The sequence below is a fragment of the Castor canadensis genome, chromosome 5 (assembly GCF_047511655.1).
Source record: "Castor canadensis chromosome 5, mCasCan1.hap1v2, whole genome shotgun sequence".
NCBI lineage: Eukaryota > Metazoa > Chordata > Mammalia > Rodentia > Castoridae > Castor > Castor canadensis.
In genome coordinates, this window is record NC_133390.1 from 163982700 (window position 1) to 164104595 (window position 121896).

The following is a 121896-nucleotide window of genomic DNA, read 5'->3' on the forward strand; positions in this document are numbered from 1 at the left end:
TTTCCTTAACAGCCCTTGGCAACACGGGTTCTTTTAGTCCAATCTTCATTACTAATATCAACTCTAAGACCACACATAACACTTCACACAATAAAATATATAGGTTACAGAATGCTAACAAAGGGTTAAAGAGACTGCAGGGTTCAGAAAGCTGTGCTGAAGGCACAGGCTGACAGCTAATATGGATGCAAGGGAAAGTGTAGAAGACCAGATAAAAAGTTGTTTGTTTTGTTTTTGCAGTACTGGGGCTTGAATTCAGGGCCTACATCTTGAACCATTCCACCAGCCCTTTTTTTGTGATGGGTATTTTCAAGATAGGGTCTCACAAACTATTTCCCCGGGCTGGCTTCAAACTGCGATCCTCCCAATCTCTGCCTCCTGAGCAGCTGTGATTACAGGCATGAGCTACCACTACCTGGCCCAGACTGTTCAAGGCACAGAGTTGTCAAATGCAGGCCATTTTGATTGTGAGTTTGAAGTAGGCTGTGTGGGGCAGGAGAGACTGTGCTCAAGTTGGAGCCTGGGAATGAGGCAGAGGTCCTTCTCTTTGGCAACTTTCCTTGACAGGCTCGTGACAGGTGATCAGGTAATGGGTCAATGTGCCTGCCATGTCTCAGTCTTTGGTTGCTCCTTCTTTTATAGTCCCAGGTGAGAGGAGTATGTCTGGTGTTTCTGATATCATTTGATATATTTACAGATGTAATCATTTAATGGCAAAAATAAATTACTTATCAGTTTGTACCTCTTGTTATGCCGGTAGATAATGGTTGTGTATTTGTAAACAAAATGTAGAGTCATTCTGTTTGGGCACTTAGCTTACATCAAAATTATTGCTTTATAAAAGAGTGACTCAAGGCTAGGTACTGTCTTCATCTGCTGTTCCACACAGTGCATAGTAACCCAAAGCAAGCCCAGCCTGTTCTCCTCAGTGTTTTAATCTGAATTCTCATAATGATATTAAAAAGAAATTAATTGGAGGATTCCAGGATGGCAACTAGAGGAAGAAAGCAGAAAGCATGCTTCCTAAAGTAAAATCTTGGAGAGATGCTGGAGATACACCTGGCAGGAAAAACCACCAAGAAGAGGCAAAACTCTGACTCCTCCACACCCCCAGCCCATGCATAGCATCCCCGTTCCACATTAAACGGAGAAACCAGGAGGGCTCCTGTGCCACCAGACGCCAGCTCCCAGGCTGCTTGAGAAGACACAGACCACCAGAAATCACCATTGTTATTATTACAAGCTAGACAATACGGAATTACACGCAGTACAGGGACAGTAATAATAGCAAGGGCAATAATGGGAAGACGGAAAAAAAAGGGAAACCACTTTCCCCCCAGTAATAAGTCAGTACAGGAACCAGAGGGAAATGAAGAAAACAGATACCCAGAACCAGACTCCAACAAAACAAAGATAAACTATGCTAAAGAACCCAATGAAGCCCACAAGAACATTTTGAAAGAAGAAATCCTGCAAGTAATTAATGAGAATTTTATAGAGATGATACTGGATAGGGTCAACCAAAATGTACAGGAGACACTCAAGAAATTCCAAGATAACAAAAATAGAGAATTTGAGAAAGCACAAGATGAAATAAAAGAAACCATAGAAGCACTGTATAAACACCAAAGTGAAACAAAGAACATGATTAATAAAGGATAAATGAACTCAGAATGAAAATAGACAATCAAGCAGGAAGCGACTCAGGATATAAAAAACCTCAGAAAAAAGAATGGAACAGAAATGCAAAACAAAATGGAAGGCCAATCCAGCAGAATAGAACAAGCAGAAGACAGAATCTCAGAACTCGAAGATGAAATGGTAATTAAAGGAAAAACCAAAGAACTATTAGTTAAACAACTCAAGACCTGTGAAAAGAAAATGCAAGAACTTACTGACTCCATCAAAAGACCAAACCTGAGAATCATGGGCATTGAAGAAGGAGAAGAGGTGCAAGCAAAAGGAATGTGTAATATATTCAACAAAATAATAACAGAAAATTTCCCAAATCTAGAGAAACCTATGCCCATACAGATGCAGGAAGCCTCCAGAACTCCAAACACACCTGACCAAAAGAGAACTAACCCACAGCATATTATCATTAAAAGAACAAGTACAGAGACTCGAGAAAGAATGTTGAAGGCTGTAAGAGAGAAAAAAAAATAACATACAAAGGTAAACACATCAAAATCACAGCAGACTTTTCAACAGAAATATTAAAAGCAAAAAGAGCTTGGGGTGAGGTCTTCTGGGCACTGAATGAAAATAACTTCAACCCTAGGATACTCTACCCAGCAAAACTATCATTCAAAATAGATGGAGCAATTAAAGTCTTTCATGATAAGAAGAAACTAAAACAATATATGACCATAAAGCCACCATTACAAAAGATTCTTCAAGGGATTCTGCACACAGAAAGTGAAACCCAACATAACCATGAAAGGGCAGGCAGTACCAAACTACAGGAAAAGAAAAAGCAAGAAAGTAGAGAGTAACATTGAATTAGCTACACATCATCAAACCCTCAAACAACTAAGACAACTAAATGACAGGAATCACCACATACCTGTCAGTACTAACACTGAATGTTAATGGACTTAATTCCCCCATCAAAAGGCATCATCTGACAAACTGGATTAAAAAGGAAGATCCAACAATTTGGTGCTTACAGGAGACCCATCTCATCAATAGAAATAAGCATAGGCTTAGAATGAAAGGTTGGAAGAAGATTTACCAAGCCAATGGCCCCTGAAAACAGGCAGGAGTAGCAATACTCATCTCGGACAAAGTAGACTTCAAACCCACACTGATTAAACGAGGTAAAGAAGGACATTCCATACTAATAAAAGGGGAAATAAACCAAAAGGAAATAACAATTATCAACCTATATGCACCCAATGTCAATGCACCCAATTTCATCAAACATACTCTGAAGGACCTAAAAGCACATATTAACTCCAACACAGTGGTCATGGGTGACTTTAACACCCCACTATCATCAATAGATAGGTCATCCAAACAAAAATCAATAAAAAAATCCTAGATCTAAAACATACCATAGATCAAATGGACCTAGTTGATGTCTACAGAACATTTCATCCAACGTCTACACAATATACATTCTTCTCAGCAGCCCACGGAACCTTCTCTAAAATAGATCATATCCTAGGGCACAAAGCAAGCCTCAGCAAATACAAAAAAATAGAAATTATACCATGCATTCTATCTGATCACAATGCAGTAAAACTACAACTCAACTACAAAAATAAAGACAAAAAACAGGCAAATAGCTGGAAACTGAATAACTCATTGCTTAATGAAAAATGGGTCATTGATGAAATAAAAGAGGAAATTAAAAGGTTCCTGGAAGTCAATGAAAATGAAAACACAACCTACCAGAACCTATGGGACACAGCAAAGGCAGTCCTGAGAGGAAAGTTTATAGCCATGAGTGCATATATCAAAAAGACTAAAAGATCTCAAATCAATGACCTAATGATACAACTCAAACTCCTAGAAAAACAAGAACAAGCAAATCCCAAAACAAATAGAAGGAGAGAAATAATAAAAATAAGAGCTGAAATCAACGAAATAGAAACCAAAAAAAAAAAAATAATACAAAGAATTAATGAAACAAAAAGTCGGTTCTTTGAAAAAATAAACAAGATCAATAGACCCCTGGCAAACCTGACTAAAATGAGGAGGGAAAAAAACCCAAATCAGTAAAATCAGGAATGCAAAAGGGGAGATAACAACAAACACCATGGAAGTCCAGGAAATCATCAGAGACTACTTTGAGAACCTATATTCAAATAAATTTGAAAATCTTGAAGCAATGGACAGATTTCTAGGTACTTATGATCATCCAAAATTGATACAAGAGGACATTAATAACCTGAATGGATCTATAACACAAAATGAAATTGAAGCAGCAATCGAGTCTTCCAAAAACAAAAGTCCAGGACCTGATGGATTCTCTGCTGAATCCTATCAGACCTTTAAAGAACTAATACCAACCCTCCTTAAACTGTTCCACGAAATAGAAAGGGAAGGAAAACTGCCTAACACATTTTAGGAGCCAGTATTACACTGATCCCAAAACCAGGCAAAGACACCTCCAAAAAGGAGAACTATAAGCCAATCTCCTTAATGAACATTGATGCAAGAATCCTCAATAAAATAATGGCAAACCGAATTCAACAACACATTAAAGAGATCATTCACCACGACCAAGTAGGCTTCATCCCAGGGATGCAGGGGTGGTTCAACATACAAAAATCAATAAACGTAATAAACCACATTAACAGAAGCAAAGACAAAAACCACTTGATCATCTCAATAGATGCAGAAAAAGCCTTTGATAAGATCCAACACCATTTCATGATAAAAGCTCTAAGAAAACTAGGAATAGAAGAAAAGTACCTCAACATTATAAAAGCTATATATGACAAACCTATAGCCAGCATTATACTTAACGGAGAAAAACTGAAACCATTCCCTCTAAAATCAGGAACCAGACAAGGATGCCCACTATCTCCACTCCTATTCAACATAGTACTAGAATTCCTAGCCAGAGCAATTAGGCAAGATGAAGGAATAATAGGAATACAAATAGGTAAAGAAAATGTCAAAACATCCCCATTTACAGACAATATGATCCTATACCTTAAAGACCCAAAAAACTCTACTCAAAAGCTCCTAGACACCATCAACACCTATAGCAAGGTAGCAGGATATAAAATCAACATAGAAAAATCATTAGCATTTCTATACACTAATAATGAACAAACTGAGAAAGAATATATGAAAACAATTCCATTTACAATAGCCTCAAAAAAAATCAAATACCTAGGTGTAAACCTAACAAAGGCTGTGAATGACCTCTACAAGGAAAACTATACACTTCTGAAGAAAGAGATTGAGGAAGACTATAGAAAGTGGAGAGATCTCCCATGCTCGTGCATTGGTAGAATCAACATAGTAAAAATGTCGATATTCCCAAAAGTAATCTACATGTTTAATGCAATTCCCATCAAAATTCCAATGACATTCATTAAAGAGATTGAAAAATCTACTGCTAAATTTATATGGAAACACAAGAGGCCACGAATAGCCAAGGCAATACTCAGTCAAAAGAACAATGCTGGAGGTATCGCGATACCCGACTTCAAACTATATTACAAAGCAATAGAAATAAAAACAGTATGGTACTGGCACAAAAACAGACATGAAGATCAGTGGAACAGAGGACCTGGATATGAAGCCACACAACTATAACCAACTTGTCTCTGACAAAGGAGCTAAAAATATACGATGGAGAAATAGCAGCCTCTTCAACAAAAACTGCTGGGAAAACTGGTTCGCAGTCTGCAAAAAACTGAAACTAGATCCACATATATCACCCTATACCAATATTAACTCAAAATGGATCAAGGATCTTAATATCAGACCCCAAACTCTAAAGTTGGTATAGGAAAGAGTAGGACATACCTTGGAATTAACAGGTATAGGCAAGAACTTTCTCAGTGGAACCCCAGCAGCTCAGCAACTAAGAGATAGCATAGATAAATGGGACTTCATAAAACTAAAAATCTTCTGCTCAACAAAAGAAATGGTCTCTAAACTGAAGAGAACACCCACAGAGTGAGAGAAAATATTTGCCAGCTACACATCAAAGGACTGATAACCAAAATATATAGGGAACTCAAAAAACTAAATTCTCCCAAAATTAATGAACCAATAAAGAAATGGGCAAGTGAACTAATCAGAACTCTCTCAAAAGAAGAAATTCAAATGGCCAAAAAACACATGAAAAAATGCTCACCATCTCTAGCAATAAAGGAAATGCAAATTAAAACCACACTAAGATCCCACCTCACCCCTGTTAGAATAACCATCATTAGCAACACCACTAACAACAGGTGTTGGTGAGGATTCAGGGAAAAAGGAACCCTCTTACACTGCTGGTGGGAATAGAAACTAGTACAACCACTCTGGAAAAAAAATTGGAGGCTACTTAAAAATCTAAACATAGATCTGCCATATGATCCAGCAATACCACTCTTGGGGATATACCCAGAAAAATGTAACTCAGCCTACTCCAGAGGCACCTGCACACCCATGTTTATTGCGGCACTATTCACAATAGCCAAGTTATGGAAACAGCCAAGATGCCCACTACCGATGAATGGATTAAGAAAATGTGGTATTTATACACAGTGGAATTTTATGCAGCCCTGAAGAAGGATGAAATCTTATCATTCACAGGAAAATGGATGGAACTGGAGAACATTATTCTGAGTGAGGTTAGCCTGGCCCAAAAGACCAAAAATCGTATGTTCTCCCTCATATGCGGACATTAGATCAAGGGCAAACATAATAAGGGGGTTGGATTTTGATCACATGATAAAGTGAGAGCACACAAGGGAGGTATGAGGATAGGTAAGACACCCCAAAAACTAGATAGCATTCGTTGCCTTCAATGCAGAGAAACTAATGCAGGTACTTTAAAGCAACTGAGGCCAATAGGAGAAGGGGACCAGGAACTAGAGAAAAGGTCAGTTCAAGAAGAATTAACTTAGAAGGTAACACACATACAGGAAAGCAATGCGAGTCAACTCCCTGTATAGCTATCCTATCTCAACTAGCAAAAACCCCTGGTCCTTCCTAATATAGCTTATACTCTCTCTTCAACAAAATTAGAGGTAAGGGCAAAATAGTTTCTGTCTGGCAGCGAGGGGGTAGAGGGGGAGAGGGAGAGGGTGGGGTAGGTAAGGGAGGGGGTGGGGGAAGAGGGGAGAAATGACCCAAACATTGTATGCACAGATGAATAAAATTAAAAATAAAGAAAAAAAGAAATTAATTGGCTTCCTTTGAGGGATGATTAAAGAACCAATTAATTCTCTTGAAAACTGGTAAATAAAAAGTCAAGCATTTACCCCACTTTTCTTTTGAGAACTATACCACTAAGTTACAAAGAGTAAAGGAGGGAAAGTATCTTTTTCTAACAACTTTCTAACCAAAAAATGGAAAAAAAGAGGATAGGATTGGAATGCTACCACTTACAACCTGCAACCAATTAAGGGGCTCACTAATAGTGGATATCAACAAAGAAAGAGGGACCACTGGATATTATGTGCCTACAACTGAAAGAACAGATGCCCACCAAGAATCTAGCTAAGAAGACTGAGCCCAAGTCTGAAAAAGCCTCTCATTCAGCTGCTAACAGGCAGGAAATACACAGAGGACAGAGGAGTGCAATTGATGCTCAATCGCTCAGCAAATCAGATGGCAGGAACTCTACCAGCCACATAGATCTTGACAAGGGATAAAAGGGCAGAAGGGGACCTATGCATTAAGAGACCTTAAAGGTGTATCTCTCCTTTTTTAATGAGCAAGTCCATAAATAATTTAGAGATATACATTTAAGTGATAAAGTATTTAAGAAAGTACTTACTATAACAGTTATGCTAGCCTGACAAGTTGGCTCACGCCTGTCATCCCAGCTACAAGGAAGCATAAATAAAAAGATCTCAGTCCATGCCAACCTGGGCAAAAGCAAGATCCTAATCTCAAAAATTACTAAAGCAAAAAGGGATGAAGGTGTAGCTCAAGTGGTAGATCACCTCCCTAGCAAGTGCATGGTCCTGAGTTCAAATGCCAGTACAACAACAAAAAATTGGTTATGCTACTCATTAGTTGTGGGGGGAAGGAGCAATGGGGCAAGACTGGGAAGAGCACCTGGATGAAGTTCATGGGAGTGCTTGCAAAGTTCTATTTGTTGACTTGAATAGTGGTGATAAAGATGTTTGTTTTAAGATAGTTCATTAAACCATACATTTGTCTGGTGTGGTTTTTCCGCATTATTTTTCAATGAAAGAGGTTCTTTTTTTATAAAAAGATACTGAAATGGGTGAATGAATGCTCTTTTATTGGATGATGAAGGGAAAACTCAGAAAAGAGAGCAGTTTTCTCGAGACCACACAGCTGCTAAATTGTTCAGCTGGGCTTGCAACCCAAGTGAGGTTCATCTGTTCATTGAACAGACACTTGCTGAATTAAAACAGCCTGACTTCCTGGCCACCTGCTCTGCATTGGGTGAAGGGGACACTTTTGGTCTTGGTGCCCAGTTGGGCACAGCCACCATATGGCCCAGGTCCCATCCCCTGTGCAGGGCTATAAGGTGCTCTCAGAAGTGGCAGCCAGGCCCATGCCCTCTCACCAGATTCCAGAGATGACAGTGCATATGAATTCACCAGACCATCTGATGAAGTTTCACTTCAGTTTCTCAACTCCTCCCTGACTATTCTGTCCCCTAAAAAGGCAGGGAAGTCTTAGAAAGGGTCTTTGCCTGAAACTAAAAAGTCAGCTTGATCCTGCCTGAGTTGGTGGGGAGGGGATACCAATGAACTGGAGCTGGTGAGGAGCACTCAGGAGGCTAAGGCAGGAGGATATTGAGAAGGAAGGAAGGGAGGGAGGAAGAGAGGAAAGGAAGGAAGGAAAAAAGGAAGGAAGGAAGAAAGGGAAAAAGGAAGGAAGGAAGGAAAGAAAGAAAAAAGAAAGAAAGAAATTTTGTCTCTTTTCCCTCCTCTCTCTTCCCTCTACCATGTGAGCATACTATGAGAAAACCTGGTCTGAAACACAAGAAGTGTCCTCATGGCCAGGTGCAGTGACTCACATCTGTGATCTCAGTTACAGTCTACAGCCATAGCACCCTGAACACGCCGGATCTCATCTGTAATCTCAGTTACAAAGGAGGTGGCAATCAGGAGGATTGAAGTCCAAAGCCAGCCTGTGCAAAAGTTATCAAGACCCTATCTGAACAAACAAGTTGGGCGTGGTAGAGCATGCTTGTGATCCCAGCTATGCTGGAGGCATATGTAGATGGATCACCATATGAGGACGGCCCCAAGCAAAAACATGAGACCCTACCTGAAAAAGAACTAAAGCAAAGAAAGGGCTGGGGGCACATGCCTAGCAAGTGGGAGGCTCTGAGTTCAAACCCCAGTACTGCTAAACAAACAACAAACAAAAGAGAGTCCTCACCACATACTGGATCTGACTGCACCTTGATCTTGGGCTTCTCAGCCTCCAAAACCACAAGAAACAAATTTATACTGTTTAAGCCATCTAGTCAATGGTATTCTGTTATGGCAACTGGAACTGACAGTGCTAGCCAAGGGCACTTGCACTGGTCTCCCTGAGGCCCTCTCAGCACAGAACTGCAATCAGGCAACCAGGCCTTTCTGGTCACTCTGAAGACCACACTGGCAGCCCCAGGTGGAGAAGACTCAGCCTCACAGAATTCTTGTGAGAATTCCATGGGTTGATCCCTGTCAAGTGTTGGCTCATAGCAAGTTCTCAATAAGTGTTTGCTATTATCTTCAGTGCACAGGACTGAGGTGCACCCGAGAGAGCCTGCTTCTGAATGTGTAGTTGAGTTGAGTACAACCTTTCCCCACGAGCAGCCTAGGAGTCAAAGCCAGAAGTCCACATTCCATGGCATCAGGTTAGGGTGGCCAGCATCTCCAGGGATACTACAAGTTGACCTTTTTTCCTTGACATGGGCCTGGATGGGCTCTGCCAGCTCTGCACAACAACTGACCAAACCCCAGCCACCAGAACACCTCCTTTCTTTATGTAGCTGTATATATTCAACCACCTGAGGAAAAGTCCACAAGACATATTTCAAATGCTGAGAGAGCATATGTTGAGGAGTTGTACTGGTTGCTTATTGCTGCTGTAACAACACAACCACTTAAGCAATACCTAGTACCTTCTAGTTCTATAAATCAGAACTGCGCTAAGATCACAAAGTCCACAGATCTGCATTCCTTCCAGAGGCTCTAGAATGGAAACTGTTCCTTGTCTTGTCTAGCTTCTAAAAGCTGCCCATATTCGGTGGCTTGCTGGCTCCTGTCCATGTTTGAGCCAGCTGTCAGAGCACTCTGCCTTCCGCTTCCATCCTTCTGTTTGCTTATCTAATTTTTACCCTGCCTCCCTCTCCTAAAGACGTTGTTATTATATAAGGACCATGTTATATTATATTAGCTAATCCAGGATAATCTCCCCATTTTAAGATCCTCACCTTAATCTCATCTGAAAATCCCTTAGGCCATGTGAGGTAACAAAATCACATATCCCAGGATTCAGACACAGAATAGCTAGGAAGGGGCCACTATTCTGACACCCCAGGGGCCTAGCATTATAAACTCCCAGGACTCTATGAATCCCCAGCCCTCTGCTCTACGACTGCCAGGAGCAGTGGCTCAGGCCTATAATCCTAGCTACCTGGGAGGCTGAGATCAGGAGGATGGAGGTTTAAGAACAGCCTGGCAAAAAGTTCACGAGATTCCCTATTTGAACCAATGGCTGGCCACAATGGCATGCACCTGTCATCCTAAGTACAACAGGAGGATCATGATTCAGGCCAGCCTAGCCATTAATGTTAAGACCCTATCTCAAAATAAAGCAAAATGAGCTGGTGGCATGGCTTAAGTCGTAGAGTAGCTGCTTAGCAAGTGTGAGGCCCTGAGTTCAAACCCTAGTAATACAAAAAGAAGGATACTGTAGAACCAGGGAAAATGACCCATTTATTAGTCTGAAGCATTTTTTAACAAAATGTCCCATCAGAAGAAAAGGAAACAGGGGGAGAGGAAAAAAAGATAAGGAAACAATGTAAATTCTCCCGTTGGATCTCTCTGTGGTGTGGACAAGGTATTATGCTGTCCTATCCATGATCTCAACATTCATCTGCAGTACTAATCAAAGGTCAAGGGGAATTCAGCAGTCATCACCAAGTTTCACCTACAGGGGAACTCGAACCCATGACAGACTTTGCCACCCCATCTTATGGTTAGACTGACATTTTTTTTTTCCTTGTGAGGTAACCCAAGTAATCAATAACTCAGGCACCATTTTGAGGATCTGCCCTTCCAGTGTGGCAGGAAATATAAAATGGATTCAAAGAAAGCAAGTTCTGGCATGCCCAAAGGTCTGTATTCACGTCCTCCCTCAGGGCCCCAACTCCTGCTTTACCTGACTTGTTGTCTGTAGATTACTTCTGGACTTACAGGCACAGAGATCATGCAGAAAGGACAAGGCATTGGAATATTCAGGTAGTCTACCAGCTGCCAGACTGTGAAAGCCATACCAGCTAGGAACAAATCAAGAATCACTCTTTTGAACACGATTCTTTTACATAGAAGTCCTAATTCTCCTCTTATTTAAAGAGCAGGGTGTGGTTTCTGTCTTTTCTTCCAGGGGACGCATGCACCAGAAGCAGTCAACCAGCATAGTCTAAAGGGGAAAGTCCGTCAAGTATCGAGATCAGAGCCTGGTTCACTCTCCACTGAGCAAGAACATGGAGAGTTGGCAGTGCTGGGAGTGGACGTTACTGGGGACCAGGTGACATTCGCATGTTGGTGCCTAGCAGCTGTCCTGGCTCTTCTCTGCTCTCTACACAATGGTCTAATCCCAGCACTGAACTCTCAAAGGCAACTTTAATTATTTTCATCACCATGCTACTAAGGTGGCCACCTCAAGAACTGATAATACAAGAGTTAAAAAAGTGATAATTAGAAAGGTCCCTATGACAAAGAGAAAAATGGAAGAAGGAAAGCTAAGAGCAGTTAGGAGTGAGGTAAGTGCCAACAGAGCAGTTACAGAGTCCTAGGTACTTGGAAACCATGAGCCACAAATCTGAGCTTCCTAGCAGGCACAGTAAAAAAAGAAAATATGACCCATCATATGATTTGTACAGCATGCACCCAAAAGCAAAACCATTCTCCCCAAGGAAAACACCTTTTGCCATTATTAAGTTGTGGAAGAAATTGTTTCTGGGGCTCTCACAGAGAGGCTACTGTGGGCAGAATATGTGAACACTGTCCTCACCAAGATCATGACAGTGAATCCAGCAACCAATTTCCTAAGGCTGTTTCTTTGACTCTCCTCAGTAAAGGTACCCAAGAGAATTCTAAAGACTAGCAGTGAATCCTGGTAGATCCTCCAAGGTTAAGTACTACCAAATACCTGTTCAGATAAGGCTTAACAAGAAGCAGGAAAGTGATAGAAGTGGTTCTTTATGAGTTTATGGGCTTGGGAAATTTATAAATTTTTGCCAGAGTGACCAAAACATTTTAACTGGGTTTTTAGTGTTGAGTTGGATCTCAAAAAGAAAGAAAGAACAAGGACTGGGGATATAACTCAATGGTAGAGCACTTCCCCAGCATGCACAAGCCCTGTTTGATCACCAGTACCTCAAAAAATATGAGGGTGTTGAGCAACTGGAATTTGAATACTCTGAGTGGGGAGCATGTAAATTGGTACAATCGCTTTTGAAAATCATGTTAGCATGTACTGAAGGTAAGCAAATACATACCCATATACACAATGGAATGTTATTCAGCCATAAAAAGAAGGAAATCCCCTCATTTGCTGCAACATGGATGGAAGTGAAGGACATTAGCTTAAGAGAAATACAGCAGACACAGAAAGGCAAATAGCACATGAGCTCGCTCATATGTGGAAGCTAAAAGAGCTGGTCCCAAAGAAGAGTGAGCAATAGTGGCCACCAGACAGTAGTAACGGGAGGAAGATAGACAGAGGAGAGATGATGGGGATCAAAATACCGTTAGATAGGAGGAGGAAGTTCTAACATTCTACAGCGTGGTCCGATGTTGTAAACTATAGTTGACAATACTCTGTTATGTATTTTATGAAGAACTGAAAAAGAGGAGTTCAAAGTTTCCAAAGACATGATAAATCATAAGGAGCTGGAAGTATTGATTAGCCTGAGTAGATCATGTCATATACATGTATTGAATCATCACACAAATATGTACCCCACAAATGTGTATACTTACCTTACATCAATTAAAAAGAAAAATTAAATTAAAAAACCACACAAGTATAGACGCAGCAACTCCAATTCCAGGTACAGAAATGCCTGTAATGTTCACCAACAGACAGTTACTATAAGATCCACAGCGATACCCAAATCCTCATTGACAGCAGAATGGGTAGCTAAGTGTGGTACATGCATGGCTAAATTCACACAAATATTAGACGCCACTAAGCCTGAAATCATGTGTTACGATATGGATGAATTTCATCAGCATCGTGTTCAGCAAAAGAAGTCAGACACCAAAAGTATGTACGATTCCAAATACATCAAAGTAGAAAGGCAGGCAGAATTAATACAGGCTGGCAGAAGTCAGGATGGTGGTTACCCCAGGGAGGTAGTGAGCAGAAGGAAGTATGAGAGAGCCTTGGAGATACTGGTAATGAGTTCTGGCTACATGGGTGTATTTAGCTTGTGAACATTCTTGTGATATGCTCACCTTTCTGAATAGATGTCACATGTCACTTTTTTTTTTTAAGTGGCAACACTATAAACCTATAGCACAGATTTAAAATGAGAGCTGCTGTTCAAGGAGACAGGCTCTCAGCCTGGGGCCAGGGATGGAGTTCCTTTGTGGCTGATCAGGGTTCAGTCAGGGTAAAGTTCATTGTGGATCCAGGACAGGCTTTCAACTGTGGCTGGATCAGGGCTCAGTGGGTAACTTCTACTTTTGCTCCATGTCCTCAGCTTCCATTCCAGGGTCTGACCACTTGATGTCTCCACTCAACAAACGGCTAAATGAGGAAATCAGGCTGAGCAACCTAAACCTATAATGGGCCCTGAGCTGGGATGGATTAGCAGCCTCAGCTCAGGGAAATGCCAGAGAATGAATCCAAGCGGCAGCAGAGTTGGCAAGTCTGGGACTGGGGCTCAGTTCCTGTGAAATGAGGGGCAGCCATGGGGACCACAGAGGCAAATACCCAGATGAGATAACCCCTTCACAGGCAGCATTGTGTCTATCAGTGTGTAATGAGTTCCTGCTTGGGGCCAGGCACTGAGGGTCAGTAGAGGGTAAATTGGGCACAGCCTCTGCTGCACGGAACCTCACACTTCTTTTCTCCTGCTTGGCCTCTCCCCACCCAGCATTCATAGTTCTGTCCAACCCCGAAGAACCTCCTCCTCTATTAGAATCCATGTGCCTACACCAGCTCCTCAGCCAGGATTCCCTTCTCTTGTTTGTTGTCTGTCTCCCAGACGAGGATGGATGTCCAAGGAGCAGTGGCGTCATCTGTGTGTAGAACCTGTTGTCTTCAGGGTCTGGCCCAGAATCAATGACCACTATCTGTGATATGGAACTTAGATAGCAATGAAATGGTGACATCATCACTACAGAACAAAGCAGGGAGGTGAGAGATTCCTCTGGGCCTAGGGAACTGGCTTCCCAGACTTTGCAACTCCAGAGAAAGCCTTTATGAGGCAAGCACTGACACCTGAGTAGGTGGAGAACTGGAAGACTCAGGGATGACAACACTGCAAGACAGGAGATGCTGCCAGCCCAGCTAACGGATCCTGAGCAGTTCCACTTCCCCCTTTTCAAAAGCAAACACAGTGGGGGGCGGGGGGAGAGGAAGAAGTAGACTTCCACACCACCCTTTGATAGGCCCAGAGACCTGGCTACTGAAAACAGGAAATATAAGCCAGTAGAGACTCAGTAGGAAACAATTTGGCATGCCCTGCCTGCCTCTACCTCCAGGCAGCCTCCCAGCCACTTCCATCCAGCCTAGGCAGATAATGAAGGACAAAAAGACCAACGGGACTGATGCTTGTTGGGATCCTGGGAAAGAGACCTGGGGAATAAGTCAGGGTGTGGCTTTGGAGAAAACAGGCTGAAGAAAAGGAGATGGAAAAGCTGGAGCTGCAGGCTGGTGTTCTTCAGAGGAGGAAGTGAGACCCTGAAACACAGACTTGGATGGCCATGTGGATGCAGGCAGCTGCACAAGACCTTCAGAAGTCCGGTTTGGGCCTATCTTATTAGATACCAGAAGTGGGGATACTAGGAGAGCCTCTAGCACAGAGTCTATATCCTAATACCCCATGCACCGCCAAACAACATTTTCACATGTGCTGTTTCACTGGGGTCTAGAGTAAACTGGCACTGCCCAATAGAGCTCTCTGCAATGACAGAAATTTCTATTGCTGGGTTTTCCAATATGGCATCCATGAGCCACATGTAGCTGGTGGCAACTATACTGGACAGAGCATGTCTAGACCCACATGTAAGGTGAGCAAATCTGCCTCTCAGTATTTCTTTTTTCCTCCCTCTCCTTCATTCTTTCACATCCTCCTCTTCTTTTCCTCAGACTGCTAGTAAACAACTACGTTGAAAGAGGTCTGAATTTCATAAGCAATAAACTCATAAATGAATATGTTAAAAACCTTATTTTTCCATAATTGAATTCATTTCTATCTCAAGTGCCCATCCTGCTTAGTGGTAGATATTTACTCTAAATAAATGTGGGATGAATTCAGTCAGTGAGAACTGCCTCTCTTGCTTCCCCCAAAGTTCATCCAAGTCTCAGTAGAGTTTAGAGTGAGGACAGCACCCAAGTATTGGGAAGGGGGACATCTGGGACTATGGAAGCCACTGTCTGGGCTATCTAGCTATTAATCCATGTCATATTCATTTAATCTCTTTTCATCTCAAACTCTATCTCTAGGTTCTACGATATCCACCACTACCACAGGGGCAGAGGGGCAGGTGCAGAATCCCTCCCCAAAGACCCACACCAGCATCTAACTCTATGGTTCCCACAGGCTCACATACCTCCAGTCCCCTTGCTAATTAAAAGAAAATCAGCTAATACTTATTGAACACCTCTGATGTACTAAGCATATTCTAAGCTCTTTAAAACCACTAACTTATTTAATCTTCCCAACCACCCTCTGAGGTAATATTCCAGTTTTGCAGTTGAGAAACCAAGGCACAGAGGAGTATTGTGAAAAAAACTCATATATAAAGTATTCTTGGGCTAGAACCTCAAAAGCCAATATTACATATGCATTTACCTAATAATACTACTTCTAGAAATAGATCCCAAAAATACACTGGCAAAAATCCTGATACAAGACCATTTGCTGAAGACCTTTTATAATAACAAATGGCTAGAAACTAACCAAATATCCACCCACGGGAGATTAAGTGAATAAATCATAGTACATTTACACAATGGAGTACTATGCAGCTAGAAAAAGGAGTAGGCACCATATCGACTACAATAGAGTGATTTTCAGAACATGTTATCAAATGAAAGGAAAAAAAGTATGTATGGCATGCTACCATTATGTAAGAAAGAAAGAAGGGATATGAATGTGTGTGTGTGTGTTTATATACATAAACATTTTTTATGGGACTAGGGTTTGAACATAGGGCTCCATGCTTGCAAAGCAGGCACTCTACTGCTTGAGCCACACCTCCAGTCCATTTTGCTGTAGTTATTTTAGAGATGGCGTATCAAGAAATATCTGCCCAGGCTGGTCCCAAACCATGACCCTCCTGACCTCAGCTTCTCAAGTAGCTAGGATTATAGATGTTCCTGGCTGTATTTTTGTAACTAGAATAAAAATCTTTTAAAAAATTGGTTACCAATGGGGAATGGAGAGACTTAGAGTGGAGAAAACAGGTACAGAAGCTAGGCTAATCTGGGTATCCTTTATTTTAAAGATCAGGCTATGGAACAGTATAAATGTTCCATATAATTATTAAAACAAAATTGAATTTTAAATAAAGTAATCCCTAGAACTTGAAAACAAAATGAAGTACATGCATCAAATATGGATTAAATTGATGGTGGAACTGCTTAGAGAAAAATGATTTCAGATGACTTTAAACAGTAATTTGATTGTCTATTCCCATCAGAATATACCCAAAGGACAAGAACTGCAAAAAGAAAATTTTTTAATCTTAAGATGTTTATCAATTACCATCGACATTTTTATTTTATTTATATATATCATAGGATAAAGCAAATGAATCTAATGTTGCCATTAAAAACTAAGATTCTTGCCAAAAGAGAAAAGAAACACAAAAAAATAAAACCAAAGAAGTAAAAATGCTGTAATATAAATTGAAATTGAAAATATCAGTATGAACTCAAGTTCTCTTTAAAATATTCTGTCAATTCTATCCACTAAAAAAGCCTAGAAGCAATTACCAATGCAGTAGCTATGGGAAGCCCTAGAGAAGACTGTGAACTAGCTAAATACCACTTCCCATCAAAGAACCAGGGCTTGTTGGAGAAGTGGCTTGTTAAAGGTCTGGCGAAAAAATTGTTCAAGCTCAACCTGAAAGAGTGTCATTTCAAAAGACAATGAAGCTACAGGGTTATGTCAAAAGGACTCAGAATTCAGTCTAAAGAGAGCCTTGCCAACCAAAGATGAGATAATTGAAGTGTCGGTAAGGTTTAAAATCAAACAAATTTAAAACCCCTAAGTTTATAATAATGCTCAAAAAAGTAAGATAAAATAAAGAGAAATTAAAAACTCATTAGATTCTCTTTGAACATGTTAGGGAACCAACTCATTATTTTGAAAATTGGTAAAAGCATCCAGTATTTTCCTGACTTTTCCTGTAATAAGCTGTATCTCAAACCAAATCATTGGTAGAAGGAACTTCCTCTGAGCCACATCCACAGCCCTTGGTTTTTTTTAAATTAAAGTCCACGGTTTACATTAGGGTTCACTCTTCCTATTGCACAGTTCATTGGGGTTTGACAAATGTACAATGACATGAATTCATCAATGACAAGTATCATACAGAATGGTTTTCAAGTACTAAAAATAACCTGTTCAGTTCCTCCCCTGGCTGCCACCCTATCCCCAGCTGCTGGCAACCACTGATCTTTGTACTAGCCTTGGTAGTTTTGCTTTTTTCAGAATGTCACATGGTTGGAATCATAAAACATGTAGCCTTTTTAGACTGCTTTCTTTCAGTAAGCAATATGCATTTAGAGTTCCTCCATGTCTTTTCATGACTGAATAACTCATTCTGTGTGTGTGTGTTGGCAAAATATAGATATCATAAAGTTTACCATTTTAATTACTTTAAAGGTAAAGTTCAGTGGAATTAAGTATATTCACATTGTTGTGCAACCATCACCACCATCCATTTCCAAAGGTTAGCTCACTTCTTTCTATCGATGATAATTCCATTGCATGGATGGACCACAGTTTGTTTATCCATTCACCAAATGAGGGTTGATTGGTTTTTAAATCACTGCCTGCCCATGTGGTGGACCAATTGTAAGAGGGCTAAGAATGAAGTTGGAGGGTGGGTAGCAGGGAGGTGGCTATTGCTGCTGTCCTGGCAAGAGAGGACAGTAGCTTCACAGGGTTGGTCTCCATGAAGTGAAGTGGAAGAACAGAAGAGAGTGACTGGCATGGTGTTGGCAGGGCTTGGGGACAGATGGACTGGGGTTAAGGGAGGGAGAGAAGTTAAGAATAAGGTGCAGCTCTCTGGCTTGGGTAACCAGGTAGATAGAGGGTTGGTGTCATTGACTGAGATGGGGAAATGAAGAGGGAAGCACAGGTGCGGGAGAAGGACATGATGATTTGAGTTTCATGTGCCTGAGATATGTTCAACGGGGATGTAATTGATGAGCCCTATTGAACTTAGGGGTCTAGAGCTCAGACCTGTCGCTTCACCTACCAAATTATCCAGTCCCAGCCTTATTTCTATGCCTGAACAGGCCAAGTTTCCTCTGACTAGGGACAAGGATATCACTCCTCCCTTTTCCAAAGCCCTTCTCCCCAAAATAGCCACAGGACTAACTTCTTCTAAATGTTTGGCTCTCAGGTCAAATACCATCTACTCAGAAAATTCCTCCCCAAGGCTCCAGCTGAAGTCAGAGCCAGAGAGCTAGGGATTCACACTGGTCCAGTTTTATTGTGACAATGCTACATGAAAACAAAGTCCAAGGATAGGGAGGAAGGGGAGGAAAGAAAAGGATACAAAATTGCAGTTAGAAAGGACAAATAAGTTCTAATGTTCTATAGCACAGTAGGGTGACTGTAATTAACAATAATTCATTATATATTACAAAATAGCTGGAAAAAAGGATTTTGAGTGTTCTTACCACAAAAGAAAATACAAATGTTTGAGGTAATGGATACACAAACTACTCTGATTTGATCATTAAATATGTATAATTATCGTGTGGCAACAAAAATAAAAAATTTTTTAAATCGTCAGAAACTCAGTGCTTATAATAGTGAACATTCATTTCTCACCCAAGGGTCTGCAGGTCAGCTGGGCTCTGCAGGGCTCTCCTGAGCTGGGCTGGGAAGGACTCCAGGCTGCAGGTCATACATGGCTGCCTCATGAGTCTGTTCATTCTGCATCTAACTGAAGGACACCCCACTGTCTAGAGTTCTCATGGCCAAGGACAGTTGCTTAAGAGGTGGGAATGGAAACACTCACTGGCTTGGAGCTGGCCCTTGTCACTTCCACAGTATTCTTTTGGCCAAAGCAAGTCACATGGTTAAGTCCAATATCAACAGGGTGAGGAAGTATATCCCTCCCACGGTGGGGAGGGCTGGCAGAAGTAAATATTTGCTGAACAATAATACAGTCTACTAAATGACCCGTTTCTTTCCTAGATGGCCATGTTTATTGAGCAATCTTCCCATTCTTATAAATTATCATCTTTTATAAATGAATGAATGAATGGAAGAATGTGCCTTAGAAGGCAGAAAGATTCCACTCTTCAAATGAGGAACCTGAGGTTCCAGGAAGTGAAGTGACTTACCCAAGGTCATAGAAACCACCTGTGGCAAGCCCAGCCTGTCTGGCTCCTTCAGCCCAGTTCCCTACATGCAAGGAATGAAGCAGCAAAATGCTATCACTCATTCTGTCCTCTCACTGAGACTTGGTTGGCGGGCACATAATCAGGGGCAAATGTGCCATAGAGTCTTCTTGCTGATTCAGTCTCAGGTCTCACTCTAAAGCCAGGTAGGACTTTGATTCATCATTTCCTGGTCCCCAAGTCCCAAATGGTAAGTGTATGTTGAATGGATGAGTCATTTGTACTGCGCAATTTTAATTACTGATTAAGTGTTCTGTGAATTCTGTGTCCCGCCCCACCTATGCCCGCCCCTAAGGTACAGACAGTCAAACTTAGAATGGAGCATACCGTGGGGCTCAAAAATGAGCTACAGATATAGGAGACGTCTGGAAGGACATGCCTCAAATAAACAGTGAACAACTCTTGAAGCAGGGTTACTTAGGACTTGAACTCCGTCCATTAAGGCTTTATGTAACATGTGAACAGCTCTCAATGAGTATAGTTTGCTTCTCAGGTGCGATAGAGATATGCATCTGATTTCATAGGTTGCAATCAGAAATAGATCTGACATAGATCCAATTGATATTTCCAATCTGAAAATGTTTTCAAGTTCATACTAGCGTGCAAAAAGTAATTACTTGCTGACTGGTTGGGAAACTCCTGAAAATTGTCTTCCTCCAGAATCTACTCCCACACATTGTCAGAAGTCTGTTTTCAGAAACACTGAGTCAATTCCCAACCACTCCTTCAGTCGGCAAGCCAGTGAGCACCTACCACATGCCAAATGCTGAATGAGCCACCAGAGTGACGGGTGACTGGCAGGGAAACAGGTGGTAGCCAGAGTCAGCAAAGTCCACATTCATCCCATAGCTGACATAGATGAGGCTGCACTGTGGGCCAGACACCGTGCTAAGTGCTTCCCATGGATTATCACATTTAATCCACACAAGTTGATGAGGTAGGAGCTATTATTATGCTATTTTACAGCTGTGGAAACTAAAGTGCAGAAAGGCAAAGGAACTTGCCCAAGGTCACATAACCAGCAGGTGGTGGAACTGACATTTGATTCTAGAGCCTGTTCTCTTAACTGCTACCCTATACTGCTTCCCTCTAGGAACTTGCCCAAATTCCAGGGGCAGTAAATGGCAGAGTCAGAATCCAAACCAGGAAAGGTTCATGGGCCTCCTGAGAACATGCTCTGAACTGGTAAGACAGCCTTCTCCCTCTAACCCTCCTTATTTCTGGATGCTACACTAACATGCTGAGTGACCTTGGATAGCCTCCTTGAGCTTCATTTTTCATGCTTAAAAAATGGGAAGAACACTGCTTACACTAAGATGCTGTAGAGAGGCTCATTTGAGAAGATAGCTCCTCCCATGGAACATGGTGCATACCCAGTCAAGATGTATATTTGTTTTTCTGGCTTTCCAGGAGTTGGGTGCAATCAGCCAAGAGGACCCAGGAGTGAGCCTATCCAATGAGCTCTATAACTGAGGGTTCACTATGTGCCGGGGGTAGAGGGCAGGGAAGGGCCAGAGGCTGGGTGAAAAATCAAGGCTTGACTTGTGTTCAGAAAGCTCAGTTGAGGAAACACTGGAACAAACAATCCCAAGAAGGAGGGGAATTTGGTTCGTCATCTTTCCTGTTTTCCCAGCCTGGCCAAGTCCCAAACCCTCGTCTTAATCTTGTCAGGAGTTTGGCCCTTTGCCCTATGAAGGAGCTGCCAGGAGGCTCAAAGTGAGCCAAGTTTTCAAGGAAGTGATGTCTTTTGTGGGTCAAGAGAAGGCAAGAGGCTTTCTGGGAGAGAGAAGAAGGCAGGGACAGAAATGGGCTAGGGCCTAGCTAGCTGACTCCTTTTAGAACCAATGGAGAAGGCTTTGAATGAGGCAAGATTTACAGGTGATGGTAGGGCTGGGGTCAGTAGTTTGTATTGATGCCTCCCAGTGCAGAGTCCTGTCTACTACATCGACCAACTGCTCACCAACTTCCCACCAGTGGGGCAGAGCTGCCTTCTCCCCACCATTTCCCACAACTGTGTCCAGCAATACCTCCCCCTTCCTAAACTTCAGAAGCACACTTGTGGGTCCTGAAGGCACTGGAGGAGGATGCCATGGCTGCAAAGACCTTAGTGGGTTTGGTCAGATAGGAAATGAGGATGAGAGTCATTTGAAAGAAAGAACCAATGCTTCCTGAGCACCTATTGTGTGTCTGTGTAGTGCTAGACACATTTAACATGTTATATCATCTAATCATCATACTAACTCCAGGAGATAGATTATACCCCCATTTTGGAGAAAGGCAACCTGAGGCTTGTGGGGAAGATGTTCCCTTCCCCACTCTACCTCCAAGCCAGGCTATCCACTATGCCTTGGGCATCCCTATTTTTATACTCTATATGCTTCTGAAACTCAACTTGAACAACTCTGAACTCATCATTTTCCCCTCCCACAGACTCCTAGTTTCTCATCAAGCCTCACCACTCAGAACTAAAACTGTCAACCTTGATCTACCCTGACCCTATTCCCATCTTCAAGTAGTAGTCTAGACTACTGGTCCTATCTCTGACTCTATTTCCCAGATATTGACTTTTCTGATTCCAAAGTTTGTAGCATAGTCCAGACCAGAATTTATTGCCTCACTCCTAGATGACTCCAGCAGTTTCTGAACATGCCCTTCTGCCTCTAATTTATCCCACATCTATCCATGCCTGACCCGAATATCAGAATAATCCTGTAAAATACAAATCTTCCTCACCTGGGGCAACTGAAACCTCAATGGCTTCCCAACACCTTCAAGATAAACCCCTTACCAGAGATTACCAGGTCTCAGACAGTTTGGCCCTTGCTGCCTTCTTTGGTCTCCTATTGGGCCACTCCCTATCTTTTGACCCCAACCCTCAGATATCCTGAAATACTTATCTCTTCATTCATTTCAAGGCTTTGGCACATGCTGTTTTCTTTGCCTTGCCTGCAAATTCCTTCTCGTCTTTCACATCTCAGTTTAGTCACTATTTCCTGACCACCCCCTCTTCAGCATCTTTCCTTCAAATTCCATAGTTCCCTTGTACTTCCCAACTGGGCTACCCACCCCCTCCCCCTCAAGTGTCCCTATACAAGCCAACAAAGCCTTCACCGTGGTCACAGAATGTTGGAGAAGCACCTTCCAGGAGAAATATAGTGTGTGTCATATACATAATTGTAAGTTTTCTGTTAACCACATTTTAAACAGTAAAAGAAAATAGATGAAATAATTTTAATGATATAATCAAACCAATATTTTTAAATAATGTTTTTGAATATATAATCAATGTAAAAATTATTGATACTAAGGTTTTGAAATCTGGTGTGTATTTTACACTCAGAGTTAGTCTTAATTTGGATTAGCCATATTTCAAGTGCTCAGTAGCCCCGTGGGTACCAGATTAGGCTGCATAGTTTAGGGAATGCTTAAACTTAACTGGCCTGTTTCCTGTTCTGGTGGACACTAATTCTAAGAAATATTCTAGGTATTCTGTAGAAAAAGGATTCAAAGTCAAGTAAGTCTTGAAAACATTGACAAAGTGAAACAGAGTGTTTATTCTTTAGGACCTCCCAGAGCTCTCTCTGTGCTAATATGAGATGTGATACTAAAAGCAGACCAGAGCGCATCCAGTATTTCCTCAACTTATCTGAGCTCAGAGCTCTGTTTTCATAAAGCATTTCTGGGGATTAGTATCCGGAAGAATGTACTCTTGCAAATGTTCTTTTGGCCATATTCTTAACTCAGTAGATCACAGGATTCCCATAGGAAGAACTTGGGATTCAGGGAGCCACCTCAAGTGTCTCTGTACACAAAATCTGATTACTGAAGTGACTAATTAATTCTTGGAAGTTGCAGAGAACAGGACTAGAATCAGCAAGCAAAAATTAGAGCATATTTGAGTTCAATCAAGAAGGTGGGTGTGTGTGTTTAAACTGTTTAAAACTAAGTTTCTGTAATGGTCTGGAAAATGCCATAGATGACCTTATGAGGTGATGCCTTCTCTATCACTCAGAGTAATAAAGACTGGAGTTCTGTGTAAGGAAGGAGGCTCCTACTTTCCCTTTTTCAAACCTTAAGAAAAAAATAAGCAGTAGTGGGCAGAGAACTTGAATGGAAGTGAGCAGACATATTCTGGGCCCTTCAGTAAGAGCACACTGGAATTCTAGAGACTCAAGTGGCTGAGCAATTTACAGCTAAAATCTTTTTAAATCTACAGGTTCTTCTCAGTTCAGTTCAGAATGTTCTTGATCCATTATACACAGTCAATCTCTGGTCAATGACTAATCAGATCAATCGTCATAAATCCATTACGATGTGTGTCTGGGTGGTGAACAAGAAGATGGTCTATTTCTTTTAAAAATTGCTTTTATGGGACAAAAACCAAGAAAAACCAATCAGTTAGAAGTTATCAGGACAGTGGACATCCTTGGGGGTGATGACAAGAAGGAAGCATTGTGAGGCTCAGGATGCTGGCAATGTTATCTTTCCTGATTGGTGCAGGTCACACAGATGTGTTTGGTTTGTCAATATTTATCAAGCTATACTCTTTTTTTTTTTTTTTTTGGTAGTACTGGGGTTTGAACTAAGGGCTTCTTGCTTGCTAAGCAGGCATTGTGCCACTTGAGCCACACATCTCCAGCTCTTTTTGCTCTGGTTATTTTGGAGATAGGATCTCATTTATTTTTTGCCTAGGCTGGCATAGACTGGGATCCTCCTATTTTAGGTGTCCCCATCTGGGATGGCAGGCGTGCACCATAATGCCTAGGTATAGGTTGAGATAAGATCTCACTGACCTTTTTTTGTCTGAGCTGGCCTCAAACTGCAATTCTCACAATCTCAGCCCCCTAAGTAGCAAGGGTTACAGGCATGAGCCACTGACACCTGGCTAAGCTGTAATTTTTTTTTTTTCTTTTTTTTGGTGGTACTAGGGATTGAACTCAGAGCATGCTACCACTTGAGCCACACCCACAGCCCTAAACTGTACATTTTTATGTATATTTTTCAATGTGCATATTACACTTTGATAAAAAGTTTTAGAAATTGCTTTTATGAGGATATAATATTTTATCTGACTAAGAAAAAAATAGTGGCTGGACACTGGTGGCTCACATCTGTAATCCTACTGAGATCAGGAGAATCACATCTCTAGGCCAGCCCAGGAAAAAAGTTCCCAATACCCCATGTCCAAAATAATCAGAGAAAAATGGACTAGAAGTGTGGCTCAAGCAGTAGAGTGCGTGTTTTGCAAGTTGAAGCCCTGAGTTCAAACCCCAGTTCCACCAAAAAAAGAAAGAAAAAAAAAAGAATGATGAACCCATCACTGGGTTATTATTATTTGACTGGTCTGAGATTTGAGCTAGAGAGGAAGAGGTTAACCAGCAACCAGGTGTTTTCTCTCGTGTATGGTCTGAGCAGCATTTTTCTGGTGAAGAGGGCAGCTAAAGGTTAGTAGTGCTGCAGAGAGGTCCCTAACCATTTAATCAGGAAAGCAAATGGAGTCAGACCAATTATCTTAGGGCCTCTGCCAGGTACCCATCAGTAGGATATCTGAAAGTACTGGGAAGCTGAAACCTTTAAAGTTTGGGCTCTATATCCCACTGCCATCACAGGGCCTGACACAAAGTAAAGAGTCAACTAAGTATCTCCTTCCTTCTTCTTACCTGAATTTCAGGCGTGGCAGTCCCTGAAGTTCCTAGGCTTGCTGTGAGAAGGGACTGGATTACCCCATTTAGGGCCAGCAAGAATCACAGAGGCAAACACAGCTGGGCTGAGAATGGGACGGGAACTGAAACCCAACCCTCACACAACTCACATGTGCTCAAGCAACTACAAAGAAGCCACCTGTGGTCAGTTGAAGAGTGGCTAGGAGAGAGAGAGGGAACTTTAGAGAAGTGGGGGTGGTGGTAAAGAAGGTAGATTTCAGGTGATTGAGATGGGGGAGGTCAATGAAAACAGCAGTTATGAATAACAAGCAATATGCCACAGGGGGAGAGTGGGTTTGGGGTGGGGAGAAGGAAGGTTTCAGGTGGTGGAATGGGGGAGGTAAAAGAAAAGAGCAGTTGATAGGCAATACAGCATTGTACAGGGGGAAGAAACTCTTGATTTAGAACTATGTGACATTGACACAACATGTAGCCAAGCAGTTCTCTCATCTGTAAAATTGGGTCAATAATAGTTCCTTGCTCTTAGGGTTATTGAAAGGATAAAATCAACTGATGCATTAAAAAATGTTGTACAGCTGCGTGCCTTAGACCCAGATACTCAGGAGGCTGAGGCAGGAGGATCTCTTGAGCTCAGGAGCTCATGGCCAGCCTGGGCAGCATAACAAGACCTCATCTCAAAAAAAAAAAAAAAGCTATATAGATCTTGTAATTGCTGTAAATAATAATGATATTGATAGTATGGTAAGGAGAAGCTCCTGCTTCTGAAAGAATCCCAGGTGAATGGACTTGGAGCAGAGGAGGGGAGGAGAAGAGAGACCACCCGGAGGAGGGGGCTCTTACTTTAGGAACACTTGAACTTCTATGTAAAATGCTGTGTTTAAGCATACATGTGTTCTTGGAGGGAGATGGCCCATAGCCACATCAGTTTCTCAGAGGGGTATAACACACACACACACACACACACACACACACACACACATACACACATTTAAAAATTACCAATTTACAGAAATGAAGAGCTAAAAGAAGGAAGCAGATGAGACAAGAGGTCCATGCTCATCCATGGATGGAGTGACACACTTCCATGAACCTAGGCCTTGGGGTGGGGTGGTGGAGAGTATAAAAAAAAGAGGCAAAGGAGAGAGAATCATTGGAATGAAGACAGAGAATCAAGCCAGCTCACAGTGGAATGGAATGGGAATTAGCTCAGCTATCATGTGGCCCAGAGAAGGCTCCCAGAGGCTGTTGGCTAAAGGCTGGGTGAGCGGATAGATGGGCAGGCAGCCCGACCCAGCAGCTGAGGATTGGGGAAACTAGAGAGGCAAACCAGATCTGGAGGGAGGGAATAAAAGAGACCTTGACTACACAGTTTCTGGGAACTGTGGAGGGATTGAGTGAAGACATTTTTTCCATTTGCCTGGTGTGATGGGAAAGAACTGTCAACCAGTGTGTAGTTTTCCAGATCTGAAATATTTTTGACTCTGGGTATTTGTGAAAGGCTGTTAACTATTGGCTCTATGGCTTCTTAGGGACATCTCATGTTACAGTGGGGTAGGCAGAGATTTAGCTATCTAACAATTGTGGGCTTGTATCCTGATTAGGCCATTTCCTTCCTTCCTTCCTTCCTTCCTTCCTTCCTTCCTTCCTTCCTTCCTTCCTTCCTTCATTTATTCATGCAATTGTTTCTTAATTGTTTCTACTATGCCCAGGTTACTATTAAGTGCTGGGCATGGAACAATAAATAAGAGAAGAACCCTGGGCTCAAAAAAAAACCTTACTTATATTTGAGGAAATGAACCATGACAGTGCAGTATGATAGGTGCTAGGACTGGAGCCATGCATAGGTTGCTATAGGAAAAAGGACACCCATGCTCCTTCAAACCTCAGGCTCCTTATCTGAAAAATGGGAATTATAGCACTCAGTATAAGCAGTTTCCTGGCACAGGCCAGGACCCCTGCTTGACATAAGTCAGGAGCTCATTGCTGCCTATAATTTATTCATTTATTCAATAAATGTTGAATTTTATTCATTTATTCAACAAATGTTAAGTGTGCCAGGCACTGCTGTGGATGATAGGCATTTAATGTTAAAATTAACAGATAAATATCCCTCTCTTCATCAAGAGTACATTCTAGTACAGGGAAAAACAAACAATAAATAAATTAGCAAAATATTTAGTAAGCTAAATGATGGCAAGAGACTTGGAGACAAATAGACATGAAAGGTGGGAAGAACTGAGGGGAGAGGCTTCAGCTTAAGTAAAATAATCAAGAAAAGTCTCTGAAAAGGAGATTTGTTAGCAAGAATTTCAAAGAGGAGAGGGACTAGGCCATGGAGAGAGCTGGGGAAAAGATTTTCTAGAAGATCCACAAATGCAAAGGGCTATGGCTGGATGGTGAGTACATGTGATAAGTAAGCATCATCCAGACACCAGTGGCTGGGAGGAGGTGTCTAGGTGAATATATTAATAGATGGGGTTGAAAGGAAGCCTTGGAGAAGAACAGGCAGGGTAGGTTTTTGGGGGGCATTGTGAGGCCTTTGACTCTAAGTGAAATTGGAGCCACTGGAGAACTTTGAGCAGAAGTAAAAAGCATCAGTCTGATTTAAAGGATTGCTTGTTCTGAGCGTGTACCTTGTCAAGGAGCACAAAAGCTGAGAACACCAGTTAGGAGGAGGAGGCAATGGAGATTTAGGCTAATGTGGAAGCAAAGGGAATGTTTAGCATCTGGGTATTTGAAGGTGGTATCAACACAGTCTTACTGACGGATTGACTGTGAAGGGCAGACAGGCAAGAGAAAGAGTCAAGGATGACTTGAGGATTTTTGGCCTTAGCCACTAACTATGATGGAGAAGACCAAGAGAGGAGCAACAAAGGGAGGAAAAACATAAGTTCGAGGGACATTATGTTGAAAAAGCCAAGTGAAAATGCAAATAGAGATGCTGGGTAAGCAGCTGAATATGTAAGTCTGAAGTCTATAGGTAGGGTCCTCGTTAGAGATACACAGTTAGGACTTTTCAGTATATAATTGACATTTAAACCCACAAGAGTTTGTGAAATAAGAGAATAAGGTAGTGAAGTAAGAGAATGAAAAGGGGAGCTGAGGATTTAGTCCAGGGAATCCCCAATAGCCAGGAATGGTGGACTCATCTGCTTTTAATTTGGGAGTGCCAAGGCTAGACATGGATATTCTGCAAAGATTGGCCAATGTTTTGCCTCCCAGTTCTGAACACAAATGCTCACCAAGGAAGGGAAAAGTCTGCAGAAGAAAACAAAAATCAATTTAAAATAGATCATGTTAGGGGACTAGGAAGTAGTGAAGAGGACTGGTAGAGATGAGCCAACATGGTTGTAATACGCATATGCATGGTAACAACACTAGAATCTCTCTGAATAGCTATCTTTATCTCAAACTAGCAAAAACGCTATGTTTTTCTTATTATCTCTTATGTTTTCTCTTCAACAAAGTCTGAGAACAGGAGGGTGGAACAGGTTCTACTGGGAAGCAGGGTAGGGGGGATAGGGAGGGGGAAGAAGATAGCCCAAATAATGATTCACATGTACAAAAAAATAATTTGTGCAAATGGAAAAAAAGGAAGTATGTAAATGAATACAATAAACAAAAGAAGAATGGTGGAGGGGGTGAATTCAAACATGACATATTGTAAGAACTTTTGTAAATGCCACAGTACAACCCCACCCAGCACAACAATAACAAATACAGGATCTTTATGTTCTAGGAATTTCCACTTGATGCCTTCAGGATAGCGCTCTTCTTCCCACCTTTCAAAAACAAGCACAACCTCATTTACTGATCATTTTGCCTAATGTAGAGATCATTACCTATTAAAATGCCAAAACAATTATCTGCTTAATTGATTGGACTTATTCAAGGCCTTGATCAAAATAACCAGTCTTTTTTTGGTTTGTTAGGCAGGCACTCTACCACTTGAGCCATTCCACCAGCCTAATAACCAGTGCCTTTCACTTTGAAAAATACTAGAAGCCATTATATATATATATAATGCCACAGAAATGCCACTTTCAGGGTCATTCAGGGTTGGTGGGAGGATCTGGAGTCTTTAGCACTGTCTTTCTCCGATCAAGTCCTTAAGGCTAGACTGCCATGAAGAAAAGGTTCTTCTGCTTCCCTGGCATGATAGCTCTCTCACAAAGTCCCAGAACAGTGTATTGTAATTATGGGTTACTTTGACTGTCTCTTCTGCAGGCTGCAGCCTCCCCGAGGTGGAGGCAGGTCATGTTGAACTCATCACGGTACAACTAGCAGGGTCTGGCACCAAATAAACATCAGGAAATGTTAGTGGAACTTAACTGCTTGGCAGAAGCTGACAAGGAATATCATCTTCCTGGGTTCTGAGTATCTTTCCAGCTTTACCATCAGAGCTGGTGTCTATTCCACTAGATCCCATTCCTGGTATCCATAGCTGAGTCTTAGGAAGGCAGAGACTTCCCCTGCAGGCCTGGACTCTGTCCTTTGGGAGGAGAATAGCTAGCCTCTGGGGCCTGAAGGATAAGGCATCCTGAAAAACTAGTTCTTTGAATCAATCTTCAAGTGGAAAAGGGCCCAGAACCCTGGAGGTGAAGTTGGAAGCAACTTATAGCCTCTCAGAAGCAAAAAAGATTGCCTCTGCCAAAAAATCTCCTTGATAAACCCAGAATTCCTGACACATCAACAGTGCCCACAGTTTAAGGGCCTTGAGATGATCCAATAGCCCTGAATTTGAAATCAACAGACCCTTTTATTATGTGTCTTGTCCATCAGAAAACAAACACAAACCCTATCTTAGCCCCAGGCTACTCCAGTTACTACGTTACATTCCTCCCCTGTTTACAGCTAAGCCTTCTGAACAACTTGTCTAAACTTGCCATCTCCACTTCCTCACCTTCCATTTACTTCCTAACCCAGGTCCATCCCTAAAATAAGGCTGTCCTTCCAGGCCTTCCCAAATGACCTCATCTAGTCTAATTACTTCAGGTACCATCTTGATGCTGGCAATTTACAGTTGATTTCCTGAACCCCAAAGTCCATCCTGACTCAGCTGATCCACAGACACTTCAAACTCAACATGGGTAGATCTGAATTCATCATCTTTTTCACAAACCATCTCATCCCCTAGTGTTCCTTGTTTTTGTGAATGCCATCTCCAACCACATCCTTGTCTCCTCCCCTCTCCTTTCCCTGACATACATGATTTATCACAGATACATCAACCTTATGCCGTAAATATCCACCCACACGTGTTTCTCTCCATCCTCATGGCTTGTTTGGTGATCAGGATCATAAACATCAAAATTTTTGACCACATGAAGGCAACAACCTTCTTAACTGTGGTCTAACAAGCCTCCAGTCTTGGCTACTTCAAATCTTATTTCTATACTACAGGTAGTATTTTCTAAAATGCATATGGATTATGTTCTTCCATTTCTTAAAACTCATAGTGTCCATTAAGCCATGCTCCACTCCTTTGCTTTTAGTTTATTTTTCAGACAGGGTCTTGTGCTTTTGCCTACACTGGCCTCAGGTTGTGATCTGTCTCCTGAGTAGCTGTAAACCACCATGCCCTGCTCGAGATATTTTTAATAATGTCAAAGAAGGCAAATGGAAGAGGAGAGCAACAAGAAAAGATGCTTTAGGTGGCAAGGCTCTGGGGAGAGAGAAGAGATAGAACTGAGGACTTGGAGTGCATGTTGCAGGTGGATAGGGAGGTAGATCTTTTCAAACCCTGACCCCAGTTAAACTGTCACCTGCTGATTACTGAATGAGGCTGCTACTTCAGTTCCATTTTTGTGGGGAGTCATGCTGGGTCAGTTTGGGGTTTTTCTCACTTCTAGGATCTTCCAATGTTTCCTGGAGTCCTGGTTTCTGCCTCTTCCTGTCTCTGATTGCTGGTTCTCCAGCTGGAGGCAGCTGGACCTGAACAGCAATAGGACACCCCAGTGACACACCCTGTGAGAGGGAGAATCAGAGAGTGACTGTCATAATTTCTCCTTGGGCTGCTTCTTAGACATGGGCCCCAAACCTTTACAATGTGCATCTCCACAGTCATTCCAAATGACCTGCTATGGTTGACAATAGCTCTCAAACACTTGGAATGATTTGGGTGGGTCTCCTAGCCAAACCTCCAGGTTAGGTTGAGAGCTAACCTGCGTATCTCCAGCATCAAGTCCACTGAACTGGTTCCACTCTACTCTCTCTGCTTTGCTGCCTGTGGTTGTTCTCATACCTGTTCAAAACCCTGTCATAGCTCACCCTGAAGTAGCTCCACCATCATTAAAAGAGCTCTTCCACCTTCCTGGCCCTGTTCTTTTCACATTTACCTTCTGCTCTAGCCTGGCCAAAGCTATTCATGCCCCCGATTTTCTGCTTTTGCACATGTTGCTGTTCTTCTTGCAATATCTTCCCTTTCGTACCACAGGCCTCCCCCTCTTCATCTTTCAAGAATGGCATGTTGGGCTGGAGGCATGGCTCAGGTAGTAGAGCACCTGCCTAGCAAGTACAAAGCCCTGAGTTTAAATCCCAGTACCACCAAGAAAAGAGAAAAAAAGAATGACATGCAACTGGAAGCCTTTCGTAATATTACACACACACACACCCTGGGTGCTACTGGTGAGTTGAATGTACCTCCTCCATCCCAGATCCCAGAGCTGGTGACTGGCTACCTCTTCCCTATTATTCCTTGTACCTCGGAGCAACGGTTGGGGAATATGTCCTTATTAGACTAGGAATTCCTCCAAAATGAGGAGTAGGTGTCTTATTAGTATTAGTATTAGCAAAGACCTGTCCACCTCATAGTACCTATTATACTCTCATTCCTCAGGCAATAAAGGTTGAATGATCAAATGTTCTCATCACAGCAAGGATGTCTTCTGGCAGGAAGACAATGGAGGTGCACAAAAGTGGATTCCTTTCCTCATCCTGAGCCACATGGTCAGGCTTCTAAATTCTTACTGCCTGCCTAACTTCGTCTCATTCTAATGTTCAAGAGTCATCAGATTTCCTGTTGGCTGTTTCCTTTTAATTCCACAATTTTCAGTCTTTGGGGAACTGTTTCATTACCAGCAGGGAAGGGGATGTTTCTGGTAGTTACTAGGATCACCAGCTTGAATCTCTTCCATGGGTCACCAAACAGGTTCTTACTGAGGATGTCCAAATCTTGAAAGGGTAGTGAATGAATCCTTAGGCAAGCCACCATAGGCAGGGAGAAATGCTAGAAAACACTGTTTCCAAAGATATCGCAGAGCCTAGAATATGCCAGCATCTTGGGATCAAAACGTCAGGAAAGACAACCAGGTGCTAGAACATGAGGGTCCCAGAGCAGGGGCAAAATGGTAGCAGAAACTGCAAGGTTCCTTGAATTAAGCATAGATTAGTGTGGAGTACCACATACAGCCACTGCTTTTATGTGACACATCAATCATCAGAGCTTGGTTAAAAAACGGGTAATTTATTTAAAGGTCCCAGAGCAGAAATGCAACTTGCTTCAAAGAAAGTAGGAACAAGCACTTCAAACTTCATCAGGGTCTTTTCTCTGCATTTTAGCATTCTCTGCCCTCTCCCTACTCCTACTGCTTTTAGTTTTCTCTGCCAGGAGCAGCTCCCTAATTTATATACCATAGATCTATTAACAAGAAGAGAAACAAAACTACTCTCTCTTCAATTCTTAAGTCTCAAGGGATTTAATCTGAGTGCCCAAACAACTGTAGCAAAGGAACAACAGTGCATTGTTGTGTACATTGTTCCTCCATAACCTTGAAAATCTGGGGAAAAGTTCCTGAAGAAAAGTTGCTCAGAAAACCATATAGGTGTTCAGTTCTGGGAAACAGGAGTTGATCAAGTTAGATAAAAACAAGCCCAAGAGAGTCAGAAGCAATGGATGAGGCCGAATCTTGGAACCACGTAGATCAGTGTCCTGAGTCCACTCATTCCAAAGTGCCCAAATCTCAAGAAGTAGACTGGAAACAAAGGGTCCTAGGCTAACAAATGTTTTGAAGACACTGCACACCATGTCCCTCTTTTAAGAGTGATGCAGCTATTAGCATATTAAAGGTGCTAAGCAGTCCTCTGGGAAAAGACCTGTTTAACTTTAAATCATAATGATGTACGTACTGGTGGAATAGCTATAAATCACTTTCACAATACATGCTTTCTTCTGTTAGTTATTTTTATGGGGGGTGGGATGGTCCATGAGTGAATAGTCTTGACTTAAAGTAGTGTTTCTCAAACCAAATTTATTGCCTTTGATCTTCCTGGAGTCTTATCTTCCCTCTCTGTGCTATTCCTCAACTTTTTAAAATTTAACATTATTATTATTATTATTTTTGTGGTACTAGGGTTTGAACTTAGGGCCTTGCACTTGCTAGACAGATGCTCTACCACTTGAGCCATACCCCCAGTCCTTTTTGCTTTAGTTATTTTTGGAATAGGGTCTCCTGTTTATGTTCAAGCTGACCCTGGACCATGTGTGCTATTTACACTTCCAGAATAGCTGGAATGGCAGGTGCGTTCCACCACATCCAACTTTTATTGGTTGATATAGGGTCTCAACTTGTGTGAGGTTACACATCTAATAGCAGAGAATTCAAACTTAAGTTGGCTTGACTCCCAAGGATGCACTTCCAACTCTATGTTCATTTACTTGTCGATTGGTTACCTCTTCTGAAGGAGGACTTGTTGCTGGGTTCTGGGGATTGAGTGCTAAGCAAGGTGAACAAGTCCTCACCCTGTAGATCTTACATTCTAGAGGGGAGATAGATGTTAAATCACCAATTACCCTATTAGTAACTTAACACTTGTGGTAATTGTTAAACAGAAGAAACTATGCGGGGGCAGTACTTGGTCTGCATATGCAAGTGGGTCAGAGTTTGGGAGTGTGGGGTCGCTATGTGAAAGTGATATTTGGGTTGAGTTTTGAAGCATTCACAAGGATTAACCCCAAAGTGTTTATCACTGGATCTGATAGAGATGACTTTATGGTCCATGGATGAACATTTTTCTTTCTACTTATTTATTTACTTAATTATTGCAGTATTGGGAATTGGCCCAGGGCCTTGCACATTCAAGGCAAGTGGTTTACCCTAAGCTAGGGCCCCAGCTTTTTTTTTTTTTTTTTCACTTATATTTCGAGACAAAATCCCACTAAGCTGCCCAAACTGGCCTTGAACTTGCCCTTCTCTAGTCTCAGCCTCCTCAGTAGTAGGGATTACAGACATTTGCCACCATGTCTGGTTTCTATTTATTAAGTGATTTTGTAGATATTTAGACTGAAGTTAAGCTCAGAAGGGTAAATTAAAATATTAAATGATAGAAGAAGTGGGAATGATGTGGTGAAGTCCTCAAGGGGACAATGATCACATTTTCATATTGAAAAGATCACTTAGGCAACTGCTGGAACGCAGTTTGGGAGAGGGCCAGAATGGTAACCAAGACTCCTGTACTGTAATTATCCAAGCAAGAGGTAATGCAGATTTCAACCAGAGAGTGTGGAAAGATACAATCAGCTGGACTAACGAGAAATGAGGGAGGGGAAGTTGCCAGCATGGGAATTTTCTTGCTGAGTGGAAACGAGTTCGGCCCTGGAGAAGCTTGTGAGGCATTCAAGTATAGATGCCAGGAAGGTGGTAGCAAGTCATTTATTTGAGACAGTTTGACTTTTTGGAAAATAGGCGACCACACGGATGACTGTTAGGATTCAGATCGGTGCTCTATAAACCGTAGTCTTTTCCCACAACATATCTTCTTAAGGACACAGCGGTGGAAAGAGCCAGGGCATTTTTTACGCAGAGGTCGTGTTTCCTTTGATCGCGTACACAATTCCTGAGTCACAGTAGATGCTCAATAAATATTTGAAGAATGGATGAATGAAATTAGGCCCCGTTGTAACCCAAGGCTACATGTATGCAGTTGAAGACGGGACTGTTGGTTGGTTGAAAAGTTTCTTTTTAAGAAGTAGGTATGAAATAAAGCAAAAGTTTGGGTCTGGGCAAAGGCTAGAAAGGAGACTCCTCCAGCCAAATGCCTCAGGGCCGCAATTAGCGCGTTAGGGACGCAGGTGAGAGCTGTAGGGTCCTCACTGCCAAGGTATTTGCAGCTTCGAGTTTCCCCCCAGCTCCAGGGAAATGCGGGAAGTAGGGTACTAACTCGGCCGGGGTTAGGACCACTCCCGCTGCGGCCTTTAAAGGCCCACCACGTGGCCGTGCCGGCGGCCCCGGTCGGAAGGCGGTGCCTGGGCAGCGCCTGCGCACTGCCTAGCACGGGGGTTCCGGGTTCCGAAAAAAGGCGCAGGCAGAGGAACTGAAGGTTGCTCCGGGTGGGCGGCGGGGGAGGAGTTGCTCCTTATGCAAATCACAGCGGAGCGCGTAGATCGGGGGTGGGGCTTGCGATGCAAAGGCGGCTCTGCTTCCCCAAGCCTGGAGAGGAGCGGCCACAACCCTCGGCCCCTTTCCGCGAGCTCTGACGTCGTCGACGTCCCATTTAAAAGCGGCAGCGCAGGCGCAGTGAGCCGAAATACGAACTTAGGCTGTTACACAACTGCTGGGGTCTGTTCTCGCTGCTCGCCCGGCGGTCTGTCAGCGTCTCCGCCGCCGTCGCCTCCTCAGCTGTTCCGGGACGCTTGGGCGGGTTGCTGCTGCTGCCGCCGCCGCTTACCCGCGCCTCCGCGAGCCACGGAACCGGGTCCACCCGCGCAGGCCGGACCCGACTGTCCACGTCTCCCCCGCGCCGCCTAGCCTCCCGCTGCGCTCGCCGCCCCGGCCGACATGAGCGGGGACCATCTCCACAACGATTCGCAGGTACAGCTCGTCGGTCCCGGCCGCCCCAGCCCCCGCTCAGGCTCCTCCCGTGACCCCAGCGTTTCTCGCGACCCCGGCCCTGCCGCTTTGACAGGCCAGTGTCCCCGGCATGGGGCGGCCTGCCGGAGGAGGTCTGTTCGTCAGGGTCCGGACAGAGCCAGCCAAGTTAGAGTTTGGGGAGGATGGCAGACTCGGGAGGCCGTTCGTGGGGATCCTCGTTCCGGGGTGCGGGGTGCGGGGTGGGCCCGGGCTCCGGCCGCACGCGTCCGCCCGCCCGCCGGCCCGGGAGCTTCATGTGCCCGTTGTTTCATGTTCCCTCCTTTTCTTTCCCCAGATTGAAGCGGATTTCCGATTGAATGGTGAGTATGCCCCCCTGCCCCGCCCCGTCCAGGGCCCCCAGCCGCCGGTCGCCTCCCCCGCGCCCGGCCCGAGCCGGGCAGAGGACAGACATGGCGTCCCAGAGACTAAGTCCCGGCTCCTCGCTTACCGGCCCCATTGTTCCCATCGGGCCGCCTCTGGACCCCCTTTCCAGGGGCCCCAGCTCCTCCAGATCGCGGCCTTCCCAAGAGGGGGCAGTGGAGACCCCGCGTCGCCCGCCGCCGAGCTTCGGGGAGCCTTTCCGGGCCGGGATTCCTCCCGGGAAAGTCGCCTTGTCGACGGTCGGGACTTAGTCTCTGCGCCATTTTCTTTTTCTCTCTCCTCTCCTTTCTGTGCCTGTGTCTTTCTCTCCCACCCTCGGCTCCTTTCTTGAGCTGCCCAGAGAGCTTTCTGCCGAGCAAAGCCATATAAATCACAGACCTCACCAGACAGGGAAGATTTGGAGACTGCCATTATTATCTTTTTTTTCCAAATTGAACTTTATTTCGGAGGTTATTGGCTTTCTGCTTCATGTTTGCTTCCTTTTCTGTTTCCAGAATGAAAGATTCCTTTAGACAACTGTTAATTTTTTTTTCGGGGGTGGGGGGAGTGTAAGGTGTTTATGATAGCAATTACAGGTCTTAAAACTAAAGCCACCTTTTGTGGAGTTCTTCCTATTTTGGGATTGTTTTTCCTAAGTTGGGTCCTTTGCAAAGGTGCCTCTCTTAAGAAAGTTTGCAAGTTCTCTGTGTGTTACCTAGTGTGAATGTTGGACTTGGGCAGATTGATTTTTTAAAATAATTAAAATATTAGTGACTAGAACTTTTCACTGTGGCTGAGATTCTCAAGGCAGTGGTTTTTAGAGACACAGTTTAGTGTACTTGTTGGTTTGGAAGGCTATTGAGCATTTCATTTGAACTTGGTGTGTTGGCCTTTTCTTTGGGACTGTAAGGGAGTCAAAAAATTTTATTTATTGAAACAAAGAGTGGCCAGTACCCACCCCTGCTTCCTGTTCATTCTTTTCAGAAGCTCCTGTTTTTCAGAAATCAAGAATTAGCTGAGTTTTCCCACATCTTTGTTTTTGAGCCTTTTCAGCCAAACCAAGGAATTTGAGTATGTCCACTTCAGTTACCCAGGGAAGAGGTTCACTCCCTCATCCCCCAATAAGAAGCTCACCTTTGCAGGCTTTCCAACAATCCTGCTGAAGGTACCCTTTATAGTGTACCAGGAATTCCCACAGATTTTGATGGTACATAATTGTGCTCAATTGAGTTTGGATTCTGGGAATTTTTCCAATGGGAGAAGTTGATGAGTAGGTTTTCTGATGTTGTAATCAGGCCATCGTGTTAGCCTGTTCTACTGAGAGCAGCCTTATGTTTAGATTTTGAAGGGGAGCATCCAAAAAAGAGATGCTAGTGAGCTAGGGTAGAATCTGGGTAAAGCATAGCATTTCTTGAACACTTAATATGTGCCAAGTCCTGTGCTTAGTGCTAGAGCTGGACCTGGGACCGCATCACTGCTCTTGCTCTAAATTAGTTAATTACAAGATAAGTGCTAGGGCATATGTGTACCCAAAATACTTGGGAGCACAGAGGACTTAATTTTATCTGGGGGTGGAGAAATTTCTCAGAGGTGACTCTGAGCAGTGTGTTGTGCAAGATTAGGTGTTGAGAATTGTCAGGGGTTAGATTGTTTTGAGTACATTTCCCTACCCTGTCAAGCTTTCACAAGAGGGAGATGAGGCCTTACAGTTCAGAAAATCACCAAGAATATAGATATTTCTTTGGAATGTGGGAACAAAGAAAGGATGTGGCTGGTAAGGATGTAAGAAGTCCTTTCGATCTCTCTGAGGGAAGATAGGATCTTAACATAGAAAAAGTACTTTTAGGCTTGGTTGCAGTATGTAAGGTGTTCAGTAATGAAACAAAGTTTAGTCTTTTTTCCTTGTAAGGAACATAGCTACCATAATTCCCATCTAAATTATCTAGAGGAACTATTGAATAAGTGAGTGATTATGGGCTGGGTAGGTTATGGTCTTCATTGCCATTTTCATAGAGATTGAAATAAACTGCCTAAGTTGACTTTTAGAATGTGTTTGTTCACATTTTGTGGCAGTAATAGGTAATATTTTTTTGAATCCTAACTGTCTGCTAGATACAAGTATCAGCCCTTTTCCTGAATCATTTAATTTCTTAGAAGGACCCTTACGAGTTAGTCACTATTATATCCAACTTAGAGACGGGGAAACTGAGGCTTCGGCATGCTTACTAGCTTGCCTAAGAGCAGTGGGTTCTGTGCTCCAAAGTCCTTGAGCTTAGTCACTGTACTATAGGAATACTAATATGAAGAAATGAAAAGCTGCACATCTCTGTCACAGAGTAGGGAAGGATTCGATAGTTTGTCATTTGCTTTTTATTTAAATTTCCTTCAAGAGATAAAGCATTTTTAACGGTCTTACCACCATTGTAAGGATTTGGCGCTGGAGTAATTACCTTTGTGAGTATTGTCTAGAAGATGTATTGTTAGTAACTGTGCTTGCTCTATCAAGTATTATACTGTTAACTAGTGATTGACTTGTGCAACTGTGAAAGACAGTTTTTAAAATAAAAATCAGTATTTGTACTCAGACATATTGTTGATTTTTATAGATAGATCAATGATCTTTAAGTATGATTTTTATGGGCCTGACCCATCTTACAGATTATCTGTGCAAGTTCATGTTTTAAAATCACACATCCCTCATATTGCTTGTTCTCATCCCCTAAGATATAGAAGACTTTTATCTCTCTCTTATAGTCTTATTATGTACAGTACTTAAAATTGTAGCTGTTAGTATGGAATTTAGAACACTTTGAGCCATATTCAACTGCTGGGAAAATGTTATTTTTGAAATGTATTTATATTTAAAATATGAATAATGAGCTAGGAATTTCAGGAGCAGAAACCATAACTACTTTTTTACCTAAGTGAAAAGATTTCTTTATGTTAGTAGTACTGTAGTAAGATTGGATCATTATTACAGTATTGTACAGGATGCTTAGCTATCTGTAGAGTTGATAATAACGTCATGTTTCAATAACTTGAAGTTACTGCCTAACTACTGAGATATGGGGGCCTCCCCTCCTGTCACCCTTAGCAAGATAGAATATTAGACTATTTATCAAGTCAGTTTTTGACATCATGTGTTGATTCTGGTTAGCTTAATGGATTCAAACTGGATGAGGGAAATTAAATATGAATTGTTTCTGATGCTAACAGATAGTTATACTTCTGTACTGTTTGTTGGATATGAGCTCTGGTAGGTGGTGGGAAGGCTCATTTCTAAAACTGAAAATTGATAGCACCTCAGATGAAGTCTGGAACATCTTCACACTCCGTCCGGATGTACTTAAGCATTAGGCTCCAGTGTTGTCTTTCCTTACACTGCAGCCAGACTCTTTGAAGTACCTTTTTAGAATTAGTAAAATGATAAAATCATGCAGCATATCAGAGCTCACAGACTTTTAGGCTCAGGTATTCCTGGTAATATGAGAAAATCCAGGAGTTGCTTAAAAGGGTCAGAAACAACTCATGGTTTGACAGTCAGAAATTAGATAATATGCTGTCTCCAACTCCTACTTTTCTTTTGGTAAAATGAAAAAGAAAAACCCAGGGTCAATTGCCACATCTCATTTTAACCAATAGTAGCATAACAATTAAAAAAAGTCTGACTTTTCCTCTCTGTCAGCATAAAAAGTGGGGAATTAGGAGAGTTTGAAAGAGTTTCATTTATTCTGGATCAGTAAATTAGTACTCCTTTATATGAGGGACAGGGATTCTTAACATGTTTTAAAGCTTACATTCCAAAATTAGGCTGTAAGATTTTTTTGTTTTCAGTGTATGTAGGATGGGGAGGTGCAAAAAACTCTGCCTTTTCAGTCTGTAAATATGTTAGAAAAAACTTTGTGTTATATATTATAGTAACAATTGTCCTCTGCTGTTAATGATATGGGAAATGATTTCAACATTGATTCTGGATGCATATCATTTTAGGGAACTTCGGATTATTCTGAAATCGTGTCATGTTAATTGGGCATGAATGCTTACATACAGTACAGATCTTCAACTTTTACTGTGTATTTAGTGTCAAAATTGACTTCTTTTAAATCTAAAGTTGTTTCCCCAAAACGTTGTTTTGTGAGGGATTGTATCTTTCCCATATGAAACTGTGTTGTGCTGTGATTAATTTCTAGGCTTATTTGGAAAAATAGATTCAAATGTAATTTCTTTGAATAAGGAGGTATAGAATCTGGAGTTTTTTAAACTCTCTTGAAAGAACAGTAAAATAGGGCCAGACATGGCTGTGCAAACAGAGTTTGAGGCCAGCCTGGACAGAATGAGACCCAATCTCAAAAATAAAATACAAATGAAAGGGCCGGAGGCATGGCTCAAGTGGTAGAGAGGCCCTGAGTTCAGTTTCCCAGTACTGCAAAACAAAAACAAAAACCAGTAAGTAGATTCATTGCATTTGGAAGTGGGAGTCCATTGAGTGAATTATCTGTGTCCTGTGGTTTAGATTATCTGACTGTCCCTTTAATTACTTCACATCCATTAACTTTGCGTAATAAAGGCAACTGCTTCTTAAGAGTGAGGTTAGGAGAAGTTTGAAATTGACTCTCAGTTGGTAAGTGAAGTGTTGGATTTAAGGAAGCAAGTAGTAATACCTGGGAACAAGTCTTTTCTCTCTTGTTTCCATGCCCTGTGAATCTGAAACTGTCCATTTCTGTGGCTCCCGATCAACAGCTGAAGTAGGGAATCTGAAATAGAAGTCATCAGCTTGGAATAATTAGCTTTTTTTCAGACTCCACTCTCCCTACCACCTGCCTATCTAGGTGCTAGCAGTGTGTGCTGTTTTGATAGCATAGGGCCTGGGCACTTTGGAGGGTGGCAAAGAAAGGTAGAGAGAGTGGCATGGTGGCCAAGCCTTGATTAGGTGGAGAAAAGTTTCTAACAGAATACCCATTAGATATTAATAGTTTTAGTCATAGGAAATAGCTAATAGTTTCCTGAAATCATTTAACAGCAAGTAGTTACTATTGAACATGATTTTTATTCCATATATGTTTAAGAAAGATTCTCAATAGCTGAGAGAGAAGTGGCATTGCTGAGTATCTAGGGTATGTCTCTGGACTGTGTAAGTTGTAGAATCATCAACATAGACTATCCATATCAAAGTTGTATTAGTGGTCTCTATCTGAATCTGTCAGTAAAGTCTCTTAAATTTTAGTAAAGAAACTCCAGTGGAGATAGGCAATTTTAAGTTTAATTTCTTTTTTGTAGGTATGCATTTTTAATTTGTTGTCTTAAGTTTTTAGTTCCACTCCCTGCAGACTTTCACCTTCATGCACTATACTTGAGAATTTTTCAAAAATGTGTAGTAAATATTTTTCTTTACATCTCCTATCAGTACTCACCGGATTTGAAGTTGGGCGTGGGGTACATCTCTACCAGATCATTAATTCCCTCATACCTTTTAAATGAACAGTTTTTGTTTCTGTGGATTTAAGGAACTGTATAACTCAGCTCATTTCCATTTCTGAGATAAATCTAGATAATCTCTTAGGAAAGGTATAAAAGCAATCATTGTTACTGACTTTAGTTGCCTGTCTGTTATGTGGATGAATGATGGTGTTGACAACAAATTTAATTTTGTCATTTTCCTAAAGTTTAAGAACAAAAGCCAGCCAATAATTAGTCCTTCTCCAGTTTCTCTTCTACTGTAGCTGTTCTTTGAACCTTTTTTTTTCTTAGTACAACCTAGCAAAAAGTAGAGCATTAAAGCCTTTTCTAATTAGAGCTGTCTCAATTGGCCCTAGAGCTTGAGCTTTTTTTTTCTTCCTTGAGGTGGGGATCTCCCTGTGTAGCCAACTCCAAGTGCTGGGATTGCAGGTGTGTACCACCAAACCCAGCCTACACTAGTATGTATGTATCTATCCTTTTTCCATTAGTAATCCAGATATTAATTATGCTGCCCCAATTTTTTTCATAGGTATATGGCTAATTAGGATGAATGTAGCAGGTTTCAAGAGCTTTGTCATTTATGTCATTCCCTAAGACCCTTTATTCAGTTTTTTTTTTAGGGTACTCTTTCTTTACAGTCAACCATCTGAGCTCTTGTTCAGCAACAGAAGTGGGTGGAGGGAAACTAGTTTTGAGAGCTTACTAGACAGCATATTTTTATTAAATCTCAATTCAGTGGGGTTAGCAGAAATTGCAGAGATTCTCAGGAGAGGAAATTTTTTTTTTCCCTCGAATCTTCTCGTTTTGGTAGAATAAGGCATTAGTGAAGATTCCAGAAACCCCACTTAGGCTGTAATTGGTAAGCTTCTGTTACAGATGTCACAGACTGTCCTTAATTATCTGCTGTTACAGATAGCCTAGACTCCATGCACATGCAGTGTTAGGTCTCCCAAAGATGCTGCGTAATTAAGGCTGGAACCAGACTGGTAGTGAAGAGTATAGGCAGTGCAGTGGGAGGCATGCTTGGGAGCAGCTATAGTAGAAAAGAAATTGGAAGCCAGGCACCTTGAGGCCCACTTGGACTTTGTAGTGAGACCTTGCCTAAAAAAGAAAAAAAAAAAAGAAATTGGGGTAGAATTTAGAGAAATCTAAATTAGTCCTTATTCTTACTATAAAACTTGGCCTGCCTCCTGAATGTTGTTTTCTCATCTGTAAACACAAGATGATTTTGGGGAGGGGGGGTGTTTTATCTCAGGGCCTCATGCTTGCCTCACTCTAGGTGAGTGACTCAAGTCAGACCTTTTAGTTACTCCCCGGGCTGGCCTCAGACTTCTATCCTCCTATCTCCATCTCTTAAGTAGCTGGGCAAAAATGGTATTTCGATGTTTCATAAGCTTTTGAGAATTTCTGTTTCACAAGCTATTGAGAATTAAATGAGTGTGTGAAGGTACCTCTCTATCCACATTATAAAAATTTAAACTTTGCTTTTATTCTAAAATGGATCTTGATTCTGAATCTTAGAATTATAGTGTTGTTGGTGCGTTTATTCTTCACTGGTATTTCCTGTTAATGTTTTAAATCTTCCTGACTTTTGCACTAAACTATAGCATGTAACTAGTTAGTTGAGTCTTTACCTTGCTGAGCTATGTGTCTACCATGATCTCCTCCAGTTGTAAAGCAGTCACTATAAAAGAAAAGGGTCTCCATAGCTGGGTTTAGGCTAAGTAGGAGCCATATGTATACTATGTTAGTACTTTTCCTAAGAATAAGTTTAAGGCAGAATTTTTTGGAACAGTAGTGAAGATTGGCTCAAAACTGAGGCCATTTAATAGGACTGTGGGTTTTCTCTTAAAAATAACCCACAGTCTTACCTTTTAGGTACATTTAATAAGCAAAATGCCTAATTCGTGTTTTTTAATCACAAAACTCAACATGTCTTGTCAGCATGTTTCTTCAAATGCCACTATTTTATTTCTTCCCAGAATGTTTTTGAACTGAAAAACAAAGCACCTGGGAAGTACTTTAATTTTTCATTTATTCAAAAAGTAGCTTAAAGTGACCAACTCAACTTCCTGTGAAAGTCATAATTCTTGGGAATAAGAACACCTTAAATATTGAAGCTTACCTATAAGAATTCAGTAACAAATACCATGTTAATATTCATGAGAATAGGCACTTGAGAGAGTTCAGGAAAGAATTTCTATAGTAGCAAAAATTTCAGTAATGGCTCCTGTCTAACTAATGCTGAATATTGAATTTATTTGGGGAGTGTTCCTTAAAGGAAATAAACCAAAGTTATTTAGGGATATGTTCATTAATGTCATTAGGTTAAGCCTAATGGATCTTAATAGAGATCTTATACCATTGATTAGGAAGACTATCACAGAGGCATGACAACAAGAGCAGACTTCAAAATTAATACTCAATTAAAGATAGGCCAGAGAAAATAATTGTATAGTACATAATTACAGAATAGGGTCTGATTTTAAAGACTCTTCAAATATAAAGTCTTTAAAAGATCTCAGGGAAATGTGGTTCTTAAAATATATGGGAAAAGCTGTGGGAAGATGAATATTTAGCTGTGTAGCTGTGTGGTGCCCAGTATATGAGAACGTCCACAATAAGGTTATATTTAAAGGTCTTCAAAGCTTAGGCCTCTTTTTCTTACATCATTTTGCTCTTAATTCAGAATATGAATGGCCTTTTACCTGTCCCACATATAACAGTCTTGAAATTAAGGCAATTCAAACTTGAGATTTTGAATAATCTGCTCAATAGCTGGGTCTTTGAAGCAGTTAATATCAAAGCCTTAGTTCTTTACCTGTAAAGTAGGTTTAATACACCTCACAAGATAGAAGAGTTTGTGAGGCTTTCTTAATGAAAGTTGAAACTTAGAATTTTTAGTTTCTTGTCAATTCTTAGAACAACAACAAAAAACACAAACAACTTTTTTGGAGGTTGCTTCAATAGTTTTGTTCTGAGGGAACATCTTTAATTTTTTAAAAATTTGGATAGATAGGTAGATAGATATATACATTGAGATTTTGCCACGAGCAGGCGGGAGCCTTGCTTGCATATAATACTGTTGCTATGAGTCTTCTTAGACTGGCTTATTAGAGTACTGACTTAACTTGACTTTGAGGCAAAGTGGTTTGTACTGAGTGACTTTGTTTCCCATACCTTAAACTAAGCTTAGGAATCCTTGACAGTGAATAATGTTCTCCCCTTTGCATTTGGGATGGTGCAATATTTAGAAAACTACTTAGGAAGCTAAGCATTTTCTGTTTAATTTTAAGTTGCCATATTAACTCATGCAAGCATTCAAAATGATTATCTGTAACTAGCAGACACAGATGAACAAGGGAAAATCCTGTGGCTCTCAGGATGAACACTGTGAAGTAGTAAATGGTGTGTATATCCACTCTCTTCTTCTGTTGAGATTTTTTCTTTGGGCCTCAGTAAGAAGATTCCTTCATACCTAGGTGAGTGGGAATTGGAGGTTACTTTATTGCAGTTAATATTTCACTCTCAATGCAAGAGACTAATGTTTTCATTCCCAATCCTAAGAAAATCCTTCCCTAAAGAAATTAGAAGTCTAAGAGTTTACATTTCCAAAGATGCCTAAACTCTTAAGCTGATGTAGATGATGTTTTTAAGTAGACTTATGTGCTTATTAAACCTTTTACCTGGAACAGAAAAAAAGTTTTAAGTTCTGTGTGTTTATTTCCCATTATATTTTTGTTTCAGACAGCTGTGTTGCATGAATTTTAGAAAATTAGTTTTCAAGTTTCCTTGATCAGGTAGATTGTCAAGAGTGGTTATTATAAATATTCATATTATGTAAACTGAAGTGTCAAATAAAGAATTTGAAACCATCATTTTCACAAGTTTAAAGACCTGAAATCTTACTAGTTACTACACAGTATTTGCAGACCTGGGAAATTAATTTATGGAAACAGTTTAAATATGTAATTAATAGTACCCCTTTCCTAATCCATGAAGTGTCTTGATAAAGCTGTTAAATTCCTCAGAAAAAGTTGCAGAGTACATGGTGGTGTGACCCATTATGCACAGTTTTGCTTTCTGTGGTTTCACTTAAGTCAGCTGAGATTTGAAAATATTAAAGGGAAAATTTCAGAAATAATTTAACTTTTATTACAAAATTTTTATAATCGTTTTGTTATTGTTAATCATTGTGCTTAGCTTAATTTATAAATGAAACTTTGTCATAGGCATGTATGCATAGGGAAAAACAGTATATTATCAAGACTAAATGTTAGGCTTACCATATGTTATTCTTAAAACCATGCATTTTGCAGGAATAGATGTGATACCAGTAGTTCTTGTGATTTAGTATCAGGAATGAAGAAACAAGAACCTCTTGAAGCATTGATCATACCTCAAGAGCTATTTCTTAATTTTTCATACTTCCATTTAACCTGGAGAGAAAACAAAGGGGAGAGAAGGAACACGGATTGGGTAGTCTTTGTTATTGGTTGTCTTTTTCACTTAATTTTCAAATGGAAAGCTCTCCAAGACCAGGCACTGAACTCTGAAAAGTCTCCCTGAGAAGTACATTTATTGATTATTTAATTTTTAAAAGCAGGCCTGTGTGGCAACCGTCTTTACCTACTTCCCAGAATTAAAGTTCAGTTAAGTGTACACTCTTCTCCGGCAACTCTTAAGATCATATGTAGTCCTATTCAAGTATTCCTTGTACCATAGAATATCTCTAGTCTTTAGAATTTGATAAGGTTTGCGTAGATACACTCAGTACTTCTCCATTTTACTGCCTATTTGTAGGAAGACACTAAGTATTGTGAACTCCTTGAGGGTTAGAAACACCTCAGCCTGTTTCATTATTGAAGGCATAGTCATATTTCCTTTCCAGGGAAGTCTGTCTGCAGTCACCACCTATCTCCAAGCCAGAAGCAGTGACTTTTCTCTGTCTTCGACTGAGCCTTTGTTATCATCTTCCAATTTTGCCTTCTAGTCTGTAGGAATTTATGTTTGTTTGTTTGGATTTTTGAGACATGGTCTATGTAGCCCAGACTGGCTGCAGTGATCCTTTTCTTCCTGCATGCTGGGATTGCAGGTGTGTACCACAACACCGGCTTAGAATTTTTTTTTTAAAGTGGGACTGGGGGTGGAACTCAGGGGAATTTGTTTTGCCTACTTGAAAGAAGTAAGCAAGAGCACAGTTTCATCCTCTATGGTAAATACTGATGCGCTCAACAAATGTTTAAGTTGTGAGTAGGAACCTCTCTTTCCTGTAGCTCATTAGCTGGTGGAAGATCAAGTGAGAAAAATCACAAGCTTTACAGTAAGCTTTAATTGTTGTTTTCAAGCTGATGTGCATAAGAATCGCCCGGGAGTGCTTGGTAGAAATACGTAATTCTGGTCTTACTCCTAGGAGTTGATTCTGTATTGGAAGGAACTGAAAATCTAATTTTAAATGTATTTCTAATAGTCCCAAATCATTCTGATTAATCCTGGTGACTCATAAACCACCTTTGGAGAAACAGATCTTTCTGTGTGGACTTTACTGTCTTATTTGGCTGTATATTTTCTTCATTTAATTAAGTCTCTATTGGTCAAGCTGTGAAGCTTACAGGGTATCTTTAAAGGACCAGAGCATTGTTTTTCAATATATGCTTATAAAAACTTGATGCTTGCTTCACCTTGTTTTAAATAGCTTCTACCTTTCAGTGAGCATTTACCTAAATAGCAGAGGTAATGAACTGCTTTTGCAGCTGTTTTGCTTGGTCTCATCAGACTCCTGATCCTTTCTCCTGCTTCTGTGTTTAATAAGCCATTTAATTCTTATGTCATCTCTTTGGATGGGGTGACTAAGTAGAGCTCAACGAGTGAGAGGTTGTTTTATACCAATATTCCTAGGATGGTTCAGGCAAGGCTTTAGAAGGTATCAGCATAGTTGAGTGGAATACTAAAGACCTAACATATGGAGTTCGATACCTTTAGATTAAATTAATTGGGGTCTTCAGCTCCTGGTGGTGTTGATTAAAATGAGAAGAAAAGAGCAGTGATTCTCAAGAGTGTGGTTTCATGGTCAGTAGCATCAGCACTGTGTGAGATCTTGTTGGAAATAGAGATTCTTAGTCACATCCAGACCTACTGACCGCAGTGAGTTGGGGCTCAGCTCTCTGGGTTTTAAGGAGACCACCAGGTGATCTGATGCACACTGATGTTTCAGAGCCAGTGAAATAGAGCAAGAAGATTTGAAGTTCATCATCTCCTGTTGAACCTCACATTTTTAGGAAAAATGAAAGATAGTTAACAAAGTCTACCTGCTCACCAGTGAAACAGAGTTTGGAGATAAACTCGAGTTGATTCTTTCTTGTTAAGTAGGTGGCCTTCAGCAAGTCACAACTGATTGTGGTGGGGGTCTTTTGGGGGGCAGTACTGAGGCTTGCTAGTCAGGTGCTCTACCACTTAAGTCACTCTGCCAGCCCTTACGATTCTAGTGTTCTTATTGTAAAAGTCCCACTCTCAGAGTCATATAAAAAAGTTCCAACACCTGTAAACAGTTGCAAGTTTGAGGCCAGCCTGGGCTACATTGAAGGACCCTGTTTCAAAAAAGAAACAAACCAAAAAACCCTAATAATACCTGGTACTACTTTATGGTCAATTTCTTATAGTCCTAACATTTGTATGGAACTTAAAACTATTTTTATAGTAATCTAGTCTCTAAAGCAGTGTTTCTTGTTTTGTCACAAGGCTCATGGCTCAGCTCATTACTTGTGCAGTACCTGTGCTTCCTTACAGTTATGATGGTGAAGTAATTCGTAATAAAGGGAGGGTTCTCTGGAGCATAAGCATTTTAAAGAGCCAGTTAAATTTAAAAAGGCTTTTTGTATTCCTAAAGAATATGTATTAGCTTAGTAGGAGATAGTGGCCTAAGCATTTCAAAAATAGTCAAAACTTCTAAACAAAGACTGTCTCTTGATTGAATTAGGAAAAGGATACACAACAATCATTAACACACTGTGGATTCCTACATGCCATAAGCAGGTTTGTAGTCACTCTCACTATTTCCCAAGCATTAAGGGTTCGCTTAATGGAAGCCAAGGAGGACAAATCTGCAGGAATGGGCCTGTCCTAATTGAGCTGGCCTGAGAAAGGTACGTTTTCAGGTTAGACAAGTCCTTTTTTCCTTTCAGGTTTACCTCGTGGGAAAGGAGATGCATTTGCAGTATGAAAATGTATCTTACTATAGAGAAGTATATGGAGGTAACACAGTTGAAGTCTTGTGTTTAGAGGACAAAGTTGAGTTAGTAAAAATGAGGTTTGTCTTGCTCCTGAAGTAGACTAATATTTCAGTTGAACTGTTCTCTGTGCAGACGCTGATTTTTTTCCACGGGCTCTGTGCAGAAGCAACCTGCTTTTGAGATGGCCAGCTTAGCCAGGCAAATTTCTGGATGGCCTTGACTACACGGCACAGTGCAGTGCCACGTAGGGAAAGCCTTCAGCAGGTGGTTTGTAGAGTGGTAGGCAGAGAGAGGGACAAAGGAATTCTCATTCCTGACTTTGTTGCTGCTAATCAGAGCAGGTCATATAGCATGGTGCCTAGGCTTCCTTACCTGTAAAAGAAGAATGTTTCCTGATGCAAGCTTCTAAATTAGCACTGTCCAATAGAACTTTACATCATGATAGAAAAGTTCTGCATCTGTGCTGATCAAAATGTAGCTGTTCGCTATATGAGGTTTTTGAGCTCTTGGACTGTGATGGGTCATATGACTGAAAGAACTTATTTTACTGAATTTGAATTTAAAATAATCGCATGTGGCTAGTTGTGACCATATTGAACAGCACAGCTTTCCTTCTCTAGGTCTGCATTGTCTTATCTTGGGTGACATGCTAAGAGAATTGTCACTAGTAAGTAAAATTGTGTTTACCAAAATACTTCAAAGTTCAGGCAATTCTCCACTTTACTTGACCTCTTGAGTGCTAAACAAAGGTGAAGATTTAAAGTCCTTTGGTTGGAATGAGTTCTCATTTTATCTCCGCATCCTTATGAAGTACGTTATGTCTAATTTATAGTTGTGAAAAAAGATTGACTTGCATTTATACACAATTTTATGAATCAGTATCCTTTAAAATGGCTGATAGTAGCTCACAACTTCATTTAAAGCTTTAAGTTTCTAGCATGCTGCCCATAATAAGTTGTAACCAGGAAAAGTAATGTCTTAACTATAAATGGTAGAGAATCTAAGATTGTATAGACTACCAAACAGTACTGAAAAGGCTAACTCAGAATTCTGCTTCTATATTCCATCTGGGATACTTGAATGCTCATGGTGAATGTAGGCAATATCTTATAATAACCTGGCTCACAGTTAACTAAACATAGTCTGATGGAACAAAATGGCATTGTAGCCTTGGTCACTCTGAGGACCAATGACAGTGGACATACAGGTCTCAAATAACAACTTGAGTAAATTGCTTACAGACTGAAAATAGATGTAGTTTCTACTAGGTTTAGCTTTGAATTATCAACTTTTTGGGAAATGGGAGGAGGACATGATTGGCGTGAAATAAATAGCTGTCATTTGGTCATTTACTCTGTCTAAAGCAATGTCTGAAGTGTTCTATATTTCCATCTATCAATACTGAGGAAATGAACATTTCTATCTCTACTTTTGAAGTTTAAGCTCAGAGGTTAAGTAACTGGCTCACAGATGTATAATTTGATTAAAGTGCAGAGCAGAGAGGTTAATCTACATTTATCTTGTTCTCAAATATGAAACAGAACAAGGTGAAGGGGGGCCTGGGTGACACCTGGGAATTCTGGGCTGTAGTGGACTAAGGACTCTCATTTGTAATGGGTCCTTAACAGATTCACCAGGCTCTGCTGCACTTTTAAGTGAAATCCTTTCCCTATAAAGGGATACTTGCCTGCCTGCTGCAGCAAAGACCCCAGGATAGCTTATTATTTTAAAGCAGTACAACTTGTGGTTAGAGCCAGTTATTCCAGAAATCAGTAAAATCTACTTATTCGAGTATTCAAGAAAAAGGATCTTTTTTTTTTTTTTTTTGGTTAACAAAGGATTAACTAGAAGTCCCTTTATTTTATAAACACTTATGAAAAATACAGCTTATTTCACTAGGGAATTCATCTAGTGGTTAACATGTGAGCAGGTATGATGTTCCAACTTGAAGAAGGATAAATAACAAATTTTTTAAAAAACAGAATTAGCAGTGAGCCCAGCATTGGTCTTCCTTCAGAGTTCCCATTCATAGACTTACCTTGTACACTTTTGTACAGCAGGGGTAGATTTTAACAACTTTCAAATCAAGTTGATGAATGACCAAAGGTTGTTTGAAGGAAAGAGATAGGAACAAGAAGTGGTATTCTTCATTTATATACCGAGCTTGAGAAAGGCACCTTTCTATGGAAGGCATCGGGGATGGTTTCTAAGCACTATTACTGCAGTGTTCTGCACGTTACATATGCATTTTTATGGCCATGGAATAAGAATTTTTTCTACTTTTCTTTTTTATAGTCGTACTGGGGTTTGAACTCATGCTCTACCACTTGAACCACTCCCTCCAGCCCCAAAAATGTAGCCAGGCTGCTTACATTTTTTAATAGTTGGAGATAAATATGAGGTTTTTTTCAGTGTCACAGGAAAATTACCTGAAATTCTAATCCCAGTGTCTAAAGTTTATTGGGATGTGGCCACACTTAATCATTTGCATATAATACGTGGCTGCTTTTGTTCTATGGTGGCAGAATTGAGTACTTAGAACAGAAATTGAGTAGGCCACAAGACTACTGTTTACTACTTTTCTGTTTCCAGAAGAGGTTTGCTGACCTGAGTGTGCTTGTGTGTATCACATGGAGCTCACAGGATTCTTGTCATGTTGGTAACTTCTAGCTTGCAGAGAACTCTATAAGCCATATGCTGAGGGTTTGCCGTGTTTGTAGCTTCATTAATTCCCCCCACCCCCTTTTTTTTTTTTTTAAGAAAAAGGGTCTTACTATTCATGCTGGCCTTGAACAACCAATCCTCCTGCCTCAGCCTCTCCAGTGCTGGGATTACAGGCCTGTGTCACTATGCCTGGTCTTCATTAAGTTTTTAATCCATCTTTTTTTAGCCACTGAATTTTCTCAGCAGAGTCCCACTAGCAGTATTCAGTTACCCGTCTTTATCTAAGCTTGGCTTGCCCACTCATGTTCAAACAAAGGAAATTTCTGTTTTAGAGTCTGCCCATGAGCAAGTCTTCTGGTACTAGAATGAAGAGAGATGCAACTGATGAGAGACATCTACATGATGTGCAAAAATTACTTGTGCATATAACCCGGGGAAAACCCATGCACAGCACCAAAGACTTACTGGAAACAACTTTTTGTACTTTACTATCTTCATCGGTAAAAATGAGAGAATTTGGACTAGATCTCTGTTCTCACCAGGTTCAAAGCCCCCATCTGTCCTAAAATGCAATCATTTCTGTGATTCAAACCATTTGTCCTTATCTTCCATTGATTAACTTCGACAATGTTTTAAAGTCCAAAGCTTGAATAAACGCTCGTTCAGATTTTCTTTGAAAGATTCTGAGGAACTGGAAGTATGGCTCAAGCTGTAGAGTACCTGCCTAGCAAGTGTGAAAACCTGAGTTCAAATGCAGCTAGTACTGGGATGGGAGTGGGGGGTGGCGACTGACTATTCTTTTTATCTAAGTTAGGACAGCTGTCTCACCCTTAGATAAGCTTCTCCTCCTGTCAAATGGGAGTTAGGAGTACTAGGTGAGAACAGTCTTCCTCAGTTGCAGAGACTCAATAGTCTCAGCTGTAAACTTAAAAAAAAAAAAAAAGTCCTAGGAGCTGACTCAGCATCTTATGCCTGTGCCCCCGCCCCCGTGGTACTGGTCCTGAACTCAGGGTCTACACCCTTGAGCCACTTCACCAGCCCTTTTTCATGATGGGTTTTTTCAAGTTACGGTCTTGTGGACTGTTTGCCCTGGCAGACTTCGAAACGCCAGCCTCCTGATCTCTGCCTCCTGAGTAGCTAGGATTATAGGTGTGAGCCAAGGGTGACTGGCTCTGCCTGCCTTTTAAAGGAACAGAGAGGCTGCCTGAGAGACCCTGAGTTCAGATTCTAGTACTGACAGGGGAATAAAAAAAAGGGAGTCAGTTGAAGCAGAAACTGAAAATACACTCTGTTGCACGTCTACTTCTATAGCTGGCTGGAATTTTGTATTAATTATTGCTCAGAGGACTTGGGGAACAAATAATGCAGATATTTTCAAAATATGATTCTGGAGAACCTATTATAGTCATTTGGAATACATACATCTGAGGGTGAGTCAAAGTTCCAGGGTTCGTATATAGGAAAGTTTTAGAACTACTACTCTCAAGCACTTAGTTTTTCTTTTACCTATATCCGTTTGGATCAAAACAGTTTTTAAAATTGGTATAATTTTTCTGACTGGAAGTGTAAGGAATTAATAGAGATTATTTTACACACTAGACAACTAGTCTAGCCAAGCAATAATTTACTTAAGACTCACCAGAACATTGCATTAAAAGATTCTTAGTTGCTCCAAGAGTGTCTTACTGTTACTTGGGAGTCTGAGTAGGGAGAATTTTGAGTTTGTGGACAGCCTGGGGACTACATAATGAGATCCTGTCTCAAAAAAAAAAAATTTAAAAAGTCTTAGACTTTTAAAATCTGTTATGTAGTTATTGGCATAGTAATATGATAGTGAACAATCTGTGATTTTAATTGTGTCTAAAATCTGCAGCTCATAAAATTTTCTTATACTTAATAGGGTAACATATACCATTTTGGAAAATAATTTGGTGGTTCTGTCACTTGTCTGAATTTTTTTTATTTTTAATGTTATTGACTGGCCCAGGAGATGAGAACTGGAGGAAGGAAGGAAGATGAACTTGAGTTTTAGGGGCGTACTGGACGGAGTATGATGGGAGAAGGTTGTAAAGTTAGAGTACAGACAGGAAAGGTCTGAGTAGAAACAAATTAAGGTAACTGAACTGTTGTAAAAGTAAAGGGAGTCAAATAAGTTTAAATGCTGAAGTAGATTGGAAAGAGAAAATGTCTTCTGTCCCTTTTTGTGTGAATTTGAAGCCTAAATCAGACCAATAGGTTGCTTCATGTGTGTCTTTTTCATGGCAAGGTCCTTAGGATAATATCTGGTCACTAATCTCACACTTGTAAAGCCTAAGTAAATGTAACTGTGTTTAAGTCAGTTTATGGTGCTTCTTCTGAACATGCAGGCACTTTGGAAACTATAGTGGTAGGTTTTAGAAATTTGAAGTTGTGTTTCAGCTGATTTTTTTTTTTTTAAGTTGAAAATGCTGAGTTGGATGATGAAATTTTCCCCCAATAATGGCTATTGACGAGAAAGATTCAATCATTTTGTAAACTTTCATTTATGTTTGGGCTTCTGTTTGACTTTACTCCATACTTAAGAAGGTCTTGTCCAACTGCAACATTAGAATCTGATTCTGGAACGTCACAGGGGCAAATCCAGGGAACTTGGGTAATTACAGAGACTTTTTCTTTTTTCAAAGATACTCATTTAGCAGCTGCTACTATCGGGCATGGTTTTGGTGGATATTATGCTTATTATGAAACTTCATGGAACTTGTTTTATTTCTGGCTATATTCCCAACACCTAGGACAATGCTGGACATAGAGTTAGTCCTTAATAAATATTTTAATGATTTTTTTTTTTTTTTTTAAGTCTGAATGAGTATTGTGAAGCCAGGCTTCAAGAAGCCATGTTCTCAACTGGAAATCTTTTTTGGTTTATTAGCTTGAAAACACCAGGTGAAAACCCACTAGTTTCAATAATGAGCATGTCTATCTATGACAAAAGGTCTTTATATGCAGGATGCATTTAAGGAGGACAAATGATATTGGACTTTAAAAATTGGAAGTGTTACTGCTAGTTCCCTTCATTCTTGGGTTTTTAAGTTTAGCTAATTATTTTGACATGCTGGGGATTGAACCCAGGGCCTGACCTATACATGCTAGGCAAGCACTCTACCACTGAGCCACATCTCCTGCCTGGTATTTTCTTTATCACTGAATCCTTCCAACATACTTCTCTCTCAAATTCCAAAGCTTCCTGGCTTTTAGCCAGGAACTGCTTCTGTCTTTCTGACTTTGAATGACTGTTAACTATGCCCTAGAGTTTTGGAAACTTTCTTACTACAAATCATGTAAAATACTGATAAGGACTATTCTATAAACTCACCTGAAATCAGCTACTATTTATTACGATGGATCACAGACTGAGTTTCCTGGATTGAAACTGGACTAACAATGGTAAAGTATGCATTTAAGCAATTATGTTTTCACTCTTTAACACTTTTAGTCTTCTTGACTCCTTGTAGTTTGGCCATAAGTTCCTGGGGAGCTTCACGCAGCGTGCTTGATACTTACCACACTCCCACATGACAGTCTTTATCACCTGAGACCAGCTTTTTACCTGTCCTAAACAAAAGTCTCCTTTTAAAGTATTAGGACATACCAGGTGTAGAGTGTTAAGTAGAAATAATGATTTTGTTTAAACTCCAACTTTGAGGATATAGTATCCATGGATTTGAAAGTTAGAGAAGAGGGAGAAAATGCAAGGGATTGTCCAGATAGAAGAATTTTAATAATGATATGATAAATATCTTCTTAAAATTAGTATTTATACCTCTTTCTGCCATCTTCTCAACTGGAGATGGTCTTTTTATTAGCTTGAATACTAATGGGGAAATCCCATTAGTTTTAATAATGAGCAAGTCTGTGACAAAAAGTCTTTATATGCAGAATACATTTGAGGAGGACAAATGATATTTTGGACTTTAAAAATTGGAAATGTTACTGCAGTCTTCTCTCATTCTTGGGTTTTTAATGATATTTATTTATTTCGTAGTGCTGGATATCAAACCCAGGGCCTTGTGCATGCTACGCAAGTGCTCTTCCACTGAACTACATCTCCAGCTTTTGGTTTTGTGCAACAAGATCTTGCTCTGCACTCTAGGCTGGCCTGGAACTTGCCTGTTGGCATTGCTGTGATTACAGGTGTGCACCACCATGCTTGGCTTCAATGTTCACTTTCTTAGTGGATTGGTTATATTTGTATGTGAGAGAAGAACAGAGATTATCTTTGACAAAAATACACTTGACTACCTTTGAAGGAGCCCATCATATTAAGACAACTGCTTTAATAAAATTTCAAAAGCCTATCGTTGGAAGTTAGTGTAGGCAGGACATCCCAGTCCCCAACATGGTGGCCGCCCAGCTCTTTGGTGTCCTATGGTTCTTGACAGTCACCACAGGACCTTGGTGGTGGTGGGGGGCTTTGCCACCACCGGGCTTGAAGAGAGACTTAAATGCAAGCATCTCAAGGTGGGACAATATCCTGGGTGGACAGTACTCCCTCCCTTGGAGGTGAGGTGGATGGGGTTGCAGCCCTTTAGTGATGGAGGGATCCTGGGAAGAAGGAGGATTGTGGGGACTAGAAAGGCCAAGGCCACCCTGGGTGCTGTTGCATAGGATTTCTTGGTGGTTGGTGTCCCCTCTCCTGATTCCTCTCTTTACCTGTTCCACAAACATGGAGATCCTAAAGTATGCCAGATCCTGGTACTCACAGCAGAAGAGAAATTCAGATTCTACTCTGCAAGTTTGCCTACTAAATAACGAGTCTTTGCTAATGAGCCAGTGTATGCTACTCGTTTACCATTAATTACAGGTATTTGTCCTCCTGAGATGCTGTACTGCCAGACCAATTCCTGCTCTACTTTGTAACCTTGGTTTAACATTATTTAAACTCTTTCTCATGAATAAAAATGTTGATAACAATGGCACCAAATTAAAGGGCTGTTGCAGTATCTAAGTTAATATAAGTAAGACATGTTAGTGCCTGGCATAATAAATAGGTCTATATGTATTAGCTATTTACAGATGAGGAAACCTTGAGCGAGTTAGGATTAAGTGAATTGCCTCATTATAACACAGCTTTATGATAAATAGGAACAAGATGAAATGGGAATTATATTCAAACTAGTTACTTTTCTACAGAATTAATTTTATACAAATTTTGTAAAAGAAGATAAGGTAAAGATTGACAAGTCGAACATTCCTAATCTGAAATTCCAAATGCTCCAGAATCTGTAACTTTTTGAGGATGGGCTTGATACCTCAAGCATTTTATGTAAGGGATACTCAACCTGTACAAGAAAGATTCTGTGAAAGAAAATTAAGAAAAATCCATAGCATTTTTACCTGAGTTGAGGAGAGGCATCCATTATTACATTTTCACAGAATCACCCTAAGTTGCTAAATACTCTTATGCTTGGAGTTTGAGAATCACTCACCTGTTTAGGCCTCGTCTTGGAAAAAATATGAAGGTGATTCTCTCTAAAAAATAATTGACAGTGTGAAGAGTTGAACCTCTGGAGAGAAGTGTCTGAGCTGAGGACCACTGAAAAATGTCTGTTACTGCCAGCATAAAGATGAAGTTTCTATTAAGTGATTGAAAATCTTAGAGGGGTCAAGCACTCTCTAAAGACATCTAGTGAGAACCATGCTTACCCCATTGTGTGTCAACAAAAAAAATATTTGGACAACCTCCAGCCTCTCTTGAGTGCTTTGAACATCTACTTTAGGAGAGTTTTCAACCCTTTTCCTGCAATCTGAGGAAGTATCATAGGCTTGGAATCAGGACACCTGATTTTACTACCGAACATTTATTAACTAGGTAACACATTCAAAGTTAGAGCCACAGCTTGTGCTTCTGTGATTGGGACAATAATATCTGTAAAGATCCAAAGGTAAATGATGCTATTAAGAGCCAGTTAGCTGTACAAACTACACAGCTCATGTCTCTTGATTTCCAACACCCAACATAGCTTGTAAGAATGTCAGTGGCAATTAAATATGTTTTTCTGAAAATAAAGTTGTTTTTCTTAGGCCTGTATCTTGCCGAAATGTAAATGGCTATATAAAAATGGCAGTTGCATTGTCTCTTTTTCTTGAGTGTGGGAGCAGATCAATTTTACTTTGGTTATCTTGCCTTGGTTTGTTTTTCAGATAGTCTTGTGGTCAGGTTGCAGTCCTCTTACCTCATCTCCTGCATAGCTGGGATTGCAGGTTTTTAAAAGTTTTGCACTGTAGGATTTTGTGGAATTGGAGCCTAATTGATTTCATTCTTATCTCAATGGATGTTCAGATGGAAGTAGTTACGTTATAGATTATTATGGAACTAGACTTACAAGACTATTACTAATGAAACTTTTAGAAAAACACAATTATATCTGTAAATATTTAAAAAGAGAAACAAATTTGAGCCTTCTTGATTTTAATAAGAGATTTCCCAGTGTGTGGATTTCCAGATTTTCCCACTTCCTTCACATACTGCTTTATGGGTTCTATATTATTATTTTTGTGTGTGGTCATTTTTGATTTGCTGGTTTAGTTAAAGGTATATTATTCTTAGATTTATTTAATAAGACTGTTTAAAAGCTGTATGATAGTCTTTCTAAGGCTTTTGTCTCTGAGATGGATAGCTTATGTTTGTCTCCTAGAAAGGCAAGTTGCCAGTTGTCATTTTTGCTTATGAAAAATAAAAGTGTAATTTATACACACGCACACGCGCGCGCGCACACACACACAGAGTCAGTGTAAGAGTTCTGGCTCAATATCGCCCTTCTTTCTACCAGAAGCTCTCTGCCTTTGTTTTTATGGAAGCAAAGTACTCTTCTCATGCCTTTATTGGGAGTACCCTGAATCTTTAAGACCATGTAACAGGTTGTTGAATGATCAAATTCTTGGCTGATTCTTTATGTCACCCCCCACCCCCACTGAACCCGGGGCCTGCTTAGCAAGTGCTAAGCCACACCCTCAGTCTGCCTTTTCTCCTTTAAGAAGGTGTAAATGTTTATGCTTGGGTTGAGTTTTGACTGTATTAGTGAGTCTAGGTAGAATATGTGTGGCTATACTGTTAGCTAGCCACCTACTAACTACAACTAAACCAATGCAGATGTACTCTGTATGGGGGACATTAACTGTGTTTTCTACTAGTGTATCCCTTAAACCCTGGAAATTGATTAGGCTTCAGAGTAAGGGTTGTTAGAGTAGGCCAAAGTTTTACTTCTTTCTTCAGAAGTCATGGATCTGAGTACAGGAAAGAAAATCATCATTATTGCCTGTTGGGCTGGGTGCATGGGGCTTGGTGAACCTGAATTCTTAGGTTGTATGAAATGATTGGATAAGCTCAATTTAGTTCTATATAAATTAATCATGAAGGTTAAATAATGATTATATCATCGACAGGTGTCACTATCTTTGTGATTTCTTAGTAATTAGTAAGAAATTTCTTAGTAATTATCCAGGAATTCTGTTAAAACATATGTGATTGACCTTTAAAAAAATATATATATGCTGTTAAATTTTCTGAGCCCCGGCTTCTTCATCTATATTTAAGAGAGGTGAATTTTACCAAGAACACAAATATCATGAACAGAGATTTGGAGCTCTGAGGACCTGATCAGTTCTACCTCCTTCTAAATCTAGCCACTTAACTAAGTGGTGCTTTTGCCCAAGTGATAGAAGAAGGATTTGAATCAGATGTTTTTCACCATTGATGCAGTGCGTTTCCTCTAGCTTCTTTCTGAGGTCCCTTCCATTCTTCACTGCTCTGTAAGTGACTTAATCACATTAGAAATTTGTCTTACTTGATCTGGTGGAGCAGCTCAAGTGGTAGAGTACCTGCCTAGCAAGTGCGAGTCCCCTAGTTCAAACCCCAGCACCACAAAATACATACATACATAAAATAAAAGAAATTAGCCTTGTCTTTTTCACTCTATCTCAACATTCTTTTGGTGTGGTGCAGGAGGGGTTCACTTTGTTACCCAGGCTGACCTTGAACTCTTGGGCTGAAGTGGTTATCCTGCCCTAGCCTCCTGAAGTAACTGGGATTATAGAGCTGTACTACTTCACCTGACTTATCATTCTTGAACGTGTTTAGCAAGATATTTTTGTGAGCTTGGCTTCCTTTATCAAATAGTTCATGTCTGTTTCCGGTTTCCCTATGGAAAGTAAACTCTTCATTTTATGCCTGATTAGACACTAATTCATCCACTTGAGGCTGACTCTACTTGGTTTCCAAACCTCTACTTCATTGTCATCCTGGGATTGGACCAGCTTTGAGGGATTTTTTTTTTTAATATTTGAATTAAAATTTGTTAGACTTAATAATGACGTTTCTTATTTCTAGATATTCTGGTTCCCTTCTACTTAAGTGACAAGAAATAGGAGTATTTCTATGACTTCTTTTTAAGAAACTGCTTTGGGACACATGGCCTTAGAGAGATAATTATGCATAAATAACTCTGAGATATAATTGAATTAGTTAGTTAACTAGTTAGTTTATGGTGCTGAGGATTGAAACCAGGGTCTTGTGCGTGGAGTACATCTCACTTAATTTTGTTCAGCCATGAGAAGATGATTTTTTTCGGCAATGATAATAGTAGATGGATAATTTTCATTCTCATTTCTTACTGCAGTGTGCCTCTTTGCCAAGAATACCTTTGACTTTTTCTGCCTTTCTAGTTCCCTTTTACCTCAAACTGCCTTTTCTAGGAAGCTGATGTTTTGACTCCTTATAGCCCTTCTTGGATCCAGGGTCTTTATTTTATTTTGTTCTTTGGTGAACCACGCTGCTTCATTTGTAACCAAAGGAGGCAGTTAACCTAGATTCAGTATATTACTCTTAAGAGTTTTCAAAATACCCTTAACTTAAAGTAATATAGTGCCTTACTGCACTTATTGAAAAATAGCAGGTTGCAGAAAAATAGAAAATTTTGCATTCATATAAGAGATGGAAGTAATAGCACACACATGCTTCATGTGTAGATATTTGATGGAAGATGTCTTTCACAAAAGTTTGCATGATTTCTAAGTTTTGGAGCATCATGATGCTAATAAAAACACCGTTTAGTGTCAGTCATTTGATGTTTGAGATTTTTGAGGGTAAGAAAGGAATTTTAATTCATTTTGGCAAGTCTAAAATTAAATGATTTTTCCTGCTAGCTTAGTTTTCTGCCTTCATGTATATATAGACTAGTGTAAAATTCATGCTGCTTTTTGGGAGTGTTTTTTGGGCAGTACTGGAGTTTGAACTCAGGACCTCATACTTGCTAGGCAGGAGCTCTACCACTTGAGCCACTGGTTTGGTATTTTTTAAGATAGGGTCATGCTAGGTAGCCCACTCTAGCTTCAAACTTGAAATGCCTCAGCCTCCCAAGTGCTGGCAAATTTCTGTCCTTTTATTGCAAAAGTAGTGCTTGTTTAAAATATTTCTATAGTTCGTACCATTAATACAATTAATCTCTGAAAGTTGAGAATAGAGAAATTGTTAGAATGTTTCAAAGTAGTTTCACTTTCTTAACCTTTTTCATCTCTTTTACTGTTCCCTTAATCTGTCATTCTACCTTCTAACTTCTTTGTTTCTAGCACTTGTTTTTCTGAAGTATACTTCCACTTAACTTTGTCACCATCCACTCATTTTTCCATATATACCTTGGAGATATATCTGAAGGCTAAATCCCAGATGTGAGATTGCTGAGTCAAAAAGAAGAGAATATGTGAATTACTGTTTTTAGATATTGCCAAATTCCGCCTCCATCAGGATTGTACCAGCTGTGTGCACTTTATTTTCAGAAATATTTAATGAAGCAAAATGTGTTTCTTAGATTTATGAAGTGAATACTACCCAGAGTTGTGAAAATTCAAGGTGATATGTGTAATACCACCTTGTGCAGAATATACATTTAGTAAAGAATAGCTACTATTATCTTTGAAATGGAGACATTTCCCTCTCTAAGTGGTAAGATAATTGAGACAGTGTAAGTACCCTAGCGTGATGCTGGCATCTGTATTAGTGTCCCTTTTTCTTGTGTGCCTGGGGCTAGGATGGTTTGGTTGATTTTGTAATTACCTTATTGAATTGTAAACTTTTAAGAGTAGAGTTCTTGTCTGATCTTTGACAGTGTGCTTTGAACTTAAAGAATATATTTGATGGTTCTAAATTGAAACAGCTCTCAGAATATAATCCCAAATCTCATTAAAATGGTGACTTTGCTTACTTATTCATTTACTCATCTGCTCTCATGGAGTAACTCCTGTTAGGTTCTAGTGGAAGGAATCTAATTTTTTTCAAAGCAACCTTACTTCAGGGATCTCTTTTCATGTCTTCATTCAGAATTTTCAAATGCTAGGAATTAAAACATTTATTGTGAAGGACCATTAGGTGGTTTTTAGATGATTTTATATGTAATAGTTTGTATCTTTCATTTCTTATCAGTTAAGTTCAACACAGTTAACAAATGCCTGAAGTGACAGCATCCTTTCTCCAAAACATTTTAACAATATGTATTCTTAGATAAATTCCAATTGAGGGAAAAGGGAATGTAGTTACTTTATCTTCAAGATACTAAAGTATTCCCTTCAAACAAATATTTTCACCATGAAGAATATAATACAGATCTGTTTGCCCTTACTGGTTTTATTTTTCTCTTCTGACCAACATCTTCAATAAGATGCCCTACTGTTACCTTAAATACCATATGGCTTCAGTTAGGTATATCATGTCTCTAGTCTTTTCCTTTTCCTCATCTTTATTCTGCACAGCTTTCCTATTTTTGCAAAGCTTCTGGTTCTCTCAGTTACCAAGACCTGAGTCTTCATTGACTCTTCCCCTGCATTCATTGTACTTAGCAGTGAGTTCCGGGAACTGGGTTCAGCTTATGTTTTTCTGAACACTCTTGTACAGTTTTTTTCCCTCTCTTTTTAGTCTCTTTGCTGCCACTGTTTTTTTTTTTTTTTAGGTTGCTTAAAAAACTTCTAGCTAGTATAGAATTATTACAATGAAACCCCTTTGTTCAATTAATATGTTAATTTTTTTAAAAGAGAGTAAAAACCTTGTAACTATTTTACTTTTATCTTTCTGTATACACTGCCTGTCAGCTATTCTTCCTCAAGTATGGCTTTTATTGTTGCTCCTTTTCTGCTTGAAATGGCTCCCTGTCATGCTTCAAGTAGAACACCCTGACGCTGTTTCAATTTTATGTATCAACCTTTTTGTGCCTGGGATGGTGGACTTGCCTGTAATCCCAGCATCCAGGAGGCAGAGGCAGGAGGATCATCATGCATTCCAGGCTAGCCTGGGCTACATAGCAAGACCCTGTCGATCTCAGTGAGGACTGAGATGTAGTTCAGTGGTAGAGAGCTTACCTGTGTGAGGCCTTAGGTTCGATCGCCAGCACTGCAAAAAAACCAAACAAAACCAACAACAAAAAAGCCTCTTACTGCTCCTTTACGTAAATCCTCCCTTAAAGCTAGGCTAGATTGGAAGGGAAGAAATGTAGAGATCATGTTTATTTGTAATGAAAGTTTCAAGAATACACAAAAGCATGTAAAAAGAGAGAGCAGTGTGATGAACTCCAGTGTATCCATTACCTAACTTCAATAACTAGCTCCTTTTGCTAGTTTTGTTTTATCCTGATATCTCCTGATTCACCCCACATGTATACCAGAAGATATTTTAAATCAAATTCCAGACCTCACCTACTTAGAGTTACTTCAGTGTGAACTTCAAGAGGTTATTTGTGAATTTACCTATCAGTGTGCAAATCATCTCTACGGTTTAATCACTTGGTAATTTAGTTTCTTTAAATGTGTTTGGCATTCAGAAGGCATCCCATTCTGTTTGTAGCCAGTTCTACTTTTATACTGACCCAAATCTGCTTCCCTATCACTTCTCCTCAGAAATTTAAGTCTGCTATGTAGAACTGTACTGAGTAAATTTTTATAATACTATAACCATTCAGATACTTTAAGAAGCTCCTACATATTACACTTTTGGTATCACAGAATGCATAGCACAGTTTGAACATATGTTAGACATGTAATGACTTTTTTAAAAATTAGAGATACTTGGGGTTCAGACCTAAATCTTAATTGTACTAGTGAGATTATTCAGCTACAGTCTTAAGTTTCTCACCAGATATTTTGCTTTTGCATTTTTAGATAGCATTTGCTTTAAAAGGGTTGGTGACTTGGTTTTTAAAATCAGTTGTGAAGTTTTGTGCATGTAAAGTAGATAATGTTAGTGGCTGACCGGTTGTCTGAAATCTACTTGGAATTATTCTGATTTGTCTTTCAGTTTTAAGTTCAGTGCTTTTTAGTGACTGAAGCTACTTTTCCATGTCCTCTTATACTTTCAAAATAAAATTTTAAAGCTTGGTAATCTTTCTAAAAACTTACTTTTAATAAAAAATAAAAGTGATTCATGGGGAAAACGTAAAATAAGATTAAGAATTCAGTTCATAAACTTAAAGTTATCACCTTACTACTTTCACTGTTTTGACGTATATCTTCCAATCTTTTTTTCTAATGTTTATGAATTTGTTGAGTTACATACAGTTTTTTGTTGTCATTTTAAACATATTATGTTCCTGCCATAGTCTTGGCCATAACAGCAGATCTTGCTATTCTGAAGCTTCTTTGTGGATCTGGGCTACAAACAAAATGAAACTATGCATGGATATTTTAGGTTGTAGAGGTGTTGCATGGATGGCTTGAGGCAGATGTAATGGGATTTTACTGTCAAGTGAACAGGTCACCAGCTTTGTGTTGGTTGAGTCAGCATTTCAAATTGTAGACTTCAGACTTCATTTCTACATGCTGTATGGAAAATCGTGTTTAAGTCTTACTTCTGATACTATGTATTATATTTTTCCCATCTCTGTGAGATGGGAATTTCTTATAGCTAAGGGCCTGGCATAGAATAGATGCTCAATGGATTATGCCAAATATGACTTCTTTTGCTGTGAGTCAGCAATGGGCTGAACATACATATTGCATACACATAAAATAATCTATTGCTATGAAACATGCTACCTCAAAATTTAGTAGCTTAAGTTGGGTGTGGTGTCATACACCTGTAGTCCCAACTTTTCAGAAGGCTGAGGTGGGAGAATCATAAGTTCGAAATCAGCCTAGGCAACATAGTAAGACTTTATTTAAAAAAAAAATTATTAGCTTACAACAACAGATACATATTTTCTCATAAAATTCCCATGAGTCAGGAAATCCAGGAGCTAAAGTTTAGCTGGGTAGTTTTGGTTTCCAACCCTCCACCACCACCACCAAGATTGCTGCCAGTACTGGACGCCAGTGGCTAGCTACTTCAGAGGCAGAGACCCTGTCTTGAAAATACTCAACACAGAAAAGGACTGATGGAATAGCTCAAGTGGTGTCTGCCTAGCTTAGTGTGAGACCCTGAGTTCAAATCCTAGTAACCACCCCACTCCTCCAAATATTGGTGTCTGCATGTCAGGACTGCAGTGATCTGAAAGTTTAATTGAGGTTAGAGGATCCACTTCCAGGATGGTTCATGTGGCTGTTGACAGGAAGCTTCTGTTCTTCACCACACAGGCTTTTCCATAGGGCTCTTGAGTATACTGATTATGTAGGTTGCTGGCTTCCCTCAGAGCAGGTAGAGAACAAGAAGGAAGATTCCCAGGGCCTTTTATGACCTGTTGTTAGACTTTCCATACTGACATTGCCATTTGTCAAGAGTGAGTCAGTTTTGATGGCACCTCAGTGGTACTTACTTAGCATACAAGGCCTGGGATTGATCCTCAGCACCAAGAAAAAAACAAACAAAACAGTGAGTCACTAAGTCTAACCCACATGCAAGGAGAAGGAAATTAGGATATATTTGAATAGTGTAAAGAATCTGTTGGATATATTTTAAAACCACCACTCACACCTTGGGTAAACTTTAAATTGATTTTTATTCAGCATTGGGATGATATGGCTTCACTGAACTGCATTTTTAACTGGCCACTGGGGCTATTTTGATAACACTAAAATTTGAGAGTCACCAAATTAAGTGCAGAGCTCTACCATGTTTATGAGTCAAAAAATACAATATCATTTGGTGTCACTTTTCTTTAAAATGTCCTTGAACACAAACCCCCAGCTGACTTTTTTCCCTCCCTCTGCATATAAATGTTCATAGCAGATTTAGTCATAATAACTGGTACCTGAAAACAAATGACCATCAACAGGTGAAGTTGGGATACATTACAGTATAACCATACAATGGAATACCACTCAGCAATGAAATGGAACTAGGAAGGTAGCTCAGTGGTAGAGTGCTTGCCTAGCATTCACAATGCCTTGGGTTTGATTCCAAGCATCTCTCTGCCTCCTCCCTCCCCCAAAAGGAACCCACTAGATATATCCAACAAAATGGGTGAATGTCAAAAACATGTTGAGTAAAATAAATCTGCCACAAAAGAATAAATCCTGTGTGATTTCAGTCTTATGATACGTTAGAATCAAATTTAGATAAATCTAATAGTGTTCTCAGATCAGTGCTTGCTTTGGGCTGAGGTGTGGTAGATGGGGAGTGACTGAAAAGATACAAGGAAAACTTTCTAGACTGATGGAATTGTTCTAAATCTTGTTTATGGATGGGATTATACCTGAGTATATGTAAACTTCCCACACTGTATCTTTGAAATGTGTGTGTTTTATTGTGTAGAGCTCGTACCTCATTATCATTTAAAAGCTTCTTGAGGTTTGGAATTTTCAGAAGTTACAGGGATAACAATTTGATCTTTAGAGCCAGTGTTCAAGATTAATCTGTTTGTATTGCTTACAGATTAGGGTTAATAGTACAAGAATTAGGGAAAAGAATGCCACTATTATTTCCTTTCATAGAATTGGTGCCCTTGCCCTCATCCTCCCATATATTACTAACACTGGTTTTGGTTTTAGAGGCATGGGAATGGGGTGCCTTATCTGGGCTCTCTGTGAAATCTTTCCTGCTAAATGAATATGCTGTTTGTTATGGCTGCCTTGCCATTTCAGTCCTCTGCTTCTTGACCTGCATGTTAAGGTGGGCAGGTGGAAGATTGCGTCTGACTCCTCTGAACTGACTCATTTCTTATGGTTGCAGATTCTCATAAACACAAAGATAAACACAAAGATAGAGAACACCGGCATAAAGAACACAAGAAGGACAAGGAGAAGGACCGGGAGAAATCCAAGCATAGCAACAGGTAAGGGTGAACCATCAAGTCTCTCATCATTCAGCAGTGGGCTGTCATTGCATGGTTTCCCTGGCATAGGTATTAACTTGATCTAAGGTTAATAGCCTGGGTATCAAAGTAAGAAGAGAGACTATTTGATCCTGGAATTGTTAAGAGGATGCCTTGATAATTGAGGCCATTTGAGATGCCATTGTTCAGCTCAAAATGCACAAAGCAAGTATATTGAACTTTCTTTCAATATATACTTCATTAAAAACAGTTTTTAACTAAAAAGGTATAGATTTATTGTAACATATGATAGCATTTAATCATGTATGCAGAGAGCTTGCCTTGATAAAAAGGAATTGGATTGGAGACCTGGTTTTTTTTTTTCTTGTGTATTTTAAAAAGCATGTACATAAAAAATTCTTAACTAGGGCTTCCATGGTCTGTGAGCTCCTGAAATCATGCAAAAGGTTGAGTTGTATGAGGTTTTCTTTAAGGGAACTTTCCGAGCTTCCATTCAACTTCCACAAAAGCCAGTGACTACCAACATAAATGAAGCTCACTTACTCAGAGTGGACCCAAGCCCCAGAAAGATATTTTTCTTGTTCATTTTGCTCCCATTTCTTGGTGTGGGAGGCAAATGGTTAAGTCCACTCATTGAACATAAGACTTGCACTTCCATTTTGATTTAAAGATAGTTGTTGGTGAGAAAGCTATATGGTAAAGCCATAGTAGCCTTAGCTTTGTTGGAAAGAAATGTAAAGGTCCATCATTCATAGGAACAAATGTCTATATCCTTAGTCTCTTAGAACCACTTTATTAACTTGTCTTAATATCTATAGACAAGGTAAAGTGAAAATTTATATTCTTTTTAACAAGTAAGTTTCTTACACATAACATCTGTGCAGGTAGAAGATGTAGTGATACTGTTGAATAATAGGGGGTGGGAGGAAAGGGTAAGGGAGAGTAACAGAAGGGGTTGTACTGACCAAAGTAAAGTATACTCAGCAGGGATACATCAGGAAACCCCTTTGAACAAAAGACAGGACTGTAAAATAGGTAGGGGGGAGGAGATGCTTGGAGGGGTACTTGTGGGAGGGTGGAGGGTGAATGGAGAATATAAAGATGAGGGATTATGGTTGATGGACTTCATATACATGTATGAAATATAACTGTGAAACCTCTTGCAGTTACTATAAATAGAGTGGGGAGGAGATAGAGGAGGGGAGATGGGGGCAATCTAACCAATGTACAATGTAAGCATATTCGGAATTGTCACAATGAATTCCCCTTGTACAATGAATATATCCTAATAAAAATGAAAAAAAAACCCAATTCTTATATTGTTGTAATTGTGTTAATATTCCTATACTACCAGTGATGATGCAGGTGTACAATGGGATACTATGCAGACACAAAAAAATTTGTCAGAACTATGTGTGCTAAGATGGATAATCTCCAAAGTACATTTTTTAAAAGGCAAGGTATGAGCCATGTGAATGTTATGATCCCATTTGTGCTAGAAAGAAGACGGGGAGACAGGGGAAGCTGACTGAGTAGACACACATTTGTCTAAAGGCAGAATACTTTAAGAAATACACATGAATATAATATGCTGAAAGAGTACCTGGGAAGAGGGAGTAAAAAAAAAAGACTTAATGTTTCATTATGCTAATTGGTTAATGTTCATATATTTTTCTCTTTAAAGTAGGTTAGATACTTTAAATATGTTTTTTTGTGACCAAATAAAAGGAAAAACAGATTTTAAAAAAAGTTTCTTGTAAATCATTAAAATTACCACATTAATTTCTCTAGGGGCGACATTTCTTCACAAATCATGTACCACTCCTGTGGTCTTTTTCCCGACCACTCAGATATTTTTTTACCACTTGATATCTAGTTCCCATTTTCATTATTCTTGTAATTTAATTTCAGCAGTTGAATCCAATCTTCGTTCACATGCCTCTTTCCTTCTACAGTTTATAGTTGTCCAGCCAATATTAATATCTGCCAAAGTAGATTTGAGAGCAAATAATATTGCCAAGGATAAAGAAATTCATTTCATAATTAAAAGAGACCAATCAACCAGGAGGCCATAACAATTATAAATAAATTCTTTTTAAAAATAAAAGATGTGATTTTTGGTGTCATTTTTCTTGAAAAGTCCACATCCACTTAGGTCTTCGGTGATCTTAGCTAGGTCCTCTACTTGTTGTCAGTTCAGCTTCTTCATGTAATACATGCTTCAGAGGAGAACCATGGGGGTCAGTAAGTATAAAAGGTCTTTGTGAACTTCACTGCAAATATGAAGAGGTAATAGTGTATGTCTATCAGAGGCATAGATTTCCTATACCATAAGCAAACTTACGCATTTCTTTCTTTTTTTTTTTTTTGTATATGCTTTTGTGCCTTTTAAATATTTCTTTAAAAAGTTTCTGATCAAAACAATAAAGGAAATAACGGCTTGTTTGCCAAAAGGCAGTGGAAAAATAAACCTGGCCTGAGTTTCTGTTTATATATGACTAAATCTAGCCCTGGGTCTCTTTAATTCATATATGATTAAGTTTATGACATTTATGTTGTAAGCAAACTTTTAAATATTTCCTGTTTGTCCTCTCCTGACAAAGTACGTCTTTGCATCAAAGCAAGTATATTAGTTATATTCTAGTAAAATCCTGTACATTGTGGTTTTTTTTAAAGTAACTTCCGATCTAATAGTTTGAGTTCCTTTTTTTCTGCAACAGATTAAAAGAAATTTTGAGGATGGTTTCATCACCTCTGAAGCCCAGAATAATTAAGATTTAGTATGTCCTGTTCTAAAATGCTTTTGTTTATTCCAGATCTTTGCTGATCAAGCCTAGCTAATTTTGTGGCTCTCTCTCAGATATCACCATGAGGAAATAAGTGTTTACTAATGTGTTTCTGTATCCCTTCTCTCTGCTAGATACTTGCATCAATCATTTGTAATCAGGCTATACTTGGGACCCAAGTCCTAGAGACAAGTTAGTGTATAGCAGCACTACTGCAGAGTGGGAGTGTTAGCAAACAGGAGAACCATCTTTCTGCCTCAGCTCCCAAATCCATCTTTTTCACTTGGTTTCCTTTTTATTGTCTTCACTCAAGGTGCAAAATAAGGGAACTTATCATTTCATTTGACTTAGTCTTTGTGTAGGTAAGAATCTGGGCTCACATGTTTTAAAAGTCACACTGTGATTATGATAGATAACTAAAGAGGGGAGGCCAGGGTTCCTGGTCTCTACCACGTTATTCCATTCATGAAAAATTGTAAAACACTCTAAGGAAAGTCAGTTATATAGTCATACTGTCTGTTCAAATGTAAGCACTACTTCCTTGTATGTATGTTGTAGGCAGCTTATGTCTTAAAATGCCAGATCAGTGTTGGAGGTGTGGCTCCAGTGGAAGAGTGCTAGCCTAGCAAGCTTGAAACCTTGAGTTCAAACCCCAGTAGTACCACCACTACAAAAAAAATGAAAAAATCATTAAAAAAATAAATAGGCCAGACATGGTGGCATATGTCTGTTAATCCCAGCTTCTTGGGAGGTGGATATCTGTAGGATTGTGGTTTGAGGCCACCCAGGGCAAAAAGTTAGTGAGATCCCATCTCAAGCATGTCAGGCATGGTAGTGCACACTTGTAATCCCTGCTACAGTAGGTCTGAGTAGTGGATTGTTGTCCAAGGCTGGCCCAGGCAAAAACATGAGACCTTATCTGAAAAATAACTAAAAGCAAAAGGGTCTGAGGGCGTGGTTCATTATGAAAACCCCATCTCTGACTATCCCCTGCTTGGCCTATATAATATCACAGGACGAATTTACACCAAAGTCAAATAAAAATTATTTCTATCATTTATCTCTGTGACTGCTTCTGTTATTGTTAATATTTTGCATTTCAGGATCCCTGGCCTCTCCTCAATGCAAAGAAAAGGACTACTTTTCTAGATGCCAGGGAATTACTACTGATCTTGTAGAATCTCACCAGATAAACCTCTCTTTAAGGGTTGCATTCTTAGCCATAAATTATCTTTAATACTGTAGCTCTTATATTAACAAAGTATTACCAAGAGTGATTTCGTTGTGAGGGGATATGATGAGTTGATTTTAGAAAATAAGAGACTATCGCATGTGAAAAAAGTTTTGCTAGTTTTTGAGTATGTGTACCTACCTCTTGACAGTTTTAAATCTGGCACTTGGACTGGAGTGAGAAGAAAATTATTGCTGTGAAAGAGCAAGGGGAATACTTTTCCAGCCATATTGACATCGCTATTCTATACTGTCAGCGTAAAAAACATCTGAGAATCAGGATGCTCTGGCATCTGCTTGATCTTCGTTCCAAATACTACCTGAATTGAGAAGATGGTAGGATTTTAGGAAAATGCACTTGAATCAAGCATCTGATTCTTACTTTGGGATTTTTTCTCTTTTGAAAGTAATCAAATGTAAAGGATGTGTTTGCTCCTTCTTTGTGTGCTATTTGCCAAAGACCTTGATTTAGCTATGCATTTCTGTGTCATCTTATCTGGGAAAAATTAGACAATTAACATAGGTAGAGAAGGTTAGGTAGTTTAGAAAGGAGGAAACTTGAGAACCACTACCATTCATGTGGGAATGTGACCTGTTAAAAAGCACATTAAATTATAAGTTAAAAGGCCATGTTCTGTCATTTGCAAGCCATGTGTCCTAATCCACGGAGCTTAATGTCTCTAGGTCCATTTTTCATTTTGGTCAACCATTAGTAACAGTACCTGCCTTGACAACCTTTCGGATTTGTTTATGTATGTAATAGTTCATCAGAAACTGATACATACTAAATAAGGTAATGATGGTGATGATGATGACCACAATACCTAATAAAGCATCATGTAGATTCATTGGAGCTGTCAGTTTTGGTAGTTGAATGCAAATCAGTAATTAATTATTGATAACATCTAATTTGAACCTTGATATTTTCAGTTATGGCTAGCCTTATTACAACAAACTATAATATTGTTGGATTTACGATTTCATGGCGGAGACAGCATTTGAGCTAGCCATTAAAAATGGTTAAGATTGTGACAAGGGAGGAATTGGCTAGAAAGAAGGGCAATCCTTCCAGGCATGGTGGTGCATGTTTGTAATCCCAGCAATTGGGAAAGCAAGGCAGGAGGATTGAGATCTTAAGACTAGTCTGGGCTATGTAGTGGGGGAAAAAAAGAAAAAAGGGTATTTTAGATGGTGAGAAAAATATAAATGAGCTGGTACTGTAGCTCAGTGTTAGGGCACTTGCCTAGCATGTTCAAGGCCCTAGGTTTGATTACCAGCATTGCATAAGCCAAAGCATAAACAAAACGTGGAAGTATTGTAATATGTGCTTTGATTGGGGAGGAATCCAATTAGGTGGATGCCTGGGTTAAACAAGGTAAGATAGTAGAAAATGAGGACCATAACAGTGACTTAAGGCACAACTATTAAAAGCTGTTTAAAAATATTGGAACTTAGTTTGGAAGAGAGCAGAAAGCCTTTGGAAATGGTTGAGAAAAGGGGGTTATATGGTAGAGAAAAAAGTTCCTAGCTCAGATAATTGGTGACTTTATCCTGTTAATAAAGAGAAGAAACTTAGGTAGGGAAAGTGTTGGGATTTGGTTTTGGCATCTTTGGACGCATCCCTTCACTCTGTGTAGCCTGCAAAGGATTAAATAATTTCTAAACTGCCATTGAACTTGAAGTTCTAATAATTCTATATGGTAATCCTCACTTATCCACTTGTCAGCTTTCTGTGGCTTTCTCAGTCAACTAAAAGTCCAAACTACATTAAGTGGAAAATTACAGAAATAAATAGTTCATAAGTTTTAAACTGTATGCCATTCTGAGTACCATGATGAACTCTAATCCTAGGGTTTGATCATCCCTTTGTCCAGTGTATCCATGTTGTGTACACTGTCTGCCTGTTAGTCACGTAGTGGCTGCCTTGGTTATCTTCAGCAACTGTCACCATTTCTTAGTGCTTGTGTTCAAGTAACCCTTATTTTACTTGACAGAGGCCCCAAACCTTGAGAGCAGTGGTACTGGCAGTTAGAGATATGCTAAAGAGAAGCTGTAAAATGTTTCTTTTCAGTGAAAAGGTAAAAGTTCTCAGTAAGAAAAGAGGGGGGAAAGTCATGTGTTGATATCTATGGTAAATTATTGCTAATTAATCTCTTACAGTGCTTAATGTATAAATTACATTTTTTCATAGATGTGCTTGTGCAGGAAAGAAATATCAGGTTCATTGCTACTTATGGCTTCAGGCTTCCACTAAGGTCTTGGAACATATCTTAGAAGGGACTATGTACTTAAAACAGCAAAGTCCTTGTGATTTTGTGTAGTACTCTGTATCGATGGTGGACATTATCCATCATTTCTTTTGGGAACACTTGTACTCTTCCCAGGGCCAACTTTGAAGTTACCTGAAATTTTTTATTTTACAAATATTATTGCAAGCTTTAGCTGTCTGCTTTCCTTGAAAGGGCCATTAATTTCTCTCCTACAACTTTTGAAGCCCACTCAGCTTTCTCTAAGGAATATGCTGTGATTCAATTGGCTGTGACCTGAAGGGGTCCTGCTGCCTTGAGGAATGGGTAGGTAGCGGGACCATTGGTGGCTAAATCTTATTCTCAGAAGATAAAAGCTCCTATTACCTGATGTGCTGCTTCTTCTTCTTCTCCTTCTTCTCCTTCTTCTCGTTCTCCTCCTTCTCCTCCTTCTCCTCCTTCTCCTCCTTCTCCTCCTTCTCCTTCTTCTTCTTCCTTCTTCCTTCTTCCTTCTTCCTTCTTCCTTCTTCTTCCTCCTTCCTCCTTCCTTCTTCCTTCTTCCTTCTTCTTCCTCCTTCCTCCTTCCTTCCTCCTTCCTCCTTCCTCCTTCTTCCTCCTCCCTCTTCCTCCTTCTTCCTCCTCCCTCTTCCTCCTTCTTCCTCCTCCCTCTTCCTCCTCCCTCCTTCCTCCTCCTCCTCCTCCTCCTCCTCCCTCCTTCCTCCTCCTCCTCCTCCCTCCTTCCTCCTCCTCCCTCCTTCCTTCTTCCTTCTTTCTTCTTCTTCTTCCCTTTGGGAGGTAACAGAAAGGTGAAGTGCATAACAGGATATCATTTTTGGCTCTTGCCTTGTAATGTCATTTTTCTTTCCAAAACAGAAATGCCTTTTTATAGTATTACTGGATTAGTCAAATAGCCCTTTAAAAGCAAGACGTTTTAACATTTACTACAGAATTTGTCCTTGCTTTCAGATGGTCTTACTGTGAGGAAGGGTCCAGGCAGGAATTATAAGCCCCATCTAGAAGTAACTAGCTTTCCCTAGTTAAAGCTAGAGGGACAGTCCTGCCAAACAAAACAAAACAAAACAAAACGAACAAACAAAAGCTAGAAGGAAATATCCACTGTGTTGGGCTGCTTACATCATAATGCCCCTGGCTTGACTAAATTCATGATATGTCTTGAGTCTGATACGGAGCCACCAAATAACATTTTTGATGAGTTGGCTTTTACCCTTTTATATCAAATATGAATGTTTAAGATAGAGCTTTCATTATGCTTTTGTTGTAGAATGTAACAACAGTGAGCTTGTTGAACCTTCTAAAAATGTCCCGGTATACTTCGAATGGCTGTTTCTCTGTTTGGTTCTTTGCCCCTTTACAAAAATAAAAACATCAAAGTAATGAAAATCTGAGCTGTGTATAGTGGTATATGCCTGTAATCTCATCACTCAGGGTGCTGAGGCAGGAAGATTGCAAGTTTAAGGCCAGCGTGGGCTACCTGTTTCAAAAAAGAAGAAAGAATGAAAGAAAGAAAATTTGATGTAACCAGTAGTCCTTACTTAACTCTTTTATCAGGATTGTTTCTGTTTCTTTTGTTTGTTTGTTTAATATTTTTTATTAGGATATATTAATTGTACAAAGAGGTTTCATTGTGATATTTCCTTACATGCATATAATGTACCTCAATCATATTCACCACCCTGTTACTCTTCTCCCTCCTCTCCTATTTTTCTTAGAATTTTAATGGGTTTCATTTTGGCTTTTTTTTTTTTTTCCTCCCGAAATCATTGTTTCTATTTTGGACAATAGTAAATTTCATTTCAAGCATCAGTATCTAGTGACTTAATTCAGTATCTGTGCTTTCTACTAGCTCAGAACAAGCAAGTGAATGACATTTCCCACTTTTAAGTAAATTGTTTTGGGTGCTTAGTGGTATACCTAATGATTACGTATTAACCCAATATTAGATATTCTATTTTCATACATGTATTTAATATACTTCAGTCATATTCACACTCCACTCCCCCCTACCTCCAGCCAAGGACTGTTTTTTTAAAGCATTTTAAGTTTCCGTGGTTTATGTTCTCTTAGGATATCTTACAAGTTGACCTTGTAGTCCTTACTCTAGGCTAACCTTTGTGTTTTATTTTTCCCAGCGAACATAAAGATTCTGAAAAGAAACATAAAGAGAAGGAGAAAACCAAACACAAAGATGGAAGCTCAGAAAAGCACAAAGACAAACACAAAGACAGAGACAAGGAAAAGCGAAAGGAGGAAAAGGTACCGAACTTTGCAGTAGAGGAAAAAGGGATGTGAAATATGCTTTTATTTTGCTTACTTCGTTGTATAATAAGAACCTGTGGTCTTGGAGTGAAAATATCTCTGTTAAGAGACATTAGAGCCAACCTGTCTTTAACTATGATAAATAAGTCATTTACTACTATGTTTCTCAACAGTACAAGTTTATCCACAGTATTATTTACTTCATGTTACCAGTGCATAAATTGAGAATATTGAGGATAAATTAAGGATTTCTAGAAATGTCAGTTTTCTTTATTAGGGAAAATTAATTCTGGTTTTGGAAGAAAACCTAGTTTTGTTGGTTCTCTTTTGATTGAAAAATCGAAGATTCTTCCTATGTGAAAACTTATTTTAGTTTTTGAAAAAAATAATATTGATAATTGGTGAATTTACTCACTATGAAATAGGCAATATGATGAAGATATCTCCCTTTCACCTCTGATTTTCTGTCCCCCATCCTTCCTTAGACATTCACTATATTGATTGTTTTGTATCCTTCCAGAGATTGTGTGTGTGTGTGTGTGTCCTTTTATGTGTATGTGTGAAGATTTTTGATAGACTAAGAGTATGTAATAAGTCTAAAAAGTGGTAAGTTAAAGGAGATCGGAAAAGTGAATATACTTTACCTAAATTATAGAAAGCAAGAAGTAGACTGTTTGTTTGGTTTGACTTTTGTTTCTTTTCTGCACTGTCAATGGCAAATGCTTGGGTAGTGGAATATATTTATTGAGGAAAGGGGTCCTACCATTATTTAAAGATAAAAAGTTACTGTTTTGAAAAAAAAACAAAAAAAACCAACCTTTCTCAATCAATTGGGCAATTGCACCTAGAATTTTCAAATCAGCATCTTGGGAAAATGTCAAGACCTTCAGTTTTGCTAACAAAAAAGCCAGCTTAGGATCAAGATGCCCCAAGACCTGATACTAAATAATCTAATAAGAGCGGTTTCTTCATATTTAGTCCTTTTCTAAGTACCAATTAGTTTCTGTTGTTTTACCTTTCAGATTAGAGCCTCTGGAGATGCAAAAATAAAGAAAGAGAAGGAAAATGGTTTCTCTAGGTAAGATACTTCTGCTATGTTGGCTTACTTTTCTCTGGGTGACCCACAGAACAATTGTCCATGTGGTGGTGATGTTGTCTGAATTTACCTAAATCATACTGACCTGTCCATCTTGATGGTTCCCAGGAAGTCAAAAACGAGAGGAGTTGGTCTAAGCCAATTTGAATGTTTCTAGAATGCCAGTTAGTGAAACTGACCAGAGCATTTTCTAGTAGGTATTTGAAGTGAAGAAGGTGGGCATGAAGAGATTAAAAAAAAAAGAAAAATTGAGATAAATATGCATTTCACAGATACTGCTTTTTTTTAAATGTATACGTTGTTGGTTTTTAGTATATTAAAAGGCAGCCTCTTTTTTTTGCTAGACAGGTGTAATACCACTTGAACCACTCCGACAGCCTACCATCATTTGAGTCCCAAATATTTCCATCACTCTACAAAGAAACTCTTCAATAGTAATTATGGAGATTCCTGAAAAATCACCTACTCCAAATTCCTCTTTAGTAATATTCTGAGGCTTACATCTTGAACTTTACTTGACCTGCATTTTAAGGATGAGTATAGATTTAGGTAGAAATACTTTATGTATAGTAGAGGCAAATGTGCATAATCTATAGGCTACCTTTTCTGTACTATTTTTGCCCTTACTCTGTTTTCCTTATCAGCTTCTATTTCTAAAACAAGGCCAAATGTCCCCTCTAGATTAAAAATTTAGACATTTATGATCATATGTTCTTACTCCTTCCATAGAATGACAGAGTGGATTTGTTAGGAATTATTGGAAAATGTTTCCATTATTTACTGGGACAAATCATTTTGAGACTTTTGCTTCCTTCAGACTGAATTTTCTGTTTTGTTTGATGAAATTTTTGAAAATTGTGCAGGGTATTCTGGGTCCTTTAGACAAAGAGAAGCAGGTGCCCTCTGCAGGCATATTTTGTAACTGGTGTAGGAATGCAGAATAATAAATTCAGGAAGCTTTCCAACTGCAAGCAACCTTAGGAATTCTGATTTCTTAGATAAAGTGACTGAGACTCAGGGTGGATAATCTCTGCCAAGAGACTGCCTAAGAGTTTTACTAAACTAAGATGAATACACTCTTTGGACTTAGTATGTAGTCATGAGTTCATTTGCACACTTTCTGGGTTAGAAGGTTAGGAACACACCCTTCTTCTTGGCATCCATCTCTGATTCACTTTGCTGGACTGCTTGCAAGCTTGTGTGTGTGTCTTTGTAGGGATTCCAGATGCTTCACTGGAGCACATTTTTCTGGTAAATTGTTTTAGGATCTCTTTTTTCAGATCTAGTAACCCTTTCCACATATTTTTTAACTTAACCCATGACAATCCTAGCATCTAGTGTTTACTTTAAACTAGATGGGTAAATGGCAGTGCTTGTTTCTTGCTAGAGCCTTATGATTTTGTTAGTTGATTATGGCTGGGAGGGGGAACAGCTGAAGCAGTTGGCATTTGGGGAGTGTGCTAAAATAAGGGTAGCTAATCTCTTTAAACATTCAAATTCAGTTGCGAGCAAAGGGATCCAATATGCTTCTTTGGGCGGGTGGGTGGGTGTGTGGGGGTGAGGGAGTATTACATTGTTTACTCTTGAAACCCTATGAATGTACTTTGCACCTGAATCTGGATACTTATTCAGACCTGCCCCTTCATAGATGGCAGCAAAGGGGTTCCCTGTACTGTGTTAGGGTACTGAGGTTCTGAATAGATGTGCCAGGCCAGGGATGTCATTCCAGGGACACTGAGTGCTTCCGGTCCCTGTGGATTGTTTTCTGCTTTAGTTATTTTTAATATAGGATCGTATGCTTTTTGCCTCAGACTACAGTCCTTCTACTAGCTATGCCTCCAGAGTAGCTGGGAATACAAGCATGTGCCAGCATGCCTGACCAACTTGTTTGTTTGGATGGGGTCTTGCTAACTTTGGCCAGGGCTGGCCTCCAACCTCAATTCTTCTGATCTCTGCCTCCCAGGTAACTGGGGTTATAGGCATACGTCACCACACCTGGCTTTTTGTTTTGTTTGTACTTGCTCCTTTTCCTTTTTGGTTCAAGATAGTTGTCTAAGAGGATCATCTTTTTGTATTCAGAAGGCAAAATCATAATAAAAATAGTGGTGAGGCATGTTTGTATATAAAATAAAATCTAATCGAGAAGTTGAACAATGAACAGATTTGACTTAGAATGACTTCAGTTTGTTCTGGGCATTCTTGTTTAGACTTACCTTGTTTTGTTTTGGCAGTACTGGAGTTTGAACTAAGGGTCTCATGCTTGTTAGGCAGGTGCTCCACCACCTGAATCACTCCACCAGCCCCACTTACCTTGCTTTTGTTGTAACTTTGTCAGCTTGGGTATTTTCCCAAGTAATTGGATATATTATACATGTTTTTTTAAATTTCAGCATAATAAGCTTGAGCAATCATTTTTTTATTCCTTTCCTTATAAAAGCTATATTTTATCTTTGGAGTGCTAGAACTATCAGTTCAGGTCATTTGTGGGTCAGATATATAATAGAGCCCTCATGTAAGTAAAGAAAACAATTTAGGAGTGGAGGTGTGGTTTAAGCCTATCCGTCCAAAAATAAATAAATAAATAAATAAACAGAAAGAAAAGAACAATTTAGGTTTATTCCTGTGGTAGTTTGGGTCCTGCAGGCAAAGGTAGCTAAGATATAATGGGTAAAAAACACTTACTTGGAATACAGAGTTCTTATCCCAAATCTTGATGTTGCCTCTTCATCTGTAACATGAGGACAATAGTTAACCTATTTCACAGACTTGTAGTGAGAAAATCTTTATAATAATAGTACATTGTTATCTTCATATTAGCTTCTTTTTTGGTGAGATGATCTGTGTATTTCACATTACTTAATATAAGGTAGGTGTTGTACTCAGTAACTAGCAGTATTTTTTTCTTATTAGTCCACCACGAATTAAAGATGAACCTGATGACGACGGCTATTTTGCTCCTCCTAAAGAGGAGATAAAGCCATTGAAGAGACCGCGGGACGAGGACGAGTGAGTATTTCTTCACATTTGACTTTTGAAAAAAATAAGAAAGCAGTATTTAAAGAATAAATGTGATACATATCTCTATAAAATACACTAATTGGCTTTTACTCATTTAGAGTTTGTGGTTCATGGACTGGGTAACTGATTTCTTTTTGAATTATGATAGGTGGTGTTTGCTAAGTGAATAAGTAGTATACCTTAAATTTATGTGCAGACTTACTGTAGAAATTTCAAATAATGCATGAATTCATGAAGGGTATTTAACTTAATTTAAGTTTATCATCACCTCCCTATCACATATGAATTAAATTTCTCATAGGATCTGTGTCTTCCAGGCATAGACTTCATTCTAAATGAAGTTTCAGTGTGTAGAGTTAATGAATCTGCCCTGTTTAAGACTTATATGTACCTCTTTCTCAGATTCAACCAGTAAGATTAAATTCTATTATTTTCAGTCTTGTATAATTTATTATACTCCAGGAATCTGCAAATAATTTATGATAAAAATGGATGGAAAGGCACAGAAGAAAAACTTAGCAAACACATTTGTATTCATTCAGTGCAGAATTTTTTTCTTCATTCTTCCAACAAGAATGAAGAACGGCTACTGTTGTGTGGTAGCCGTTGTGCTATGGATCTGTTTCCTAGGCTTCCATCTATGGAGGTCTTCAATAATGGCATCTATTTCTGTATACATTCCAGAGCTCCATTTCCCTCCCAGCCCTGTGTGTAACATAAGTTCTTTTGTTCTTTATAGAGTTAGAATTATTGTTCCTGGTCTGGCCTTCTTTTACTTTTTCCACTCCTGTTAACTCTTGACCATAATAGCAGTCATGCCGGTCATGAAGGCTTCTAAGAATTTGGAGGTCTTAATCCTGTGGGTGAGAATTCCTGAGTCATAATAATGTTAATTGCATATCCATGTTCCCCTTTCTAGTGCTGATTATAAACCTAAGAAAATTAAAACAGAAGATATCAAGAAGGAGAAGAAACGAAAACTAGAGGAAGAAGAGGTTAGTAAAGAGACTTAGGCATTGAGGGCTTAAGTTTGGAAGTGGGAGTTTGCCATAAAACAACTTTTGAAGGCAAATGAATTTTAGGAATTTATTGGTTTGTTACTGTGGGAAACAGTGTGAGTATATTTACATGTATACTCATACTGGTAGCTGTGGCATTGTTTGTGTTAAAATCTCTCTGAACTCCTAAAGTATTTTAAGTTAACCTTAAACCAGCAGTGATTCTACTCTTTTTTTCTCCTGGGGTACCCATAGCTATGCTGCTGATATTCTTTGAGAGAGAATGTCATCTTTAAGTATACAAAGGAAATTCATAAGAGACCACATTTTGGCTTATAACCCTGAAGAATTTTCCTTGAGAACTTTTTTTTTAATGTTTTAGCCAACAAAGCATGGTTCACTTGCTTTGAGTAACTAACGGGTGCCCCCATGGACATAAGATGAAATCCAAGCTTTTAAGCACAACTCTTCTCAATCTGGCCCCTGCATCTTGGGCTTTATTTCCTTTTGTTCCTCTTCAGCTCACCTTGTTCCAGCCATACTGGCCTCCTTTGTTTGTTTTCCATACCAGATTTTACTGTGCTTCTCTGCTTTATGTAGCACATGTAGTTCCTTCTGTCTAGAACACACGTGGTCTTCCTTCTTTCTTATCCTGGTCTATAAATTTCCTTAAAACCTCAGCTTAATTCAAGTACTTTTCTAAGGATTCTATTTGATACTTGAGGTAGATTTAATATGTAATAATATGGTTCTTCCTTTTTTGATTTCTTTAGTAAAAATTTGAAATTAAAAAAAATGGTATCAGAAATTTCTAGGCATCTTAAATTTTTACTCTTCTAAGAGAAGAAGGGATTGCGTGAGTTCTTAGCTTTTATGCTGCATTTGCATGTCAAAGGCAAAATGAGTTCATACCTATGAGGTGGGTACCTTGAAGTACCAGCAGTAAAGATAGTAAGTGCAGAGACTTCGGAGTGCAGTTTAAACTAGGGATGGTGGTGCACACCTGTAATCCCAACACTAGGGAGGCCGATGGTAGGTGGATTGTGAGTTCAGGGCCAACCTGGGCCACATAGCCAAACTGTCTCAAGAAAAAAAGGAGTGTAATTTATCATAGTAGTAGTAAGAATAATTTTAATATTCACAATTAAATGTAATAGCTACTTACTGTGTGCTAGATACTGTTCTACATGCTTTATATGAGTCTAATTTCACTTTATCCTTATAGCGACTATAACAGATGAATATCCCTACTATTTTCTGCAGATGCAGAAACTGAGGTATAGAGAGTTCAGTCATTTGTCCAAGCTCATATAGCTTCTAAGTTGTATAGCCAGGATTTGGTCCCCTGCAGTCTGAATTAAGAGCCACCATACTAGCTACCATGTATCCGGTTTCCTGTGAAACTGTACAAGGAGGGGAAGAAATGTTTTTAGTTAAATCATATAAACAATATTAGTAAGGTAAGCCATAGAGAGATAATCAGGTCCTGAAGTTAGAAAACTATAGTTTTTCTAATGGCTTCTTAGTAGAAGTTAGAGTTAATGAAAGCCAATTCAAGGAATTGAGAATGAAATGTTATAGTGGTTATGACAGCCAGTCACTACACTTTCATGTACGTAATTAGTACAAACTAGTAAAGGAAATGTACAACTGGAGTTCTTTACACATTTTGTTGCTTTTTTGTTGATATTGCATTTATGTAGAACAATACCTTTACTCTTTTTTTATTTTACAGCCTCCCCTACCTTTGCTCTTGAATTTATTAAACCATTTGGAAAAAAGAACTGTTGAGTTTTGTTTTGTATTTTCTTCTTTCTATTTAGCAACCCTCCCCCTGTAGGAAAAAAAAAATGCAAACTGAAAGACTGAATTAATAGACAGTCTTACTGTGGCAGGACAGTAAGTCCCAGATGGACAGACTCTATCATTAAAGCTCACTTTTTGGCCATGGGCTTTTTTTTGTTTGTTTCTGGGAATTGTGTTGAAACCTCTCAGTGACTGATTATCACAGTTTGAGGCTTGAAATCCTATAGTAGTTTCCTTATGGGACCATAAGCATGCCTGTTTAGAAGGTGATCAGAGAATATCTTAAGTGGAAAACATTTTCCTTTCCTATGGTGTGTTTCAACCTAAATAGTAAACACTGTCTGAATTAAAGTGATCCTCTAGTGTCTTCTCCAAAAAGAAAATATGAATGCACTTATTTATTCCATTTAAATAATTACTGCTATTTTTGGGCAGAACTGGGGTTTGAACTCAGGACTTCCAACTTGGTAGGCAAGTACTCTACCACTTGAGCCATGCCTCCAGTCCTTTTTAGCTTTGGTTATTTTAGAGAGGGTCTTGCTTTTTGCGCAGGACCACAATCGTCTTATTTTAGGCTTCCTGCTGTAGCTAGGATTACAGGCAGATGCTACCATGCCCAGCCTTTTCTGTTAAGATGGGGATCTCACAGATTTTTTTTCTCTGGACTGGCCTCTAACCTCGATGATCCTGAGGTCAGCTCCCAAGTACCCAAGATTACAGGCATGAATCACCAGCACCTAGCCATTTTTTTTTTATTCATATGTATATTCAATGTTTGGGTCATTTCTCCTCCTTCCCCTACCTAGCCATTTAAGTTAATTTTTTTTTCCCTCTTCATGGAAATATTTATTCATATGTTCTGTCCTTAGAGAGTTTTCTCTGAGCACACTAGAAACTTCCCCACGATTAATGCGCTAAATGATGCACAGTCCAGGCATGATCACTAGTGCAGCTGTGTTCAGGGAGTGGAGGCCTTCTTCACAGCATCTCCATACACCTGTATGAAACTCAACCTTGAAGGGCTCTGGCCCCCTCCAGCCTTCAACTGCCATCCTAGCACCACTGGTTGATGGGGTCTGGCTCAGAACTCAAGTGCATAACAAAGAATCTCATTACTGAACTTTGTTCTCAGTGAGAGCAAATGGGTCATCATTGCCATGTTTAAATTAATTTTAAACTGGTACACAAAAACCTAAAAATTGTATATATTAGTTGTGTTCTTTTCTGTTTACACATTTGCATTCTTCCTGCCCTTTTTAAAATAGGTGTGGTGCTGTAGCTTTCCTCTTTTACCCTAAAAGTCATTTGCTTATAGACCTTGAGTTTATCCCTATCTTGATTGCCATCATATCATGCAGTAGTCCTAGGATGTTTTTCCAGCCATTCCCATGAGTCACATTCTGTGTTTTTCTCATAAACTTAGGCTCTTGTCATGGTCAGTAACAGCTACATGATCTTGATCAAATGGCAAAACCTCTATTTTAAACTTTCCATGATTATAAACAGAAGAGGTCTAGGCAATTCTTTCCAGCTCTGCCATTCCGTAATTGATTTTAAGATGGTTCAGAATGATCTAGAGCAAAGGAAAAAATTCTTTTAAGTGTTCAGATTCTGAACACTCTAGCCATTGAATATTACAGTTTTTGTCTGGGTGTGTTTTGAGATTTGTCTTCCTGTATTGATAAATTGCTCTTATTTAGGTTTGATGCTCTCTTATTGTGCTACTGTGATAAGCTTATATATGCTTACAGTTCAGAGAAGAGTCATAAAGAAGTAGTACCATAGGAATCAATACTCATTTTCAGACCTCCCAAATACTTGCTGATTATTACCTTGTGTCTTCCTGTGTCATAGAAAGTATTCCCCCATTGAGTCAATCAGTAATTTCCTTTCAAGTGGCATACTGAATATCTTTGTGTGGCATCCTATACCCAGTATTTGATTATATTTGAAGAGGTTTTAACAACGATTAAATTTTAAAATAAAGTAGAAAAAATGTAAGTGAGGAAAGCACACTGGGATTTTTTTCTGTAGCAGTGCTTTCTTGGACACTCCTGGGTTAAAAAAAATAACAGTTTCTCTTCCCCTGCACTGTGAGTGTTTTTAACGCCTTTCCTGCATAATCATTTATCAGAATTTTGGGAAATATTCCATTGTGAAGTAGCAATAAATTTTTTATTCATCTGTCAAGTAATAGGATTGGACATAAGATCTTTCCAGTTGTAGTATTTTATTATTAGTTTTTCTTCCTAGAGGCTCCCCAAAACTGCCTCCAGAAGTGTGATCACTCCTTATTTAAGTGCTTTCTCACCATGTTTCTTTGTAGGATGGTAAATTGAAAAAACCCAAGAATAAAGATAAAGATAAAAAAGTTCCTGAGCCAGATAACAAGAAAAAGAAGCCGAAGAAAGAAGAGGAGCAGAAGTGGAAATGGTAACATCTCACCACTGGGCTAAAATGTCAGCGCTTTTATTGTACAACCTAATTAAACAAGAGCGTTAAATTACTGAAGTTAATCACCTGACATTTGGGGGAAAATACTTTTAAAAATCTCTAGAATAACATCTGAAATAAGTTATCCAGGTCCTAATGAAATAATTTACTAACTTTAAACATGTGGATCTCAAAACTAGGTTCATCCTTTCAACAGAATGAACTGTAGAAGTATAGATAGGAGGGAATTTGGCATATGAAGAAGTGCAAACGCGTCTGTTTATTCCATTTAAATTGAAATAATTTTTAACTGATACATGGAGACAAGAATTGTACGTATTAGTGGGGCAATGTGATGTTTTGATATATGCATTCATTACATTGTATAATGGTTAAATCAGATTGAACTTCCACTCATCAAACACTTATTTCTTTAGACTAAGAACTTGATATACTCCTAGCTTTTAAAATGTACAGCTCATTATTAATACTGCAAATATTTTTTATATGATAGGATTCTTAAATCATGTTGGGAACACTGCCTGTTTGTTTAAATAAGAACAAAACAAACCTCCACAAGAAAACCTGGGTGAATATTTGTATAGTTGTAGAATAGTGAAGATCTTTTGAAGCAAAATATAACCAGAGCCATAAGAAACTGATTTGCAAACTTGATACATTAAAATTGAAAATTTCTATGTAGCAAACAGAAAACTTCATACCATTAAATAATCCTAGACAGGTGAGGTGGCTCAACCCTATTATCTTAGCTCCTCTGGAGGCAGAGATCAGGAGTTACAGACCAGCCTAGGCAAAAAAGTTTGAAGATCCCTGTCAACCAGTGTTTGGCTATGGTGGCATACACCTGTCTCACAGCTAACACAAGGAAGCACAGATGGGAGGATAGCAGTCCAAGATGGTCTGGGCATAAAGCAAGACCCTATCTCAAAAATAACTAATTCTAAAAGGGCTGGAGGAATGGCTCCAGTGGTAGAGTACCTGCTTAGCAAGTGCAAGTTCCTGAGTTCAAACCCCAATACCATGCCCAAAAAATCCTAAAGAAATATATTTGTAATATAAAGGAAAGGGCTAATAATACTTAACGTGGAAAAAAAAAAATCTTGAAGACGAATGTGAAAGGAACAATATAATAGGATAGTAATCATAGGAAAATTAGAGTCTATTAGAACAATCTAATAGAAAAGTGAGTTCATTAAATCAAATTTGTGGTTAATAAGCATTGAACTTCACAAGAAGTTAAAGATGCAGAGAAAAATAGCATACATATTTTTGTTTAGTGCCTTTCAGGGAAAGATTGGTAAGTAAAATTTTTAGATGTTTTTAATGTGAAGAACAGGCATTTTCCTGTTCTTTCAGACAGTGTTTAGCAGTGGCAGGTTATCTTTGACAAGTATATTAGTTATGGAACTTATATTTTCTACTGTTAGAATTTTGAAATACACACTTTTTTTTCCTTTCAGTACTGGGACTTGAACTCAAGCCTACACCTTGAGCCACTCTACCAGGCCTTTTTTTTTTTTTTTAACTGTTTGCCCAGGCTAGCTTTGAACCGTGATCCTTCTGATCTCTGCCTCCTGAGTAGCTAGGATTACAGGCCTCAACCACCGGCACCCAGCTGAAATACAGATTTTTAATGTTTATTTTTCTTAACAATTTTTTATTTCACCACTGCAATTCATATTTATGTGGAAAAAGTTGAAGTAATCCGGAGGTTTATCAGTTAGAAAAACAAAATGAAGTTCCCCTTTATTTTCCTTTCCTGCATTCCCATTTTCCTTTCTTTCCAGGTCCATTTGTGTTTATTTACTGACTTTTATTATTTAGAACAGTGATGTCCCTGTACCTTCAAGGAAGGGGGAAAAGCAGTGTCCAGAGAGGTGGCTGGGAGCAGCAGAGCAAAAATGTGGCCACACAATCACAGCTGTGTGATTGGTATGTTAGTGTGATATCTTAGGGTTAAAATGGAAGTGTAGAAAAGAGCAGAGGAATCCTGGGCCTTTCCAGACATCAGAGTTACAAAACAAAATAATGTGTGGTTTTTATTTTCCTTACTTTTATTTCATTTTTTTCTTTGGAATCAATCAGGTTTTCAGTGATCTTTCCCATAGTTCATAGTGTAGTGACAGTTTTTTATGATGTTAGTAAACAGTGTTTTAATATAAAGTGATTGTGTAAATTAGAGGTTATTATTGGGAGTCATGAGAATGGTAAGTTAGTAATTATCAGTGTGTTGCAAATCTTCAGGTTCTGTGGTTGATGCTCTCTGCTCATTAAGTGCATGTGTTGAATTGCCTGGTCACTAGGAGCTCCCTGTTGTTTTCTCTCCTCTTTTGGTGCTTTGGCTCTTTGGAAGCCCAAGGCAGATGTATTCTCTTTGTCTAGCCTGTGTCTGTGGAATTAGGTGCCTTTGAGGGGTCTAATAACCCAATTGCTTTTGTGGCTGAAATCCTTATGACTGTTGCCACAGGTAAACTCTGAGAGCCCATGACTTTGGTTTTTATTCTTGTTTTGGTTTAAAGGGAAATTGGCTAGTCTTAAACTAAAGGTGGTTGGTTTGGGAACAAGCAGTTTTTCATTACAGTTTCTAATGCATGCTTTCAAATTGATTGCTCAATTTTGTGCATTATTTTCTTTCCTTTTTTTTTTTTTTTTAAGTAGAACTGGGTCTTGAACGCAGGGCCTCTCACTTGCTAGGCAGGTGCTCTACCACTTGAGCCATTCTGCAGCCCTTGTGCATTCTTTTCAAACAGTGCACATATAAATTTTCAGAAATGGAGGATAGGAATGAATAGCCTCCTAATCCATAGCTTTAGTCTTCTGGTTGTATATTGAAGTCCACTGATTGCTACCATCTTTACTATTCCTCTTGCTAGCCCATTAAAAGAATTGCACACTTCATCCACATGCCAATGTGCAGAACTTTTGCCTTCCTCTGAAATCTGCAAATAAGTTTGTCCTGACCAACATACTCTGGTCCTTATCTCCCTTTCTTTAGTAATTGTGGGAATGAGAAAATGATCCAGGTTCCTCTGATTTTCACCGCTGTATGACGTTTTCTTCGCAGAAACAGTGTTACAAATGGTGGCAGTATCCTTAGATTCGTCATGAAAATCAGTTTAACACAGATAACCCTGCTTTTAACTGGTACCCGTTGTAGCACTATTGGGTTTGACCGCTGGGTGCACTACACTTTTGTGTCAGTGCTGATCTCTTGGAACTCTAGTTAGTTATAAACAGATGATTCTTTGCCAAAAGACTTAAAAATTGGGTAGTTTATTGCTAGTGTTAGGTTTGACTTTAAATGGAGCTTCTAAAGTCTCATAGCAAAAAGGAAATGTTTTAAGAAGTTAGTAGTATAATGTTGTTAAGGAATTTGTGTTGAAAGACATGGATACCGTCAGTAATAATGGTAAGAAACTTAAGGAATATGATTATTGAAAATTGTTCTCAAGTCAGAGATAATCTCTCCTTAATTCCTTTTCTCTCTATTTACTGAACTAGAGCTAGAACTCAGGACCTTGTGCTTGCTAGGCAGGTGCTCTACCACTTGAGTCACACACCCCAGCCCTTTTGCTTTAGCTGTTTTTTGAGTGGGGTCTTCTGGTTTTTGTTGTTGTTTGCCTGGCCAGGTTGGATTGTGACCCTCCTATTCATGCCTCCCATGTAGCTGGGATCACAAGTATGCACCATCACATCTGCTTATTGGTCGAGATGGGATCTTGCTAACTTTTGCCTGGGTTGGCCTAAATTCTCCTGGTCTCTGCCTCCTGTGTAGCTAGGACTTACAGGTATACACCCTGCCCTGTGACCTTTATTTCTGAATTTTCATAGATTATAGAAATTTTGCAGTATATTGTGAGGTACTTGATAAGCCCAAGGAAACTTTGATTTTAAAAAAAGTGAATTTACTTTCCTGTCTTGCACTCATTTGTATTTTCCTACCTTTCCCTTTTCAGGCAAATTTTATTATAAAATTACTGCCTAATTTGAATTAAACCAGCTCACCATAGAAGACATTTTGATGCCTAAGTACATGCTTTTTCTTCACGTATATGTGTGTGAGAGACCTAAAAGGTCAACACTGTATGATTTTATTCAAACATTAATAACTGTCAATCCAGTAACATGAGGATTAACATGTTACTGGAGAATATATTCTGTCTTTCTGTTTAAACTTTGGTTTAGTGTTCAGTGATTCAGTGGATCTGTTAATTCGCTTAAATGGCAAAGAAGTTGCTCTGTCTTCTAAAGATTAACTGTGTTGAAGTTGAAGGAATTATAAAATAATTTGAAATCTGAATTTAGAAACATGGAGTTGATTAAAAGAATGAAGCCAGGTCCCACAGTTTGGGAGACTACATAGTATTCCGAGTCCCTTCATAATAATTGTGCGACTGCTACAACAGACTCCTTGCAAATGCTTTCACTTGCATGCATGCATGCATGCATGCGTGCATATATATTTGCTCTGATTTGGAGAGTAATAAACTTTGAGCTTGAATGGGTTCCTGCATCAAGGCCTTTCTTTGGTTGATGACTGGTGTGGAGGTGCTGCCAACTTTTATCTATAAAGTGTTAGGTTCATACACAAGATCTTAAATGCTCCTTCCAAGTATAAATCTTTAATTTTTAAAATGTTATTTCAATGTATATTTAAAATACACGTAAAATTTACTGTCTTAACTTTTTAAATGTATACTTGTGGTATTGAGTATATCCAGATTGTTGGACAATCATGACCACTTTCAGAACATCTTTTGTCTTGCAGAACTAAAACTTTGTACCCCTAAAACACTTAACTCCCCTTCCCCCTCATGCCCCTGGTAACCATCATTTTGCTTTCTATCTCTATAAACTTGACTGTTGTCAAGTGACTATTGTGGGTTTCCTTTAATGCACAGGTGGTTTCAATTCCAACTTTTCTTTTTGTTGCCATTGCTTTTGGTGTCATGTCTAAGAAATCATTGCCAAATGCAATGTTATGAAGCTTTTCCCTTATGCTTTCTTCTAAAGGTTTTATAGTTTTAGCTCTTGCATTTAGGTCCTTAGGTCTTTGATCCATTTTGAGTTAATTTTTATATAGTCTGTCAGATAAGTGCCCAATGTCTTTTTTCTGCCAACTTCAGTGTTGAAAAGACTGTCCTTTCCCCCTTGAATGATCTTAAGCACCCTGGGTGAAAATCATTTGACCATATATATTGACTTTGGTTTTGTATAATACACAGTTTGATATATATTTTTTTATTTGATATTTTGAAACTTCATTTAAAATATTGGACTTGAAAGGAATTAATAGAAATAATAGAATCTATATAATTTGTCTCAGAAGAATGCCATAGAGTTTCTTTTAAGGTAAAAATAGTGAAGATTAAAATCTGTAACATTTTTAAGTACTCTCTCTACATGTCAGATGGATTCTATCTGGCCAATTTTTTTTTTTTTTTTTCAAATGTGAGGGTGGTGAGAAAGTCTTACTTGTTCCAGAGAAAAGGAGATGTTTGAGACATATCCTTCAGTTATAGTGTGTGATCCTTGATTAGATTTTGCTCTATAAAATTGACCAAGATTTTGTATACCATTGGGAAGTTCATAATCAGACTTAATATTGGAATAATACTAGAAAAATTGATTTTGTTTGATGCAATGATCGTATTTGTTATGTGGGAGGTTATTTTAGTGAAGATACTTGCTAAAATACCTAGTGGTGAAGTATCACATCTGTAATTAACTTTGAAATGGTTCAGCCAAAATAGGAAATGGAGCAAAATTTTAGCAGTTGTTTTTATGTAAGTAGTATTTATTGTTTTTCTGAATGATTTTAAAAGCTGTTTCCCCTCAGCTTTAGGTTCATTTGTCTGGTAGATAGTTCTAGATAATCCCAAAGTACTTTAAACTCAGTGTGTCCCAGTTGAACTATTATTTCCTGTTTTTTTTGTTTTTGTTTTTTTTTTACTATATCATGTACTTTCTCATACGATTGTTTTTCCCTGTATTTTCACCTGTATCTTCACTCTCTGGAGGCATTTTCCTTTATATCAGCAGCATAAATAATACTTGTGTGTATAGCATTGTGGTACACTGCTGCAGCATTATGGTAAAGCAACTGTTTTCATTTACATATCCCTCACTCACTGCTGAGCTGCTTGAGCGCTTTTCTAGTATCTTTGAACTGAGCAATTGAAACATAGTTTCCTTTATTCACCTGAGTACTCCAGTTTACTTCTGTCTTCTACTATTTTTCAAAGTGAAAGGCACTGGTTATTAGGCTGGTGGAATGGCTCAAGTGGTAGAGTGCCTGCCTAACAAATCAAAAAAAGACTGGTTATTTTGATCAAAGCCTTGAATAAGTCCAATCAATTAAGCAGATAATTGTTTTGGCATTTTAATAGGTAATGATCTCTATACATTAGGCAAAATGATCAGTAAATGAGGTTGTGCTTATTTTTGAAAGGTGGGAAGAAGAGCGCTATCCTGAAGGCATCAAGTGGAAATTCCTAGAACATAAAGGTCCTGTATTTGCTCCACCATATGAATCTCTTCCAGACAATGTCAAGTTTTACTATGATGGTGAGTTGTTCCAAGGTTTTCTGATTCTTGACCAAGAAAAGAGTCTGCTTCTTTTTAGGGACCAAAACAAAACAAAACACCCTGAAAGACCCTATATTGGATAGTCTTTTCTGTTTATTTCATTTTGTTTTTATGTTTGGTTTGGAAAACAGACATCAAATATGTAGCTGTTAAAGGTCCATTGCTGCTGAAAAAGTACAGTGAGAAAGCAGCTATTAATGTCTTTACATAATTTTAAAAAAGGTCCATCTACATAGTTTACAGCTCATGGTCCACAAGCTGAGGGTTTTTGTTGTTTTTTAATCTGAAAGTCATTTCTCGGAAGCTGTTCTATGGAACATCGTTGTTAGAAAATCTTCACTTGGGTAGTATTTTATTTTAGTGACAGTAATACAAGCCAACAAACTACTTCTCACAAGAAATAGTATTTGGCTATGGATTAATTAGTCTGCCTTTCAACCTCTAGATAGGGCTGGTAGCATCTATCACTCATTCTGAATAGTGCAGCACTATACCTCTGATACAAGCTGCTTTAAGAAGTGCCCTGCCCAGGTCTCTTAGAATCCTTTGAATTGCTTCTTAACTGTCACCAGCATTTCTGTCCTTGAGTTGAAGGATTTGAGAGTAGTCTTTAACATGCTTTCTGTTAGGAGTATAGCAGTATGGTAGCTGGTAATGTTCACTTTATCTCCCTCATTCGAAGACTTCTACCCAGAAATAGCTAGAACATTGTTCCTCAAACCTTTAAATGCTTAAGATTCACAAGAGTAGCTCTAGTCCCATTTAATTAAGATGTGGAGGAGTGGGACCGGCTGCTTTTAGACCAAGTGATCTTCTTACCAAACATTGAGGAATACTGGGCAGGAAAGCTGCTGAAAAGCATTAGTGGTAAACACTCAAGAGAGTTCTGGTGCATCTCTCTGTACATCAGCAGTAGCTTCATGGCCACAGTTGTTTATGGCTTTAGGTAGTATAGGCTGAACATCCCAAATTTTAAATCTGGATGTTCCAAATCCAAAAAATTTTGAGTGCCATTATGATACCACAAAAATGAAACTTCATTTCATGCCCATGACTATTAAAGATACTATATATAGATATATAAAGTGTATATGAAACATGAATGTATTTATTATTTTTATTATTTAGACCTGGGTCCCATCCTTAAGATAATTATTTTATTTATATAATATATATCAATAGATAGATATTAAAATCTGTCAGGAAAAAAAAACCAAACAAACCCTATGCATTTCTGGTTCCAAATATTGTGGCTAAGGGATGCTCAGCCCGTTGTTTTATACTGAAGGGCTGGTTCTGCAAGCGAGGAAAGTCCAAGCTTGGAAAGTCAGAATTTGTTTTTTAAAAGAATATATTTACTAACTATGCCTGTGTTCAGACACCAAGAGCCAGATAGTGCTACTGACTTAATCCCTGATTTTAGGGAGTTGGCAGCATAACAAGACCGCATAGTCTAAATGGCTTCATAGTCTCAATGGCATTTGCCATTGAGAAACAGTTTGACTGCTGTTAACCAGAGAGCAAACAACAGAGTTCTTTGAGTCCTCTCAGTGGGTCATGCCTGGAGATTCTTAAATATGATTTAAAGCTAAAACTCCTGATGATGACAAAGAGCCTAAGACCTTTAAGAAGACCTATAAAAGTATAGGTATCCTGTAACCCTAGTCTGGGCTCACTAAGAGCTTTTGAAAGCTTAATGGCAAAGCCCTGCTTTGAGGTTCAAGGTAACTAGAGTGACAGGTAGTTCCCCTAGTCTTGGAATTTCTCTTACTTTTTAAGATGGAGTAGATTACTGGTTACTGGTTCCTTTATAGGAACTCCAGGGTACTAGTAGCATTTTCTTTCTTATTCTTCCCTCTGGGACTACTTCCCTTTTATTGTACAAACTTCCACTCTATAGTAAGTCAAGAATATTTGACTTACCACTTACCAAACTGATAACCTAAGGGCTGCCCACTCTCTGAGGAGAATTCTAATCTGTAGAACCTGCCAGGGAGGTAGGGCATGGGCTGGCTGAAGTGTTGAATTGCTGACTTTGCTAAGGACCTTCAGTTTTAGCTCTGACTCAGCAGTTTGCTTTTCCTGGAGCTCACTCTTTTCCACAAAGTACTGCCATTGCCAGGAACTTTCAAGTCATCCTCCCACCCCTCTGCAGCAGGGAGCTGTTATTTCATCTTTTGACGGCTCATTTAAAACATGAGGAGTCATAATAGCTTCCTCTTTTGGAACAGAATTCAGTAAATGGCTCAAAGAGTCAGGGTTTTTTTTGTTTGTTTGTTTGTTTCCTAAATGTCTTCAATGTTTAGTTGTACCAAATACATTGGAGAACAGTTTATTTTCTTCTTGCCATTTAAAAATTGTATGTGTTTTAAATTATTATATGTCTATATATCTTTTTTTTTTTTTTTTAAGTTTGAGACAGGGTTTCACTACATAGCCCAGGCTGATCTGGAACTTGCTTTGTAGTCCAGGCTGGCCTCAATCTCATGACCCTCCTGCCTTAGCCTCACAAATGCTAGGATCACAGTCATGCACCACTACATCTGGCTTAGTATTTTCCTGTATATTGGAAGAATGTTGCAGTTTTACTGGCAAGTTTGGCTCAGAACTGAATGGGGGAGTACTGAAAAAGAGTAGGAAGCACTACCTAAAAGTAGGTTATCTTTCCAAAGTATCTTCCTTCCAGAGATGAACTTTGAGGTTGAGAGGACAAACTGCGCCACCTGTTGGCCTTTTAAGTAAATTATGGCTTCTAAACAGATTTTTTTTTTTTTTTCCTGTCTACCATGAGTTTCAATTCTGTGCCCTGGTTCCTTATATTCTTACAATTGGGGATAATAACTTTCCAACCATCATGAGATGAAATGTCTTCTGAGTTTTGTAATGATAGGTTGCAAATAGGTTTCTATAACCAGAGTAGAATCCTCCACTCAAATTATACATGCTTATGTAACATTAAGTCAGTGGAATTATATTTAACTTTATTTAAAATACAGCCAAATGCTATTACAATGGTTTCAGATGGTGTTGTAAAGTTGGATTTTCAAGGAAAAAAATGGAAATTGGCCCTACAGTATTTTTAAAATTCTTCTTTGAAAAGTAGATTAAATTTCCAAGTACTTTCTTTTTATTGCTTTATTAACTTAGGCACATAGCTTTAAGGTCTACCCAGGTTTTCTTTACCAGTTAGTAGCATTTCATTGTGAGAGGCAAGAGCTCCTTTAGAGCAGCTTTTACACAAATACTTGCATGATGCCAGGATACCCCAGCTGTCCCTCATGCTGTGGATGAATTCTGTTTTCCTAAAAGAGGCAGCCTTGTAGTACCTATGCTCCGTAGTAATTGGAAAAGAGGTACTATAAGCAAGATTCAAGGAACAAAGCATTGCAAACTCTACTGTGCGTATGAGCGTTGTTAAAATGCAATTTCTGATTCAGTAGGCCTAGGGTGGAGGACCAAGATTTTGTGTTCCTAACAAACTCCTTTGTAATACTGATGCTTTTGGTCTGTGAACCACACATTGAATTATCAGGGTTCTAGAGAAAGGTCTCACTTAGGCTTTTCATATGGGAAATCTGGGCTTGCCTGCTATGGATATTTTTCTTTCATTCATATTCCACCCACCTAACTTTGAAGAAGAAAGATGCCTATTTCTTTTCCCCACAATTCCTTTCTTCCACTCCCTGCCCTATCCCTTCCTCCCCTTCTTGAACAGAGGCTGCTTAGCTTAGCAGTGGCAGGAGTCCCTCTGAGGATTTCATTTTTAAAAAACCATTGAAGAGGTGTAAAGGACCCTGCTTGCTGAAAGGAAAAGGAAGAGTGGCTGGGCCTTCCCCAGGTCATCCCTGTCCTGAGCAGGCACTTGGGAACAATTAACTGGCATAGTCTCCAGAGAATGACCCAGGTAAATATTTGCTAAAGAGAAGGAGAATTTATACAAGTAGATATAAATCAGTATGTTGTCTTTGTTATTGTTGTAACTATGTGTTACCAAACCTTTGTTTACCTTGGAAAGGTAAACTATTATTAAAGAAGTCTCCAGCACTCAGTATTTATACTTAGAATGTGAATGCTACGCCTCACTTTTTGCAACCACTTTTTCCTCTAGGTAAAGTCATGAAGCTGAGCCCCAAAGCAGAAGAAGTAGCTACATTCTTTGCAAAAATGCTGGACCATGAATATACTACTAAGGAAATATTTAGGAAAAATTTCTTTAAAGACTGGAGAAAGGTATTGTAGCCCATGTATTAATAGCCTAGTAGTTGTCAAAAATGTTGATTAAGTACTAAATTAAAACTGCAGTTTTATTTTTTAAAAAATACCTGGCATAAAATCTGAGTTTTATGAACTTTATTGAATTAAAAGTTTGTATTTTTTGTCTCTTCACTTACTGTACTAATGTGGTTTCTGTCCAACCAGAATACTTCTGTTTCCTGTCAGCTCTCATGTGATTGCAAGAGGGGGTTATCAGATTAGGCCAAACAGAAAACGTCAATTCTAGTTGAGCAATGGAAAGTTGGTATAGGACTGCCATCTGCTGTTGCAAAGAGAGATAGTAATCTGACATCGCCTTCTGTCTTAATTCTTGTTTACTTTTCATTTGTTTTCTGCTCTTGAAGCCACAGAGACTATATCAGCCTAAATAATTTTTAAAAATCTCATTCTCAATTTGGATAATGTGAACCAAGGCTGTAAAGTTTACCTCCTGAAGTAACTCTGAAAATCAGATTTAATAAGTAAATAGAGGGCTGGGCACCAGTAGCTCATGCCTATAATGTAGCTACTTGGGAAGCTAAGATCAGAAGGATACTGGTTCACAGCCAGCCTGGGCAAATAGCTGGCAAGACCAAACTCCAAAATGACCAGAGCAGATGGACTGGAGATGTGGTAGAGTACCTGCTTTGGAAGCACAATGTCCTGACTTTAAACCCAGCCCCAAACCCTCACCCACACCCCCTCCCACTCCCCAAAATAAAAAGAATAGAGCAAGGGTAATGTTCTGAGAGAGAATGAGTAAGGAAATAAAATAACTGATTTATATTCATTTTTCTGAAACTAGTGTTCATGCCTAGAGATTTATGACAGTGTGCCAAGGAATCCAAGAGACTACGTGAGAGTAATCTTTCTCAGTGATAAGTCGTTTAAAATATTTTTGTGTTAAATACATATTTTATGAAAAACAATTTTTTTTTCAAATCTCACTAAGATTGGCTACCTCTCTAGACACCTTCAACTAAAAGAAAAATTTTTTAAATCATGTTTTTCTATAATTACAAAGAAACCAGAGGACTTAATTGGTGTATTTACATTATTTTATCTCCCCTTTTTCATTTCATTAGGAAATGACTAATGAAGAAAAGAATACTATCACCAGCCTAAGCAAATGTGATTTTAACCAGATGAGCCAATATTTCAAAGCCCAGTCGGAAGCTCGGAAACAGATGAGCAAAGAGGAGAAATTGGTACTATAGCATTTGTTAAACCTCTAGAGAATTTTGGAATAGTGATTGCTCAATTAATTTTCTTCTTGGTTCTTGTGACACACCACTGACTTCAGTAATTCACATTGTTCAATGCTTAATCTAAATTTTCTTGAAGGATTTTAATTATGCTGAATGTTATAAATAAGCACTTTGTTTAGTAGGACAATATAAGAACCATGGTATGCCACTGACCTAAAACACAATAATTCCCCTAATACAGTATTTAAGGATGGGGCAACCTGTCCCACAGTGGCTTCTAGATCCTAGGATTTAAGACAGCTGAAATAATACTGTCCTTGTACTTGTACCTCCCTATTCTTTGCTCTGGAATCTAGCCACACTCACTCGTCTTGGCCATTCTCTTTGTTGAAGGATCTTTGTAGTATCCAGCTTGTATGTTTCCTTGCACAGGCTGCCTGTGTTTGGAAATGTTTAATTCGGACATAGATACATCTACTGATTTATATATTCTCTTGTTGCTTTTATGCAACAATGGCAGAGATGAGTATTTCCGTCTAAAATACTATCTATCTAGAAAAAGTTGCCAATCCCTGATCTAGAGAAATCCAGGCTAGGATTTTATATGTAAGTTTGAAAAGTTCACTTGAGGTTTTCCTTTATTTGAATTCATTTCTTAATGAATCTTAGACTTTATCTTGACTTTTCTCCCACAAGAGATAAAAATAGGTGAATAGAGAGCAGCAGTTTGAATCCATTTTTTCTGTATTCCAGAAAATCAAAGAAGAAAATGAAAAGTTACTCAAAGAATATGGCTTCTGTATTATGGATAACCACAGAGAGAGGATTGCCAACTTCAAGATAGAGCCTCCTGGGCTTTTCCGTGGCCGTGGAAACCACCCAAAAATGGGCATGCTGAAAAGAAGGATCATGCCTGAGGACATAATCATCAACTGTAGCAAGTGAGTACAACAGTTTATCCTATGGGCCAGAAATGAAGTGGAAGGCTTTCTTCCTTGCTGTTGGTTGGGACTGTTTCCATTTTAAAAAGGACTGTTTGGGAAGGAGCTCCTTAAGATAGTGTGATATTTCCATGGATATGTCTCACTGACTTGTAAAGAGAAAACTTGGAAACACACTCAACATACACATTCGCTTTAGGCCATGAAAAGTGAAATATGATTCTCACTTCTCCCTTCACTGCACTGCTCTCTTGCTTGGTCATTTTCACAGAGATGCCAAGGTTCCTTCTCCTCCTCCAGGACATAAGTGGAAAGAGGTCCGACATGATAACAAGGTTACTTGGCTGGTCTCCTGGACAGAGAACATCCAAGGTTCCATTAAATACATCATGTTGAATCCCAGTTCACGAATCAAGGTAAGGGGAGGTTATTAATGGCCATGTCCACTAGTGGGGCTGCTAAATATCTTTTTGTAATGTAATGTGAGGAAATGTAATGTTGTTACCATCTAGACTCTCTGCTAAGAGAAGGCAGTAACATCTATTTGTGTGTGTGTGTGTGAGTGACATTTGTACTCTTAGTCATTTATCAAGTCACAAATATTTATTGATATCCCAGTAATGTGCCAAGCACAGTGTATGGTAGTATTAGGAATTGTGTTGTTTAACAAGATAGATTGCAATCCTTGCCTTCACACTTGCTGTTTGCTGTCCATTGATCAGGATATGATGAATGTGATAAACATGTTGGGTTTTATAGCTCTCTTCTTCCTGACCTTACTTGACACTGAGGAAGGAAAATAATTTCTTTGAATTGAGAAACATGGTTTGAACCTGTAGATTCTTTTTTTTTTTTTTTGGCTTTTCAATTTTTTATTTTATTTATTTATTTTTTCTTTTATTATTCATATGTGCATACAAGGCTTGGGTCATCTCTCCCCCCCTGCCCCCACCCCCTTCTTTACCACCCACTCCACCCCCTCTCTCTCCCCCCCACCCCCTCAATACCCAGCAGAAACTATTTTGCCCTTACTTCTAATTTTGTTGTAGAGAGAGTATAAGCAATAACAGGAAGGGACAAGGGTTTTTGCTGGTTGAGATAAGGATAGCTATACAGAGAGTTGACTCGCATTGATTTTCTGTGCATGTGTGTTACCTTCTATGTTAATTCTTTTTGATCTAACCTTTTCTCTAGTTCCTGGTCCTCTTTTCCTATTGGCCTCAGTTGCTTTTAAGGTATCTGCTTTAGTTTCTCTGCATTAAGGGCAACAAATGCTAGCTAATTTTTTAGGTGTCTTACCTATCCTCATATCTCCCTTGTGTTCCTCGCTTTCATCATGTGCTCAAAGTCCAACCCCATTGTTGTGTTTGCCCTTGATCTAATGTCCACATATGAGGGAGAACAGAAACCTGTAGATTCTTAACATACCTCTCATCTAAGTAGGTTCCACCAGAACCAGATGGGATGATTATTAAACTGTATTCTGTACCTACGTGTTATTTTTTTATTGACAGTTATTGAAAGAAGAAACTGTGTTGGGATCTTGTTATCCAACTTGTTACATACCTTCTCTAGAGAGTCCCAGGACCTTACTCTCTCTGACATACTCTGGAAATATGAGCATCAGCCTAAAAGAGAGCTAGGTTTCACAAAAACACAGCCAAGGAATTAGTTCTGCAGAGACCGTGACTATTTTATATTCAGGAGATTGAGGCTAAAGGCCTCCTTAATCATGGTTTATAGAAATTTCATGTCTGTTAAGATGTGAAAGCCAAGTAAATTACCAAGACTAAATTGCACACTTTCTAGCTTACAGCTTCGTGTTCTATATTTCACTACTTTTCTAATGAAAAATACCCCTCTGCATTTCCTTCAAATCAATTGGAAAACATACTTTTCCTAGTGTAGAGTCAGAGAACTGCGCAAGCCATTTAAAAAAGAAACATTCTGTCTCTCTTCTGAGATAGCACAAAGTTTATAGGGCTACAAAAGTGAATAAACAATGATTCTGGTTCTCAAGGAACTTACAGACTGGTGGGCAAATTGGATAAGAATTTAATTGTGCTAGAAGACAGTTAAAAGTTAATTGCTGTAGATAAATAGAGCAGTTACTCCCAGCATTTAGAGATCAAAAGCAATTTTAAAAAGGAAATCAGGTTAAAGTTATGTTTTATTTATTTATTTATCTTTTAAAATTGTCATTATTGTTTACTGGGGTACATTTGTAACACTTATAAAAGTGCTTATAATCCATCTTAGTTAAATTCACCTCCTTCACTCTTTATCTTCCCTCCCCCCATTCTTAGAATAGTTTCAACAGGTCTCATATTTTCATACATAAGTATGTAATATTTCCACCATATTCACTCTTCTACACTCTCAATTTATATCCTCCCCCACACACACTGGTACCAACTCCCAGAAGACATTTTTGTTTAAGATATTTATCCAGAGAGTTTCATTATGATATTTTCATATATATGTGTATTTTATCTGAGTTGGTTCATCTCCTTCATTTTTCTCCTTTCTACTTTAGTCCTCTTCTTACAGTGATTTCAACAGTTTTGAAAATTCTATATTTATTTTTGTATAGAATGTACATCAACCATAATCCCTTCTTTATCTCTTTTACACTCCACCTCCTGCTAATACCCTCTTTTTAGCATTACCTGTTTTTCATTCTTGTCCTTCATGGTTTAGGTGTCTGTTCATTGTTCACTGGAATTTTTGTCTTGGTATTTATGCATGTATCTGAATTGTACTAAGTAAGTCAATGTAACCCCCTTCACTGTACTTCCTTTTCCAGCATGCTTTCTTGTGTCTTGTTCTACACTACTGTGATGTGTTTCATTATTCTCTATCTTCCTTTTAAAGTTATGTTTTAAATGGTCTTTCAAACAAAGAATGGTGTGGTATAGACATAGAGAAGGTAAGCACAGAATATGTTGAGACGCATAGGTATGTGAAAATGTGTAACAAAACAAACTTTGAAATAGTAATGGTTGCAGAGCATTGTGAATGTACTAAATGTTCCTTATGGTAATTTTGTTATGTATGTTTTACCACAATAAATTATCAAAGTAATGGATATTGCATTACTATTAAAAAGCATTTTCAAATCAGTTGACATTTGATTCTTTTAACAACCATAACAGACATGTACTTAGGCTACCATTTTGTAGATGAGTAAATTTAGACAGAGAGTCTAAAAAAACTATCCAAGATCTGATAGTTGGTAACCGAAACTTTAATCCTCTTAGCATTAAGAAGTCATACTTCTTCATCACATCCTGCTGCCCAATTTTGGCAAGCCTTTAATGATATGCCTAAGAGAAGTTCATGTTCTACTCCAGTGAAGGGTTTTGAATGGAAGGGTGTCTTGAACATAGGTAGTCTCAAGCAAGATTTACAGGCATGGCACTGTAAATACACTGATATTTATAAACTGTGATAAATGTTGCAAAGCAGAAGTTACGGGATATCATTTAAAAGTATATCAAGGAACATGATTTGGCCTCTGGGGTTCAGAAAAGGCCTTTATAAGAAGGGAATATTTAATGTGAGATTTAGGAAATGAATGGATGTTCCAGACAAATAGCCTTCTGAAATCCCTGAGATGAGAAAGAGCCCAATAGTTTTGAGCACAGAAAGGAAGCCATCACAGTTGGAATACAATGAGCAAGAAAGAGGAATTAAAGGAAGTGATAGAGGAAGGCAGGCTAGATCTTCAGATCCTACTTAGGTTTTTTTTTTTATTTTTACATTATCATAAGTCCAAAAAGAAGCTACTGACCTAGATTTTAAAGAGGGAAATATAACTAGACTTGTGTTTTAGAAACTTATGACGTAATTGATCATTCTACTGTTGCTTTCGGGAGATTGAATTGGACACAAACAGGAAGTTGGGAGACCAATAGAAGGTGATGGAGAGAGGTAAGAAATGGTGATGACCTAGATAGATGATGGCAATGGTAATGGAGAGAGGTGAACAGATTCCAAATGTGTGTGTACTGAGTACTCCTATAGGCAAAGATTTGAGTTGATAGTAAGATTGAAATTTTTGTTAAGTAGGCAGGTAGACCAACTCAAGAGCAGAAAGTCATCCAGCTTTATTCCAGACAGTACCCAGTTAACTGCTTTACACAGTAAACAGATTTGCAGGTTTCTGGATGATGACTATAGCAGTAAACTTGGAAGTCATACAGAGGTAGGCACTCCCTAGAACCCCGTACCCAAAACAGAATTCCTTACTCCAGTCAACTGGTATGGGATTCCAAGAACAGTCATTACAGGTCTGGAAGGGTGGTGTTTCACACAGCAGAACAGTGACCTTTTCTGAGGTTGAAGTTTGACAGCACCTTGAATAGTTTTTAACTTTGTATTGCTACCCATAGAAGCATTCTCTTTTTAGATAAAGAAATGGAAAGATAGAAACATTTGGAGTTCTGTTTTTAATGAAATATTTCAAATATCCAAGAATAAATAAATAATACAGTGAACATTCATGTGCTTACCATCTGGATTTATCAAGTCTTAATGTTATGACCCGTGTTTTAGGTTACTTCACTGCATTAAAATACTGTGATAAATAGGCCTCTGTGTACCATTCACCTTCTTCCCTGCAAATTACAATGATGAACACTGTATTTTAATTTTCATGTGTATTCTTGTATTTTTTACAATATATTTATATGTGCATAAACAATACATAATACTGTTTACAAGGGTTTTGTTTTTTGTTTTTTTGAGGGGCGGTGGTACTGGGGTTTAAACTCAGGGCCTAGCACTTATTAGGCAGGTGCTCTATCGCTTGAGCCACTCCTGCAACCCTCATTAAGATAAATTTGTTATGTTGTAATGAAAACAACATTGAGATTTTTATTGAAATTGCATCAAATTTGTAGATTAATAGGGAAAGATTATAGTACAATACTGAGTCTTCAATCCATAAGCATGTTATACTTCCTCATTAGTTCATGTCTGAATCTATCCTCAATATGATTTTCTATTTCTGTCTAATAGAGGTTCATCCATTTTTTAAAAACCTTACCTCTGAGAAACTTTATTGTTTTTGTTGCTAATGTAAATGAGAGTTTTTTCCTATTACATTTCTGTTGGCCACTACTGAAATGGTTGTGCTCTTGACTTCTGATTGTTGCAAGAATTGCTCAGAATTGTTCAGGATTATTGAACTTTTATTAATCTTTAAAGGATGTAATTTGGACAGTTAAATTACCTAAAAATAAAAACAGTTTTAAATCCTTATTTTTAGTTCTTATACCTCATAATTCTTTTGCTTAAATTTTACCTTTCATTTTTAAGCATAATTGTCCTTTAAACCCTAACATTCCTAGTCAAAAGTTGTAACAGTTACAGATTTTATTTGCATTCAGTGTTATATCTCATACCCACTGGGTTTTAATTTCTCAGTGAAATACCCCATTTAATGTACATTTAGTGAAGATCCAATAGTCACAAATACTCACCTTTGCCTACCTGAAACTTTCTTTTTCTTCATCATAACTTGATAATCTTTTCTCCAATAAAGAATGTATCAGCTAGATACCAGTGGCTCATGCCTGTTGTAATCCTGGCTACCAGAATCTGAAACCTGTGATCTGAAACCAGAGATAAGGAGGATCGTGATTCGAGACCAGCCCAGGCAAATAGTTCTTGAGACCTTATCTCAAAAATACCTAACACGCACACAAAAAAGTGGTGGAATGACTCAATTGTAGACCACCTGTCTGGCAAGCGTGAGGCCCTGAGTTCAAACCCGCAATATGACCAAAAGCAAAACAAAAAAAAGATTGTACCTTAGGTGGGATTAAAGCTGTATGCCTATAATTCCAGCACTTGGGAGGTTGAGGCAGGACAATATAACGAGTCCCGGTCTTTAAAAAGAAAAGCATATCTTCAAATACATTGGTAGACAGTGGCTTTACTTTTTTGTATTGAGGTGCAGGTATACTTATCTATACTGAGACCAGATGTTCAAAATTGAAGAGTAATGCATTTTAATTCTAGAAAATTCTCACCCACTGTTTCTTCTACATATTGTAAATCATTTCAACTGTTTCTTCTTTTAGAGTCCTCTTAGATAAACATTGGAGCTTCTTAAAGCTACGTGTCTTTTTAAACTATATTTTCATATTCTTTATCTCTTGAGACCTATTCATTTTTGGGTGAATTCTCTAGAACTCCCTACCAAGTCATTTTCTTCTTATATCCAATCAAAAGTTTTTCCCATCTTTATTTCAGTTGTTACTTTTGTTTTTCTAATTTGTTTTTTATCACTATTCAGGTTTGAATTCAGGGCCTTATGCTTGCTAGACAAGTTCAAATTTCTATTTTTATTTCCTATCAGATTTTATTTGCTTTGTTTATAATTTGTTTTCCTTTTAAGTAGATTTTGTATTTTTTTCTCTTTATGAATACCAAATATATTTGAAAGCCTTTGTTAGATCATTCTATAAAATGTTATCTAAAGTGAGTTCATGTGCCAGTTAGTGTAGTTTTGTCAGTATTTTGTAGCCATTTCCCTTGTGTCTTGAAATGTGTTTGTAAACCCTTTTTACGGGAGGTAGTTTTTTTCTCTGTATCATTATCTTTTCTTTTTCTCCTCTTCCTTTCTACTGCTGTCTTTATTCCTTCCTGTCTTAGAAGCCCAACTTAGTCCAAGCTAACACAGCCCTTGCATAAAGCAAAGGGATGATTCAAGCATGATTTCACTAGCCCATTGTGTCCCGGAAGGCTATAAAGAACAAGATTTTGCTTTAGAATGTAAAGGGTAGTACTTGGTGGTTTTACTGTGTGATGTCTTCAGTATATGGGAGGCCACTAATGGGGCTTAGTACTGCTTTCTGCTCAGCTTCCAGAGATTCCTCCTATTCTAAGACTTTTTGCTGATTCTTTTTGTGGCTGTTTTACTTATTCACTTCCCCCATGTAATAACATTATACTATTCTACCCCTTCTCTGCTCTTACCAACACATTCAGCATAGGCATCATATGAGTTACAGATTTTTAACAATTTTTTATTTGAGCATTCAAGGCTAAAAAAAAAAGCACAGAGCTATAAAAGAGCTAAAGTGTGTCTCTTTGATGTACCGTGTCCTTGCCTCCTTTCTGGAAATTTGGATTGGCCTACTTATAGTCAGGCCTCAAAGGTTCTTCAAAGGATAAAGTCTTTTTGAGAGGTATAGTAACATGTGTTCCAGGTAGTGAAAAGGTTGTTCTGAACTCATTCACAATTTTCTATGTTCATCCTGGTTTATTCTGCTTTTCTACCCATGATTTCCATTATATAAACATCTTGCAAGTGTTTCTATTCCCTTTCTCTCCTGCCCTGTGCCTGATGCCAGTAGGATCTGAAATAGTATTGGAATGACAGTCTACTTTCTGGAATCTAATTTCAACCAAAGAAGCGCTCTGATCTCAGATAACCTTGGAGTTTACAATTGGGGTGCGTATTACATACTCACTAAGTACATCCAGTGCCAACTTTGTAAGCATTACCTGCTCTCATAACCCAGGAAACTAGCTCTCAGTAAGATTCTTCAAATCCTTTATGAACAGAATACATCATTTATCATGGTTTTTCAGATTTTTTCTTTATTATTTTGATGGTTCTGGGTTTGAACTCGGCCTTCTGCTTACAGTTTAAGATTTCTGCTGCTTGAGCCACACCTCAACCCATGATTTTTCTTTTAAATGACATTTAAGAAACTTTAGGATTAATGTTGATAGGACATTGTATCTAATCCTATTAAGATACTGATAAGTGTCAAATACATACTCATGCCCTATTCTCTATAACCTACATCAAAGATATATGTGCCTGCAACTTTTTAAATTATGTCTTCTAGGGATTAAAAGTCTAAGATGTGAAGGAAAATAGCTTTGCAACTTAGGAAGCTCAGATTTTGGTGAGTTTTATTAGAAAGAGAAAATAAGACATACTGTAGTCCCCTCTTACTGTGGTTTTGCTTTCCACAGTTTCAGTTGCCCATAGTCAACCACAAATCTGAAAAGTGGAAAGTTTCTGAAATAAACAGTTTGTAAGTTTGAAATTACACAGCATTCTGAATAGTGTGATGAAATCTCCTTCTATCCCACTCTTTAGCACCTGGTGCCTCAATCATCCTTTTTTCCACCTTGTCCATGCTGCATACACCACCCTCCCTTAGTCACTTAACCATATCATCTCAGTAATCAGAGTAGTTACCAGAATATTGCAGTGTTTGTGCTCTTATTCAAGTAATCCTTATTTTAATAATGTCCCCAAAGTGCAAGAATAGTGATGATGGCAATTTTGTTATATTTGTTTTTATTATTAGCTGTTATTAATCTCTTAACTATACCTAATTGATAAGTAAGACTTCATTAATAGGTATGTTTGTAGAGCAAAAACATAGTATATGTAGGGTTTGGTACTCTATACAGTTTTAGGCATACACTGGGTATCTTGGAATGTATACCCCACCCATAAGGGGTGACTAATGCATGATTTTTAGAATTGTTATATTCTGAACCTAGCTTCTTAGTATAAAATTCAAAAAGTCTTAAATGAATTTTGAAGACAATTGTAGAACTAAGTATGAGAATTAAAATATCAAGGCTGCTGTGTGATACTATGGTAGAATATCTTCTTCATCACATAAAGAGTATTTCTTATGACTCAGAAAGCCCTAAGAAGTGAAACAATAGATAAAAATGGTCTTCATTAAAATAAAAGGCATAATGTTCAGCAGACAACACCAGTAAGAAAATGTAAATATGTGTTACAGACTGAGAGAAAATACTTGCAACATGTATGAAACATGAAAATATTTGTAAAATGAAGCATTCTGTAACTCCATAATGAAAAAACAAACACCCTCATTGAAAAGAAAAAAAACTTGGATATTTTATATTAAAAAATAGGATAGGAATGGCCAATCAGTAAGCATATAATAGTGTTCAAAATCACTAATGAACAGTGAAATGAAAACTTAAAACAGTTCTAGTTATTTTTATCCAAGTGAATTGAAAAGATATGTCCACAAAAAGACATATATGAAAATGTTCATAGCAATTCAGTATTCATGAATCCAAAACTGGAAACATCCTAAGAGAATAAACACGGGTATGGTATTGTCTCAGAATATATCATATGGGATTCAGCAGTTAAAAGGAATGAACCACTGATACTGTGCAACAACATGGATGAATCTTGTTGAAAAGCCATACACAAAGTCCATACTATATGAGCCTATTTGTGTAATATTCTAAACAGCACAAATCTAATCTATGATGATAGAAATCATACTAAAGGACCATGGTTGCTTGCTGGGAAAGTGACTGTGTTCTGGAAAGATAGTCATGTTTTGAGAGCTTTCTTAATGGAGGTGTAAGTTACATGAGTTACGAATTTTCAGAACCTATTAAGCTGTTAGTTATTTTTTTTAAGATACACATTTTTTTGTTAGGATATATTTGTTATATAGGGGGATTTATAGTGTCAGTTCTGGTTAGACTTACATTGTACCTTAGTTACATTGCCCCTATCATCTCCCTCAATCACCTCCCCACCCCACTTAAAGCAATTGCAAGAGGTTTCTTTGTTCTATTTCATATAGGTATATGAAGAACAGAAAAGGTTTATGCAGAGTGAAAGGTGAATAATTTGGCTTTTGTGTTTGTTTTTTAAGACAAGTATTAGAAGAAAATTCTTAAGACTACTGATTTCTCCTCTCCCCCTTCTTTTTGGGGGTTTTTGATGGGAAGACAGGGTCTCACTGCATAGCTCAGGTTGTCCTCAAACTTACAGCTAGACTACTGACTTCTGACAAAGGAATTGTCAGAATATATGAAAAACCATACAAATCAATAATAAAAGCCCAAATATAAATACATTGAGCCAATCTCTTGTGCTTTTTAAATTACATATGTACAGGGGGTCAGAATACCATTCATCCTTTGGTGCTGTACGTGTTGCTAAACTCAAGGTCACTACCCAAGTGAGAAGTAAAGAGCCAGTTAAGAATATTGGCATTGTCACCTTCCCTAATAAAGATCACTTAGAAAGGGTTAGAAAATAGGATCTAGCCAGTTGCTGGTACAATCCTAGTATTTCAGATTCTGGGATTGGAAGAATCTCTGTTTGAGGCCAGCTCAGGCAAAAAATTTGTGAGACCCCCCCTCCATCTCAACCAATTAGTAGGCACAGTGGCATGCACCTGTCATATCAGGCTACTCGGAAGGCTGAGATCAGGAGGATCACAGTTCCAGGCCAGCCCAGGCAAAAAAGTTGGTGAGACCCCATTTCAGTGGAGATAAGCTGGGCATGATGGTATGTGCCTGTCATTGCAGCTACAGTGGGAAGTGTGGAAATTAGATCTCAGTCCAGGCCAGCCTGGGCAGAATAAGCAGATACAAAAAGGACTGGAGGCATGGCCAACCTAGCAAAGTCCTGAGTTTGAACCCTAGTACCACCAAAGGGGAAAAACAAAACCAAAAAACAGGATCTAGCTCATCTCATGTCCTGCTTTTGTAGTCTTGACACTGTTTAACGTTACTGAATGGATAACAGCTATATTAGAGAAAATACGGTTTGTCCACTAGTTTTAAAATGTCACCCAAAGAATGTCATGTTACCATGCTTCAATCCATTATGGAGAGGTGACTGAGTTGGGGGTGGAGGTAGGTGTCAAATTTTTCTTTTCATTCAGATATGTTAGTTTCTCTATTTCAGATGGGTAATGTACAAGTGTGGTAACCAAAGTTTGAGGAAGGCACTTTTCCCACAATGGCAGGAAACCCAATCCTCACTCTTGTGAACCACACACAAAAGGATCTACTGAGTTGTTTTTGATTAGACTTTGCCTCAAGACCTATGGGAAAGAGGCCACTTCTGGCTGAATACTATACTATTGATGACTTTCAGGTCCAGTTTTTTTTTAATATGTGTGTGTAGTGTTAGAAATTGTCAAAAACACCTAAAAAGTTAGCTAGCATTTGTTGCCCTTAATGCAGAGAAACTAAAGCAGATACCTTAAAAGCAACTGAGGCCAATAGGAAAAGGGGACCAGGAAGTAGAGAAAAGGTTAGATCAAAAAGAATTAACCTAGAAGGTAACACACACGCACAGGAAATTAATGTGAGTCAACTCCCTGTATAGCTATCCTTATCTCAACCAACAAAAACCCTTGTTCCTTCCTATTATGGCTTATACCCTCTCTTCAACAAAATTAGAAATAAGGGCAAAATAGTTTCTGCTGGGTATTGAGGGGGTAGCGGGGAGAGGGAGGGGGCAGAGTGGGTGGTAAGGGAGGGGGTGGGGGCAGGGGGGAGACATGACCCAAGCCTTGTATGCATATATGAATAATAAAATTTAAAAATAAATAAATAAATAAATAAATAAGAAATTGTCATAAAGATTCCCTATTAATTTATATTTGAGTATAACCTGCATCACCTTTTCTTATTTACCCTCTTAAATTTGTCAAAATGTATTTAGAAGTGTCCTAAGCACCCAGGAAGTGCTGAAATTTTCTGGTATTTCTTCTGCATCGCAAACTTCTAAATCACCCACCTCAGCAGCAGTTACTGAACCTCTTGTTTTGTAGCCAGTTTCATACAGGTAGAGATTGCTGACTTCTTAGCTGGCCCATATAAACTTTAATGTTTGAGCATTTGTTAAGATCCAGTTATGGTGGGCCTTTCTTGTTCCATGTACCCCAGATTCCTAGAGACACAGAAGCTGATTATCTTCACCATATTCTTAATGTTTCAAGAACTGTGTATCATATCAGAGGTGGGAACCAGACATATGTGGGTAGAAATCATTACTCTTTTTCTTTGTTGAGGTTAGGGAATTAAGAGCAAAGAGCAGAGATTTGTTTGTTTGGCAGTACTGGGGTTTGAACTGAGGTTTCATGGTTGCTAGGCAGGTACTCTACAACTTGAGCTACATCCCCAGGATTCTTGGATTCTTAAATTCATTTCCTGTCATCATGTCATATAGTCAGTTTTGCACCTTATAATACTCCCTGCCTCTCCAAGAGTTCTTGGCTTTTTCCCCCCTCCTTTCCTTCTCATTAATTGTTGTTTATGGGTTTATTTCCATTCAACGTGGTAGCAGAAATCTTCTCTATTACTTAATTTCAGTCTGTTCACACATTTTAGTAACCCTTTATTGGCTTTAGAATCAAAATTTAAAGCTATACCAAAAGTTCTCATGTTTATTTAAAAAAAAGTCCTCCCAGAAACATTGTTTCTCTCAGTCTAATCCATACATAAGTTAGAAATGGTGAATAATTTCAGCTGTTTCTAGAAGTCGTTGTGTTCCTTGGTAATTACATGTTACAGTCTTTGGTTCAGCTTCTTTGACTACTTCATCAGACTGGGAAGGGCAATCTTAAATCTAAAGGAATTTATTGCTAGCAGAAAACTGCTGTTGGGTCACAGATTCAGCAGCAAGACTGTGTTGATAATGAGGGAAATGGGGATGTTTATATCCTTTGTGTTGACAGAAGCCAATTTTTGGGACATGCCATGTGCGCTCTTCCCAAGAGCATGAGCATTTTACACTATGAAAGCCAAAAGCTTTCTTAGCAATTAAAAGGAGCGAGTTGAGCTTCACAGTGAAAATGGGACAGTGTGTGTTCTTGTCAGGTTTAATGTCTCAGACTTTCTCTTCAGTTCTTTTTTTTTCAATTTTGCTTAAGCTCAACTTCCTGCTCTGGTTCAGAGTTCTGAACTTGACTCTTCAAAGGCTGTCATGCTCCACTTACCCCTAAGCAATCCACTTTTGGGGTTGGGTCTTTCCAGGGTGAGAAAGACTGGCAAAAATATGAGACTGCTCGGCGACTGAAGAAGTGTGTAGATAAGATCCGAAACCAGTATCGGGAAGACTGGAAGTCCAAAGAAATGAAAGTCCGGCAGAGAGCTGTAGCCCTGTACTTCATTGACAAGGTGAGAGCAGCCTCCTGTCAGCAGTGGCCAGCGTTCAGGTGCAGGGAGTGTTGCTCCGTCCTAGGTCCTGAGCCAAGTACTGGGTGGCAGGGGCAGGAGGAAGGAGCAACAGTGACGCCTTGACACCCCTGTCTTACTTGTATCAGGTCCAGCCCAGTAGGGGAGAAGACATGGAGAGAGAGAGAGATCCACAGTATGTCCACTGCTGAGTACAGTCTGCCTAATAGGAAGAACTGCATAGTTCTGAATGTTGGAAATACAGTGATGTTTTCAAACTTTTTGATCATGGCTCCCAATAAAAAATAGTTATTTTACATCACAACCCAATACATATAAATGTATTTATGTGTAACGGAATTCCACAAAAATTTCACAAACCAGTGCTTAGCCTTACTATGAACAGTGAATTCCACTATTTCTTCTCTATTTCATTTGTTTACAAAGATTATAATCCATAAATTGGCTAAACAGTCCATTAATTTATCACAACTACAGTTTGATAGATTAATCTACAGAGCTATAGATTACTTTCTTAGTATTTACAAGAAAAATTTTTCATTTCTCTCCAATTTTGCTATTTATATTTTAGCATAAATTCTGAATTAGAACAAAAAATAAGACACTAGTTTTTCAAATCTGATTGCCCAGAATAAAAATGTTCTTATTTCCTTTTTTTCCCCCTCCCTTCCTTTCGTGTCTCCAGTTTCAAGGATGGAGTAGAGAAGCTTAGATTTTTGAATTTAGTGTCCTTGTGGCTTCCATAGAAGTTCTGACAATGCAGAATCTAGAGTTTCCAAGCTATGCAGATTGATGCCCTGTTCCCAAGGAGAATTGGGAGGCTTCTATTTTGAGTTCCCTAGAGGTCCTATTAGGCTTATCTCTTTTCATTCATGCTCATCTTTTTCTTCATTGTCTTTCTTCCCTGGGCAGCTTGCTCTGAGAGCAGGCAATGAGAAGGAAGAAGGAGAAACAGCTGACACCGTGGGTTGCTGTTCACTTCGAGTGGAGCACATCAGCCTGCACCCAGAATTGGATGGTCAGGAATATGTAGTAGAGTTTGACTTCCTTGGGAAGGATTCAATCAGATACTATAACAAGGTTCCAGTTGAAAAACGAGTAAGTTAATGTGGTCTGTGATTCCTAGTTTGCTTTTTAATTTGTTTATTCATTCAAGTATTTAGTGAATGCTGCTTTGCACTTTGCTGGGCACTAGCAAAAATTACTTGAAAGGGGAAAAGTATATACCTCCTTTTAGTCCCTGTCCCTCATCCTGTGCTACTTTTTGGGAATGAGGAACCATCTCTTGCAGCAGTATTCAACAAAGACAGCTGACCCTCACAGCAAACTCAGCCACACTGTTTTAATGATTGAACCACATTTCAGCATTGGCTGGTTATGCTGCACATTCATCCCATACACTTTGCTCAGCCCTACCCAATTTCTGACTAAATAAAACAGTAATCCTTTAGCCCCCAGATCTCTTGAGTCCAGCATGATAGAGGGTGCTGCACCTTCATAGTCCCAACCTAATCTTTCCCAAAGGTTTGATCTTGAAACAGCCCTGTAGAGTACAGGAAACTAGCGATTCAGCCCTTTAGATAACATCATATCAATGTAAATTTATGTAGCTGGTAAGTACTGTGTGACTATATGGAGTATATTCTTAGGAAATACTGAAATCTCTAGGAGCAAAGGTCTATAATAAAATGGCTCAAAAGGTATATATATACATAAGTACACATAGTGAGAATCTGGGAAAAGGATGAATGGGTGGTCCTTGTGACTTTCTTATTTTTTGTAAGTTTTTTTGAGCTTGAAAGGTTTTAAAAAGAGTATTAATTAGATTTCACTTGCTTCTTCTAGGTTTTTAAGAACTTGCAACTATTTATGGAGAACAAGCAGCCTGAGGATGATCTCTTTGATAGACTCAATGTGAGTGGATACAGTGCACTGGGCTTCAGGGAGTCCAGGCCCTCCCTTGAAGCACACAGAGAAGCTGTGGCCTGGAAAAGACACCTCCCAACTGCAGAATACTGCCAAAGTCCTGAGACAGGGAGTACGAGAGCCCTGCCTTTTATCCTCCCCTGTTCCCTGTAGAGCCTTTCCTTGACTCAGTGCCCCACCACCTCTGCTAGAGACCCAGGATTTCTTACCAGAGAAGATCTTAATAGGGAAGGACAAATCTGCTTTATTAACCTGCTTAAGATTGAAATGCTTTATATGGAATCCTCATGTACTCCTATAATCTGGAGTTATTTTCCCAACTTCTCACTTGAAGAGCAATAAACTTGACAAGATTGTGACTGTACTGGCATAATGACTCCCAAGACATGCCAGAGGATAAGGTAGTATGGCTTTTAAACCTTCAGTCACAACATTTTCTCTGTTGCCTTGTCTCCTCCAGACTGGTATTCTAAATAAGCATCTTCAGGATCTCATGGAAGGCTTGACAGCCAAGGTGTTCCGCACATACAATGCCTCTATCACGCTACAGCAGCAGCTAAAAGAACTGACAGCTCGTAAGTATCTGCTAATGATGCCAATGTCCTTGCCATTGTGACCAGAAACTTCGGCTTCAGACATCTAGTAGAGAGCTAAGACTTAGTTGTATAAACATAGGATCAGCGCTGTTTCTCCCACTCTTACCCCAGTTTTTAAATTAATTTCATAGAATGCTGACAGGAGCTTTCCATCTGCTCTGAAAAATGTCTGCATTTGTTTTATATATGTTATTTAAAAGTTCACAAGGTGAAAACATAGCGCTGTGATATTCTGTTAAATTGGAGAGAGTTGTCATGGTTACCAGAAAAATACAGCAACAAATCCTTTCCCTACAGTTTCTGCCTTTAACACACAGAGACCTGGGGCCAAGTTACTACTACAGAATTTCCACTGTCCTGTGTAAATTTGTCAATAGACTACGAGCTAGAAGAGCCAGAGACGGGTATGATGAGGGTTGGTACTTTAAGGTGGGATAAAGAATGCCACAAAATTCTTTGGATGACATTCATAATTTTTCTTTTTAAATAATATATTGCTTTGTAGCTCAAAAATGTAAAACTTAAGGTCCTCTCATCTCTCCCCTCCTCTACAGACTTCTCCCAGTTCTACTTTTTTTTTTCTTTGTGGTGTGTGTGTGTATGTGCACGCACACTAGGTATTGAACCCAGGCCCTCAAAGCACTCTGCCATTTGAGCCATGTCTCCAACCCTTTTGTTTTTATTTTTATTTTTATTTTTGATAGAGGGTCTCAGTAACTGTCTCTGCCTCCAAAGTAACTGGAATTGCCTGCATGTGCCACCAAGCACAGCCCCAATTCCACAGTTTCTTTAGGGTACATTGGGCATGTAGGTGGGAAGTAGGGAATGAGGTGAGCAGAAGAGTCCTTGGCCAGACTTCCTGGGTAAAAGAAAGGTGTATATTTCACTATAATATTAAAAGACATCAGCACCAGTAGCTCATGCCTTTAATCCTAGCTGCTTGGGAGGCTGAGATTGGTTCTAGTCCAGCCCAAGCAAATAGTTCCAGAAACCCTATCTCCAAAATAACCAGCGCAAAATGGACTGGGGGGCGTGGCTCAAGCAGTGGAGCACCTACTTTGCAAGTAGAAAACTTGAGTTCAAAACTGCAGTGGCACTCATACATTTCAAAGTACTCAGGAGGCTGAGGCAAGAGGACTGTTTGAGCTCAGGAATTTAGGACCAGCCTGGGCTACCATGTAGTGAGACCTGGTCTCAAATAGATAGATTAGATAGATAGATAGATTAGATAGATAGATAGATAGATCTAATAGAGACCCATAATTCCTCTTGTGATGGAAATTGGCTTACACAGAAACTTCCTGCTGTAATTTTCTTTTTTGGCAGTACTGGGGTTTGTACTTGCTAGGCAGGTGTTCTACCATTTCATCAATACCTTCAACCCTTTTTGCTCTGTTTATTTTGGAGATAGAGTCTTACTTTCTGCCTAGGCCAGCCTGGACTATAATCCTCCTATTTTATGCTTCCCAGGTTCCTACTCACTAGGATGATAGGAGTGTGCCACCATGCCTAGCTCTTTTTCCATTGAGATAGCTTCTCACAAACTTTTTTTTTTTTTTTTTAAATGAGGGCTACCCTAGAACTGTGATCCTCCACATTTCAGCCTTCCAAGTACCTAGGATTATAGGCATGAGCTACTGGTGCCCAGGTGTCATTTTCTTATGACCACTGACTCTCAAATTTTGACCCTGTACCTTGGAAGAAACTTGAATTGAGATAAAAGCCAGTAATGTAATGGAGACAAAGCCCTGAGGAAGATACTTCATGTACCTTGGTATACAAACTGACTCTCTTACTATCTTGTTTCTTTACAGCGGATGAAAACATTCCAGCAAAGATTCTTTCTTATAACCGTGCCAATCGAGCTGTTGCAATTCTTTGTAACCATCAGAGGGCACCACCAAAAACTTTTGAGAAGTCTATGATGAATTTGCAGTCTAAGGTATCTTGTGTTGGGCTGATGGGGTAGCAAAATGAAGGGAATCATTTCTGCTGTGGGCAGATCGTCTGAACCTGAGAGGCTTTTGAAATGTGGCCTTCTGGGCCCAGGTTATACAGCAGACCACTCTGGGTCTGTTCTGGAAGATAGGTCCATGCTAAAGGTAAACAAATGGAGATGGTATAATACTATCTATGACTATCAGGCTGTCTACCGTTCCACAAGTTTCTGTGCTGTGGACAGAAGTTATGTAATGATCACCTTCTATTTTGAAATGCTAACTTTGGTTCACCCTTTAAATTCTTATTAATTGTCCTGACTGTACACAAGGAAAGTGGATAAGAGAATCTGGGTCATGGGTGTAGCTCAGGGGTAGAACACTTGCCTGGCATGCACAAGGCCCTGGATTCTGTTCCAAACACCACAAAAATAAATAATAAATAAATAAACGCTTTAAAAAAAAAAAAAAAAAGTCTTACTACCACACCCAGAAATAGGACATTTCTACTGTATCTAGGGTGTATCTCAGTGGTGGAGCCTGTCTGTGTGTAGCATGCACAAGGCCCAATGCTTAGGAGGGAGGGGAACAACTTCCAAATTAGCTTGAAATTAAAATAATAAAACAATGATATTTAAGTTCTCACTTACCCTAGCACTGTTTTTATTTTTACACATTCTACATGAATCATTTCATGTAGTTCATCAAACATCTGTTGATTATTGGCTGTGTGCCAGATACAATTGTGCCCTAGAGGGAAAGACTGATGTGCAAACAAGTTGGTGCTGTTCTGCTTTGATTGTAACTCTCCTCCCTCTGAGTCTGCTTGCTGATAAGCATTTCTGTCTTAGCAATAACTACATAACTAATCCATCTGAATTTCTCATCCATAATGAGAATCTGCAAGTATTTCACTGTAGAACAGATAAATAGGGTTACAAAAGAAACCAATTATGTCGATAAAGTTAAGATACATTTTAAAAAATTGTGGTATAGGAATTATTGTGCTTCCTTAGTAACATCTTGAGGTAGTTCTAATAATTACTCTAAATTTCAAGATAGTAATATAAATGATATTTCAAGAGTTCTAGAACTGAAATGTATGAAAATATCTGATATCTATTGGTGATAGTTATAGGTACTCCGTATATTTGTTCCACACATTCATAATTGAAGAAGAAATACTAAATGTCAACTAAAAATTAATGAAAATACAAATGTAATTTTTTTTTCTTCCCCATACAAGTTTGTGAAATTCTGTACTTTGGCAACTGGGGTTTAAAAACCGGTGAGGTGCCGGGTGCTGGTGGCTTACACCTGTAATCCTAACTACCTAGGAGGTTGAGATCAGGAGAATCATAGTTCGAGGCCAGGCAAATAGTTTGCAAGACCCTTATCTCCAAAAAAATCAGTGCAAAGTGGACTGGAGGTGTGGCTCAAGTAATGGAGTACTTGCTTTGCAACTGTAAATTCCTGAGTTCAAAACCTGAGTCTCACCAGAAAAATACAAACAAAAAAAGAACTGCTGTGGAGGCCTAGAGGTGTGGCTCAAGTAGACCTTAAGTTGAGAGAGAGAGGAGAGAAGGAGGGAGGGACAGAGAGAGAGGGAGGGAGGGAGGGAGGGAAGGGGGAAGGGACAGAGAAAGAGAGAATACCTACATGTGGGACCAAAACCACACTACAATATAGAGTTTCTGCTACAGATGCCCTCTGGCTTTTCTGAAGGGATGTCTGTATCCACAGTGAGTAAACATACATCCACAGACTTCTTGAATCCCTGCACTGCAGGGTTGGCAACCCCACAGACTGCCTGTTCTAGCAGTTACCCTCTGCTGCCTTGCTGTTAAATGGAGGTTATCTGGTGTTACTTGCACTCCTCATGTTATTGTTCCAAGCCAGAAATCAAAGCATGAATATTCTGGTGCTGTTTACCCAATTCAGGAGACTCTCCCTGGAACATGAGGAGGTCATGTGTTGCTCTCACTCTGGAACCACTGTTTGAACAGCTCAGGCTGCCTGCCAGACGAGCCCTCCAAGACCAGGAACCCTCTGCTATATGCCCACAAAGCAAACACACGCCCATTTGCCAAGTGAATCAATGGAACCTTTGATACTTTGAGAGAACTTGACATAATCTGCCAATTTAGCACTGACAGAAATGGTTAAAAAATTGCGGTTTGCTGCATTTCTAGCCTAAGAAGAATCTAGCTAGTGGCGTCTGTGATGCTTTTGTGTATAGAATTAGTTCCTTCAACTTGACTGTGAATAACATAGATGTTGGAAGTAAGCCACTCATAGTAAAACATATTTAATGATTCTTTCACAATGGCAGCCTCTGTTTCTAATATTGGGCTCCGTGTATTTGTGTGTGTATCTAAAAAAATTCTAGGCTTTAGTGAACAACAGCCCAGTGTGTGTGCATCAAGCATGTATGTACTCTAGGATCTTCTTGACCTTGCAGGTCAGCAGGGTGATCACAGGAATGGGGTTCTCCTGTCCCCAGCAGCACAAGCCCACTGGATTGAGCTTTAGCCCAATGGCATTACCTGCTGCTGCCCCTAAGCAGCATTCTAAGAGGAGCTTAGATTTTCCAGAGGTGCTTCAAGGGCTCTAATAAGCAAGGAAGGAGAAGACTGCCTGTCTCTTCTGTTAGAATACAGATTCCATAAGGTTTCCTTTAGGGAAGAAGACCTCTGTAGCTAAAAATGTTTTCACATCTCTGCTTTTGAGAGAATAAATTTCCATCTCATCTCAGACTTAAAACAGAAAGCCAAAGCCAGGTCATGACATTGTTTTAATTTGAGACAGGTTAGCTGAGCCTTTTTTTTTGTTTTTTTGTTTTTTTAATAGTTTCTTACTGATTCTCTTCAGTGCATCCTTTTTTTTTTTTTTCCCTTAAGCTGGCAACTCCTTTCCAGATTGCTGGCAGAATGTGAGTTGAGTTTGCTCGGTAGATGCATGTGTCTAACCTCGACTTCCTTAAGAACTTCTACATTATTCTTGGAATGAAGGCTAAAACCTGATCCATTTGGTGAACAGCTGTCATTTGGACTCTGTCTAAAGCCAGAGTGTTCTCTGCTTCAAAGATTAGCATCTAGATTTCCAAGTTACTGCCCTTATAGAACTTCATTTTTTGAGGGATTGCTGAAGAACATAAATGAGCAAAGAGTTGAATTCAGGAGTCACTGTGACCTTCTGCCTCCATCATACCACCCGTGTTTTTACCTGAGAAACCACTATGGAAATAGTCTAGTGAAGATAACTCCCAGGTTTCACCTTTGATGGATCCTTTCTTTTTTAATCTGGCTCATTTTGCTGCTAACTTTACTGCTGTTTTTCCTCATCTAGATTGATGCCAAAAAGGATCAGTTAGCAGATGCTCGAAGAGACCTGAAAAGTGCAAAGGCTGATGCCAAAGTCATGAAGGATGCAAAGACCAAGAAGTATGTACCTCATATTGTGCAAAGTCCGGTTGATTGAGAAAACAGTTGGCAGCATCACTGAGGCCCTGGTGTCTAGCTGTTCTAGGGTGTATTTTTGTTTTTCTTTTATTTTCTTTAGATAGGGTCTCACTGTGTAGGCCAGGCTGGCCTCAACCCTCCTGCTTTAACCTCTGGAGTGATGGGATTACAGGTGTGCACCACCACACCTGACTTGTTTTCTAGGATTTCTGACCGGTATCTTGGAAATCTCTCTGTGGCCCTTTTATGGTTTTACTGTTTGTAAGTGGCAGGGTAGAGTTGCAGTGTTCTATTGTCAGAGGCTAGGCTTGGTGTTGATGACTCTGCTGTTATTACAGGGTAGTAGAGTCAAAGAAGAAGGCTGTACAGAGACTGGAAGAGCAGTTGATGAAGCTGGAAGTTCAGGCCACAGACCGGGAGGAGAATAAACAAATTGCCTTGGGAACCTCCAAACTCAATTATTTGGACCCTAGAATCTCAGTGGCTTGGTAAGCACTGAGCCTTTTTACAGATCCTGGTTTTGGCTGGAAAAAGGCTAAGGGGGATTCTTAGAGCTAAGCTGCACACTTCTTGTCCTCCTTGGAAACCTCTGGCTTCTGCTACGTACTTGGGGCTGTAATTGCTCAGTCAGTCTACAAGTGCAGTGGAATGTCCTTGATGGATAGATACTCCTTAAGGAGTCAATCCTACTATCCTCAAGTGTGTTTATGTTGTTTTAAAGAGGTAGATGCAGTCTCTCTCTCTCTCTCTCTCTCCCCCTCCTCTTTCTGGAACTTTAGGTCAGAAGTAGAAACTCTTAGCCCTTACTGAAGGACATTTGGAAGAGTCTATTCATCTACACTTAAACAGAACTTTTCAGTGAAATTTTTGCAAGTGAAGGAAGAAAAGTAGAATGAGAGAGCAAAAATAGTATGGATCAGAGCAACCTATACAAAGAGGTAGAGGAGTCTTTTAACAAAGGGACATAAATGCCATTTCATTCTCTCATAGAATAAGGTCCAAAATAAGTACACTTATTTTTTGGAGATGTTTAATTAGGTTGAGTTGTTAAATTCTGAGCATAAGTGGCAGTATCACCCCCTGTGGTACTGCTTTTCCACCCCAGTCTGTACTCCAGGGGTTGGACTTAACTCTTGAGAGGCAGTATGGTTCTGAAGCCAAACTGCTTGGGTTAAATTTTCAGGCCCATCACTTATTATGTAACATAATTACTTAACACCCCCCCCCCTTTTTTTTTTCCCCATCTGTACCATTTTCTTTTGTCTAATCCGTAGTAGCACCTACTTCAGAGATCAATGTCATGACTAAATGAATTGATAACATTAAGCCCCTTGGAACATACATGGTACAACATTAATTCACATCCTCACCAGACAAATATGAAGAAGATGGCACATCCCAACCCCAGGCCTCTGGTCCTGGGACATTGCTGAGTCACACTAACTGCCTGTCTCCCTTGTTTGCAGGTGCAAGAAGTGGGGGGTCCCGATCGAGAAAATTTACAACAAAACCCAGCGGGAGAAGTTTGCGTGGGCCATCGACATGGCTGATGAGGACTACGAGTTCTAGCCAGTCTCAAGGGGCAGGGTTCTGTGAAAAAGAGCAGTGTGGTTTGGGGAAGATGGATAAACTGTGAGCCTTGCTTGCCTTCATACCTGAGGAAGAAAGGCAGCAAGTCTTAACAAACCAACATCTTTGCAAAAAGATAAACCTGGAGCTATTATAAGGGAGAGCTGAGCCAGTTGTCCTATGGACAACTTATTTAAAAATATTTCAGATATCAAAATTCTAGCTGTATGATTTGTTTTGAATTTTGTTTTTATTTTCAAGAGGGCAAGTGGATGGGAATTTGTCAGCATTCTGCCAGGCAAATTCAGTTTTACTGAAGCATTTGGATCTCTTAGCTACTGTATGCGAAGTCCGATTATATTGGTGCGTTTTTACAGTTAGGGTTTTGCAATAACTTCTATATTTTAATAGAAACGAATTCCTAAACTCCCTCCTTTCTCCCCCATTTCAGGAATTTAAAATTAAGTAGAACAAAAACCCAGCGCACCTGTTACTCTATTGTCATGGGAATCAGTTTTCATTAAACTTGAAGCAGTCGTGACATGGCAGTGTTTTGGTTCAGACACCTGTTCACAGAAAAGCATGATGGGAAAATATTTCCTGACTTGAGTGTTCCTTTTTAAATGTGAATTTTTATTTCTTTTTAATTATTTTAAAATATTTAAACCTTTTTCTTGATCTTAAAGATCGTGTAGATTGGGGTTGGGGAGGGATGAAGGGCGAGTGAGTCTAAGGATAATGAAATAATCAGTGACTGAAACCATTTTCCCATCATCCTTTGTTCTGAGCATTCTTTGTACCCTTTAAGATACTTATCTACTTCTTTTTAAAACCCAGTCTTTCACTTGAGAGATTCTATGGTATAAGAAGTTCCACAGGTCAGAAAATTTAGAGGAAAATGAGTATTTGGTCCAAAAAAAAAAAAAAGAGAAAATAATCAAGATTTTAGGGCTTTTATTTTTTCTTTTGTAATTGTGTAAAAAATGGAGAAAAACCCATAAAAAGCAGAATTTTAATGTGAAGACTTTTTTTGCTATAATCATTAGTTTTAGAGGCATTGTTAGTTTAGTGTGCGTGCAGAGTCCATTTCCCACATCTTTCCTCAAGTATCTTCTATTTTTATCATGAATTCCCTTTTAATCAACTGTAGGTTATTTAAAATAAATTCCTACAACTTAATGAAAACTTAAGTGTCCGCCTCTTTGTTAATGAGGGCCCAGGCTTTGGGGCTGGAATTTAGTGTGGGATGTGGTCTGACAGCTCAGGACAGCAAGAGTAGGAAGAAGATGAAAGGGTACATCTGTCCTACTGTATTGGGTGTGGACTAAAGTGGACCCAAATTCCACATCCCTAGCCAAAACAGGCCCCCAAAAATAAGAGGATAC

The 121896-nt window shown here is 39.1% G+C and overlaps 1 protein-coding gene and 2 non-coding genes across 4 annotated transcripts; 1 reads left to right on the forward strand and 2 right to left on the reverse strand.

Annotated features, from left to right (window-relative positions):
- The first annotated feature begins 35917 nt into the window (after positions 1 to 35917).
- Top1 (DNA topoisomerase I) lies at positions 35918 to 121696 on the forward strand. Of its 2 annotated transcripts, XM_020184485.2 has the most exons (21): positions 35918 to 36172; positions 36507 to 36531; positions 67043 to 67145; positions 75558 to 75681; positions 76707 to 76762; positions 79691 to 79786; positions 80718 to 80793; positions 84929 to 85035; positions 91508 to 91623; positions 95753 to 95874; positions 96984 to 97106; positions 97860 to 98047; positions 98319 to 98463; positions 110861 to 111004; positions 111935 to 112120; positions 112868 to 112936; positions 113409 to 113523; positions 115359 to 115486; positions 118830 to 118924; positions 119281 to 119430; positions 120409 to 121696. In XM_020184485.2, exons 1-21 carry the CDS (start codon positions 36140 to 36142, stop codon positions 120509 to 120511), a joined length of 2304 nt encoding a protein of 767 aa, XP_020040074.1. In that variant the 5' UTR covers positions 35918 to 36139; the 3' UTR covers positions 120512 to 121696. The 2 variants fall into 2 exon arrangements, with proteins under 2 accessions (XP_020040074.1, XP_020040078.1); XM_020184489.2 differs by lacking the exons at positions 35918 to 36172; positions 36507 to 36531; positions 67043 to 67145; ... (2 more) ...; positions 79691 to 79786; positions 80718 to 80793 and having other exon boundaries at positions 84927 to 85061.
- Positions 83678 to 83762, reverse strand: LOC141423699 (small nucleolar RNA SNORD103/SNORD85). Its single transcript, XR_012448523.1, has one exon. It is a non-coding gene; the product is annotated as a small nucleolar RNA SNORD103/SNORD85 (small nucleolar RNA).
- On the reverse strand, positions 108777 to 108884 carry LOC141423799 (small nucleolar RNA U13). Its single transcript, XR_012448604.1, has one exon. It is a non-coding gene; the product is annotated as a small nucleolar RNA U13 (small nucleolar RNA).
- Positions 121697 to 121896: the final 200 nt, after the last annotated feature.

Coding starts and splice junctions, on each gene's coding strand:
- Top1 (XM_020184485.2), top strand. CDS start 36,140: ATGAGCGGGGACCATCTCCACAACGATTCGCAG. Junction 98,464..110,860: donor ATCCCAGTTCACGAATCAAG/GTAAGGGGAGGT, acceptor GGGTCTTTCCAG/GGTGAGAAAGACTGGCAAAA. Junction 112,937..113,408: donor ATCTCTTTGATAGACTCAAT/GTGAGTGGATAC, acceptor TGTCTCCTCCAG/ACTGGTATTCTAAATAAGCA.